Source organism: Trichosurus vulpecula, chromosome 5 (assembly GCF_011100635.1).
Source record: "Trichosurus vulpecula isolate mTriVul1 chromosome 5, mTriVul1.pri, whole genome shotgun sequence".
Taxonomy (NCBI): domain Eukaryota; kingdom Metazoa; phylum Chordata; class Mammalia; order Diprotodontia; family Phalangeridae; genus Trichosurus; species Trichosurus vulpecula.
Genome location: NC_050577.1, coordinates 281,752,300 through 281,857,016, shown reverse-complemented (window position 1 = coordinate 281,857,016; position 104,717 = coordinate 281,752,300). Strand labels below are relative to the sequence as shown.

Below are 104,717 nucleotides of genomic sequence, written 5' to 3'. Positions count from 1 at the left end.
GCCGGTCCAGCTCTATCTCTGAGCCAATAATGTTTTGCCATAAACAGAATATTGCTTCACCACCAAAACAGGCAGGACTTTATTTTTAAAAGTTCTTGCCACTGATAGGCACTCCTCCCCACCACCCCCCAACAATGATATATAGGTATAATCCTTGAAGGTTTATAAAGGATTTTTTGTAACAACCCTTTTAGAGGTTATGAAAGAAGAATCTTAGATGAAGGAGATGACTTACCTACATCATCTATTTAGTGTCTGAATTGAGACTTGAACCAATGTCTCAGTGCTTAAGTTGACTGCTTTGTCATTGTATTTCATCACAGCTTAGCAACACAGAAATGAAAACATATAGACAACTGTGTGTTGTTATAGTTGCTCTATTTTTAGAAATGTGAACTGGAAAATGTCCCCCAAAAGTAAAATGACAAAAAGATAGGCTATCTGCTTTAGAAAGAATTATTTTTATCTGGAAAAATGAAGCCTGAGAAAAGAGAGAGGCTCAAAGTCTATAAAGTGTAGAATTCCAAAGAATAAACAGGTTCATGCACTGAATTCTGATATATTAGAATGAGGACTCCAAGGACCATAGATTTAGAGCTGAAAGGGATCTTAGCCTTCAAGTTCAGTTTTATTTTATAGAGGAAGAAATTGGGCCCATAGGTTAAAGTAGGAAACTCAAAGGCAGGATTTTGAACTAACTCTCTGGTTTTAGAGTCAATATTACTTTCTTCCACACTACCTCTATAATTTATTTTCTTGAAATTCAAGAGAGAAATATTAGACAATCATAAAAACCTGCGTTCTACTTATGCAGCGAAGGATTTATGTAAGAAACTACAAGACATTGTACTAGTAGGAGGTTTATATAGAAGGAAACTCACTTTTAGGAGTTATTTAGGAAAATTAAAAAAAAACCCAACATTCTAGTTTCTCCTTATCTTTTGGTGTTGATGATGGCACTAAATGAAGGTTGGTTTCTCAAGACATCAGAGGCTAAATGGAAAGGTAAGTGGGACCATCACAGGGATGCAGTGTGATAATTCTTATGGGAGGGATATGTGATTGTGAAAGAGTGATAGAGTTCAGATCAATTCAGTGGTAGAATACTGAATAGACTTGGAGTCCAAGAAAACAAACCTACCTTCTAGTCTTGGTAGCTGGGCAAGCAAGTCACTTAACCTCTCAGCCTTAGATATCTGTAAAGGGAAATAATAATTATGTATTATACAAGGTTGTGAGGGTAACCTGAAATGATAGATGTAAGTTCCATGTAAATCTAAGCTATTAATATTATTCAGTCATGTTTGACTCTTCATGACCCCTTTTGGGGTTTTCTTAGCAAAGATACTTGAATGGTTTGCCATTCTGTCTCAAGCCCATCAAGCAAGGTTAAGTGATTTTCCCCAGTCCTCCTGATTCCAGGGCTAGTGCTTTGTACTACCTAGCTGCCTGAATGCTATTAATATAGAAAGTGCCTAATGAGAAGTTCATAGCTACTAAAAAATACTTTACAAAGTAATACTTTGGACTCAGTTATTTTTTGTTTTTATCTCTTTTCCAAACTTATTTAAATGTCTTGTTAGCATCTCTTAATATGGAAGTTTTTTAAATATGAGCCTGAGTTGGTTGGAGAATGTTGCTAGTAAGGTCAGAGATCATAAATGTGCTCAATTTAATATAAGTAAAAACTTAACATACTGTCACTACAACTATTTCTGAGCCTGACCTGCCATCTCAGGAATTCTCAGTATTTAAAGAGATGACTTAGGCAAGAGGGGCAGATATGTAGTACAGTGGTTAGAGTGCTTGCCCTGGAGTCAGGAGGATCTGAGTTCCAACTTGGTCTCAGACATTTCTGTGTGATCCTGGGCAAGTCACTTAACCTTTTTTTTACCACAGTTCCTTATATGTAAAAATGAGCTGGAAAAGGAAATGGCAAACCACTCTGGTATCTTTGCCAAGAAAACCCCAGTGGGTGTTGGAGGAGTTGGACATAAATGAAACAACAAAGGCAAAAGACTGACTAGATGCAAAACTCATGAACACCACTGGAAAAACAACTCAAAGCATAATCCTCATCAGTGTTTGGTGTCCTGTCCACATGCTGCATAGTACTAAATACGCTTCAGAAACTGGCCATTGTATGTTGTAGTTTTCCAGATATGAGAAATACGCAATGAAAGTCAATTGTTTTAAAATTCGGTTTCCATTTTCCCCTGTCTCCCAAAATAGAAATCTTTAAGCTCTGGCTATTTGCTAGGAAAAAGTGCTTTTTAATTTCTATGTATCCTTTAGAGGATAAACCCACATGCCACTTACAGAAAAGCCTTTTCCCTATTCCCGCCACTTCCCCAATCCAGTTAAAAGCAGTTAATAGCTTTCCCATTCTGAAGATCTTTAGTGATGAGGACTTAAAATTAGTTATCCTATTCTGTTTTTGCATTGTTATTTTTTCCCCCTAAGAACCAACACCTATTTGTTCCAGTTTTGCCCTTTAGGGCCATACAAATCCGATTCTCCTGACTTCTCTGTTCTAGGCAAAGCAATAGAGATATCCCAGTGAGATCTCTTAACCTGTAGAAGTTCAGTAAGATCCACAGAAATTCAAAGTGCCACACTAATTCCTCTTCTGTGAAACAACTTTTCAAATATCAAAGGTCAGCATTGTGTTTTTTAACTCTCATGCAGTGGTCTCCTGGTTGCTGTGACCTTACATCAAGGGTAATAGATTTTTAACTAATTTTAAAATTCCATTTTGTAATTTTACCTTTGTAGGCCTACATTTTTATGAACAACTGAAAATGTTGGCTTACATATTTATTTTGTAGCTTGAGTACTTCTGTTTCTATTGATAGAGGAATAACCAAATTTAGAAGTGAATTCTTTTAAGTCTTTTACTAAATGTGACTATTTGCAATTTACAGGGATAGGCTTCCATCTGCCCCTAAGTACATATAGTGTATAAAACTAGGACATTTTAATAGAACATCTAAGGCAGTTGTGCGGTTTGTCTTTGACACAAAGAAGCACACCTACCCTTATCTCCCACTTTGCTTTATAAGATCCTACTCATGAGTCTGCTCTACCTAAGAATGCTTATAAATTTAAAGACTATTACAAGGTAGTACACAACTCATATTAAGGATATTCTGCCTCTCTTGCAGCAGGCTATGCTTGGAAATAATGAAATTTTGAATGAGATAGTAAGTCTCATGGGATGACCATGCATGAGCAAATTGTGACCTTGGTTACTCTTCCCAAACCTGTCCAACCTCCAAACTTCCCTATTATATTTGAAGTCATAACCATCCTTTCAGTCATCCATGTTCCTAGTATCATATTTACCTTCTCACTTGCACTTCCTCACCCTACATCCAGATTTCCAGTTACCAAATCTAAGTTCTGTCTCACCATTTAACATTCGTCTCTCTACTCATATAGCTATAACCCTAGTTCCACCTTATCACCAGTTCTTTATACTAGTGTGCTGTTAGCTTCTCAGTTAATCTTCCTGCCTTATGTCTTTCTCCAAGTGTTTTTTCAGTAGGTTACAGTGGTTTATGATTGACTATACAATCAAATATTTCATCTTTTTGCCTTTAAAATATTTTTATATTTAAATATTTTAAGTAAGTACCCTTTTTAAATATTCCTTTTTTTTAAGTCTATGTAATTTAAGATGTATGTAATTGATAACTCAGTTGCCTATATACTTTGGAGGGATGTGTGCTCAAAAGATTTTACTGGCAGAAATACATAATCTAAAAGGTTAGAGACCAGTTTTAATGCACTTGCCCTTTAAAAAACATTTAATTTTAGTGTTCTTTTAAACTGTTGAGTTCCAGATTCCCTCCCCCACCCACTGAGAAGGTAACCAATATGATATCAATTACACATGTGAATTGCAAAATATTTCCACGTTAGCCATATTGCAAAAAAAATAAAGTAAGAAAATTATATTTCACTTTGCACTGAAAGTTCAGTAGCTCTCTGGAGATAGGGTAGCATTTTTCCATCATGAATCCTTTGGAATTATCTTCAGTCATTGCATTGATCAGAGTAGCCAAGTCTTTTACAGTTGACCAGCATTACAACATTTCTGTTACTGTACACAACGAACTTCTCACTTCACTTTGCATCAGTTGGTTACAGAACTTTCCATGTTTTTCTGAGGCCACTCCCTTTGTTGTTTCTTATCACACAATAATAGTCCATCACAATCATATGCTTCAACTTGTTCAGCTGTTGATCAATTGATGAGTGCCGTTTCCGATTCTTTGCCACCACAAAAAGAGTTGCTGTAAATATCTTTGTACATATAGGTCTTTTTCCTTTTTCTTTGATTCCTTTGGGATACAGACCTAGTAGGGAATAGCCCTTTGAACATAGTTCCAGATTGTTCTCCAAAATTAATGAACTGATCCAGTTAAAATGCATACATCCCTATATGAGAGGATGAGATATGTATGTGAGAGTCGTGTATGTATGTGTGTGTGTGTGTGTGTGTGTGTATAATTGCTAAGAACTTTACCATTATTAGGACAGTTAAAAGGAGTCTATGCAGGCAGAAAGTGAATGTGAGCCAGTTATATTGGGATGATCTTCCCCCGCCCCCCCCAAAAAAAAAACATGAAGGGGTAAGAAAGAGGGATACACTGGGAGAAGGGGAAAGGGAGAGGGAGAATGTTCATTAATGTACCTTAACTACCTCTTCTTTCCTTTGACCATTTTTCAATTGGGGAATGGTTTTTTATAAATTTGACTCAGTTCTTTATATATTTGAGAAATGAGGTCTTTATGAGAAGCTTGCTACAAAGTTTTTTGTTATTACTCCGTTGTCTGTAGTACCTTTTAGCAAAATGTCGTTTCCTTGACTATGTCTTTTAATTGGGTCTATTTTTGCTCTTGTTTTCTCTGAGGTTATGATTACTACCCCTACCTTTTTACTTGAGCTAAGGCATAATAGAGTCTATTTTATTTTAACTCTCCATGCATCTCTTGTATGCAACATATTGTTGGATTCTGGCTTCTAATCTATTCTGCTATCTGCTTTCATTTTATGGGATAACTCATCCCATTCACATTCATAATTATGATTACTAACTGTATCCCTCCATCCTATTTTCTTCTGTTTATCTTATTTTCTCTCTTTTAATCCCATGCCTCCTCAAAAGTTTGCTTCTGATCACTGCCTCCTTTCATATCCCCTAATCTCCCACCACCCATATCTCTTACCCTCGTCCTCTCTTATTTCCCTATATAGATTTCTATGCCCAACTGTGTGTATATATATTCTTCCCTCTTTGAAACAATTCTAGTGAGGTTCAAATATTGCCTTCCACTTCAGCATCATGTTTTCTTTTTATGGGGGGGCGAGGGAAGATCATCCCAACATAACTAGCCCCCATTCATACTTTGCCTATGTAGACTCCTTTTAACTGCCCTAATAATGGTAAAGTTCTTAGCATTTATCATCTTCTCATAGGGTTGTATACGTTTTAACTTTATTGAATTCCTTATAATTACTCTTTTATGTTTACCTTTTTATGCTTCTCTTGAGCCTTGTGTTTCAACATCAACTTTTCTATTCAGTTCTGGCTCATCTGGAATGCTTGGAAGTTCTCTATTTCATTAAATATCCATTTTATGCCCTGAAAGATTATACTCAATTTTGCCGGGTAAGTGATTCTTGATTGTAATCCTAGATCCTTTGCCTTCTGGAATATATTCCAAGCCCTCTACTCCTTTAACATGAAAGCTGCTAAATCTTGTGTGGTACTGACTGTAGCTTCACGTTCCTTAAATTGTTTCTTTATGGCTGTTTGCAGTGTTTTCTCCTTGACCTGCCATCTCTGGAATATGGCTGTGGTATTCCCAGGAGTTTCCACTTTGGAATCTCTTTCAGGAGGTGATCAGTGGAGTCTTTCAAATTCCTATTTTACCTTCCAGAGTTAAGATATCATGTCAGGTTTACTATATAATTTTTTGAAGTATGATGTCTATGCCCTTTTTAAATCATGGTTTTCAAGTACTGCAATAATTCCCTTTTTAAGAAATACTTTATTCACTTCCGGGGGGTGGAGCCAAGATGGTGGCTGGAAAGCAGAGACTTGCGTGAGCTCCCCACCACATCCCTCCAAAAACCTATAAAAAATGGCTCTGAACAAATCCTAGAACTGCAGAACTCACAAAATAGAAGAGGGAAGCAGGGATCCAGCCCAGGACAGTCTGGATGGTCGCTGGATGACGTCTATCATGCACCGAGTGGAGGGGAGCGGAGCTCAGCATGGGAGAAAGCAGGACCAGCCAGACCAGGAGCCAAGCAGAACAGGCCCTAGCACCCTGAATCAGTGAGCTGTGGCAGTTACCAGACTTCTCAACCCACAAACACAAAAGACAGCAGAGAAGGTTAGTGGGAAAAGCTGCGGGGGACAGTGAAAAGAGGTTGTGGTTCAGCCACCGCCCCAGGGGCAGTGGGGGAGGTGCAGCTACAGAACTACAGCTGCAGTTACTTCTGGCCCCAGGCCCACATGGCGGGAGGAATTAAGGGCGGATCAGAGCAGGAGTGAAGAGCCTGCTGAAGATTTGCATCAGGTCCTGGTTGGTGGTTCTTGAGGAAGGAGGAGTGCTGGGGTGGCAGAGGTGGCTATATAGAAATATCTCTGAAATCAATGGCGCATCCCCTCAAGCTTGTCATACCCCAATGAAAAACTCAAGGGTCAAGTAAGTTGGCTGGGAACATGGCCAGGCAGCGAAAACGGACTCACATTCAGTCTCAGACTTTGGAAGCTTTCTTTGGTGACAAAGAAGACCAAAACATATGGCCTGAAGAAGTCAACAAAGTGCAGGAGCCTACACCAAAAGCCTCAAAGAAAAGCATGAACTGGTCTCAGGCCATGGAAAAGCTCAAAAAGGAGTTGGAAAATCAAGTTAGAGAAGTAGAGGAAAAATTGGGATGAGAAATGAGAATGATGTGAGAAAACCATGAAAAACAAGTCAATGACTTGCTAAAGGAGACCCAAAAAAATACTGAAAAAAATATTGAAGAAAACAACTCTTTAAAAAATAGACTAACTCAAATGTCAGAAGAGCTCCAAAAAGCCAAATGAGGAGGAGAATGCCTTGAAAGGCAGAATTATCCAAATGGAAAAGGAGGTCCAAAAGACCACTGAAGAAAATACTACCTTAAAAATTAGGCTGGAGCAAGTGGAAGCTAGTGACTTGATGAGAAATCAAGATATTATAAAACAGAACCAAAGGAATGAAAAAATGGAAGACAATGTCAAATATCTCCTTGGAAAAACCACTGACCTAGAAAATAGATCCAGGAGAGATAATTTAAAAATTATTGGACTACCTGAAAGCCCTGATCAAAAAAAGAGCGTAGATATCATCTTTCAAGAAATTATCAAGGAGAATTCCCTTGATATTCTAGAGTCAGAGGGTAAAATAGAAATTGAAAGAATCTATAGATCACCTCCTCAAATAGATCCCAAAGAGAAAACTCCTCGGAACATTGTTGCCAAATTCCAGAGCTCCCAGGTCAAGGAGAAAATACTGCAAGCAGCCAGAAAGAAACAATTTGAATATTGTGGAAAAATAATGAGGATAATACAGGATCTGGCAGCTTCCACATTAAGGGACCGAAGGGCTTGGAATACGACATTCCAGAGGTCAATAGAGCTAGGATTAAAACCTAGAATCACCTACCCAGCAAAACTGAGTATCATGCTCCAAGGCAAAATATGGATTTTCAATAAAATAGAGGACTTCCAAGCTTTCTCAGTGAAAAGACCAGAGCTGAATAGAAAATTTGACTTTCAAACACAAGAATCAGGAGAAGCATGAAAAGGTAAACAAGAAAGAGAAATCATAAGGGACTTACTAAAGTTGAACTGTTTTGTTTACATTCCTACATAGAAAGATGATGTGTATGATTCATGAGACCTCAGTATCATAGTAGCTGAAAGGAATATGTATATATATATGCACACACATTATATATATGTATACACACACACACAAAGGGCACAGGGTGAGTTGAATATGAAGGGATGATATCTAAAAAAATAAAATCAATTTAAGGGATAAGAGAGGAATATATTGAGAGAGGGAAAAAGGGAGAGATAGAATGGGGTAAATTATCTCACATAAAAGTGGTTCTTTAGGAAGGGAAGAGGGGGCAGGTGAGGGGGAATGAGTAAATGTTACTCTCATTGGATTTGACCTGAGGAGGGTCAAAAAAAGGGGGATGATTGAAGGGAGGGCAGATGGGGATGGAGGTAATCAAAAACAAACACTTTCGAAAGGGGACAGGGTCAAGGGAGAAAATTCAATAAAGGGCGATAGGTTAGGAAGGAGGAAAACATAGTTAATCTTTCAGAACATGAGTATTGTGGAAGGGTTTTACATAATGATACGCATGTGGCCTATGCTGAATTGTTTCCCTTCTTAGGGAGGGTGGGTGGGGAGGGAAGAGGGGAGAGAATTTGGAACTCAAAGTTTTGAAAACAGATGTTCAAAAACAGCAGCAATAAAAAAAAGTTTTTGCATGCAACTAGAAAATAGGATACACAGGCAATGGGGCATAGATATTTATCTTGCCCTACAAGAGAAGAAGGGAAAGAGGAATGGGAGGGGAGTGGGGTGACAGATGGGAGGGCTGATTGGGGAATGGGGCAACCAGAATATACGCCATCTTGGAGTGGGGGGAGGGTAGAAATGGGGAAAAAATTTGTAATTCAAACTTCTGTGAAAATCAATGCTGAAAACTAATTAAATAAATTTTAAAAAAAGAAAAAAAAAGAAATATTTTATTTTTTCCCCAATTACATATAAAGTAAAATTTTAACATTTGTTATTAAAACATTTTGAGTTCCAAATTTTCTTCTTCCTTTCACCTACCCACTTCCTGAATTGGTAAGCAGTGGTTAGATCAGTTCACAAATCTACCATTAGTGTGTTGGTGTCTCAATTTTCCCATATCCCCTCCACTACTTATCCTTTTCCTTTTCTGTCGTATTAGCCAATCACATAATTGTGAAGTGGTACCTCCGAGTTGTTTTCATTTGCTTTTCTCTAATCAATAGCCATTTAGAGTATTTTTTCATGTCCGTAGATAGCTTTGATTTCTCCATCTAAAAACGCTGTTCATATTCATTTATCAACTATGGAATGACTTGTATTATATATTTCATTCAATTACTTATATTTTTGAGAAATGAGACCTTTAACAGACACTTGCTGTAAAAATTGTTTCCCAACTTTCTGCTTTCCTTCTAATCTTGGTTAGATTAGTTTTGTTTGTGTAAAGACTTTTAATATAATCAAAATTATCCCTTACTTGGTCATAAATTCTTCCCTTTTCCGTAGATCTGACAGGTAAATTATTCCTTACTCTCCTAATTTGCTTATGACATCTCCCTTTATGTTTAAATCATGGAGCCATTTTGACCTTATCTTGGTGTGCACTGTTAGATGCTGATCTATACCTAGCTTCCACCATACATTTTCCAGTTTTCCCAGAAGTTTTTGTCAGATAGTGAGTTCTTGTCACAAAAGCTGGGGTCTTTGGGTTTTTCAAACACTAGATTACTATGGTGATTTACTTCTATGTCTTGTGTAACTCACTGATCCATTCCTTAACCAGATAGTCTTGATAATTATCACTTTATTATATAATTTAAGATCTTGTACTGGTAAGCTACCTTGTTTCACATTTGTTTTCACTAATTCCTTTGGTATTCTTGACTTTTTGTGCTTCCAGATTAATTTTGTTATGATTTTTTTCCAGCTCCATAAAATAACTTTTTGGTAGTTTCATTAAGTAATAAGTAATTTAATAAGTATTTAGTATTTACTGAATAAGTAATTTAGGCATCACTTTTATTATATTGACTCAGCCTATGCATGAGCAATTAATTTTTCCAGTTGTTTAGATCTGACTTTATTAGTGTGAAAAGTGTTTTGTAATTGTGTTTGTATAGTTCTTAGGTTTGCCTGCCAAATGGCAGGTAGACTTCTAAATATTTTATATTGTCTCCAGTTATTTTAAAAGGAATTTCTCTTTCTCTTGCTGCTGAACTTTGTTGTAATATGTAAAAATGCTGATGATTTATGTGGTCTTATTTTATATCCTGCAACTTTGCTAAAGTTGTTGATTATTTCAACTAGTTTTTTAGTTGATTCTTTAGGATTCTCTAAGTATACCATCCTATTATCTGCAAAGAATGATAGTTTTTTGTTTCCTTATTGCCTGTTCTAATTCGTTTAGTTTCTTCTTGTATTACTATAGCTAACATTTCTAGTACAATATTGAATAATAGTGGTGATACTGGACATCCTTGCTTTAAGGGAAGGCTTTTAGCTTATACCCATCACAGAGAGTCCTTGCTGATAGTTTTGGATAGATACTATATGTCATTTTGGGATCTTTTTTTGTGGGGTGATCAGTGGATTCTTTCAATTTCTTTTTTGCCCTCTGGTTCTAAAATATCAGGGCAGTTTTCTTGATAATATCTTGAAATATGATGTCCAGGTTCTTTTTTCATTCATGGCTTCCAGGTAGTCCAATAATTCTTAGATTTTCTCTCTTCAGTCTATTTTCCATGTCAGTTTTTCCAGTAAGATATTTCATATTTTCTTTTATTTTTTCATTCTTTCGATTTTGTTTGATTGATTCATGATGTCTTGTGGAGTCATTAGTTTCCTCTTGTCCAGTTTTCATTTTTCAGGAATTATTTTCTTCAGTTAGCTTTTGTGCCACCTTTTCCATTTGGCCAATTCTACTTTTTAAACAGTTGTTTTCTTTAGTGGACTTTTGTGCGTCCTTTTCTGTTTTGCCAGTTCTATTCCTTCAGGATTTGTTTTCTTTGTTGAATTTTTGTACACCTTTTCCCATTTTTTGTGCTTCCTAAATCCGGCTCTTGATTCCTTTTTCATGATTCTCTTGTATAACTCTCATTCCATTTTCCAATTTTTCTCCTACATCTCTTATTTGATTTTAAAAAAGCCTTTTGGAGCTTGTCTACAAGTTCTTTGGGCCTGAAACACATTAATGTTTTTCTTTTGGGCTTCACATGTAGGCATTTTGACTTTGTTGTTCTCTTCTGAGTTTGTGTTTTGCTTCTTCCCTCTTACCACTGTGCCACTGGCCTGCTGTGCCAGGGCTGGACCTTGTTTTCTGACCTCTTGTAGGGATAGGGGCCTCCCACTAGCTTTTCTGGACACTGCCTACACTCTGTTTACCTGATTGAGACAGACCTTTTCTGCAGTCCTTTTGAGTAGTTTTTAGATGCCAAATTTTTTTCCTTGACCTTTTGTGGGTTCTGCTCCTTGAGAATTTGTTTTTAAACATTTAAAGTTGTTTGGCAGGTCAGTTAAGTAAGACAAGTTTCTGCCTTTTCTCTGCCATCTTGGCCAGCTGCAATAATTCTTAAATCATATCTCATCAATCTATTTTCTAGGTCAGTTGTTTTTCTGATTAGATATTTCACATTTTCTGTTTTTTTTATTCTTTTCACTTTGTTTTATTGTTTCTTGAAGTCTCATGGAGTCATTAGCTTTTACTTGCCCAATTCTAATTTTTAAGGAATTATTTTTTTAATGAGCTTTTATGCCTTTTTTTCATTTGGCCAATTCTGCTTTTTAAAGCTTTTTCTAAAGTAAATTTTTGTGCCTTTTATCATTAGACCAATTCTGTTTTTTAAGATGTTAATTTTCTTCAGTTTTTTTTATTAGTGAATTTTTTACTAAGCTATTCTCTTCATAATTTCACTCTCCTTTCTTTTCCCAACTTTTCCACTACCACTTGTATCTCTTTAACTCTTCCAGGCATTCTGGATAGCCTTGGGTCCAATTAGCATTTTTCTTTCAGGCTTTGCTTATAGCTGTTTTCACATTATTGTCTTTTTCTGGGTTTATGTCCTGTTTTTCTCTCCCACTGTAGTAGTTTTTTATGGTCAAGTTCTTTTGTTTTTGTTTTTGCTCATTTTCCCATCCTGTTTTCTTCACTTCAGACTATAGGAACTCTCTGTGCCCAACTTTAGGACTTTTTGTTTTGCTGTTTTCAGAGCTACTTCTGGGGTCTGCAAGTTTTTGGTGATTCTAAGGTGGTGTGCTCCTAGGAGAGTCACTGCTTTTCTGATTTTTGCTCCTGCCTTTACCCAGGAAGGGCCCCTAGCCCCTTGTGACCTATCACATGTTCTCTTCTTTATGCTGGAATTGTGACCCAGAGCTGCTCATAGGCAGTAGAATTGCTAATCAGTGCCAACTGCACCTAGTGCTAGCAAAGGGTCCCTTGTGATCTCATTCTAAGTAGTTGTGTGATCCCCTTACCATCAGTGAGCTGAGAGCTCCCAAAGCTGCTGCTCTGCTGTCTAATACACTTTCATAATGTATCTTAATAGTTACATCTTTGTGACTTAACACAAGATCATTGGGAACAGGATTCATGTCTTATCTAAACATTTCTACCTCCATTGTCTATTTTGTTAGTTACCGAATATAGGACGAATGTTAATAAGTCTTTACTCTCAAAAGGTACTCATGATCTAGTAAGAAAAAATGTGCATATTTTAACACAGCAACACTAGAATAGATTTAAGATAGTTTATTGATATGCACATAACCAAGCTAATGTTTTAGGATGACAGTAATTCAGTCAAGGATAGGATGCATGCAGCCTCCCTTGCTCCCACATGAGGCAGCATACAGGATGGAAATCCAGTCATGTTGTATGGTATGACTTGTGTTCAAAGGCCCAAAGCTATTGGGAGCTTAAAGTTATATAGATTTTCTTTTCTTTTTTTTTTTTTGTGAGGCAGTCAGGTTTAAGTGATTTGCCCAGGGTCACACAGCTAGTAAGTGTCGTGTCTATGGCCAGATTTGAACTCAGCTCCTGACTCCAGGCCCAATGTTCTATCCTCTTCACCTCTGAGCTGCCCCATTTATATAGATTTTTAGAGGCCTGATATAAAAGCTAACCCCAGAAGCAATGAAGTCAGGGAACATGGACCAATAGCAAAAGAAATTCTCTGAAGTTTGCCTAATTAGGAACCAGGGAGGCCACTTCTAATGGGAATTAGGAAGTTTAAATTATAACCACCATATCAGTAAGCTTATGGAAGAGTTCCAGCAGCTCATGCTAAGTAGAACTGGATACAGTTAAGCTTTAAGCTAACCAGCCTTGTATGACAAGTCAGGTCAGGGAGAGTGGTGCCATTAGGCAAATCTGACTTTTCAGATAGAAATTTAGGAATAACCTATGCGAATTAGAATATGATTAAGTGCATAGAAGAGGTCAAACAATGATAGGAGCTGTTGGAGGGAAGGATCATTTTTAGATGGAGGAACAGAGAGGGACAGAGGAAGGAGAGCTTAATGGAAGTGGACTGCAAAGGATAACACTCAGCACACTAGAGTGTAGTGTGAGATAAGGGTGGAAAGGCAAGTTGAAGCCAGATAGTTGATGGCCTTGAATACCAGACTAAGGTATTCAGACCAGGCTAGGGAGTTTGTATTGAATGGGAAACTAAAGTTTGTGGCATGAAGAGACCTTTGAATTATTAAGACAGTTATTTGGGAACAGTATATAAAGGTTGGATTGTGGAGGAAAGAAATAAAAAATGGGAGACATGAGTAGGAGCTTGTTACAATAATCCAGGTGAGAGGTAATGAGAGCCTGAACAAAGATAAGGTGAAGTTTTGGCTAGATCTTTGTGCCCTGAAGGAATTTGTAATCTAGCAGATTAGAGATGCCTGTAATGTAAACTAATGATAAATAAAATATCCAAAACTATCATACAGAAAGATATTCTTTAGGAAGCCAGAAAAATTACTTATTTTTTAAGAGTAACTTTTGAAAAGTATTTTTCTCTAAATATTAAGCACAAATAAAGACACATCATTGGAAGAAGGGAAGAAATACTTTTTATTCAATTTTTTTCTTAATCAAAGAAAGTAAAAATATGATTATTTGATTACTGAGGTTATTGAAATTGCTGAACATAGTAATCAGAAGGTATAGCCAGTAATTTATTAAAACTTTTGTCCCCATCCCAGTGAAACATTTTGATTTGTTTTTTTAAACATTTCATACCTTGTTTTTGTTTCTTACTGTGTATTTTTGTAGCTAGCACCTGAGAAACTCAAAGAGTGCTTCCCACATGCTTTGGCCCAGAATTGGGTTAAATACCTTGGAATTTAGGACTGGAGGAAATTCTGACCTTTTCCTAAGAGGAGGGGACACTTGTGGAGCCTAGGGATTGGACTTTTGATTTCATTGGTACAGAAAACTCCTGAATGAGAGGAAACCTTCTCAGCAATTTAGTCTTTGAGAGATGCTTTTGACATAGAGGTTAAGCAACTTGCCCAGGATCATGTAGCCAATATGTATTAGATGTGAGGCTTGAACCTAAATCTTAACTCTAAATTAGACTATTTATCACTCCATGCTACTTCTTGGGGGCCTGCAGAGGAGATCTCTAATCATATTGCATATTATTAAAGTATTTGAATACAAATGAGAAGCCGTTTTTATTACCATATTTTGCCCAAGTTATTCTTTCTTCTATTAGCTACTATTTGGATAATTGTTCTTTTCTAGTTGTTGAAAAAAAAATTGTTGCCACCAAATAAGTTTAACATCCAGAAGTTGCTATCATTTTGTCAATGGAAATCACATTAAAGAAGAGGAATTAACATCTACTTTGCTGTTACACCCTAAGGACAAAGACTTTTCCATCTGACTTGCATCTTAAATCTCTGTGTGTGTTCTCTCTCCTAATAGAATATGAGCTTCTTGAGACTAGAGATGGCCTTTTTTATTGGTATCCACAGTGCTTTAACACAGGGCTTTACATATAGTAAGTGCTTAATAAACTATTCTATTTATTCTACCCCAAAGAGCGCTAGTTTGGAGTCAGAGGACTTTGGTTTGAATCTGAAATCTGCTACTTACCAAGCTATCTACCTATCTGGTCACTAACCATCTGGACCTCAATTTCCTCATCTTTAAAATGAGAGGATTGGGTTAGATAACCTCTAAGGTTCCTTCCTGCTCAATGTATGATCATATGATTAATCAGTGTTTTTGGAGCGAGTGGTTTAGTACAGTCTAGCAAGTAATGATTACTAGGAAAGATGGAAGAGCAAATGCTATGATAATAGCATTTTGAAATTTTTGCTTTGATATTATTAACCTGATCAAATTAGCTTGTTCCCATTGCACCTAAAAATACAATAAACTTAAAACCCCTAATTAGCATACCCAAAAGATAGTTTAGTGTCCCTTATTACTGAAGACTGTAACCTCTTCCTCTGTACATAGTACACTTAACATTGGGTCAGCTAGGCCTCTCTGGTTACTCATTAATAGAGCAATATTTTAAATTTAGCAGGTGTGGAATAAGTGCCTGCTCCCTCTACCCTTTTCCCTCACTTAAGAACTATGATAAATACTTATTTTCAAATCCTGCTTTACTTAATACCTTATAATATTTCACAATTTTCAATTGGGAAATGTTTTTTAGATACTTTGAAAACCACTCCCACCATTTGCCCTAATTGAAGTAATAGTGGAACAGGGCTTAACTATAAATAGAATTTACAGAGAAAGTAGTTGCAGATAGCACAGTGGTAATAATAGGAGAGGCTAGAGAAATGAGCTAAAAAGAAGTAATAAGCTGCTAGGGGAGTAGTGATTAAAAGGAATTTGAATACTAGTGTTTAAATCCAAATTACATAAAGTCAGAGTCTTGTTTAAAACACATAAAAATGTGATCATTTGAGTATTTTTTCTTGGTAATATTTACTTCCTAGTTAAAAAACTTTTCTACCGGAACTTGAAAATATTAATCACATTGAGAGGAAAGGGGAGAAAGTTAAAAAGTTAACAATGTCTCCTACAGCACTTGTTAGTGAGTTGAGTTGCCTATTTTTATTTTTTAACTTATAAATTTAATTCCCAGAAGGGTGCCACAGTGTAACCTTGCTCTTAAAAATTCACATTTTTCAACTCTTGTTATATATTTTGTGCTTTTAAAATTCACATCAAAATGTAGCACAGAAAAAAAAAAAACATCAAAACTAGAAGGGAGAAAAAAGTTAAGTTGTTCCGCACACATAAATGTCAAATACAGTATTAGGAAATTATTTCAGGATCATTTTTTCAGTAGGGTTCGTGATTATGGCTTACGAGATTGCAATGAGGTTTTATTTCACTAGGCATCCTCTGGAAGATAAAGCACAACATATGAATCAAGAAAATACAATTAGGAGTTTAGATGAATATGTGACTACGCATATGTCCTGTAATAGGTAAAAGGACAAGCTCCTACGTGATTTGTAATACTTGATAGACACAGTTTGTTGTGTTCAAGGAGCTCAACAGAAGATGGATAAACTTTGATTGTTCTCAGTGCCTGAAGGTACTGGATGCCCTGAAGTAGGAAAGGAATTTATAGCAGAGGCTCACCACGAAGTACCAGATATTCCGAGCCATCTGTGATCTTGCAATGAAAAAGCGCCAGATGATGAGGAAGAGGACTGTGTTAAAGAGGTAGTAAATGTTTCTGAGCCTGAGGAACAGAAAGACACATGTGTGATTAAAAAAAAAAATGAAACTACTCTAACCTAACAGTTGCCCAAGTATGTATTGAACACCCACAGAGTACATAGGATTGCATTTCGAAGAATGTATCCCTGCCATCAGGAGCATAGGGACTAAGAAATTCGTAAGTAAAAGTTATAATAAAAGCAAATTAATCTCTCTAAAGCATGCTGGAAGTAGTGTAAATAAACATGATAGGATCAATGTGTCTGGTTTGTAAAATGGAATTAATGTGCTATCAAGTGGTTATATTCAGGAATTTGGTACCATTGGCTCCCCTAATAGTTGTGAACAAGATTTTTTCTTAGGCTGGTGAGGTTTTACTAAATTTAACCTTAGCTAATTTTAATAAACTAGATAAACTAGATAATAATAAACTAGAGGATCAGCACCTGATCTGAACCTTTGCCTGTACTTTTCATGTACTTATTTCATGTACCTATATGGTAATGACTAGCTCTATCTAGCCCAGTACAGTGGAGCCAAGTTAAGCCTCAGTATTTTGTTCACTCTATAACAGTGTTGTGAACTTCTGAAAGACCCAAAAAGATGTCTTGTAACTAATCCTTTATCTCGTCCTGTACTAAACAAAATGAAGTGTGTTTTTCCTAGCGTATTTATTTCCAAGGGGAAAGAGTACTAACAGGAATATCAGTAGTAGAATTAAAGTGGAGAATTCCATTATCCAGCATGGATCAGGTGGTTTCTAAATTTCCTAAGCTATCTTGCATTGCAAACATTACCAGAGACCACATATGATTCTCTCTAGTGCCCGAAGCACTTTCGCCCACTCATTCTCTTCCCTTCCTCCCCTTCTTCCCCTGGTAATTTGGATTTGGCCTACCTAGTGGCTCTCAATGAAGTTCTTTGGTATAGGTTGTGATCCTAGCCTCACTTTCAACCATTCAGTAAGCCACTTGATAGTTGGCAGGTCTTTAGTGCTGTGATCACACTGTTCCACTTAATTAACTGTGTGTTTACTCCTCTATGAACACATGCTAATTAAAGGCTAGGTTCCACCCCTCCTCACCTACCGCCTTCCAAAAAGCATCACATGACTCAGTACATTATAGGGGAATATGGTACATAATATTTGAAGAAGAGACAGAGCTTTCAAATCTGTAGTAGGCCAGCTAGGAATGGTTTTGAGTGGTTGTTATACATACATGTGCTGACTGTCCTGATGCCAACTGATGCTCAGACAATCAGTAACAGGAATGTTGAAAGAGCTTCCTCTTTTTCTCTTACTCCACCCATTGAAAATAAGCACTATGTTCCCAGGCAAGAAATCTGAGGTTGCTTTGTGAATAGTTGAGCCTCTATGAATATTATTGCATTGCCTGGCATTTAGTGAGCACTTAACACATGGTTTATGTATCAGATCCTCAGAATGCTGCTTATTGTCACCATTACTTAAAAAACAATGGAGGAAGAGAAGTTTTGAACTGTGGCTTAGTTGTCTCTAGATAGGGCAGTGCCGAGTGTTACAGTCCTGTAGACTTTTTATACTTAGCACAGAGCTAGAACAGTACTGTTGAGGAAAATGACCTCTGCAGTCCACCTGAGTTGAATTTGGAGTAAGCTGTTAATTCTGTTGGTAAAATTATGTTAGAAATTCATTTAAATGCTAGGTGCTGAAGATATAAAGGCAAAAATAAGACCACTCCCTGCCCTCAAAGAATTTATGCTCTACTGGAAATTTCTACTAGAAACAACTTTCCTTTAGATTTATTGCTCCTTTTCAAAAAGGAGAAACTGCATAACTGCCAGATACACTCTTAGAAACATGAAGTTTCCTTAATATGCTTAAAATCTTGGGAATCAGCTTTGACTTCTTATATTCCTTGCTCCCTAGATCTAAATCACTTATTGCGGTCTATAGATTTTCTCTTTGTAATCTCATACCTTCCCTCTTCAAGTTCTAATGCAACTACTTTGGTTCAGGTTCTTATTCTCATCTCAGTCCTCCTCCTCCTACTCCTACTTCTACTACTACTACTAAGTGGCTTCCTTCTCTTTATCTTGTCTCCTCTTTTCAACTATATTTTCCATTGTTCTTCAATTTTACTCCTTGTTCCAGCTGGGCTAATTTGGTCATTATCCCATAAACAAGCTTTGTATGTTATTACCTCCATGCCTTTGCTCCTTTTGCCTCCTTAGCCACCAATACATGAACATACAGACATAATTGGAATGGCCTTCCCCCCCGAATACCCAAATTCTGTCCTACATCAGCCCACAGTTATTTTCTTCCTATTTTGAAGTCTTTAATACTTATTGACTAAACCTCTCATTTGGAGTATTCCAGACACTACTCTGTATTGTATAACAAATTGTTCATGTGTCTGTTTTGTCTCTTTGCCTCAATTTTAAGTTCTTTGTGGGTAATAAGTTTCTGCTCAACAACTATCATTAATTGACTGTTGACACGTACATTCTTAAATGTTTCTTTGCTGCAGGAATCCCAGCCATATCCTCTTTCAGTAGGTATTTCTTAATTCCCAAGCAGTAGTTTTCAGTGTACTCCAACCAATTCAGGTGGCGCACATCAAAGTTGAATAACTGAAAAGAAATAACAGTGTTTTAATTGCTAACATTGAATAGCTAGGCAGCAATGTAATAATCCAACATTCAAAAACGTATGTATGTGTGTACATACATATATGCCAAACTGAACTCATCGTTCCTCTTTAACCCTCCCCATTCAGAACTTCTCTGTTACTTTTGAGGGCACTACCTAGTCACCCAGGCTCACAACCTAAGTGACATCTTTGACTTCTCGTTCTCACTATCCAATCACTTGTCAAGTTCAAGTTTGGTAATTCTACTTTTGTATCATCTCTCATATATGCCCCCTTCTCTGATACAATAACTGCCCTGATGGAGGCCCTCATCACCTCCCTGTATCTTCTCTCCACACTTCAGTCAGTCCTCCACCCAGTTGTCAAATTAGTCTTCCTAAAATACAAACTAGCCATGTCACTCACTCTCCCCCCCTGCCCCCATTCAATAAACTCCACTGTCTTCCTGTCACTTCCAGGATCAAATATAAAGCCTTATGTTTGGCACTGAAAGCTCTTCACAACTTAGTCTCTTCCTATCTTTCCACACTTATCACACATTACTCCCTTCCATGTAGTCTGTAATCAGTGACACTGGCCTCCTTGCTATTCCTTAAACAAGATTCTCCATCTTCTGACTTCATGAATTTTCACTGAATGTTCCTTATATCTGCAATTTTCTCCTTCCTTATCTCTATATCCTAGCTTCCTTAAAATCTCAGCCAAATTCTTATCTTCTATGAGAAGCTTTTTGTGATTTCCTTAATGTTAGTGCCTTCTCCTTACTTATGTTCAGTTTATCTTGTAAATATTTTGTACATAATTGTTTGCATTTTCTGTTCGCTCTTAGACTGTGAGCTTCTTGAGAATATGGACTATCTCCTTTTTTTTGTACCCCCATTGCTTAGTATAGTAGACACTTGGCAAATGCCTATTCATTGACTCTGTGTATATAGATACACATCTAGATATACATGTGTATATACATATTTACATACGTATACACACAATTTATATACATATTTGTACGTATATATACACAACCAAGTTAAATTATCAAGATGGTCTACTTTTCATACACAACTTACATATTTTGTTTCAGTTTTAGGTTACAGAAGCCAGTAGGCCTAAAACAACATTGTCAAAGAAATGAATCAACCACCACAAACATCCTTCCTTATCCACATGATGGCCTTTCAAATATATCAGCTATAATCTTCAAACCCTGCCCAAAGTCTATGTTTTGCAGACTAAAAACCTCCAGTTTCTTCATCTGTTTCAGATATGAAGTGGTTTTATGTCATCCCACTCTTCTGATTGTTTCTGTATATGTTTCAGTTCGTCATTATATCAATTTTAATATCCTTCTTAAAATATAACACCCATAGCTGAACAGAATACTTCAGGTACAGTCTAGACCACACAGAGTTCAGTAAAAGTATTCTTTTTTCCTGCCTGGATTCTATATAGTATTAATGAAACCTAAGGGCACATTAGCTTTTGGGGCTGCCATATCCTACTATTGACTCATTAAACTTACAGTCAACTAAAACTCTGATTATTTTTGCGTTAATAATTCCTTAGCCATATCTCTTCCACATAGTTATTTGTCCAGTTCATTTTTTTTTTAGTCTGAGACTTTATGTTTATTCCAATGAAATGTAAACTTTTTAGATTTGGCATATTCTCATGTTGGCATATTAAGATTTTTTTTTTGAATCCTGATTCTGTCATACAGTAAGTTAGCTGTCTATGAAATTTGGCAAACATTTTTAATATCATTTGAACCCAATCAAATATATTAACTAGAGAAGGATCAACAAAATTCTATGGCATACCAAGGGAAAGACTTTTCTTCAAGTTGACAACTAGCCTATGAGGAGTATACCCCTGGTTTGAGAAGCTTGAAGAATGTACTAGGTTCTCAGACACACCAGTACTGAATACGAACTCAAAAATTGCTTGAGTAGAATGTAACTCCCTCTAGGGTAGGGGCTGTTTTTCAGTTTTGTCTTTATATCCCTCACACTTATTGTAATGTCTTACATAAGTATTTACTTAGGAAATATTTATTGAATTAAATTACTGACTTTTAGATCATAAAAGCTCAAATTTAGTGAGAGGTTAGCTTTAAAAGCCAAATTGCATTTCAAAGTGTGATACAAGACATTTTCCTCTGCCAGTGTGAAAACACTTGCTTATGAAGTGCCTGTATTTCATCATCATTCAATGATTTAGGGGAAAACATCCATCAAAAAGTCATTTGAATTAGCTAAAAGCCAGGGAGAAACCTGTTAAAAAATACTCCATGACTATATAGGTTTACCCCATTAACATTACCAAATGAGTCCATAAAAACATGGCATTAAGCAAGGCAGCAATACAGAGAATTCAAGGGAATTAAAACAAATCACCCAGTTTGTATCTGGGCTGGCTACAGTGGGCTTTTCCATGGAACATTTATTAGGCCTGTATAAAATAAAGTATAAATTAGGATAAATTTTATTAAAAGATTGTTGAACAAGTCTGAGGCTAAAAATGAAGAATATCCTTTAAAGGCTGAAAGTATATGACTTTTCTAACAACCGTATTAACTTTGGCCAAATGTTTTAGGAAAATGAGTAACATTAATACAAGAAAACTTCACTTATTGTGAATTACTGGAGTGAAAGTCAGTCCAAGTTATCAAAAATTTTGAACTAGAGTATGTTTTTTAAAGGAGTAACTTTGTTACTTTACAGTTACTTTTAACTTTACTAAAGTAAAATTGTCAATGAGTGTGAGCCACTATGCTTACTTAAAGGAAGAAATCAAACTTCCATAATCAGATGTACTGAAAGTATTTGGGAATAGTTTATTTAGTGGCAGTAGGAGCAGCAGATACTGAATGGATATGAAGGTAGACACAATGGTCTTATAATCTAGTGGGAGGGACAGAATAATGACATTAAAAGATAAAAAATATCAAGTATATGTGGTAATATAATATAGCATAAAAATGAATGGTATAGATCAAGGTCAAAAGAGGTTCTTAAAATGTAAGTATCTTGAGGGCAAGAAGTGTTTCTTCTTTACCTTTATATCCTAGTACCTAGTTCAATCAGGCTCATCAATAGAGTTTATTAAATGTTTGTTGAATCTCTGAAGGCTAAGGGAATTGAGAAAGGCCTCATAAAGAGATTGGACTTGAATTGGAATTTGACAATATTTTGAATTTAGAAAAGCAGAGAAGAGGAGGGAGAGTGAGTATCCAGATAGGAGATCAGAATAGGCAAAGGTTTAAAAACTGGAATGTGCATGGCATATTCAGCATAATTGGTTTGAGTCGAAGGTTCATGTAGGAAGCAGTGGGAAATAAAGTTGAAGAAGAAGGTTAAGCACAAACCATGTAGAGCCTCAAATACTAGATTAAAGAATTTGAAGTTTTTCTTATAGGCCATTGAAAGTCCTTGACCATGGACGTATGCCCATTACAGATATAGAGTGGTAGAAGATAAATCTAGCAGTAGCTTCTAGGATTGGTTAGCACATTACATATCTTATCTAGCAATCCATATATCCGTGTGTGTGTGTGTGTGTGTGTGTGTATGTTGGTTAGCACATATACATATATCCACGCACACACAAACTGAAGAGATTCAGGTCTTGGTTCAAAAGCTCAGATTGCTGACGGAACTTCTTTTCGTGATTCCAGTGATGTTCTCTGTCTTCAAGTAATGTAAATAGACTGGAAGCAGAAAAATCAGTTAGGAGGATATAAGTTGTTGAGGGTTTGAACTATGGTAGTAGCAGTGGAAATGGTAAAAAGGAAACATACTCTGAGTCCTTGAGAGAGAGAAGGAAGGAAGAATGAAAGAAAAGGAGAAAATAAGTGTTTCAGTCTGCTCTCTGAGTCTATCAGCTTTTTCTCTGGAAGTGGATAGCATGCTTCATCATGAGTCCTTTGAAATTGTGGCTGGTCCTCTCATTATTTCTTACAATAGAAGGGGTGAGAGATAGTTTGTAGTGGGTCCAGTCAGTGTGGTTTTATGGCCAGCAATGTTGTTGTTCAAGTATCTTGTTCCCTGTAATTTTGTTTATACTGTTAATTTATTTGCTTTGCAAAACCTTTCTACATTGACCTGCTTATTCTGGTCAAATTATCATGAATTCTAAATTACTGACATCCAAACTAAAGAGGTTTTAAATTGAACATAATACTTACTTTCTGGTCTTCGTTACTCAGCTGAGACATTAACATTTCTGTATTGTATGTACTCCATTCCCAACTGCGATTGATGAAGTAGTCCAACATGGAAATGGTTTTCAACATGCGATTCATGAGTTTTGCCATTCTGAAGAAGAGATCAAACAGAAATAAATTAAATGGTACCTTGTATACTTATCTGTTTTCAACTTTTCTATGAAATATTTCTACTTGGCATGCTGTGAGAAACAAGTTATTTTTAAGAAAACACTAAAATTACCTTGAACTATTCTCAACGATAAGGATTTATGTGAAAACTCTTATTCTTATTTCTCCAGTTATTCCCTATTAGCTGAAGGAACTGGAATGAATCTTTAAATGCTAATTACATTCTCAGTTTTCTTATAACCCCATTTCTTTTTTGCTCTTTATTCCTTTCCACTATTCAGTTCTTTGAGTAGCAGACCCAATATACCTTTTTACTCTTACTAAATATAAACAAACACACAGACACATACACTTACATACGTATATGTATACACACACAGTACATTATTTGAATTTAGTAGGAAAAGATGAGAATTCTCTATCCAGACCAGGGAAAATCTCTTTTCTCCTTATAACATCACATAATGCTATAAAAAAAGGGATAGGGTCTATGGGCATGATTACCCATGTTGTAGGAATCACAACTTCATTTAGTATTCATGGAGCCTAAGTTAATCAGATCTCATAATAGAGCCTTAAAATGTAAGGTCTTTTTCTATTCCTTTACCAGGAGTCAGACCAATTTTTCTGCATTAGTCATATGTGAAGTACTAAGCAAATGATACTTAGGAGGGACAGGCATTTGGCATAATTTGGCAATTATGAGAATTCAAAATAATGTTTCTTCAAGGCAATTTGAATAACCATAGTAAAAGTTATTACAGATAAATCCCATTATTAGTCAATGAGCATTTATTAAGCACTTAATATGTGCCAAGCACTGTTAAGCACTAGAAATATGAAGAAAGGCAAAAACAATTTCTCCCCACAGGGAGCTCACATTTTAAAGGGAGAAATGATATAAAAAAATTGTGTGGACAAAATATATACAGCGTATATGGAAAATAATCTCAGAGGGAAAGTATTAGCAATTCACACTGTGATCTCCAGTCCCTCAGCTCTTCAGTTCTCTCTCAGCCCTTCCCTCTTCACTAGCCAGTCTCTCCTCTTTTCCCTCTCTTGACCCATGGATGAACTAATTCAGTTCTATACTACTCTCTTGAGTTCTTGGTCCTCTTATCATATCATTAATTTGCCCCACCAAAATCACATAACTGTTCTGACTAGGTCCACTACAAATTTATATTATACAACCTTAACTAGGTCCTCACTGCTACTAGGTGATTTTTCTGCAACTCCCTTATCAACTCTCTATTCCCCACTCTTCAAAGAAGTTCTGCCAAACCTTTTCATCTTTCCTCAAACCTCCCAAGGATTCCGCTCCTTTCCTCTTCCCTCCCCCAACTGAGAACCTTTCTTATTTTACAGGAAAAAATGAGGCCATTTGCTGAGAGCTCCCTCTTTTGCCCTTTTCCTCATCTCTTGTCACTCAGCTGTCTACTGCTGTTATCTCCTCTACTCCTGTTTCACACAAAGAGGTGGCTTTACTCTTTTTTTTTATTTTGAGGATCATAAGTCATCATTTATTATTTAAGTTCAAGAACAGGTTATGTATGGGGTGGGGTGGGGCCCTAGGAGAAAGGGAAGAAGGGAGGAGAAAGGGAGACGAGACCCTCTCATCTGCTCTAGATGGGATTGGTCCTGATTTGTGAGCCTTGGTCCAGGGCACACAATGAAGCACACAATAAGATGAGGTTACAGGGCGTGCATGTTTAGGAAAACATCAGGAGGGGCCAGAGTTACACATGCAACCAAAGGTGGGGGCTGGGATTCTCCTTGGATGAGCAGTACCACCTCCCTTTATGGAACTGAAGCGTAGTGATAAGTTTCATCCCACTTATTTCAGCTCTTATAAAATATTCTTGTAGTTAAAGTCTTTGAAAGAATTCTTTCACCACTTTTTTTACTTCTTGTACTTTCCTTCTAGTTTCTTTGAATTGCATTCAACTTTAAGCTGCCTTCTCAAGAGCTGCTGCTTGCTCCTCAGTTAAAGTGATCTGATAGAGAGAAGGCTGAAGTGGTGCAGTTTAAGTCCTTTAGTTTTCTACTTATGTTTACTGCAATATCTTTCATTTCTAGATACTTCAAGCTAGTCAGTTCATATTTTCCAGAAGTCTTCACTGTTGGCTGTCAGCTTGCCTGTTAGGTACATGGCCATTTTGGAGAACATGTCCTGGTACAGCCCCATGATGTCTGCCTCGACAGGCTCCATGGTCTCCCTGGCTGTCTCCACCACAGCATCATCTAGGCCATGGAAGGGAGGAAGGAAAAAAAGGATGGGGATGGGGAGGAGGTGGGGAGAGGAGGGAAATGGAGAAGGGAAGGGTGAAGTTGGAGAAGGAGATAAGGGGAGGGGAATTGCTTTATTCTTTACTAAGATCCACCTCTCCAGAAGTGGTTCCATTTTTTCCCATCTCCTCTGATGGATTGCCCCTTTCCATCACCCTCACTGTTATCACTTCAATCTCCCTTGGTTTCCTGGCTCATTTCCTATTGCCTACAAATACGTCCATGTCTCCTCCATACTCAAAAACCCTCACTTGATCCTTTCATTCCTGCTAATTATCCTTTATCTCTTCTGCCTTTGTGGTCAAACTCCTTGAAATGGTCATCAACAATAGGTAGATGACTTTCTTTCCTCTCATTGTTCTTAACCCCTTACAATCTGGCTTATAATCTTATCATTCCTCTGAAATTTTTCCTCCAGTTACTAGAGATCTTTATTGTCAAATCCAGTGACCTTTTCTCAGTCCTCATTCTTCTTGAACTCTCTGCAGTCTTTGGCACTGTTGATCATTCTTTTCCCTTTGAAACTCTCCTCTCTAGGTTTTTGGATAGCACTCTCTTTTTGGTTCTCTTTCTACCTATCAGGTCACTCCTTATTTTGCTGGATCCTCATCCAGGACATGCCCACTTACTGTAGGTGTCCCCCAGGGCTCTGTTCTGGGCCCTCTTCTCCCTTAATGTTACTTCTCTTAGTCATCTCATTAGCTCCTATGGATTGAATTACAATCTTTATTCTGATGATTCTCAAATCCTATCCTGCCTCAATCTCTGTGTTGACCTGTAATCTTGCATTTTCAACTGCTTTTCAAATATCTTGAACTGGATGTCCAGTTGTCATCCTGAACTCAACATGTCCAAAACTCAACTCATTCTCTTTCCCCCTAAATTCTCCCTTCCTTCCAACTTCCCTATTACTGTTGAAGGCAGCAGCATTCTCCCAGTCTCTCAGGCTCACAACCTAGGTGTCATCCATTATTCCTTGCTGTTTCTACACACCACCCTCCACCATATCCAGTCTGTTACCAAGGCCTATCAATTTCAGCTTTGCAATACTTCTTCCCTCCTTTGATACTGCTACCAATAAGGTACAGGCTCTTGTCACATCCTACTTGGACTATTACAATAGCTTGCTAGTGGGTCAGTCTGCCTCAAGTCTCTCTCCACTTCAATCCATCTTCCATTCAGCTGTGAAAGTGATTTTCCTAAAGCACAGATCTGACCATATCATCCCCCTACTCAGTAAACTCCAGTGTCTCCCTATTGACTCCAACGTCAAATACAAAATGCTCTGGCATTCAAAGCCTTTCATAACCTAGCTCCTTACCCTTCCCTATTTTCCAGTCTTCTTATACCTTTTTCTCCAACATGTATTTTTTAATGCCGTGACATTAGGCTCTTTGCTATTTCACAAACAAGACATCAGCTCTGGATATTTTCTTTGGCCATCTCCCATGCTTGGAATACTTTTCCTCCTCGTCCTCATCTTCTGACTTCCCTAGCTTCCTTTAAGTTCCAATTGAAATCCCATCCTCTGCAGGATACCTTGGGTAGCTAGGTGGCACAGTGCTGGGCCTGGAGTCAGCAAGATTTATCTTCCTGAGTTCAAATATAGCCTCAGAGACTTAACCCTGTTAGCCTCAGTTTCTTCATCTATAAAATAAGCTGGAAAAGGAAATGACAAACCACTCCAATATCTCTCAAACCTCAAATGGGTTCATGAAGAGTCAAACATGACTGAAACAATTGAACAGCGCAGGAAACCTTTCTCAACCCTTCTGTATTCTAATGCCTTCCTCCTTTTAACTATTGCCTATACATCCTATCATAGCTTATTTGAACATATTAGTTTTCTTGAGATTGTGAGCTGCTTGATGACAGGAACTGTCTTTTGCACATTTTTGTGTCCTCAATGCTTAGCACAGTGCCAGGTGCATAGTAGGAACTGGATAAGTGCTTACTGACTGACTGAGGATAAGGGGAACACCAGGAGAGGCTTTCTGCAGAAGGTAGACTTTGACCTGAGTTTAGAAGGAAACCAGGAGGGAGAGAAGTCAGGCAGAAGAACATTCCAGACATAAGGAATAGCCAGTGAAACGGCATAGAGATGGGATATGGAGTGTTGTGTTTGAAGAAGGGAGCTAGTGTAGTAGCTGAATTGTTGTTCATCCTTTGTTCTCAAAGAGGACCAATGACATTAGGAGCATGATATCCTGACTTACACATGAATTGGATTTGAGTGAGGCAGGGCCATGCATTGTCTTCAGCCTCACTCTCTCCTCTAGGTCATTGGACTCTAGTAGCAAGATAAAGGCCAAAATAATTGGTGATGGCCCAGGATGCAGTGGATAACTTTGTTCTTTTCTGAATTAAGGTCTTTCTCAAGGCGCAGTTTGTCTGAGGTCATGCCCATTTAATGACTAGGCGTTAGGTAAGAATTGAGACAAAAGGTGGCCCAATTTTACATCCTGCAGATGGGGAAGACACTCAGAGTTTCTGGCCAGAACAGAAAACAATTACTATTTACACTCATTCTACTCTATCAATACCTAAACAATGAGCCATAGGCATAGAAAGATTCTTCACCAAGGGTCCAGCAGAAGTGGCAACATTATTTAAGCCCTTTACTTCTGGTAGCATAAAGATGGTAATTGTAATAATAGTAAAACTTTGCTTTTGTATGATATTTTGTACTTTTCTGACCAGTTTGATATACTTCAAAGGAATACTCCTTTCATCTTCACTGAATGAGACAGTTAGGGCAGATGGCATAATCCCCATTACAGATAAAAAGACTGAAGCTGGAAGAGTTGGAATGAGCAAGTCATTCCAAAATGACCTTATGTTTCATAGCCAGTAGTCAAACCCAAGTCCACTCGCTCCAAATTCAGTACTCTTTCCATTATATCAAATTCTCTGATTTCTTTGTGTCTGAAGAGTGCCTACACTTTGAAGTTGTTCCAAAGTCATTCAGCATGAATTAGTTTCCTTAGGATTCAACCACTCAAATATTTTTTCCAGAGTAGTTTATCTTCTCACCTGGGCTTTCTGCCTGTGAGGCGAAGATAAAAGTCATACATCACTGCTGGAGCCATGTGACTAAGAGTATTCCAAAAGTAAATTGAGAACTTGTTGGTTGTGAAGTCAGCATATGGCCTCCTAAATGCTTTCTCAAGGGGAGTTTTCTCAAAACTGGCTAAAACGTGGACTCCTGGAAAACAGTAGACAGAGAAAGCAATTGATAAGTTCTATTATGGTAATACAACACCAAATTAGTCGGAATACATGCAATATCACACAAGTGAAAGCAAATAACAGTATTTATTGCACTTTTAAATGATGAGGTCCCCCCTTTCAGAAAACAAAAGAATTTTTTCCTAGTTAATGACAAGAATTAATACCCCAAAATGTGCTGATCCCAACCTCTTCCTCCCCACCCCCTTATTTTTAAAAGACAAAATTGGGTAATTCCCACTATGGACTATAGCATTCAGCTTGTTACTGCCACTAAGCACAAATTCAAGTGGCAACCGGAAAATTCAAATACACGAGAATCCTGTTTAAATATCCAGAATGTGGTCCTTGCTGATAAATTTTTAACTCTAAAACAAATTTGGGAAAAAATGTTATTAAGTTGTTCAGATTTGAGCTGTAATTTCAATTCCTTATATTTTAATGATCTAATCTATTCCTAGAGTCTCAATGATAGAATATTAGGTTACTATTCAGTTTGGCAATAATAATTTATTACAAACCTATTGTGTGTCAATCACTGTGTTAAGCTCTTGGGATACAAGAAGGGCAAAAGACAGTCACTGCCTTTGATAAGTTCACAATCTAATGAAGGAGACTACACACAAACAATATTTAGAATTAAGCTATATGCAGAATAAATAGACAATCAAGGGAGGGAAGACACTAGAATTAAGGGACAGGCTTCCTACTGAAGGTGGGATTTTAGCTGAGACTTGAAGGAATCCATGAAGTAGAGATGAGGAGGGAAAGCATTCCAGGCATGGAGGACAGCCAGAGAAAATGTTCAGAGTTGGGAAAGGTAGTCTCTTGTTTAGAGAACAGCAAGGAGGCCAATATAACAGGTTCAAAGAGTTGGGCTATTCTCCAATCAATGAGTACCCTCTCAATTTCCAATTCTTTGCTCCCACAAAGAGAGATGCTTTTAAAATGTTTGTACATATGGGTCCTTTTCCTCTTTCTTTGGTCTCTTTGGAGTATAGCCCTGGTAGAAACATTGCTGGGTCAAAGAGTATGCACAGTTCAGTAGCTTTTGGCCACAGTTCTATATTGCTTTCCAGAATGTCTGGGCCAGTTCACAGTTCCACCAACAGTGCATTTATCTATCTGTTTCCCCACATCCTCTCTAGAATTTATCATTTTCCTTTTTTGACTATCTGAGGGGTATGAGGCATAATCTCATAGTTGTTTTAATTTTCATTTATCTAATTATTAGGGATTTAGTTCATTTCATATGAATTGTTGATGTCTCAGATTTTTTTCCTCTGAAAACTACCTGTTCATATCATTTGCTCATTTATCAATTGGGGCATCACTCTTATTGTTGTTCTTTTGAATCAGTTCCTTATATATCTTAGAAAGGAGGCCTTTACTAGAGAATCTCACTGTATAGAATCCTCCCTTGTCCCCAGTTTTCTGCTTTTCCTCTAATTTTAGCTGAATTGATTTTGTTTGTGCACAGATTTTTTTAATTTTATATAACCAAAATTGCCTATTTTACTTCCTGGGAGCCTCTCTTTCTCTTTTTTGATCATGAACTCTTCTTCTAGCCATACATCTGACAGGTAATTTCTTCCATGCTCAAATTTATCACCCTTTATGTCCAAATCATGTGTCCATTTGCAGCTTATCTTGTTATGTGGTATAAGAGGTTGGTCTATACTTGGTTTCTGCCATACTGCTTTCCAGTTTTTCCAGCAGTTTTTGTTGTATAGCCAATTGTTGCTCTTCTTTGGTACACAAAACAATAGGCTACTGTGTTTCTTTGCTTCTATGGACTGAATACTTAATCTGTTCCACTAATCAACCTCACTATTTCTTAATCAATGCCACATTTCTTTGATGGGTACAACTTTGTAATATAGGTTGAAATCTAGTACTGCTAGATCCCCTTCTTCCCATTTTTTAAAATTATTCCCTTTACTATTCTTGACTTTTTCTTTCTCCAGATAAATTTTGCTATTATTTTTTTCTAGCTCTATAAAGTGATCCTAGTTTGATTAGTATGGCACTGAATATGTAAATTAATTTATGTAGTATTGTCATTTTTATTATATTGGCTTAGCTTACCCATGAACAATGACTATTTCTCCAATTATTTAGATCAGTATTTATGTAAAGAGTGTTTTTGTAATTGTGTTCATATGGTTTTTCTTGGTGGGGTCCAAGACTATCTGTAGTTATTTAAATGCAATTACTTTTTCTCTCTCTTTCTAATGAGTTTTGTTGGTAATACACAGAAATGCTAATGATTTGTATGTGTTTTTTTAATATCCTAAGATATTACTAAAGTCATTGTTTTTATTTGACTCTGTAGTTCTCTAAGTAAACCAACATATCTGCAAAGAGTGATAATTTTGTTTCTTCTTTTCTTATGCTTACTCAATTTCTGTTTTCTTGTCTTACCGCTACAGCTAGTATTTCTAGGCCATATTGAATATTAATGATGACAGTGGACATCTTTGCTTTACCCTCACCCTATTAGAAACGCTGTAGTTCATCCTTGTTATAGATAATGCTCACTTTTAGTTTTACATAGATACTGTTTATATTAAGAAAATTTCCGTTTAACCCTATGCTTTCTAGTGTTTTCCTTATTTCTACTTTTATAAAGCTGTCATAATAATAGTACTAAAGTGAAGACCTGTCTATGTCACTTACCTGCTCAAAAATATTTAGTGGTTCTCATTTGCCTATAGGGTAACATGGAAATGACTTGCCTATCAATTAAGAGAAACTTAATTGATAATAAAACAGAAAAAAATAATAAAAATAATTCATTAATTAGCTACAACCTATTTTTCTTAATATTACACTTCACAAACTGGTTTATTACTGTTTGCCAAACTTGACATTCCATCTTCCTTCTTTGTTCGTGAGCTTAGACTGTCTCTGATGCCTGGAAATACACTCTTTCCTTATTTTCACCTTCTCCTTGAAACCTGTGCTGATGCTTCTCGTTATTAGTGCTCTCTTCCTCATATTACCTTGTATTTGCTTATCTGCATACACTTGGTATTCCCCAGTAGAATGTTAACTTGTTAAATTTAATTTTAATTTTTGTTTTTCAGTCTCTACCCACCTAACTCCTAAAATAACGCCTTTCACATAGAATTATTAGGTGTTGACATGAAAGCAAAAAATTGCTTTTCTGCAACTTTTACCCATTGTTCCTAGTTCTATTCTCTGGGGCCAAGGAGAAAAGAGGGATTACCCTCTTCTAGTTGACACTCCTTTAAGTATCTGAAAGATAGCTATCATGTTTCCCCTAAGTCTTCTCTTCTTCAAGATAAACATCCCCATTGCCTTTGGTTTTTCTTCATATGGCATAATTGTGTTTGTTTTTTTTTTGGAGGGGGGAAGGCAGGGCAATTGGGGTTAAGTGACTTGCCCAAGGTCACACAGCTAGTAAGTGTGTCAAGTGTCTGAGGCTGGATTTGAACTCAGGTCCTCCTGACTCCAGGGCCAGTGCTCTACTCACTGCCATATGTCATAATCATAAACACCTCATTAGCTTAATTACTCTTCTTTGGACACTCTAGATTTTGGCACCCAGAAACTAACATGCCCTTTTAGATATACTCTCAACAGAATGTAGTATACTAGGACTTTCACTTCCCTAGTCCTGGACACTTTGCTTTTCTTAATGCAACATGACCATTGTAGATTTTTTTGGCTGCCATATATTGCTAACTCATATCAACTCTACAATCCATTAATTCCCAGATCTTTTTCAGATGAACTATTATCACATCTCCCCTATCTTGTACTTGTGAAGTTGATTTTTTTAGCTCAATTACAAAACATTTTTCTTTATTAAATTTCATCTTCAGGCAACATTGTATAGTGAGCGATAACTCACTTAAAGTCAGAAAACTGTTCAGTGCCTGTTTCTGACACATTGGCTCTGTGACCATAGGTAAGTCATTTAACCTTTCCATGCTTGAGGCAACTCTCAAAGACTGCAATCTATGGACAGATTACCAAATTAATAGAGGGTATCTCCACACTGGGCATTCACTATACCAATGAAATTAGGGTCTAGATTTCCTCCCCACCCTCAACCATCTTATTAGATTTGGACTAATTCTAACACGTTAAAGTATGTTGTATCATTTGCAAATTTCATAAGCAAGTCATCTGCCTCACTGATAAAAAATGTTAAACAACACAGAGCCAAACACAAAACCTGTGGACACTCTACCAGAAACTTTACAAGTTGACTAACCTAAATCAAGTCAAACACTTATTAAGCACCAACTGTGGGCCATGTACTGTGCTAAGGAGTGGGACTACAAAAAAAAAGGAAGGGGAACAGCTTCTGCTTTCAAGGTGCTCATAGGGAAGACAACATTCAAACATGTATATACATACATATATGCGAGATAAAATGGAGATAATCTCAGAGATTAGGGGATTGGGAAAGACTTTGTGTGAAAATTGTAATTTTAGATAAAACTTGAAAGAAGCTAGAGAACCCAAGAGGCAGGATGAACAGGAAAGAGTGAAAATGCATTGGAGTCAATACAAGGAACAGTCAGGAGGACAGTGTCACTGGATCATAGATTAAGTGAAAGGGAGAGTAAGGTGTAAGAAGACTGCAAAGATAGGAAAGGGCTAACTTAAGGAAGATCACTTTGATAGCTGAGTGAAGGGTGAACTGGAGTGGAAAGAGAAGAGGCAGGGAGACCAACCAGAATCTTGCAGTAGTTCAGGTGTGCAGTGATGAGGCCTGGTACCAGAGTGGTGGCAGTGTCAGCAAAGAGAAGCAGGGCATATATGAGAGACAGCAGGAAGGTATAATCGACAGAACTTGGCAACCACTTGTGTATGGAGGCGTGAGAAAGTGAAGAGTCAAGGATGAGGCTGGGTGACTGGTAGGATGGTAGCATTCTTGACAGTAAGTGGGAAATTATAAAGAGGGTAGGATTGGGAAGAGAAAGACAATGAGTTATTCAGCCGGTTCTAAATGCATTTGACTGTTATTGCCTAGTTCATATCTTGTCTAAATTCTCTATCTCTTATTCTGTTAATTGAGATATTTCTTTTTTTTTTTTGGAGGGGGAGGGCAGGACAATTAGGGTTAAGTTACTTGCCCAGGGCCACACAGCTACTAAGTGTGTCAAGTGTCTGAGGCCGGAATTGAACTCAGGTCCTCCTGACTCCAGGGCTGGTGCTCTACTCACTGTCCCACCTAGTTGCCCCTGAAATAATTCATATTTAAAAAATATATTCATCAGTTTCATTTCAATTTCTAGTTTTGTTGGCATATAATTGATAAAATAGTTTGTAACAATTTTCTCTGTTTTCTCTTCATTTTTTTCTCCTGAGACCCTACTCTCCTGAATGGTGATTCTGTTTTGTAGACCAGGTCTTCTTAAACTTTTTTCACTTGCAACCCTTTTTCCCCTTTCGGTAGCAGTTTGTTGGTGTTGCATGGCTGGAGTGTATGCTTTGTGTTCTTAAACCAAGGCTGCAGTGAAGTTGTGCCATGCAGCACAGGCAAGCCGTGCCAGAAACACCTCAGATTCATTATGTGTTTAATTTTGAATCAATTTTTGGTTGTTTTGTGTTCAGAAGCCTTTTACTCTTGCCAAATGAGGTCATTACCTACAGTTTAAGAAGCACTATATCTAGACCACCCTTTAAGAGGAGCCACAACCATGCTCACACAGTCATTCCTGATTCAACTTACTCAATGAATTTCTCTCCTTTCCTGTCAGACACCTTGATCACTCTCGAGTACCTTTCCACACACTTCCCTCTCCACTTTCCATCTCCTCTTTATGTGTAGTCTTCCTCCATTAGAATGCAAGCTGGAGTGTAGGAATTATCTGCATTCTCAGAAGTTTACACAGTGCCTAGGACACAGTAATTGCTTAATAAATTCTTAATCTTCTGTTGTGAATTTTCCTTTTTAATTTTTCATTTTAGCAATTTGGTTTTCCTCTCTTTTAAATCAAATGAGCTAGTGGTTTATCTATTTTATTAGTCTTAAGAAAACAACTTTTAGCTTTATTTAACTCAATAGGTTTTGTTTTTTCCTTCAGTTTTATCTAGAGCCTCAATGACAGAATATTAGGTTACTGTTCAGTTAGTATTTATTAAGTGCCTACTGTGTGCCAGCCACTATGCTAAATGTTAGGGATACAAAGAAAGGCAAAAACAATCTCTGCTCTCAAGGAGCTCACCAGTTAATGGAGGAGACATCATGCAAACAATTGTGTACCAACAACAGGATAAAATAGGATAGTCTCAGAAGGAAGGCTTTGAGATTAAGAGGGACTTGGGATTTTGGCTGAGACTTGAAAGAAGCTAAAAGGCAGAGATTAGGAGGGGGAGAGTATTCTAGGCACTGGAGACAGCCAGTGAAAAATGCTGAGTAGGGAGATGGAGTGTTATATGTGAAGAACAGCAAAATCAAAGGAACAGAGAAAGAAACTCAAGACCTAGGAATAGTTTTCCTCTGATTTATATTATTTTAAGAGAAGAAAGAAAAGGCAGAGAAAAGGAAATACACAAGGAAAGAATGAGGAAGTAGAGTGAGGCAATTACTATTTCTTTTAACTCAGGTACACCAAGAGAAAACTATACAAGCATGGAGGAGGCAGAGAGAATGAACTGGAATCTCATGAACCTAATTGTTATCTGAACTAGGAAAAAGAAGGTTGACCACATACTCAGTACGTCAGTGGATTTGATAGAATGCTTTTTCATAACTGTCATAAACATAAAGGGATCTTATATCCTGTATATCTTTCAGTCAATTGTGAAATGATAAAGATGTGTTCCATGTTATGCAAGAGAGTATCTCTTGTGAAAGCTTACTTTTTCCATATTAACACCCTTTGGAGAATGTTCTCTAATTGGGATTAGATAATTATTTGAATAAAAATTTTATGTAAATGGAAAAATAAGCATATTGATCAATAGTTATTTTGTTATTAATAAGGCCTGAATTTTAAAAAAATCATTATTACATATTTACATATACATACATATACCATTTATATGTAATTGACCTGAAAGCTTTGGAGTAAAGTCTTTGACATTTCTGTTGAATTTGAGGTTTCCTTCAAGCCTGTGACCTGTGGAGAATTACAGAGAGCTAGGCTCATCAAATAGTGGCTTCAGGTTCAGATGAAGTAACATAGCTCATTATGTGTATATGTTGTGGGTAGGAGTACTGGTTATATTACTGTCCTCATGCACTCACAAAGCCAGTCACTGAATATAGAATATAGCACGCACACACACAGTTTGAGCAATGACCAAACAGAGGACCTATGATGAAGCACATTACCTATCTCTAGATAAAGAGGTAATAGAGAAACATTTTTTGACATGGTGTTGGTGTGGATTTGTTTTGCTTGACTACTTACTTGTTACAAGGGGTGGTTTTTTTTTCCATTCAGTTGTTAAAGGGGGAAAGGTTTAGAGGGAAAAAGGAGGTTTAGCTATAGTGATATCCAAAAAAGGGGCTATTCTCTCATTTTAAAAGAATACGCAGAAAGGAATAGAAGTAACTAAGATAATTAGGACAGTTTTGAAAGTAATTTGAGAATTTGTAAACTTTTTTTTAAATTAAGTGGTATGAAACGGAGATTCATGGTTTCACATAGAATCTTTTTGTGTTCTGTTGTATGTATGGAAATGCTCATTTGGTGTGTGTGTTAGTATAGAATAAAAAAAATTAAAAACAAAATGACTAAACCTCATAGGAGTCTTTTGGATTTCAACATTACATATTTATCTTTAAGGATCCTCCAATTTTTTTTTCTATTACTAGCTATGAGTTTAATTTTATTAAACCAGAATGTTTTAAACGTTAAGAAATTGTAGAAAACCCAAAACAGACTAAGAACTCCTTGGGGATTCCCCACAAATCAGTCAGAAACGTGTGGAGTGAAGTGGGTCAAAGAATCAAACTTTTCACTTACCTTATAGATCCGTAGTCTAGGAACCAACTAAAGCATTGAGATAGTAGGATAGAGAGACTCTCATTTGGGCCCTCATGGCCACATTACTTCTCTCTAACTAATTTTCTATCACATTCCCTATGGGGGAACGTGTGTGTGTGTGTGTGTGTGTGTGTGTGTGTGTGTGTGTGTGTCCAGCCATGGTCACTCCTCTAATCCTGCAATACCAATTCTTAACTGCCATTAAATTATGCTCTTTAAATGTTACCCTTTTTGTACATTTCCTACACAACAAAAGAGGATAATGAAATGTGCATATGATACAAAATACAGCACTCAACTAATTAAGAAAAGAGGGGAAACCAATTTCATCTGCTCAGGGTCAGGAGTTCTAAGTCAGTCTAGTGTGAATAGAAGCACACATTACTCACTGCTTTGACAAAATGAAAGCATGTTGAAACTATTGCTTGTCCCAAGCAATTTGCGTACCTAGTTGCTGTTCTAGAAAACTTACCCAGTTCTGTCCATAAACAAGGATTGAGACTTCCACTTGTGCAATGATAGATTAAAATGGATTTTGGCCTGAAAAATAAGAGGAAAATTAGAGAAGTGCAGCATTGTAGAGGAGAAAATAAAATCATATCTCAGGAGAAAGTGGTTGTTAATGATAGGCAATGATTTTCAGTGCCTTAGGGTTTCCTATACAAGCCAAGACCATTCTCATTTTCTCCTCTTATATTAGAGTTTATTTTGGTAAGTGAATTAGCAAAATGAAGCTGAGGTGGGAGAGGAAGGGATGTTTGTGGGGCAGACCGATGGGCAATATTTGTTTATGTCAGTTTTATAGTGCTGTAAGATATGCTATGGAGATGAAAACTCTTTCATAGGCTACAGGTACTTGGACATATTTGCAGAGCAAACAATTAGTGTTTTTTCCTGAACGTGATTAAGGCATGTTGTATTGGAAAACATTTAAACATTTGACTTTCCATATGGTAAATGAGATTTTACTTACTACTATAAAATTACCAAAGGGAAAAAAAATGAGGCTATTTGCCATGAACTCCAATTACCCATGTTCCTCATATTCTATCACTCACATGTCTTATGCCATTTTCTTCTCTTTCAACCCTGTCTCACATGATATGAAATGGCCTTACTCCTTGTTCAAGTGTTCCCATTTCATCCTGTCTCCTCCAAAAGATTGCCCCTCTGTCATCCCTGCTCTTTCACTTACTTTCAGCCTGTCCCTCCTTCCTACTGACTACAAACATGCCCATGTCTCTCCTATCCTGATAAAACCCTTGCTTGATCCTCCCATCCTAGCTATCTGTCTCTTCTGCTCTTTGTATCTAAACTTGAAAAGGCTGTCTATAATAGGTGCTTCTACTTCTTCCCTCTCACTCTCTAACAGCTTCTGACATCATTCCACCGAATTACTTTCTCCAAAGTTACTAATAATCTCCGAGCTGCCAAACTTAATGACTTTTCTTCAAACCTCACTCTCCTTGACCTCTCTTCGGCCTTTAGCAGTTCATCAGTCTCTTCTTGATACTGGCTTTCTGGGTTTTGGGGACCACTCTCCCTGGTTCTCCTGCCTGTTTGGCCATTCCTCTGACTTCTTTGCTGGATTCTCTTCTAGATCACACTCTCTAACCATAGGTTTCCCTCAGTGTTTTATTCCTGTGCCCTCCTCTCTTCTCCTTCTATACTACTTGGTAATCTCATCAACTCCCATGGATTTAACTACCATTTCTGTGTTGATTCTCAGATTGACCTATCCTGCCCCAAACTCTTTGCTTGACCTTCAGTATCCCATCTCCCCTTGTCACTCAAACTGGAGCTCACTATGTCCGAAACAGAACCTATCATCTTTCCCCCAAACCGTAGCCTTCTCCCTCTACCTTCCTTATTAGGCAACACTATTCTCTCAGTCCCTGAGGATCACAGCCTAGGAGTCTTCATAGATTCCTCACCATCTCTCACCACCCCCATATCAAAGTTATTTCTAGTCAATTTTGCCTTTTTGATATATCTCAAATATGTCCCCTTCTCTCCGCTGACTCTGCCACCACTCTAAGGCGGGTACTCATCACCTCATGCCTGGGTTATTGCAAAAGCCTGCAGGTGGTCCTTGCCTCAAGTCTCTCCCCATTCCAATCCATCCTTTATTCTGCCACTGAAGTTATTTTCCTAAAGCACAAATCCAACAATGCCACAAACATACTCTGCCGCTTTACTCAGTAAACTCCATTGACTTCTTATTGCCCCCAGAACCAAATACAGAATACTGTTTGGCATTTGACTTTTTGACCAGCTAAGTGGATAGAGTCCTGGGCCTGGAGTCAGGAAGACTCATCTTCCTGAGTTCAAGTTGGGCTCAGACACTTACTAGCTATATGACCCTGGGTAAGTCAATTAACCCTCTTTGTCTCAGCTTCCTCATCTGTCAAATGAGCTGGAGAAGGAAATGGCAGATTAATATCTTTACCAATAAAACCCAAATGGGGTCATGAAGAATTGGACACAACTTAAAAAACAACTGAAGAACAACAATATTTGATTTCTTAAACTCAGTATATCCAAAACTGAACTCATTATCTTCTCTCTGAATCCTCTTCCATTCCTACCTTTCCAAATACTGTAGAAGGCAGCACTGTTCTCCTCAGGTTTGCAATCTAGGAGTTCTCTTAGATTCCTCAATATCTTTTACTGCCACCACCACCCTCATTCCCCATATCTAATCTATTACCAAGTCCTGTTGATTTCATCTTTTACAATATCTCTGAAATATGAATATGCCCCCTTCTCTCCTTTGACACTACCACTACTCTAGTGCAGGCCATCATCACCCTATACTTGGATTATTGCAGTAGCAAGTTTTTCCATTCTAGTTCATCCTCTATTCAGCCACTAAAGTGATTTTGTAGGTCTGATCATGTCAGTCCACTCCCCCTTCCCCCCACATTCCTTTTCCACTCCAGTAAACTCCAGTGGCTTCCTATTGCCTCCAAGAGCAAATATCAAATGCTCTATTTGGCATTCAAAGCCCTTTATAACCTAGCTTTTTCCTTCCTTTCTATTCTTCTTACACCTTATTCCCTAACATTTATTCTTTGATCCAGTGACACTGGCCACCTGGCTGCTTCAAGAACAAGACACTCCACCTCTCTGCTCCAGGCATTTTTTCTGGCTGTCCCCCATGTCCTCCTCCACTCTGACTGTTGATCTCTCCAGTTGCCTTTAAGTCCTAACTAAAATCTCACCTTCTAGAGCTTCCGCAACCCATCTTAATTCAAGTGCTTTTCCTCTGTTAATGATTTCCTAATTTATCCTATACATAGCTTGCTTTGTATATATTTGTTTGCATCTTGTCTCCCCTTTTGGATTGTGAACTCCTTAAGGGTAGGAACTGTTTTTTGCTTATTTTTGTGTCCCCAGTGGTTAGCATAGTACCTGGCACAAAGTAAGTACTTAAGGTTGATTGATTGGCTCATAGAGCCAGATAGACAAATAATAAACAAATAAATTCTAGTAACAAAGTTCCCTATACATGCCACTAAGAAGCTAATTTCTACTGCGAAGCTAATTTTTGAAATGCCCCATTCTGCCCTCACATCTTAACTTCCCTATAAGAAAGGAAGATCCTTTTGGGAATCATAGTCTTATTACAGGTGCATTGGGTTTAGAATCATATGGTTTGCTTTTTTAGCCTCTGCGTCTGTGCTCAATAGCTGTGTGGCCTTATACAAATCACTTAACCTCTCTCTGAGCCTCAGTTTTGTCATCTTTAAAATGGGGATAATATTAAATCAAGCATATAAGTTAATAAAGTAAATTATAATTAAAATATTAATTTATAATAAAAATTAATAACTAATGCAATGAGGATCACTACCTTACAGGAGAAGAAAGCACTTTGTAAAAATATAAAGCATTATATAACATGAGAAGTTTATACTAATTTTTGCAAAAAAAATTGTAAAGAATATTTTACTGAAGCTATCTAATTTCGCTAACAAAGCACTCTGATTATTTTGCACCTGACAAAAATAAAACAGTAACCAGCAGGAACCAGAAGATTTGTTGGAAAGCTTAAATATTTCATGACCATGTGAATAAAACCTTTATAAGGCACTCTGGTACATATAGTACTGTACTCAGTCCTTTAAAAAAAAGACAGGCTTAATAGACACCATTCCTAAGACTTCAGTTCTTCTATTAGAAAATCTCCTTTATTTTAAAATGCATCTAACACATTAATCTTCCTTGTCACCAGTATTACCAGAAGCACATCCATACCTGTGAACTGCAGTGTGCCACCCTACTGCCAGGGTGAGGTTAATGACTAGATCCACTGGGACCACATCTGCCACAGCTCGTGGAGTGGCCTTTATAGCCCGTAGAAACCCTTTCCCAGCCTGCACAATGGATAAGAACTTAAAGTCAGATTTTCAGTCAGTGTTGTAACCCAAATAGCTATACATTCAGTTTTCAAAGTCTCACTTGAATAGTCTTTGGTACTCCTAGGCACTGACTAACTTCCCCTTTGCCCTTAAGATCAAATCTAAATTGCTCATCCAGTATAGAATAAGTTGACAGATTGCTGGGCTTTGAGTCAGGAAAACCTGAGTTCAAATCCTGCCCTTGACACTACAGGCACAGTCAATGAAGCTATTTCCTCATCTATAAAGTGGAAACAGTAACATCCACAGTTGAGAGGCAACGTGGTGTCAGGAAGACCTGGGTTCAAGCCCTAGTTCTGACACACACTGACTGTCTGACCCCAGGGAAGTCATTTAACTTTTCATTATCTTAGGTTAGTGCTCTAATACTATAATTTGCAGAGCAGGTACAAATCTGCATTGATAGAGTGTATTTTCTCACTGGAAATTCCATATGGCAGTAAAATCAGAGGTCCAGTTTAAAAAACAACAGCGATACAAAACAACACACCCATAGAATTGACTTCACTGTTTTTGTGAGGCTGTAATAAAATGATGTATGTAAAGTGCTTCTCAAACTTCAAGGTGCTACGGAAGTGCAAAGTATTATTATCTTAGATTTAAAGATTTTCTCTAATCTAGCATCTATCCAACCTTATCTTCTACTATTGCCTAATATGAACCCTCTTCTAAAGGTGCTAAGTATTCATGTAGTTCTCCTTACCTGGAATGTTCTCCCCAACCTCTAAATTTCTCTAAATTCTATCCATCTTTCAATCTGTCTCAAGGCTCATCTTGTCCATAAAGCTAATAGCTTTTAGGCTACATTGGTCTCTGTCCTTCCCACAACTCTTACTGTCAAATTTGTGTGGGCTAGGGATGTCTCAAACTTAACATATCCAAAACTGAATTCATTATCTCTCCTCCCACCACAATTTTTCCCTCTTCCAGTCTTGGCTATTTTTGTCAAAGGCATCACAATTCTTCCACTCTCCAAAGTTTTTAACCTTAATATTATCCTTATATCCTTTTTCTCTCTTGACCCAATCAGTTGCTAAACCTTGCTGTTTATACCTTCATTATATCTCTGGTATCTGGCCCATTTTCTCTACATATAGCTGCCACCTCATCACCTCTTGCCTGTATTATTGCAGCCTCCTGTTTGGTCTCCCTGCTTCATGTCTCACCATTCTGGCCCATTCTACACAGTGCTGCCAAACTGATTTTCCTTAAGTGCAACTTTGACCATGTTATTTCTGTACTCAATTCTAGTGCCTCTCTGTTGCCCCCAGGAGAAAATATAAACTCATGTTTTTCTTTTAAAGCCCTTCATAACCTGACTCTAAACTCTCTTTTCAGCTTTATTTGTACTCCTCTCACATTCTGTGAGACCAGCCATACTGGTCTTCACTCTCTTCCTCAGACATGACCCTCTTCCTATCTCTGTGCCTTTGCACAATGTGCTTGGGAGATACCTCACCTTTGCCTTAGAATCCCTTTCTTCCTTCAAGTTACAACTCAGGTTTCTACCTAAAGTCTATCCTGGTCTCCTCAGCTGCTAGTTTCCTCCCTCCCCAAATGCCTTGTATTTAATTACCCTGCATTTATTTTCTTTATATTTGTTTTGGATATGTTTATATATATATATACATATATATATATACATATACATATATATACATATATGTATATGTCTTTGTTGTCTTCCCTATCAGAGGTCCTTACTAGCTGTGTGACCTTGTTTGCCTCAGTCCCCTCATCTGTAAAATGAGCTAGAGAAGGAAATGGCAAACCACTGCAGTGTCTTTGCGAAGAAAACTCCAAATGCAATCACAAACAGTTGGACGTATAGGAATTATATAGGTCCTGGCAGGTAAAAAATATTTCACTGATTCCTAATATACTGCCCAGAATACGTTGGTGTTTAATAAATGCTTGCTGATTAATAACATTTTTATTCCATGACCCATTTCTCCTCAAAAAGATTTAAAGTTCTTTGAAGGTAGGGACCATGTAATGTCTTGGTTTTGCATTCCCACTGTGAGTAGCACAGTGTTGATCACTTAGCATGAAAAGTAATGTGGTGTAGTAGAAGAGAGTTGGACTCTCAGTCCAGCTGAGCTTTGGAACACCTGGGTTCAATCCTGGCTCGGACACTTATTCACTTGTTAGTCATTTGTTAGTCAGTCAGTCATTTTCAGTTGCATTTGGACTTTTCTTGGCAAAGATACTGGAGTAGTTTGCCATTTCCATCTCTAGCTCATTTTACAGGTGAGGGGACTGAGGCAAACAAGGTCGAACAGCTAGTAAATGTCTGAGGCCGGATTTGAACTCATGAAGATGAGTCTTCCTGACTCCAGGCTCAGTGCTCTATCCACTGTACCACCTAGCTGCCCACTTATTGACTAGCTACATGATTATTCACAAGCAGCAACCATTATAGGCTTCAGTTTTCTTTTCTATAAAATGGAGTTATTAATAATTATACTATTTTATCAGGTTGTTGAGGAGGGTCCTTATAAAATTTAGTGTTGGACAGATGTGAGTTATTGTTATTATTGTAGTAGGTACTCGTAAATACATGTTAAACTTGAACTGAATTTAAACTGAAGTGAATTGGAGCCTAAAAGACAAATATTGCTACCTGATGACAGACCACCATACTGGCCAAGGAAACCACTGAAAGTGTTCCTAGAAATGGTGTGGATGAAAAATATTCATTTTCAGGCCCCTGGTGATTTGTCCAGAAGGGAGCCTAGGAGATCCTGGAACCACATGTTCTTCATTTCTACTTTTGCCACTAGGTAGTTGGAATTTGTTCTTCAGCTGAATTTATTTAGTGAAAAGTTGTTGAATTTAAAGAGTTTAAAACCTGACTTGAGAGAAACATCTTCTCTGACTAGAGAGATTCAATATCCAATATTGCCTCTCCCTAAAATAGATTGCTTTCAAACATAAAATAGTAAAAGTAGGCCCTGTTGCTTCTCCTTAAAATAGTTTTAAAACAAAGAATGGCAAAGTAGTCAGAAATGTAAAATAATAGGATTCACATTAGTATTTCTGGCAGTCCTGGACCCTTCTGGGTGAAAATAGTTGCTCTTTGGAAAGTTCAAAACCAGGAATGAGCACAAAAGTATTAAGATCTGAATCTGGAAACCTACCACTTCAGAGGCTCCTTATGACAATCCCGGGGGCAGAGCCAAAGTACAATAAAATCATAGCATGTTAGAACTGGAAAACCATCAAGTCCAGCTCCCTTATTGTATAGATGAGGAAATTGAGATACAGAGGTGTTAAGTAACTGCTGAGGTCATAATTGCTAGGAGTTGAATTAGAAGCCAGGTCTCTTAATTTTTAGTCCTATTTTATCAGCCATTCTATCCTGTGTTAATAATACTCTTAAAATATATAACATTTCAAGTAAAAATATGGATATACATTGTCAGAAATTTTCTTAATCAGTTAAATTCTTGTCTAAAATACATTATAATTTCTATTTCCCATTTGCAAAATGGGGGCAATATGTTCCAACCAATGTTAGTGAAATGATATGTATATATTATGTAAATAACATGTATATGCAAACACATGTATTTGTATATGTGTATTATACACATGTATTTGTATATACACATATATAATGTATTTATGTATGTATTATAGATATACATGTATTTATATATACATTACATATTGTATACTGTATACACATTATATATATATTATGTGTGTATATCTATATATTTTACTAACATTGGTTGGAACACATTTATATATACTATATGTATGTGTATACATAGACTCTGCTTTCATAGTATTGTATATCCTATATTTAGTATATAAATATTTTCTCTATATAACATATATTAAATATAGTATATACACATACATATACACATATACATATACACACACATACCCACACACACACACACACACACACACACATATATATATATATATATATATATATATATATATATATATATATATATATATATATATATATATATATATGCTACTACTATTACTCCTGCTTAAATCTTAGAGAAACAAATGATTGTTTCACCATTATACATACTGCAATAATGAGTCCACTTGGTCCATTTAAGTTATCCACCCAACCCTGAAAAAGAAAGTTTTGTATTTTACACAAAGCATGATCTGTGAGATTTTATTTTTTCTGAAAATATAAACAACTTCAAGGCATGCACTAGCTTTGTCAGTTCCCACCAAGCCAGGGAGTTTAAAAATTCTATAGAACTGAATCTCAAAGGATGTAATTTTAGTATAGGCACTTGGGGGCATTAGAGAGAAAATTTGTCTTAAGCTGTATAGAAGCATTTTATGGGGGGTTAGTACTAAAGGCTTTTTTAGTCAAAATTATCCTTCGTAATCCATTAAATTGCCCATAAAATAGAGTATAGTATTTTTAAACAACTGAAGCTAGAAAGGGAGTAGGGTAGATTTAAAGTAGGGCAGTCTGCATCATAGTTGATGGATCTAGGATGATTATTATGGAAACAATTTATTATGAATTTTATTTACAGCCAGCTAAGCTATTGATCAGGAGAAAGGGCTAAACTAGGACTTCCAATCAAAAGGAAGTAAACAAAAACAGGTAAATACTTGGTTGGCAGGAAAATTTATGATTGGGGAAAAATACTATCAAAGGGCATTCATATGTAAGTATATATACTATACTGTAAAGTGAATACCCCATCACATAAAGGTTTCTTCTTCCTGTTTCATCATGAAGCAAGAGAGGATACAAGGAAGTCAAAGGGAAACACATCAAGGAACTTTTAGCTGACCAGGAAAGCTTGTAAAGCCACTTGAGATTTTACCTCTTACTGCTTTTATCAGCCTAAGCTAAATGAAAAACAAAACAAACAAAAAAACTATAGATACTGTGAATAGGAGAATTTAGAGTCACACTTGGTCCTGAAAGATATATATATATATATATATTTATGTATATATAAATTCACCTACGTTAAATGCCATATGATGTGACTCCATTGTTCTTATGATGTGGCTACATTGTTCTTAGTCATTAGATCAATGGAAGACTTCAAGTCACTTGCTCTTTCATGTGCATCCTACACACACCCTACATATGTACATATGTATGTATACACATGCATATATATCTATATTTTTTAAAGGTGTATTTTCCCAACATCTCAAAACAAAACTCACCCCTGTAGGTCATGGAAACTTTCTTTTGAAACTCAAGGGAAGTAAATAAACCACACCCCTTTCATTTAAAATTGTTGTTTCCATATTGAGATGCCCCACACTGGGGCTTGGAGTGAAGCTAAAAGTCATAAGCTGATTATTAAAATTGCTACATTCTTGAAACTGGTCCAGTTCAAGCTAGTGACCTTCGAGTCTCTCAGGACTGCTTCAACTTAACAGTCCATTCCCATGAGCAGTGGTCCTGTGGAGTCCATACTGAGTTCAAGACAGATAATTTGGCTAGTGGGAAGAATAATGAACCAGGATGTGGATAGAAGCCTGGATTCTTGTTGTAGGTTTCCCACCAACTACCTTGGCCCACAAGTATTTTGGTCTTGGACAAATCAACTAATCTTTTTCTGTCTTAGTTTTTTGAGACATGAAACCTCATAGATTGCAGCGACCATAGAATGAAAACATAAGAGCATATCTTGAAAGGTATAGAGTACCATGCCATGTATCAGTATTCCCAATCTAATGCACAGAGTAGTGCTGTGTCTTCTTTTTTTCACTTATAACACCTCTTTATTCCCTAGAATTTGAGGTTGGTGACACAAAAGTAATCCCAGTGCTATCCTATCCTGGACAACCTGAGTCCAGGAGCTCCTTGAGACTGGCGAAGGAATAATGTGGGGAGTTGACCCCAACTAAGGCCACTGTCAGTATTGGGAGTGCCCTTCCCAGAGGATCCCCAGGCAAAAATTCCTATATCCATCCATTAGGATTTTGCTTGAACTGGATCAGTGTTCAGAGCAAGTCCATCTCGTTAAGTTCCTTGAGATATCTCTTAGACCCCGAGCAGGAAAGAAGGCTGTCAAAGTAAAATGAATCTGGAAGCATCAGGAAGCAAAACTAGGAAACCGAAGGAGTGGGTAGGCTTACTGGAAAAGGCTCCTGCCAGCTAGCTCCAACAATGGATGGTCTTATGATGGCAACATTTAAATTCCCACATTCTTGAAGCACCACCATCTCTCCCAAGGCCTTGGTATATGTATAAGTGTTGGGACGATTCTCAATCAACTTGGGTGTGATTTCTTCAATGATTGAATCATCTAACCACCTGGAGGGCAAGGAAAGTTAAAAAAAAAATCTATTGGTATCTATTAAACAGATTAAGAAGAAAATAGTAGGTACCTTCAGGAAATCAGCGGAGGAAGGATTGCTAGCATTTATATAGTGATATAAGGTTTGTGAAGCACTTTACAGATATTATCTCATTTTGTTCTCATGACAGCCCTAGAAGATAGATACTATTATGATATCCATTTTAGAAAACAGAGGTTAAGTGACTTGCCTAGGTTCATACTGTTGTTCATCCTTCATTTTCTTTTTTTTCTCATTCTTTTTTTTTAATATGTGATTTTCTTTTAAATTTAATTTGTTTAATAATTTAGTTTTCAGCATTGATTTTCACAAGAGTTTGAATTACAAATTTTCTCCCCATTTCTACCTTTCCCCCACTCCAAGATGGCGTATATTCTGGGTGCCCTGTTCCCCAGTCAGGACTCCCTTCTGTCACCCCACTCTCCTCCCATCCACTTTTCCCTTCCTTTCTTGTAGGGCAAGATAAATTTCTACGCCCCATTGCCTGTGTATCTTATTTTCTAGCTGCATGCAAAAACTTTTTTTGTTTGTTTTTGAACATCTGTTTTTAAAACTTTGAGTTCCAAATTCTCTCCCTTCCCACCCTAAGAAGTCAAGCAATTCAACATAAGCCACATGTGTATCATTATGTATAACCCTTCCACAATACTCATGTTGTGAAAGACTAACTATATTTTGCTCCTTCCTAACCTGTCCCCCTTTATTGAATTTTCTCCCTTGACCCTGTCCCCTTTTGAAAGTGTTTGTTTTTGATTACCTCCACCCCCATCTGCCCTCCCTTCTATCATCCCCCCTTTTTTTATCTTCTTCCTCCTTTTTTCCTGTGGGGTAAGATACCCAATTGAGTATGTATGGTATTCCCTCCTCAGGTCAAATCTGATGAGAGCAAGATTCACTCATTCCCCCTCCCCTGCTCCCTCTTCCTTTCCAACGAACTGCTTTTTCTTGCCACTTTTATACGAGATAATTTACCCCATTCTATCTCTCCCTTTCTCCCTCTCTCAATATATTTCTCTCTCATCCCATAATTTGATTTTATTTCTTTTAGATATCTTCCCTTCATCTTCAACTCACCCTGTGCCCTCCCTCTCTCTCTCTCTCTCTCAATATATATATATATATACACACACACACATACATATATACATACACACTCACATATACATATATATATATAAACATATATATATGCATATTCCCTTCAGCTACCCTAATACTGAGGTCTCATGAATCATACACATCATCTTTCCATGTAGGAAGGTAAACAAAACAGTTCAACTTTAGTAAGTCCCTTGCAATTTCTTTTTCTTCTTCTTTTTCTTGATTACCTTTTCATGCTTCTCTTGATTCTTGTGTTTGAAAGTCAGATTTTCCATTCAGCTCTGGTCTTTTCACTGAGAAAGCTTGAAAGTCCTCTATTTTATTGAAAGTCCATATTTTGCCTTGGAGCATGATACTCAGTTTTTCTGGGTAGGTGATTCTTGGTTTTAATCCTAGCTCCATTGACCTTTGGAATATTGTATTCCAAGCCCTTTGGTCTCTTAATGTAGAAGCTGCCAGATCTTGGGTTATTCTGATTGTGTTTCTACAATACTCAAATTGTTTCTTTCTGGCTGCTTGTAGTATTTTCTCCTTGACCTGGGAGCTCTGGAATTTGGCAACAATATTCCTAGGAGATTTCTTTTTGGGATCCTTTTGAGGAGGCAATTGGTGGATTCTCTCAATCTCTGTTTTTCCCTGTGGCTCTAGAATATCAGGGCAGTTCTCCTTGATAATTTCTTGAAAGATGATATCTAGGCTCTTTTTTTGATCATGGCTTTCAGGTAGTCCAATAATTTTTAAATTCTCTCTCCTGGATCTATTTTCCAGATCAGTGGTTTTTCCAATGAGGTACTTCACATTGTCTTCCATTTTTTCATTCCTTTGGTTCTGTTTGATAATATCTTGATTTCTCATCAAGTCACTAGCTTCCACTTGCTCCAGCCTAATTTTTAAGGTAGTATTTTCTTCAGTGGTCTTTTGGACCTCCTTTTCCATTTGGATAATTCTGCCTTTCAAGGCATTCTTCTCCTCATTGGCTTTTTGGAGCTCTTTTGCCATTTGAGTTAGTCTATTTTTTAGGGTGTTGTTGTCTTCAGTATATTTTTCAGTATTTTTTTGGGTCTCCTTTAGCAAGTCATTGACTTGTTTTTCATGGTTTTCTCGCATCCTTCTCATTTCTCTTCCCAATTTTTCCTCTACTTCTCTAACTTGCTTTTGCAAATCCTTTTTGAGCTCTTCCATGGCCTGAGACCAGTTCATGTTTTTCTTGGAGGCTTTTGTTGTAGGCTCTTTGACTTTGTTGACTTCTTCTGTCTGTATGTTTTGGTCTTCTTTGTCACCAAAGAAAGATTCCAAAGTCTGAGACTGAATCTGGGTGTGTTTTTGCTGCCTGGCCATGTTCCCAGCCAACTAACTTGACCCTTGAGTTTTTCAGCAAGATATGACTGCTTGTAGAGTTAAGAGAACTATGTTCCAAGCTTGGGGGGATGCGCCAGCTCTGCCACACCAGCCCTCCTCCTTCCCCAAGAACCCCCAACCCGGACTGGACTTAGATCTTCAGCAGGTTCTTCACTCCTGCTCTGATCCACCACTTAATTCCTCCCACCAGGTGGGCCTGGGGCTGGAAGCAACTGCAGCTGTAGTTCTGTAGCTGCCCCACCTCCACTGTCCCAGGGGTGGTGGCCGAACCGCGAACTCCTTTTTTCACTCTGTCCCCAGCATCTTTTCCCACTCACCTTCTCTGTTGTCTTTGGTGTTTGTGGGTTGAGAAGTCTGGTAACAGCTACAGCTCACTGATTCAGGGCGCTAGGGCCTGCTCTGCCTGGCTCCTGGTCTGGTTGGTCCGTGCCGCCCATGCTGGGCTCTGCTCCGCTCCCAGCTCTGTGTGAGATAGACCTCACCCAGAGACCCTCCAGGCTGTCCTGGGCTGGAGCCCTGCTTCCCTCTGCTATTTTGTGGGTTCTGCAGTTCTAGAATTGGTTCAGAGCCATTTTTATAGGTTTTTGGAGGGATGTGGTGGGGAGCTCACGCAAGTTCCTGCTTTCCAGCCACCATCTTGGCCGAGTGTCCATCCTTAATTTTCAAAGAAGACTAATGACACAGAGGGGTGATATCTTGACTTTCCTGTGAATTGGTTTTAAGTGAGGCAGAATTGTACAAAATTGTCAGCCTCGCTTTCTCTTCCAGAATCATCAAAGTCGAGTGGCAAGACAAAAAGTCTAGACAACTGCTGATGTACTGGAATGCAGTGGATGACCTTGGCATCTTTGATGTCTGACCAAGGTATAAGCACTCTGCAATGCCTGTTTCAGTTGCCTCCATGGCTGTTGGAACAAATTGTTCTCGTCTACTGGTTCAACCAGGAGAAGTCTTCACATGCTTGGGGTAGATGTGCCCCTAACTCACCAATGGGTTTGAGCGAGGCCTATTGGTTACTCTCAACTTGGTTTAGCTCATCTGCTGAGACAGTTTTACTGGGGTGTGGCTACTGTGCGTGCTACCACTTCTTGGAGCCACAAGTGAGAGTTGGGTGACAGGTAGACAGCAAAGATGAATGAGTAGCCCTGAAAAGGGCTCACCAAGCTTCTTCATAGCTCCTAAATGTCTGAGGCTAGATTTGAATTTAGGTCTTCCCGACTTCTGATACAGCACTCTATCCATTGTACTACCTGTCTGAGTTCTGAGATTCAGAGCTTTGCTATATCAGTTTTGGGTAATGGAGAGTAGAGTTATTAATGTTGTTGGCAAAGCCTTTCTTTATATTATTGCTTCTACCTAGTAAGTTCTCCCAGGTCTTGCTCTTTCTGGAAAATGGCTGAGATAAATCTTGTAAATATCTATCACTCATTCTCTAACTCTCTATAGTTTTTATTGCCCATAACATAACAATAATAATAGCTATATAGTGGACAACTTGAGAGTCAGAAAGACTTGAGTTCAGATCTAGATCTTAGATACTAATTGTGTGACCCCTGGGCAAGTCATTTGACTTCTATGTCTCTCAATTTCCTCATCTGTTAAGTGGGGGAAAGTAATAGCACTTATTGTGAGGCTCAAATGACTTAATATATGTAAAGTACTTTGCAAAGTGTTATATAAATGCTAGCTGCCTCATAACATCTATTTTGATTGAGACCATTCGGTTAAAACTATTATTACACATTGTCTTAGGATAACAGAATAACAGATTTTGAGCTGGAAGGTTTCAGAAGTCTAACTTGTCTAACCTCTTCATTTCACAGATGAAGATACTGAATCCCAGAGGGAGCAAACATAGTGCAATAGAAAAGCCCCTACATTTTTTTAAAAGACATCTGTCATTTAAAAGTTTGCAGTGTATTTTGCATATATTATCTTATTTGAGCTTCATAATAAAATAGTACTTATAGGTATTAACAGTAATCTTTAACAGATGAGAAAACTGAGGCTAAGTAATTTGCCCTTGCACACATAACTAGTAAATATCAGAAATTTGATTTGAATTTAGGTGTTTGTGATTCCAAGGTCAGCATTCTTCTGCCCACCGTATCATGCTGCCCTCCCAGAGGACCTCAGTTTGAGGTGTGTGATGTTGGAAAAGTCACCTTCTCTGGGCTACCATATTCCTAAAATACATGTTGGACCATGACTCTTCCCTGATCCAGATGCCTCAGTGGCTTTATATTGCCTTTAGGCAATATAATAAAATACTCCTCACTTTGGCATTTAAAGCCTTTTATAATCTGATTCCAACATATCTTTCCAGACTAATTTCACATTACTCTCCCTCCCCATGCAGTCTATATTCTAGTGAATTGACCTACTTGATATTTTATAAATATGAGATTCCAAATCTTACCTCCATACCTTGGTTGTCTCCTTTGCTTGGAATACCCTTGCTTCTCAGCCCCTTCTCTTGTAATTATTAGCTCCCTTTAAGACCCAGTTTATGTCACCTTCTAAATAATGTGACAAAATGATCCCTCCAGTTGTCAGGCTCTCTATAATTCAGCTCTTTGCTACATTTCCAGTCTTCTTGAAACTTATTTCCCTCTACATACTCTGCTATCCAGTGACATCGGGCTTCTTGCCACTCCTTGAACAAGACTCTCTTCTCTTGACTCTGCATTTTCACTGGTTGTCCTCCATGCTGGAACACACTCTCTCTCCTCATCTCTACCTCTTGGCTTCCTTAAATCTCAGCTAAAGTCCCATCTTCTGTGTAAGACGCCTTTTTCAGTCCTCAATTTTCATGCCTTTCCTCTGAGACTTTATCCTGACTTGAGACTCACAGACAGGAAACAGAACCATAGAATGCTAGAGTTGAAATGAGATTGCCTAAATTTCAATCATGACTCTACTATTTACTACCTTTCATGTCCCCTGACAAGTTACTAAGAATCATAGAATTGTTGAATCCAACTCCCACTAGCCACTTTACAGATTGGATTTCTAGAAGGGCTACTTGGACCATACCAAAAAAAAATGGAAGGGCTACTTGGGTTCTAAGGTGTAACTCTGTGGGTGGTTACTCTTACAACTGTACCTCATGAGCTCCTACTGCTGTGTTTCTCACAATTAGCCTCTAGATATAACTGGTTCTTAGCAAAGGCATTTACACAAATAGCATAGCAAGAGCGGCTCTTACAAAACATAATCCCCATAAACTTGTGGTAAGCCAACCCAATATAATAAAAGTGACAACTACCTAAATTAATTTGCTTACTAAGCACCATACTAACCTACTAAAAGTATTTTATAGAGCTAGAAAAAAAATCACAAAATTAATCTGGAAGAACAAAAGGTCAAGAATATCAAGGGAATTAAAAAAATGTGAAGAAAGGAGGCTTAGCAGTACTAGATCTCAAATTTTATTTTAAAGCAGTTATCATCAAAACAATCTGGTACTGGCTAAGATATAGCGGGGTGGATCAGTGGAATAGATTAGGTACACAATGTGTAGTAGGTAAAGACCATAGTAATGACAATCAGGTTTGATAAACACAAAGACCCAGGCTTTTGGGACCCTGGGCAAGTCACATATACTCTTTTTTAATTTGTAAATAGGATAATAGTAATAGCACCTACATCCTAGGGTTTTGTGAGAATAAAATGAAATAATTGTTCTAAAATGCCTAGTATAGCGCCTGGCACATATTAAGTGTCATATAAATGCTAGCCATTATTATTGTTATTATTATTACTACTACCATACCACCTATTCTCATCTGCTGTATATAGTGGAGACCATCCCACAGAGCATGTATGGAGATTGACCTATACCTTGGCTCCTTCTAGAAGGCAAAGTATGCTTTGGCCTCTTGTTAAACTCTCCCTTGGATTTGCCAGTGTGGTCCTCTCTTTCCCCAGCAGCAGTTACAGTAGCTATGAGCACATGGTAATGAGACCATGTGTTTGCCTAGGTGAGCCTGAAACTGGACTGCAAATCCATCGCTCTTTCTTCTGATTTGTATTTCTTTCTATGAGTACAGGAAACTGAAAAGCGACCTTGAAATGTGTGTGTATGTATATGTGTATGTAAGTATGTATGTATATGTGTGTATGTATATGTATGTATGTATTTTACCTTCCCCCCCCCTTCATGAATTTATGAGATCCGGACTCTTGAACTAGGTGCTGGTTATCATACAGTATTCGTGTAAAACTATACCCATCGCAGAGGAGATGTAGATCATAAGGAAAACAAACTATGGATAGCCTAAAGCTTTGAACCTTGAGTTGCTGCATAGATAGTATATAGATCAGAGGTGAACATGAAATACAGTTATCCCTTCCACATTGCGACTTTTCCCATCACAATTTTGATATATTGCAGGTTAGAGTTCTGCAGAAACCACAGATGATACGTGAAGGCCAACGACAAAAAAGTTTAGAAACTCAGAAATGCATTATATATAGTATTGTATAATGTCAATCCAAATTTTATAATAAGGTACTGTAAACATCCTATAAAAGAAAAAGAAAAAATTCAGACTTTTTCTCTAGTACAAAAGGAGGGCCAAAAAATTTAATGTGGATTTTTCAGATTGTAGGGGCATACTACACCTCTAACCTCCTGCCGTGTTGAAGGGATAACTGTATGTATTTAGTAGTTCCACGAGTTTCCTACTCTTATAGAGTTGTCTGGGGGCCTTGAGGGCTTAAGTGACATACTCAGGGGCACACCTCCAGTATTCAGTATGTATGTACCACATATATGTATGTTTGTATGTGTATGTACATATTTGTCTTGTGTATGTACTTATTCTGTTGTGTGTATATACATATATGTATATATATGTATATGTGTGTTTATATATCAATATCTATAGACAGAGAGAAAGAGAGTGCAATCTCCCACCCACTGTAGGGTACTCCTTGAACATCCAGACTACTACTGCCACCTTCGAATGGCAGGATGCTCACTGCAGCAAATTAGCCTGTTTCATTTATGGACAACTTAAATAGGTAGAAAATTATTCATTGTACTGAATTAAAATCTATCTCTTTATAGCTGGTTGAATACCATTTTAATAATCTGTTACGACAATCAAGTCTGATAACAAACATTATGAAATAAAGCAGAGATACCACCTTGCCAACAAAGGTCCCTACAGTCAAAGTTCCATTTTTTCCTTAGTAATGTATGGCTGTGAGAGTTGGATTGTAAGGAAAGCTGAATGCCACAGAATCAACACTTTCAAATTGTGGTACTGGAAAAGATATTTGAGAGTTCCTTGGACATAAAGGAGATTAAATCAGTCAATACTTAAAAAAATTAATTCAGGCTACCCACTGGAAGGTCAGATTCTGAAGCTGAAGTTTAAGTACTTTGGCCAAAAATGAGAAGATGGGATTTAATTGGAAAAGACCCTGATGTTAGGAAAGATTGAAGGTAAAAGGAAATGGCAGAGTTTGAGATGGATAGATAGTGTCATGCAGACAACAAACATGAACTTGGACAAACTTCGAGAGATAGTGGAGGATAGAGAAGGTCCTGGTGTGTTATGGTCTATGGGGTCACAAAGAGTCACAATGACTGAACAACAACAAAAAGCAAAGCATAACCTTAGAATTATAATCAATTTAATTATCTTTGTATTGAAAGACAACAAATTCCCATACTAAAATTATATTGGAGACCTCAATCAATAAACTGTATTGAGACCAAACCATTATCATAGGCTGGAATGTTTGTTGCCCACAGTTGCCTAGACATAACACTATTACATAAAACCTTAAGAACAACCTCTTTAGTAAATATTGACATGCTAAATAACCAAACTCTCCAAGCTACATGGAACCAAAAGATTTAAAAAGATAGAGAGGAAATAACAATCCTATGAGAACAGGATGAAGTACATAGCAACCCTGTTTCCTTGTCACTGGTGATGTACTAAGGCTATTTTCGGTGAGCCTATAGAGGATATTAATAGTCTAACATTTATTCAAGCATAAGTCCCCTAGTTAGTTTATCTATCATTATAATAATTTACAGAATATCAAATATAAAAGAATAATAGGATAGTAACTTCTTCCAGGATGGTTTTATTCTGGACTACATTTAAAAAGATGAGATAAATAATAATATTGCTTTAATAATAATAACTTGTTACAGGATATAAAGGATATAAAGGTTATAAAGGATAGTGAGCTTCTGCTACTTATTTCTAACCACCTGATTATGTCTTTCTAAGTATCTGCTAGGTGCTAACTTTTTGCAACCTATAGTGACATGTTGTATGGTTCCTACCACTTTATTGAATAACCTGCATTAATCTTACAATAATAAAACTCTTGCAGGAATAGGATGAGTTATTTATCACTTATCATCCTGCCTGCAGTTTTTGTCATACTGTGGATGCTGACAGTCACTCTAAAGAAGATAAACTTGCTTTTAATATTTGTATTCAGTTATGAAAATTAAATTACTTTTTATCCTTTGTAATAATTATAATAGCAGGATAGTAACTTGTTCCAGGAATGTTTCTCTCTGAAATCCATTGCATAAGATTATAATGGAATGATGATGATGACAATGATGATGATTATAGCTGACATTCATATAGTCCATACAAAGCATGTCATATACATTATCTTATAAGATTAAAATAGATAAATGCTTCTGTTGCAGAGCTTTGGTTGCAATAGGGTGAATATGGGTTAAGCAAAGATTACTGTGTTTCTAACTTTAGGCCACTTTTTTAAGCTTTTATAATGCCTTTCCAGTGCCTCATCATAGCACGGGAATGAAACTGTATTCTGAGAGGTTATGCCAGTAAACGCAAATCCTAGCAAGACTTGCTGTGTTAGAAAGTCTTGGAAATAAAAGCCCAATGGATTGTCCATCTCTGGGTCTTCTGGCATCTATGAAAATTTTCTATTCTGTTCTACATAGCTTGTCTCTACTAGGACCCATATTTAAGGTCTAGAAAAGTTAATTCATATAGATGTAAGGATAACTATAACTATTATCAATATGCTGGCTAAACTGAGCCACAGAAGGAAAAAAATTAATTGTTTTAATTGATATTTCTCCTCTATGTAGTGAGACATGAGTTCATCCCATGGAGCATGTTCATAGTTCCTGTTCCTGGTTCTGGTTGACCACATGGATACTCAGTGCTAAAGGACTTATATTTTGAGATGACAGAGTTCCTTTTAGGGCTAGAACAGTGAATGACTCAGAGAATATATAAAAAAGAGTCACCATCAGGACTGTTTTGAACTGCTTCCTTGAGAAGAGGGTAGGAGAAAGGTGACTTGTTATCTTCACATCCTTAAGACTGTGAGTACATGGCATTTTAAACACACATATGACCTAGGCTAGTCTAAGCCTGGGCTTAGGCTGCTTCTTTTATTTATTTGTTTTACTTCCTGATCTTAGACAAACAAATATGTTGAGATAGATGTGTCCAGGCTTTGAGATGAATTTGTGAGTTCAAGGGATGCAAAAAATCCTTTGAATTGGAGCTGAATTGTGGCAGAGGAAGAGTTTCCAGCAGTTACTTCAAAGCTGTATTTTACCTTCCCCCCCCTTCATGAATTTATGAGATCCGGACTCTTGAACTAGGTGCTGGTTATCATACAGTATTCGTGTAAAACTATACCTATCGCAGAGGAGATGTAGATCATAAGGAACAAACTATGGATAGCCTAAAGCTTTGAACCTTGAGTTGCTGCATAGATAGTATATAGATCAGAAGTGAACATGAAATATAGCAACTGACAAGAGGATTTACCCTAGCCTGGCCATTTAGCAAATATGTTTTTGGAGTTGTTTGTTTAATACAGATTCAAGGTGAAATGTAAAATGCTTAATTAACAGTCTTACAAACTGCTTTATGTTCTGGTGGGCTCTAAGTATCAGCCTCCTTGCAAATTGTAATCGAAGTTATATATTAAGTTGCTGAGTCCAGTTTTAAGTTTCTGCTTTGTCAAATGTGTGCTTATAAGTGTTAGTCTAGCATTTCTTTTGAGTGTAAAAATAAATTATTTGTACCATATCTGATATATATGGAACTGAAACATCTTTTAATATAGCCCTAGCCCCAGATTTTGTCTGTCAGGAGATTGGTTGCCAGGTTGTTAATTTTTGGCCACAACTCATGAAGACTATCTACTTAGTTGCAAAGGGGTTGTGATCTGTTCATATCAATGAAATATATTCTTGAAGAAGTAACATATTAAGTAACTATCCATACAAAGTCACTATACTAAACAGACATAATTGGGCTGAACTTGTCAATTAAGATGTATTGATCTATTTAAATGTTAACCAAGTTTTTATACAGGATTCAAATTCACTAAATATACTTATTCTGGTGTCACATGAATACATACCAACTGAAGATGTCTAGTGATAAAATATTATAAACCAGAGTCAGGATTAAGCATTTGACTTAGAGTCAAGAAGACTTGAGTTAAAATCCAGATATGACTATGGGCAAGTAACTTAACCTGTTTGCCTCAGTTTCCTCTTCTGTAAAATGAGAATAATAGCAATTACCTCATAGGATTGTTGTAAGGATAAAATTCAATAATATTTGTAAAGAATCTAGAAAACCTTTAAATGTAACATAAATGGTATCTACCATCATCATTATTGTTATCTCTGAGGTTTCTTTAAGTTCTAAAAATTCTACAATTCTATAAACCTTATATTCTATTACAGAAAAAAATACGGTATGATTATGTTCTGTGAAGGCTGTATGCCTACTATTGTTTGAAACAGGGCACTGGTGGATCTTCATAGGAATTGTGAATATGGCAAACATTTGAACTCTTCTCTGAAGTCCTACTGATATAATGCTTAATCCTGGTGTTTAGATGACCTTTAAATATTGAAGATTTTGCCAATGGAACACAAATTTATGAGGTCCTAACAATCTGGAAAGATTTCATTAGCCTAGGGATATGTCTTTGATATCTTTTATAAGTCTTCCTACGTGCTCATCACTAAAAGTTTAGCCATGAGGCTATGAAAATTTTTGGAACTAGATCAGTTTATGTTTCAATCGTCAAATAGGGCAATGACAAGGAATGTTCAAATTACTTAACAATTGTGCTTATTTCACATGCCAGCAAGGTTATACTTAAGATTCTACAAGCTAGGCTTCAGCAATATGTGAACTGAGAATTACCAGAAGAGCAGGCTGGTTTTCAAAGAGTCACGGGAACTAGAGAGCAAATTGCCAACATATTATGGAGAAAGCAAAGGAGTTCCAGAAAAAATCTACTTCTTCTTCATTGTCTACACTAAAGCCTTTGATTGTGTGGATCACAACAAAATGTGGCAAGTCCTCAAAGAGATGTGAATACCACATCATCTTACTTGTCTCCTGAAGAATCTGTATGCGGGTCAGGAAGCAGCAGTTAGAACTGAGCATAGAACAACTCACTGGTTTAAGAGCAGAAAAGGAGCATGACAGTGCTTATTTAACCTTATTTAACTTGCATGCAGAGTACATGATGCTAAATGCCAGGCTGGATGATGTTGCTGGTAGAAATATCAACAGTCTCAGATATGGAGATGATACTAATCTGATGGCAGAAAGTGAAAAGAAATTAGGAAAACTCTTGATGAGGGTGAAGGAGAAGAGTGTAAAAGCTGGCTTGAAGCTTAACATTAAAAACCCTAAGATCAGCCAAGATGGCAGCTGGAAAGCTCCCCGCCAAGTCCCTCCAAAAACCTATAAAAAAGGCTCTGAACCAATTCTAGAACTGCAGAACCCACAAAATAGCAGAGGGAAGCAGGGCTCCAACCCAGGACAGCCTGGATGGTTGCTGGGTGAGATCTATCATGCACAGAGCTGGGAGGGAACGGAGCGGAGTAGAGCAGAGCCCAGCGTAGGCCACGCGGACCAACCAGACCAGGAGCCGGGCAGAGCGGGCCCTAGCGCCCTGAATCAGTGAGCTGTGGCAGTTGCCAGACATCTCAACCCACAAACACCAAAGACAACAGAGAAGGTAGGTGGGAAAAGCTGCTGGGGACAGGGTGATAGAGTTCCCAGTTCAGCCACCACCCCGGGGGCAGCGGAGGTGGGGCAGCTACAGAACTACAGCTGCAGTTGCTTCTGGCCCCAGACTCAACTGGTGGGAAGAATTAAGTGGCGGATCAGAGCAGGAGTGCAGAGCCCGTTGAAGATCTGAGTCCAGTCCAGGTTGGCGGTTCTTGGGGAAGGAGGAGTGCTGGTGCGGCAGAGCTGGCTGTAATAGCTCTGAAAACAACAGCACATCCCCTCAAACTTGGAACAAAGTACTCTTTACTCTACAAGCAGTCATACCCTGCTGAAAATCTCAAGGGTCAAGTAAGTTGGCTGGGAACATGGCCAGGCAGCGAAAACACACCCAGATTCAGTCTCAGACTTTGGAAGCTATCTTTGGTGACAAAGAAGACCAAAGCATACAGCCAGAAGAAGTCAACAAAGTCAAAGAGCCTACAACAAAAGCCTCCAAGAAAAACATGAACTGGTCTCAGGCCATGGAAGAGCTCAAAAAGGATTTGCAAAAGCAAGTTAGAGAAGTAAAGGAAAAATTGGGAAGAGAAATGAGAAGGATGCGAGAAAACCATGAAAAACAAGTCAATGACTTGCTAAAGGAGACCCAAAAAAGTACTAAAAAATATACTGAAGAAAACAACACCTTAAAAAATAGAGTAACTCAAATGGCAAAAGAGCTCCAAAAAGCCAATGAGGAGAAGAATGCCTTGAAAGGCAGAATTATCCAAATGGAAAAGGAGGTCCAAAAGACCACTGAAGAAAATACTACCTTAAAAATTAGATTGGAGCAAGTGGAAGCTAGTGACGATGACAAATCAAGATATTATCAAACAGAACCAAAGGAATGAAAAAGTGGAAGACAATGTCAAATATCTCGTTAGAAAATCCACTGACCTGCAAAATAGATCCAGAAGAGATAATTTAAAAATTATTGGACTACCTGAAAGCCCTGATCAAAAAAAGAGCCTAGATATCATCTTTCAAGAAATTATCAAGGAGAACTGCCCTGATATTCTAGAGCCACAGGGCAAAATAGAAATTGAAAAAATCCACAGATTGCCTCCTCAAATAGATCCCCAAAAGAAATCTCCTAGGAATATTGTCGCCAAATTCCAGAGCTCCCAGATCAAGGAGAAAATACTGCAAGCAGCCAGAAAGAAACAATTTGAGTATTGTGGAAACATAATCAGAATAATCCAAGATCTAGCAGCTTCTACATTAAGAGATCGAAGGGCTTGGAATACGATATTCTGGAGGTCAGTGGAGCTAGGATTAAAACCAGGAATCACCTACCCAGCAAAACTGAGTATCATGCTCCAAGGCAAAATACGGATTTTCAATAAAATAGAGGACTTTCAGGCTTTCTCAGTGAAAAGACCAGAGCTGAATAGAAAATTTGACTTTCAAACACAAGAATCAAGAGCAGCATGGAAAGGTAATCAAAAAAAAGAACAAGAAAAAGAAATTGGAGGGGCTTACTAAAGTTGAACTGTTTTGTTTACATTCCTATATGGAAAGATGATGTGTATAATTCATGAGACCTCTGTATTGGGGTAGCTGACGGGAATATGCACATATATGTGTGTATGTGTATATATATGTGCATGTGTATGTATGTATATATGTATGTGTATACATACATACATACATACATATATATATATACACATACATTATATATATATATATATAGAGAGAGAGAGAGAGAGAGAGAGCACAGGGTGAGTTGAAGATGAAAGGATGATATCTAAAAGAAATAAAATCAAATTAAGTGATGAGAGAGGAATATATTAAGAGAGGGAGAAAGGGAGAGATAGAATGGGGTAAATTATCTCGCATAAAAGTGGCAAAAAAAAGCAGTTCTGTAGGAACAGAAGAGAAGGCAGGTGAGGGGGAATGAGTGAATCTTGCTCTCATCAGATTTGGCCTGAGGAGGGAATACCATACATACTCAGTTGGGTATCTTACCCCACAGGAAAGAAGGAGGAAGAAGATAAAAAATGGGGGATGATAGAAGGGAGGGCAGATGGGGGAGGAGGTAATCAAAAACAAACACTTTTGAAAAGGGACAGGGTCAAGGGAGAAAATTCAATAAAGGGGGATAGGTTAGGAAGGAGCAAAATATAGTTAGTCTTCCACAACATGAGTATTGTGGAAGGGTTTTACATAATGATATGCATGTGGCCTATGTTGCATTGCTTGACTTAGGTGGGTGGGAAGGGAAGAGGGGAGAGAATCTGGAACTCAAAGTTTTAAAAACAGATGTTCAAAAACAAAAAAAATAGTTTTTGCATGCAACTAGAAAATAAGATACACAGGCAATGGGGCGTAGAAATTTAGCTTGCCCTAAAAGAAAGGAAGGGAAAAGGGGATTGGAGGAGAGTGGGGTGACAGAAGGGAGGGCTGACTGGGGAACAGGGCAACCAAAATATATGCCATCTTGGAGTGGGGGGGAGGATAGAAATGGGGGGAAAATGTGTAATTCAAACTCTTGTGAAAATCAATGCTGAAAACTAAATATATTAAATAAATTAAATAAACTAAAAAAAAAAACCATATAAAAACCCTAAGATCTTGGTAATTGGTCCCATCACTTCCTGGCACAGAGAGGAAGAAATTGGAGTACTGCCAGATTTTATATTCTTGGGCTCAAGGATCACTGTAGATAGTGATTACAGCCATGAAATTAAAAGACACTTGCTCCTTAGAAGGAGAGCTGTGGGAAAGCAGCGTATTAAAAAGCAGAGACATCACCTTGCTTACAAAGGTCCCTACAGTCAAAGCTATGGTTTTTTTCAGTAGTAATGTATGACTGTAGGAGTTGGACTATAAAGAAAGCTGAGTACGGCAGAATTGACACTTTTCCATTGCAGTGCTGAAGAAGACTTTTGATAGTTCCTTGGATAGCAAGGAGATCAAATAAGTCAATACTTAAATAAATTAATTCAGGATATTCACTAGAAGGTCAGATACTGAAGTTGAAGCACTTTGGTCACATAATGAGAAGACAGGACTTATTGGAAAATACCCTGATGTGGGGAAAGATTGAAGGCAAAATGAAATGGGGATGGCAGAGGATGAGATGGATAGATAGTGTCATGGGAATAATGACCATGAACTAAGACAAACTGAGAGATAGTGGGAGGACAGAGGGGTCTGGTGTGTGGTTCGTGGGGTCACAGAGAGTTAGACATGACAGAAACAACAAATTCATGAAGAGGAACAGATCACATTCTCCTATCATTCCATTTCTCTCTGCTTTATTACTCCCAGTCCTACTCTTACTCCCCACTGTGACCTACAGTCTCTCCACCCCTCAGTATTTTGCCAGCCCAACATCTGTACTCTGACTACTCTCTTCTACCTTCCTAGGTTCAAGCCCCTAGTCACCTGCGTCAGTTCTTCACTATTCTCAACATTTGAATGCCTTCCTTCGTTGTTTTATTGCATTCATTCTTGTACACATGAGGTCACATCTCAACCCTCGATTCATCCTACCATCTGCTTCTTTCACTCCTATTCATGTGCTACTGAACACAGCTGGAAGAAGTAATGCAGCTATATTGATTGAATCCATTTCAAATTTATGTTATCAAATTTTAATTTAGTGCAGTAAGACACCACTAACTGATTCTCTATTTCATTCTCACAGTGGCTGTACCAAACTTTTCTATATCACTAATGCCGCCTCTTACACCCACCCTTTGAGTTAAGGCCTTCACTTCATATTTAAGAAAAAAATTATACTATTTGCCAAGAACTTCCCTCTTTTGCCCACTTCCTTTCATAACTCCTTAATTTTATCCCCCACAATTTCTTTCTTTTCAATTTCTTCCTCTGACTTTTAAACTTCTCACCAAGGCCAACTCCTTTATATCCATCTTCAATCCCATCCTTTCTCAAATTATCCAGTAGATTGCCCCCACTATTATCTCCCTTATCTCTAATTTCTATTTGTATTTCCCTCCTGGCTTTCTTCAATACTTAGCTCAAGGACCACTTTTTATATACAGCCTTTTCTGATTCCTTCCAGCTGTTACCACATTCCTTCCACATACTAACTTGTATTTGTTTTACATATATATTATATCTATTAACATAAGTATAAATTGTATCACTATAGTATATGTTCTTTTTTTGCTCATATAATTTGAGCTCCTTGAGGGCAATGACTTTTTTCTTTATGTACTTGTGTCCTGAGCAAAGTGCCTGACACTTTTTTCTGGTATAGTTAAGGAGAAAGGTAGTTCTGTGAAAATGAATTTTTCTAGATCTAGATCTAGTATTTCTAGATTTTGGTTGACAGGAAGGGAACTGAGAGTTGGCAGGCAAAGGGGCTCTGGGGAAAGGAAGAAACAAAGAAGTCAATCAAAGCTGACAAAAGGTTAGCAGAAAATAGCACTCAAAGCAGGAAACTTATGTATCACATACATCAAATATCCAGCCCTAACTTGGGAAATAAAACTGGTAAAACAAAAACAAAAAGCTTTATCCTTATATCTGTAGATAATGACTACATTTGCACTGATGGAACTGGATTATTTTGCCTGAATTCAGTTTGCATTTTTAAAACAACCTCGTGTTGAAATGGCCAATTGCTCATGCTTTTGACTTCTTTCAACATTCTCTAGGAACATTTAAGAATAAAGTAACTTTATAATAAAAACATAGATAGTGTAGAAGAGAATGAAAGAGACAGAATGTAGAAACACATTATAGTGTTTCTGAGAGCAGGCCAATGTCTTTAGAAGAAAGTGATCCCTGGAGAGGATAACAGAAATATTTGCTAAATAGTTAGAGGGAAAGTAAAGATTACTCCCCTTGGGTAGGCCAGGGGTACGATGGCTTTTACTCAATATCTTAAAATTGAAAAACCGCTTATAACAAAAAGATAAAGGAAATTCCTGCCCTTTCTTAGGAGAAATTGTTCTGGTTCTAGCTAGTAGTATTTTTCTTATCAGTTAATTTTTTTGCTTATCACTCATTAAGCAGTCTTATTTCACCTTTTTGGGGACATACTACATTCATTAGAAAATGTAGAATTGCTGACTTTTCTGATACCTTCCAAGTGCCTCATGTGACCTTTGGAAGCTTAAGCCTTTCTTTTGGGATTTTGCTAACTCTTTTCCACCTTTTACTTTATATCCACGTACCCAAAATTATTTTTCCCTCATGGAAATAGGAGACGCCATGGGCCATGGCAAGGTAGACAGAACCAGTATCAATGAAGGGAATCTCACATAAACAACTACTTCATTATCTTGGAGGGTGGTGGTAGGGGAGGATTTCTATAGAAAATTAGAACAGGTGGGGGTGGGGTGGGGAAAATCATATTGGATACAACTTACTCTACTGAGTCAATCAGTTTCTTGGGTTCCACAGAACATGGGTAGATAACTTCATCAATGTACTTCAGGTTACAGTTTGCATAGGCAGTGGAGAAATGGATGAAGACTTCAAGCTTTGACATCTGGCTGGCCATGAGCAGAAGCTGCTGGGTGGCAATGACGTTGAGTTGCAAAGCATGTCTAGAGGACATTAGGCAGAAAGAAAACCAAAGGGGTTCAGTTTGTATTTTTGTATTCCTATAATGGTGGCTACCGCAGTAATCAACTTACGTAAAAGCTTGTGTTGACTATACCAAGTAAATACTAATATCAGTCATAAAGACAGTGATAAGGGCTGAACCTTTGATCACTTTGGTATAGGGAACTTCCAGATGAAGAAACTTCTTCTAAAAATGCAGATTGGTACCTTCTCTGTAACTTGTATTAAAGACTTGCCTAGAGTACTAAGGGGTTAAGTGACTTGCAATCAAGTAATTGATAGAGGGAGGACTTGAACCCAGGTCTTCCTGGGTTACTTCAAAGGCAAATCTCTATGCCACGTTGCCTTTCACAATGAAGATCATACTTGAAAAAATATGGTATTTAATATCTGCATGATGACAAAATACTTAATGAACGTGAGCCACTTGCAGAAGCACCGTACTTAAGTCTTATTGATAACCATGAAAGGAAAGGGAAGAAAAATTTCCTACTACTTTTTAGATTTTTAAAATTTAAATAGTGATTTATTTTTTTCTCTACTTACATATCAAGAAAAATTTCTAGCCTTCAGTTTTATAAGATTTTGAGTTCCAAGCTTTTCTCCCGCTCTCCCTCCCCTCCCATCTTCTGAAAATGGTAGGCAGTTTGATACAGTTTACACATTGCCAACTATGCCATTTTGTAACAACACTGTGGCTTGTAGCTGCTGCTGAGGTGTAAAACCCAAGACCAGCAACAAGAACTGCCAGCATAGGTTCTTTGATCTGCTTTTCTAAGGAAAGCAACTTTAAGGGGTTAACAATCTCACTCTACTTGAACATGCATATATCATTCACTTAGTTCTAGGGGGAAAAAGCCAGCACCCTGAACTTCAGAGCAAATACAAACAAATTACAAACAGAAAATATCAACAGATGAAATAAAGATATCACATAAATAGTTACCAAAAAGAGAAGTACCAACATCTGGGCTTTCTTCAAAACGGGGCACTCCAGCAGCTACCCAGAGTCTCCACACCAACACTCTTCTAATGAGTGAGAGCCCCAAACAAAATAATACCCTCTGAGTTTACATACCCTTCTTAGGGCCTGAAGGCTTCATATCTAATCAGCGAAAGGGTGTGGGCCTGGGGCTTAGCACTTAGACTTAAAGGACCCACCTTAATTACCATTACACATGTAAAACATATTTCCATATTCGTTACAGTTGTGAAGAAGAAATAGATTAAAAGGAAATAAAACCATGAGAGAATAAAGTAAGTGAAAAAATATACTTGATTTTAATTCTGAGTGAGTCCATCAGTTCTTTATCTGGATATGGATAGCATTTTCCTTTATGATTCCTTTGTACTTGTCTTGGATTGTTGTGTTGCTGAGAATAGCTGAGTCATTCATAGTTGATTATCATACAATGTTGCTGCTGATACTGTGTGCTGTGTTTTCCTGGTTCTGCTCATTTTACTTTTACATCACTTTGTACAAGTCTTTCCAGATTTTTCTGAAATCTGCCTGTTCATCATTTCGTATTGCACAATAGTATTTCATTCCATTCATACATTACAGCCATTCCCCAACTGATGGGCATCCCCTCAGTTTCCAATATTTTGCTGCCATAAAAAGGACTGCTGTAAATATTTTTGCACATGTAGGTCTTTTTCCCTTCTTTATGATCTCTTTTGGATACAGACCTGGTAGTGGTATTGCTGGATCAAAGAGTATGCACAATTTGGTTTCCAAATTGCTCTCCAGAGTGGTTATATCAGTTCACACCTCCAATCTACATACAGTGCATTAGTGTTCCAATTTTCCCACATCCTCTCCAACATTTATTATTTTCCTTTTTTGTCATATTAGCCAATCTGATTGGTGTGAGGTGATATTTCCAAGTTGATTTATTTTGCATTTCTTTAATCAAAAATGATTTAGAGCACTTCTTCATATTCTTTGACCATTGGGGAATGGCTTGTATTCTCATAAATTTGACTCAATTCTCTATATATTTGAGAAATGAGGCCTTTATCACAGACACTTGCTATAAAAATTGTTTCTCATCTTTCTGCTTTCCTTCTTGATTGCATTGTTTTTTTGCAAAGCTTTTCAACTTAATATGATCAAAATGATCTATTCCATATTTTGTAATGCTTTTTTGTAATGTTTAGTCATGAATTCTTCCTTTCTCCATAAATCTGACAGGTAGGCTATTTGTTGCTCTTTTAATTTGATTGCTTCATTGTCTATGGTACTTTTTAGAAAGATATACTTTCCCTCCTTAGCTCTTTTTTTTTGGAGAGGGGAAGGCAAGGCAATTGGGGTTAAGTGACTTGCCTAAGGTCACACGGCTAGTAAGTGTTAACTGTCTGAGGCCGAATTTGAACTCAGGCCCTCCTAACTCCACAGCTGGTGCTGTATTTGCTGTGCCACCCAGCTGCTGCTATCTCTTTTAATTAGGTCTATTTTTGTTTTTACTTTGTCTAAGATTAAAATTGCCACCCCTGCTTTTTTATTTTACTTCAACTGAAACATAAGAGATTCTGCTCCAGACCCTTACCTTTACTCTGTGTGTGTCTCTCTGTTTTAACTGTGTTTCTTGTAAGCAACATATTGCAGGATTCTGGTTTTTGATCTACTCTGGTGTTCGCTTCTGTTATGTGGGAGAGTGCATCACACTTACATTCACAGTTATGAGTACTACCTGTGTATTTCCCTCCATCCTATCGTTCTTGTTTGTCCTTTCTCTCCTTTCACTCTTTTCCACCTCACTAGTGTTTTGCTATCACTTCCCCTGATCTACCCTCCCTTATGTCAGTCCCCACCATCTCCCTATCTACTTAATCTCCTCCCTTCCAACTTCCATATCAGGTAAGAGAGATTTCTATATTTGACTGATTTTATATATTATTGCCTCTTTGAGCCAATATGATGAGAATAAGGTTCAACCAATGCCCATTACTCACCTTCCCATCTTCCCCTCCACTGTAGAAGGTCTTTCTTACATCTTCAGGTGAGATAATTTGCCCCATTCTGCCTCTTCTTTCCTTCTGTACCCATTGTGCTCCTCTTTCTCATCTCTTAATAATTTTTTTGTCATTCCCTTAAGTTCACTTTATACCCATATTGTCTGTTTATGTATATTCTTTCTATCTGTACTGTTAGTAATACAACTTTTAAGAGTTGTAAGTATCATCTTCCCATGTAGGGATGTACACAGTTCTATTGAATCCCTTGTTTTCTTTTCCCTTTTTACCTGTTTATGCTTCTCTTGGGCCTTGATATTAGAAGTCAAATTTTTGGTTTAATTCTGATCTTCTCCTTATGAATGCTCAAAATCTTTCTATTTCATTGAGTGACCATTTTCCCATTGATGTATTATGCTTAATTTTGCCAGGGATGTAGTTGTATGTCCTAGCTCCTTTGCCCTCCAGAATATTGTGTTCCATGACCTCTGACCCTTTAATGTTGCAGCTGCCAGGTCCTATGTGATCCTGACTGTGAATCCCTGATTTTTTTTTCTGGCCACTTGTATTTTTTCCTTGACCTGATAATTCTGAAATTTAGCTATAATGTTCCTTGGAGTTTTTATTTTGTGATCTCTTTCCTGAGATGTTTGGTGAATTCTTTCAATGCCTATTGTGCCCTTTGGTTCCAGGATATCAGGGCAGTTTTCTTTGATAATTTCTTGAAAAGATGCTGTCCAGGTGCTCCTTTTGATTATGGCTTTCAGGTGGTCCAATGATTCTGATAGTGTCTCTCCTGGATCTATTTTTCAGGTCAGTTGTTTTTCCCATGAGGTATTTTAGATTTTCTTCCATTTGTTCATTCTTTTGAGTTTGTTTGATTGATTCATGTTGTCTCATAGAGTCATTAGCTTCCACTTGCCCAATTCTAACTTTTAAGGTGGTGTTTTCTTCAATTAGCTTTTGTACTTTCTTTTTCATTAGGCCAATTGTATTCTTTAAAGAGTTGTTTTCTTCAGTGGATTTTTGTATCTCCTTTTCCATTTGGCCAATTCTACTGTTTAAGCAGTTTTCCAAGCTGTTTTTTACTCTTTTTTCATAATTCTCTTGCATCACTCTCGTTTTTTTTTTCCCAATTTTTCTTCTATTTCTCTTATATGATTTTAAACTCCTTTTTGAGCTTTTCCATGGGATCTTTCTGGGCTTGAAACCCCTTCCCATTTTTCTTTGGGGTTTTGCCCATAGGTGTTTTGTCATTGTTGTCCTCTTCTGAGTTTGTGTCATGGTCTTCCCTGTCACCACAATAACTTCCTATGCTCGAATTCTTTTTTCTTGTTGTTTTTCGCTTTTCTTTTTTTGGCCTTTTTCCTTTCTTTTAAACTTGAGCTCTGCTCCCAGGATAGAAGGGGCACTGTCTTCTGCTCCTTGTGCTAGTGGCTGAAGGCTCTGGCTGTTTAACCTGGTGCTTCACTGATGTTGTTCTGTGGCCCATGCATGACGCTCATATCTGGTGCTGTGTTGAGGGTGTGAGGTGGAGGTTGGCTGGTGCTGCTGGAAACCATAGGGGTCCGGCAGCTTACCTGGTGCTGAGCTGGGGTCCTAGTGGTGGTGGTGTGTGGCACATACTGAGGCCTGGTGGGATGTTTCTGCATTTCCCTATGGCTACACTGAAGCACATGATGGTCAAGCTGCTGGAGGATGCCCGTTTGCCTGGGGCTATGGTGGTTCTCAGAGCTGGAGTCTGCTGGCTATGCTAAGGCATAATGTTGGTGTTGGTGTTTGCCTGCTCCACCACACTGGGGCTCAGGATCCCCTGTTGGTTTGTTGAGGTAGAGCTTGCTGTTGGCTTGCTGGGATGCTTCCCATTCTGGGCTGTACTCCCCTTTCACCCAAATGAGACAGATCTTTTTTGATAATCTTCCAAGTTTCTTGGGCTGAAAGATTGTTTCACTCTGTCTTTTTGCTGGTTCTGCTATTCCAGGATTTGTTTTGGGGCTCTACTTTATGGTTGTTAGGAGGGGAGTATGGGAGAGTTGCAGCTGTTTACTGCCTCCTCCACCATCTTGGCTCCCAGAAGTCAGAATTCCTACTACTTTTAATATAAATATAATATTGAGCAAATCAGCAAAGTCACCTGCAATTCAGACATCATGGAAATAGAATATAGGCACCAGGAAATGTAGCAGGTTTGTATAAAGGGCACTATAGATTTGAATGTGTCTAGGGGAAATTTAGAATTTAGAATTAAAGACTTTTTTTTTTTTTATTAATGCAATTTATTTATTTAACAAATTTGGTTTTCAGCATTGATTTTCACAACAGTTTGAATTACAAATTTTCTCCCCATTTCTGCCCTCCCCCCCCACTCCAAGATGGCGTATATTCTGGTTACCCTGTTCCCCAGTCAGCCCTCCCCTCTATCACCCCCCTCCCCTCTCATCCCCTTTTCCCTTCCTTTCTTGTAGGGCAAGATAAATTTCTACGCCCCATTGCCTGTGTATCTTATTTTTTAGTTGCATACAAAAAGTTTTTTTTGTTTTTGAACATCTGATTTTAAAACTTTGAGTTCCAAATTCCCTTCCCTCTTCCCTTCCCACCCACCCTCCCTAAGAAGTTGAGCAATTCAACCTAGGCCACCCATGTATTATTATGTATAACCCTTCCACAATATTCATGTTGTGAAAGGCTAACTACATTTTGCTCCTTCCCAACCCATCCCGCTTTATTGAATTTTCTTCCTTGACCCTGTCCCCTTTCCAAAGTGTTTGTTTTGATTACCTCCACCCCCATCTGCCCTCCACTCCATCATCCCCCTGCCTTTTATTTATTTATTTTTTTTATCTTCCTCCCTCTTCTTTCCTGTGGGGTAAGATACCCAACTGAGTATGTATGGTATTCCCCCTCAGGCCAAATCTGATGAGAGCAAGGTTCACTCATTCCCCCCTCACCTGCCCACTCCCCTCCTCTCCTAGAACTGCTTCCTCTTGCCACCTTTATGGGAGATAATCCACCCCATTCTATCTCTCCCTATCTCCCTCTCTCAGTAAGTTACTCTCTCATCCCTTAATTTCATTTTATTTCTTTTAGCTATCTTCCCTTCATCCTCAACTCACCCTGTGTCTGCTCTCTTTCTTTTACATATATATATATATATATACACATACGTACACATACATACATATACACATAGATACATGCCTACATACACATTCACTTATATATACATAAACATATATATATATGCATATATATATGCATATTCCCTTCAACTACCCTAATACTGAGGTCTCATGAATCATACTCATCATCTTTCCATGTAGGAATGTAAACAAAACAGTTCAGCTTTAGTAAGTCCCTTGCAATTTCCGTTTCTTGATTACCTTTTCATGCTTCTCTTGATTCTTGTGTTTGAAAGTCAAATTTTCTATTCAGTTCTGGTCTTTTCACTGAGAAAGCTTGAAAGTCCTCCATTTTATTGAAAGTCCATATTTTGCCTTGGAACATGATACTCAGTTTTGCTGGGTAGGTGATTCTAGGTTTTAATCCTAGCTCCATTGACCTCCGGAATATCGCATTCCAAGCCCTTCGATCTCTTAATGTAGAAGCTGCCAGGTCTTGGGTTATTCTGATTGGGTTTCCACAATATTCAAATTGTTTCTTTCTGACTGCTTGCAATATTTTCTCCTTGATCTGGGAGCTCTGGAATTTGGCAACAATATTCCTAGGAGATTTCTTTTTGGGATCTATTTGAGGAGGCGATCGATGGATTCTTTCAATTTCTATTTTGCCCTGTGGCTCTAGAATATCAGGGCAGTTCTCCTTGATAATTTCCTGAAAGATGGTATCTAGGCTCTTTTTTTGATCATGGCTTTCAGGTAGTCCAATAATTTTTAAATTATCTCTCCTGGATCTATTTTCCAGGTCAGTGGTTTTTCCAAGGAGATATTTCACATTGTCTTCCATTTTTTCATTCCTCTGGTTCTGTTTTATAATATCCTGATTTCTCATAAAGTCACTAGCTTCCACTTGCTCCAATCTAATTTTTAAAGTAGTATTTTCTTCAGTGGTCTTTTGGACCTCCTTTTCCATTTGGCTAATTCTGCCTTTCAAGGAATTCTTCTCCTCATTGGCTTTTTGGAGCTCTTTTGCCATTTGAGTTAGTCTATTTTGTAAGGTGTTGTTTTCTTCAGTGTATTTTTCAGTATTTTTTTGGGTCTCCTTTAGCAAGTCATTGACTTGTTTTTCATGGTTTTCTCGCATCCTTCTTATTTCTCTTCCCAATTTTTCCTCTACTTCTCTAACTTGCTTTTCCAAATCCTTTTTGAGTTCTTCTATGGTCTGGGGCCAGTTCATGTTTTTCTTGGAGGCTTTGGTTGTAGGCTCTATGACTTTGCTGTCTTCTTTAGGCTGTATGTTTTGGTCTTCTTTGTCACCAAAGAAAGAATCCAAAGTCTGAGACTGAATCTGGGCGCGTTTTCGCGTCCTGGCCATATTCCCAACCAACTAACTTGACCCTTGAGTTTTTCAGTGGGGTATGACTGCTTGTAGATTACAGAGTTCTATGTTCTACGTTTGGGGGGGAGGTGCCAGCTCTGTCAGACCCGCACTCCTCCTTCCCCAAGGACCCCCAGTCCAGACTGGGCTCAGATCTTCGGCAGGCTGTGCACCCCTGCTGTGATCCGCCACTTAATTCCCCCCACCAGGTGGGCCTGGAGCCGGAAGTAACAACAGCTGTAGCTGCCCCACCTCCGCTGCCCCCGGGGCTGGAAGCCGAACCGCGAACTCCTTCCACTCCCGCAGCTTTTCCCACTAACCTTCTCCGCAGTCTTTGGTGTTTGTGGGTCGAGGGGTCTGGTAACTGCCGCAGCTCACATATTCAGGGCGCTAGGGCCCCCTCCGCCCGGCTTCTGGCCTGGATCGTCCACGCCGCTCAGGCTGGGCTCTGCTCCACTCCGTTCCCACCTCCCAGCTCCCAGCTCCCAGCTCCGTGTGGAATAGAGCTCACCCAGAGACCATCCGGGCTGTCCTGGGCTGGAGCCCTGCTTCCCTCTGCTGTTCTGTGGGTTCTGCCGTTCTAGAATTGGTTCAGAGCCCTTTTTTATAGGTTTTTGGAGGGACTCGGGTACGGAGCTCACTCTAGTCCGTGCTTACCAGCCGCCATCTTGGCTCCGCCCCTCAGAATTAAAGACTTTTGAACTTGGAAGGGACCTTACAGGTCACCTAGTCCAATGTAGTGGTCACTTCTCCACAAAGTTCCCATCATTATGTGAAATTAGTATCTTACTTGCTATTTATACTCTAGTACACACAACTTTTGTTATCCTACAGCTAGATAAACATTCTATTTTTCCCAAATGATTTGTTATCCATTCAGTAAAGTCGTATTCCAGACTTTTTCATCTCTTTACAAGTCCTTGTGTGGTATTCCAAACCCTACCTTCTCAACCTCAGATCTTCCCTTAAAATATTGAAACCATTCACCAAGAGCTTCCCTGTTTTTCATATCTTTCCCCACTATATCTTCCTTCACATTGGCTTGTTTGAAGAATTGATCTTTTTCCTTCCGAAAACTAAATCCTCTAAATGAACTCTTGTTCCCATCCCTTCCTACTTCAAGAGCATATTGCCCTCATTTTCACTCCCCATATCTTCAATGTCTTCTTAATTACTGGCTCGCTGCCACTTATACATATGCCCCTGCCTCCCTTATCTTTAACTCTCCACCCCAAACTCATTTTATCTGATTATTCCCACAAGTCATTATCCTATACCTTACCTTTGTGGCTAAACTTCTTCATAATGCAGCCTATACAGGATACCAGCACTTTATTTTCTCTTGCTTTTTTCTTAACTATGCATTCTGGCTTCCATCTGCATCATTCAACTGAAATTACCCTCTCCAAAGTTACAAATGATCTCTATTTGCCAAATCTTACAGCTTTTTCTCAGTCTTCATCTTTGTTGACTTGTCTGCAACTTTTGACACTGTTGATCACTTTTTCCTCCTGGGTACTCTCTCCTCATTAGTTGTTTTTTTTTTTCCACATTGCTTTCTCTTAGTTGTCTGACTATTTTTTTCTAATCTCCTTTGCTAGTTCTTCATCCATGTCATGCCACCAACCATGGATGTCCCTGAAGAGTGTGTTTTTGGCTTTCTCTTCTCCCTCTATATTATCTCACTTACTGATCTCATTAGCTTCCAAGATTCAATTATCATCTCAATACAGATGATTCTATATATCCCTTCCAAACCTCTCTCTTGACTCTCAGTCTTGTATCTTGACCTGCCTTTTGGACATTAAGAATCGAAGGTTCCTTAGGTTCCCAACATATCTTAAAATCAGCATGTCCTCAAACAGAGTTCATTATCTTTCTCCTCAGACCCTTCTTTCTTCCCAACTTGCCTGTGCCTGTTGAGGGCAGGGAACTATCATCTTTCTAGTCACATAGGTTTACAACCTTAATTGTTGTCCTCTACTCCTCACTCTCACCTCACAATTTATTGTCAAATCTTATAATTTCTACCTTCACAATATATCCTTACATATCTCTTTCTCTCCCCTCATATAACCACAGTTTTACATTTGTGAAATAGATAAGGATGATTAGAGTTTCTAATCACATTTAAGCAAAGAGTTGATATCTGATTTTGAGGAAAAACAAATATTTTAATTTGTGCCCCCAATCTGCAGTTGAATGATGATGATTTTAACCACAAATAACAGCATTTGGGGGCCTAAGAGAGTCATGTCACTATAGTACAGGTTCCTTGGGCTTAACCCAGTTATGAAACAAAACAAAAAACAAAAGCCACTACCACTGGCTAAATTAATGCTTTTTGTTTGCTTGTTTTTCTTTTAATATAGAAATCTGATTCAAGGCCTGATTGCCAGATCACATCAAGTTGTGTTTGATTAGATGGATTTCTCCATCCATAGATTTATTGGCCATGGTTCTCTATCTGAATTAGAAAGAAAAAAATGGGAACATACCTTAATGGATCATCAAAGCGAACTGTTGCTGCGCAGTGGAAGATGATATTGGTATGGCTCAGGAGCTCCTCTAAATCTTCCTTGCTGATGCCCAAATCTGGCTTCATGAGATCTGAATAAATAGGCCTGATCTTCTCCAAGATATTTGGGCAAATTTCTTTGGCCTTTTCAAAAAGCTGAAACATAGATGCAGGTCAATACATACCTCATCATTACCTAATTCTTCCTTTTGACATTCATTCTTGAAAACTGGCTAGCTTTCCTGACAAACCCAATAAAAAAAAACTATCATTGTACTTTTTTTTTTAAAAAAGTGTTTCTTCCACACCTATTTTCTGTGTCACTTATGCTCTTAACAGATAAATACCATTTAAAAAATTATAGATAACTTTTACTTTGACTGAAAAAGCTCAAAATGTATGCCTTACTCATTGCATATCAGCATAGTGATAAAACATTCAACCCAATTCCCTGATTTCCCTTATAATAAGCAGCACAAATATACAGGATTCCTGTGCAGCTTCTAATTGGGGATACAATTTCTCAGGCATACAGTAGAAAGATGGTTGGATTTAGTGTCAAAGGACTTGGGACTGAATTTTGTCCCTGCTGTTTACTGCACCTTGGACAAGTTACTTAATCTTTCTGGCCTGTTTTCTCATACATAAAATGGAGAGGTTGGTCTAGATGACCGGGTAGATCCCCTCAAGCTGTAAGTTTCATATCCTATGATCAGGTATCTACTCCTTTGGACTCAGAGCAATATGATCTGAACTAACTGGGCTAACCTACTCCAGAATAAGTATTATAAATGGATGAGGTAGTTATGGTGAGTGGGAAGAACACTAGGTCCAGAATCACAGTCAGAATTAGAATCAAAAGACCTGTGTTCAAATCCTACCTCTGTCACTTATTTCCCAGGCAAATCATTTGCTTTTTCTGGGCCTCTGAAGCAACTGGGTGAAGGAATCAAGTCCCAGACCTGATAACTTGCTATGTGACCATGGGCAAGTCACTTAACTATTATCCCAGCTTCCACATATGTAAAATGAGGGGAGTGGATTTGATGTGATTAAATCTAATCTAACGGATTAGATGAACTCTCTCAGATCTCTTCTAACTTAAACATTTTATACATGATGCTAAAAAACTGGGGTCAGAAGACGTGTTTGAATTCTGCCCCTTATTTGCCATGTGACCTTCCATAAGTGACTTAAGCTCTCTGAGCCTCCGTTTATTTCTCTGGTAAAACAGACATAGCATTAATAATCATACTACACATTAAAAATGCATGAAAAATGTTTTATAAACATTAAAGGATTATTTAAATGTAAGTTTCTATTAAGAACAATACTAGCATGTTTTATTCCCATTATTATGCAAATGGAATTATTATTATTCAGATTGACTTGTTCTTTTTTCTCTTGCAAAATTCTTTGGGCAAATTGCCAATTTTTTCATTTTCCAAGGAACATATATTTTAAAAAATAAAATTTTATTGAAATCTTTTTATACTGCATATATTTCCTAATGTATCCCTTCTTATTCCCCTCTCAAAACCACCAATTAAAGTAAAGAATAAAAAAGAAAAAAAAGGCAATCCAGAGAAAACGACCAAAATATTGACAAAAGTTTGACATTTTATTTAGTTTTTTTTTTTGTAACCATAGCCCTCTACCTCAACAAAGGTGTTCTATGGGGGTTTCTTCTTTTGACTATAACTATTCCTTTTTTAAAAACCTAAATTCTTCTTCATCTTATACACACACACACACACACACAGAGTCTATTAATAAGAAGCAACATTCTTGAATTTAACAGCGAACAAATTTCTACTTGCAATTTCCTTGGAGGGGCCTAAGTTAATCCTCTATTGTCAGTGAATAGAAGACCTCTCAAACTTTTACCTATTCCTACAAAATATTATTCTTCACAATAAATGAGTAGGCCTACAAAAAGGACCCTAATTAGTAAATCTGTTCATAACTGTTTCAGGGATAGCTAGATAGATACTATCTATTTACATACGTTAATGGGGTGGGGGGGTGAAGAGGAACATGTACCCACTTGAAGTATTGTGAGCCTCCTTCTCGAAATACATGATGATGGGTAATGGAGGGGCCCTAGCTCCAGCTGAGAACATGTTCAAGTATCTTCATTGTTTTCTATTGGCTTATTGTATGGTGATGGAAATCCTTTTAATTGGCTGCTAAGTTGAAACTATATGTGAATACAAAAGACTGTGCATAAAAGTGTATATAGTTCTTTGTTTTTCCCTGGTGGTAAGTAAGGCAAAAACTACTATAAGCATGAGGCTGGGAGAAAGGTAGTACCTGCAGCCTGTTCTCTGCACTCAAGCCACCATGTGGTCATGAATCCACGGCCCCATTGTTTCTTCTGTCTCTGTTGTGTGTATTTTTTCCTGATCTTAGCTGACTAAGTAATAGAGATGAATAGATCCAAGTATGACCTTGTGGATTTCAAGAGTCTACTGTAGCTGCATCAGCCAATATATGATAAATTACATATATAGGGAGAACAGCCTTGGGGGACGATTGACAGAAGATATGTCATTTCTCGTTAAGGCAAAGCATTAAAAAGGACATATTTCATTGTTTCAAGTGTCTGTGTGATGTTTTGGGTAGAATGATGGGATTCTTTTTACTCCCTCTGGTATTGACACATCTATGTCTCCAACCAGGAGTTAATGACATGGCTCTGACAACTCTAAGCTTGACATCATCTGAAGTTCTTCCTATGGGAAAACTAAGAACCTTCCCAAATCCCTGGTGACATTTAATTTCAATTTTGGGAGTTCAATGAAATAAATAATTTCAAACGAATGGTTGGATGAATGGACAAATTAGTACAAAAGAAACAATGAGTTTCTTTATGGGGTTAGGCAGAGCACTAAGGATTCCCTGAAATAGAGGGAGAAGAGTTGTGGATAGTTAAAAGGTATGAGTGTATTTAAGTATATTGTAAATAATATTTGACTTTTACATATTGCTTTCATACTTGCAAAACAGTTTACATACATTATAACTTTTGACCCTTATAACAAAAGTCTGAGGTAGATGTTATGGGAATTAGTATCTATATTTTACAACATCAGAAGTAGGATATAGGGGGGCGGAGCCAAGATGGTGTCTGGTAAGCACGGACTAGAGTGAGCTCCGTACCGAGTCCCTCCAAAAACCTATAAAAATGGCTCTGAACCAATTCTAGAACGGCAGAACTCACAGAACAGCAGAGAGAAGCAGGGCTCCAGCCCAGGACAGCCTGGATGGTCTCTGGGTGAGGTCTATTCCACACGGAGCTGGGAGCTGGGAGCTGGGAACAGAGTGGAGCAGAGCCCAGCCTGAGCGGCGTGGACGATCCAGACCAGAAGCCGGGCGGAGGGGGCCCTAGCGCCCTGAATATGTGAGCTGCGGCAGTTACCAGACCCCTCGACCCACAAACACCAAAGACTGCGGAGAAGGTTAGTGGGAAAAGCTGCGAGAGTGGAAGGAGTTCGCGGTTCGGCTTCCAGCCCCGGGGGCAGCGGAGGTGGGGCAGCTACAGCTGTTGTTACTTCCAGCTCCAGGCCCACCTGGTGGGAGGAATTAAGTGGCGGATCAGAGCAGGAGTGCAACAGCCTGCTGAAGATCTAAGTCCAGTCTGGACTGGGGGTCCTTGGGGAAGGAGGAGTGCGGCTCTGACAGAGCTGGCACCTCCCCTCCAAACGTAGAACATAGAACTCGTTCTATGTTCTAAGCAGTCATACCCCACTGAAAAACTCAAGGGTCAAGTTAGTTGGTTGGGAATATGGCCAGGCAGCGAAAACGCGCCCAGATTCAGTCTCAGACTTTGGATTCTTTCTTTGGTGACAAAGAAGACCAAAACATACAGCCTAAAGAAGACAACAAAGTCATAGAGCCTACAACCAAAGCCTCCAAGAAAAACATGAACTGGCCCCAGACCATAGAAGAACTCAAAAAGGATTTGGAAAAGCAAGTTAGAGAAGTAGAGGAAAAATTGGGAAGAGAAATGAGAAGGATGCGAGAAAACCATGAAAAACAAGTCAATGACTTGCTAAAGGAGACCCAAAAAAATGCTGAAAAATACACTGAAGAAAACAACACCTTAAAAAATAGACTAACTCAAATGGCAAAAGAGCTCCAAAAAGCCAATGAGGAGAAGAATGCCTTGAAAGGCAGAATTATCCAAATGGAAAAGGAGGTCCAAAAGCCCACTGAAGAAAATACTACTTTAAAAATTAGATTGGAGCAAGTGGAAGCTAGTGACTTTATGAGAAATCAGGATATTATAAAACAGAACCAGAGGAATGAAAAAATGGAAGACAATGTGAAATATCTCCTTGGAAAAACCACTGACCTGGAAAATAGATCCAGGAGAGATAATTTAAAAATTATTGGACTACCTGAAAGCCATGATCAAAAAAAGAGCCTAGATGCCATCTTTCAAGAAATTATCAAGGAGAACTGCCCTGATATTCTAGAGCCACAGGGCAAAATAGAAATTGAAAGAATCCATCGATCGCCTCCTCAAATAGATCCCAAAAAGAAATCTCCTAGGAATATTGTCACCAAATTCCAGAGCTCCCAGATCAAGGAGAAAATACTGCAAGCAGCCAGAAAGAAACAATTTGAGTATTGTGGAAACCCAATCAGAATAACCGAAGATCTGGCAGCTTCTACATTAAGAGATCGAAGGGCTTGGAATGCGATATTCCGGAGGTCAATGGAGCTAGGATTAAAACCTAGAATCACCTACCCAGCAAAACTGAGTATCATGTGCCAAGGCAAAATATGGAGTTTCAATAAAATAGAGGACTTTCAAGCTTTCTCAGTGAAAAGACCAGAACTGAATAGAAAATTTGACTTTCAAACACAAGAATCAAGAGAAGCATGAAAAGGTAATCAAGAAACGGAAATTGCAAGGGACTTACTAAAGTTGAACTGTTTTGTTTACATTCCTACATGGAAAGATGATGAGTATGATTCATGAGACCTCAGTATTAGGGTAGTTGAAGGGAATATGCATATATATATATGTATATATATATATGTTTATGTATATATATAAGTGAATGTGTACGTATGTATGTATCTATGTGTATATGTATGTATGTGTATGTATGTGTATATATATATGTGTGTGTTTATATATATATATGTGTGTGTGTATATATATATATATATATATATGTAAAAGAGAGCAGACACAGGGTGAGTTGAAGATGAAGGGAAGATATCTAAAAGAAATAAAATGAAATTAAGGGATGAGAGAGTAACATACTGAGAGAGGGAGATAGGGAGAGATAGAATGGGGTGGATTATCTCGCATAAAGGTGGCAAGAGGAAGCAGTTCTATGGGAGGAGGGGAGAGGGTGGGTGAGGGGGGAATGAGTGAACCTTGCTCTCATCAGATTTGGCCTGAGGGGGAATACCATACATACTCAGTTGGGTATCTTACCCCACAGGAAAGAAGAGGGAGGAAGATAAAAAAAAAATAAAAGGCGGGGGGATGATGGAGGCGAGGGCAGATGGGGGTGGAGGTAATCAAAACAAACACTTTGGAAAGGGGACAGGGTCAAGGGAGAAAATTCAATAAAGCGGGATGGGTTGGGAAGGAGCAAAATGTAGTTAGCCTTTCACAACATGAATATTGTGGAAGGGTTATACATAATAATACATGTGTGGCCTAGGTTGAATTGCTCAACTTCTTAGGGAGGGTGGGTGGGAAGGGAAGAGGGAAGAGAATTTGGAACTCAAAGTTTTAAAATCAGATGTTCAAAAGAAAAAAAGTTTTTTTATGCAACTAAAAAATAAAATACACAGGCAATGGGGCGTAGAAATTTATCTTGCCCTACAAGAAAGGAAGGGAAAAGGGGATGAGAGGGGAGGGGGGTGATAGAGGGGAGGGCTGACTGGGGAACAGGGCAACCAGAATATAAGCCATCTTGGAGTCGGGGGGAGGGTAGAAATGGGGAGAAAATTTGTAATTCAAAATGTTGTGAAAATCAATGCTGAAAACCAAATATGTTAAATAAATAAATTGCATTTAAAAAAAAAAGAAAAAAAATATAACAACAGAAGTAGGATATAGTTCATAATAGCAGTTTTGTGGTAACCAAAAACTGAATGTGCATAAGATATGATGAATATGAGGGATTCAAAGAAACCTCGGAACATGTGCATGAATGAACTGCTGAAGAACAAACAGAACCAAGAGAACAATATATACAATGACCACAAAAATCTAAGGGAAAACGAATCTAAAAACATAAAAATTCAGATTCATTTCCTAACCAAGAAATAGAGTTCAGAGGAAGGAAAAGGATACAATAACTAAAATTCCAGCGTAGTAGGTTATACTGAACATTGTGCAAATTGCATAGGAAACACTTTAGACCAGTATCTGAATTCAAAACCACAATGACAGATGATTTCTGTCTCAAAGATGGATGGCTCCAATCTGACTTAGGATTTCTGCTGGTGAGATTGAACCCCTGATAAAAGGGGTTCAGACATAAATGACCACCATTGGTAATGTAACAAACATCCTCCCTGAGAAAGTTTATGTTACCAAAAAAAATTTATCTGGAGAGAAAAGGACAGGTTAAGAAAAAGTGTAATTTCTTAATTTTATGGCTAAAGTTACTGTGAAGAAATATATCTCCTCAGAGTACAAGCAAATTATTCCTTCAAGAACAGAGTATTCCAAAGTTAAGAACAACTTAATTGAACAACTACCTGTTTTGGCAAAGTGCCAGGCAGATTTCAGCCTGCACTATTTTACGCAGGTATGCTCATAACAAAATCCAAAATCTGTATCTGAAATGGAAGTTTCAATTTTGACATGGCAACAATTTCAAAAAGCTCTCTGAGAGAGAGTGAGTAGTTAAATTATACCACAGGGCCATTTTTTCCTTTTAATTTATTTTTGAACATGATGAACTATTCTATTTATAGCAACAGTATTGCAGCCCATAGGCAAGACAGAAAACCTGCCAAGCCAACAATACAGCTAATTCAGAAGAATGAGAAAACTGGTTTCTCATTTCAAGAACCTCTGTCTCTACTTCTCTTGCTAGATATTTTTTTTTTTTTTGCTTTTTGGCAGGGCAATTGGGGTTAAGTGACTTGCCCAAGGTCACACAGCTAGTACATGTGGCAAGTGTCTGAGGTCGGATTTGAACTCAGGTCCTCCTGACTCCAGGGCCGGTGCTCTACTCACTGCGCCACCTAGCTGCCCCTACCTGCTAGATATTTAATATGTTTGCCATGTATAAGCACATTCTGATGACAGGAAGCATTGTAAAAAACATTAATATAATTCTCTTGATATAGTTCTCAGTAGATTCCCACATCCCAAGGGCTGACTAAAATGCTGACCAATTTCTTGTCTCCTTTGAACTTAGATTTTTCCCCTATTGGCTCTTACATGTAGCCAGTCTCTTCCTCCAGTGAAAGTTTCATTGCCAACCAAATGTACTTTCTTTACATCATAATCATTTTCCACTCCCTTTCCATAGTGAATATTCTTCTATGACTAAAAAAATGATCAAGCCTACACATCTGATACAGAGATGATATTTGAAAATACATACAATATTCTGGTTTGGTAGAGGAGGTGTGTTTCATTATCTAGTCTCTAAGACCTTCATTGGCTTTCAGTTACTTGCTTAAATTCCTTTCATGGGTCTTTTCATTTACCTTGGTAAAGTAATTGTGAATATTATTCTCTTGATACTACTTATTTTGAATTTTATCAGTTCATACAACTCTTCTCACATTTCTCTGAATTTTTCATTATTACTTATTGTACAATAATATCCCATTACATTCACACAACATAGCTCCTTCCCCCATCCATTCTTCATCAATGGACACCTCCTTTGTTTCTTGCTACCACAAAGTGCTACTGTGAATATTTTGGCATATATTAACTTTTTACTTCTGTTTTTGCCTTTTTTGTAGCATATATATGCTCAGGAGACTGAATCACTGGGTCAATGGTATGAATACTTTAGTCATTTTTGGTTTTGTTTGAATGTACCAATTTTCATTTGTTTTATTGAATTTAATTTTGTTTTCCTATTATCCTTTTCTAGAATACCAGTGGAAGTCCTTCTTCTCTTATATTATTATATACTATTATATTATATTCCTCCAGTTTGGTTTCACAATTAGTCTTAATAAAGTGCTCTCAGTTCTGTCATCTGTGATAAATCATCATCGATAACAAAACAGTCACCATTTAGCCAAAGACTGATTCTGTGGCACTTTACCTTGCATGATCTCTGAAGGTTTATACTGAAATACCGACAATAGCCTCTTCCTTATGAATTAGTTCCATAAACCTATAGAAAATATTTTAAAATAATTTTCTTATTTAAAGGATTTGAAAGGGACCTTGGAGAACATCTAGATCAACCAGTGCCAGTGCTTCCCAGAACAATGCTCCTAATTTAGAACAGCCTCCATAGTCATCATCCAGGGAAGAAACTCCTGTGGAAACGGGTCAGACATCCCTACCAGCTGCCAACTAATCACCATTCATAAGGCAGGTGGGCCAGCCTTGCTAAAGCTGAAGGCAGCCTGAGGGAGAAACAGGAGGCAGCGTGTGTGAGGCAAGTTGGACCACTAATCTGATGTGACCACCATCTTCGCACACACTTCAGTGGAGACACTGCAGGTCCTGAACACAAGAGCCTTTGGAATAGCAATGCTTTCCACAGCTATCACCCCTATAGACATGTAGCCTGGCACCTGCAACTATAGACACTACACTCATGTTTGTGAAGACCCAGAGAAGAAAGCTCTCACCACCAGAGTCCTCAGAACTGTCAGACGGTTCAACATCAGAGAAACTGATACAGTTTTTTCAGTGGAAATAAAGAAGAGACATTACTATTTGCATTGTTGCTGTACCCTATGGATTTGCAGCTAAACTTCTTATGTGTGTGGTCTCATCCAGTAGAATGTGAGCTCTTTGAGTGTAAGGTCCGTTTTACTTTTCCATTTGTAATATTAACACTTAACAGAGTGCTTCACGTATAGTTAGTGCTTAATAAATTCTGTATTCATTCACTCCTTCATTCTTGGATGCTTCCTTTCCCAACTGTTATTTGAAATAGGTCTCAAAATGCTAACAACAATAATAAGACAAGAGAAAGAAATAAAACACGGAAGGACAGTTAAAGGGGAGACAAAACTGTCTGTTTGCTAACATGATACTTAGGAAATCCTTAGCCAAGAATCTAATTGAGACAATTAATAGCCTCATTAATATAGAACATTAAAAAGCCTGCAAAAATGAATAGCATTTTAATAAAGCTAAAAAAAAATCCAGGAGGAACTAAAGGAAGAGAAGTCCTATTGAAAATAATTACAAAATGCTTAAAATACTTCAGAATCAATCTATCAAAGTGCAATCAAAACCAATGTAGATCTAATTATAAAACACTCGTTAAAAATTAAGAATGACTTAAATAACTGGAAAGAGATAGTCAATGCTTATGCCTAGGTCATACCAACGTAGTAGAAATGACGATACTACCTAACTTTATTTACAGATCTTGTACTATGCCAATCAGACTACCAAGAGGATCCTTTGTAGAGGTGTGCAAAAATATAATACATTTTATTTTGAAGAACGAAAGATCTAGAGTTTTGAGGAAAATAATGAAAAACTGGGAATGAAGGGGAAGATATCATTTCCATAACTCAAGTTATAGTACAAAGTAGTAATCACCCAAACTATTTGGTAGCGGCTAAAATAGAGCAAAGTAGATAGATGGAACAGACTAAACAAGGAAGAATCAGAAACAATCCACAGTTCAGTAAATTAAAAAACATAAATTGTCTGAGAACTCCCTATTTGATAAAAATTGCTAGGAAAAAGCAAAATCTGATAGAAGTTAGGTTTAAAGAAATTCTCATACTCTGTGTTACAATAAATTCAAAATTAATATATGACCAAAATATTAAAGGTCATATTATCAAAAAATTAGGAGAGAAAGGATCAGACCCTTTTCATACCTATAACTAGGGATGAATTTGTAAACAAACAAGGGATTGAAGCAATCACAAAAAATAAAATAGGTAATTTCAATTTCAAGAAATTGGAAAGTTTTTGCATGAGTAAATTTAACACGACTGGGATAAGAAAAGATACAGGAAAAAACTTGGTATCAAATATCTATACTCAAGTTATATTGGAATACACACATAAAAGTTGTGATGAGTCAACATTATTATATGACAAACTAAAAAGCTAAATATCTTAGAGAATGAAATGCAGTTAGATGAGTGATTTATTGAGTTACCCTTTTAATGCATATATCAGGGATAGGCACTTCAGATATATTATCAGAGGAGAAGAAAAGGAGGAAGAAAATGGGTTGGATTTTATTGAGGGAATTGAAAGTACTTTCAACAAATGGATTGCTGACAGAAAAAGCTACCTTTTGAATACAAATACCTGTTCAGTGATGTCATTTGGTTTCTAGTCATGAAACATTAAAAAAATTTTTAAAATTTAAATTACAGGAAATTCAAAGAGCAATTCAGAATTACATAATAGTTGTAGGTTATTTATAGGGTGTCGCCAAAAAATCTGTGTACAAGAAGTAGCATAAGTGCTATAATTCGGGAATGTACTATCATAAGGGGATGTGTATGTATTCAAAGTGATAGATCATTGATATGTTGCACTGGCACACATAATATTTTAAAAGACCTAGACAGAAACTTCCAGTATTCCAGATACATAATTTCTGGTGGATTTATGGAAAGATGTGCATAAGAATTTCACAGGATAAGAAGGTATGAATGGGTACTGTTGGAGGGAATGCCCTGATCAATGAATACTGAAACTGGTCTTTGCATAAATAGAATTATATTATCCAGAGTGAGGTAGGGTCAACCATAGGTTATCCAGGTCAGATCACATCTCGAGTACCATATTAAGTTCTAAGATCAATATTTCAGGACAGAAATTGACATGCTATAGTAACTTTAGCAACAATTGGTCCAAGTTAGTAAAAGTCTTCAAATCAAATGAAGTAACTATAGTGATTAGACCAAAGTAAAGAAAACTCAGATGATGTCGTGGATAAAAAATTAATCATACATGTGGAAGATATAAAATTGTAAGGACACCAGATGTAGAATTAGGATCTAAAAAGACCTAGATAGAATATAATGATAGGTTAAAGTTAATGATAATACAATTTAATAGAGATAGTGTAAAATCCTACACTTGAGTTAAAAAAATCAATAATGCAAATACAGAATGGAAGTTGTAGCCAAAGAATGGTTTACATGAGAAACACTTAGATTTATAGCATATTGCAAGCTTAATAGAAGTCAACGGTATTTTATGCCATCCAAAAGTATTAACTTAATCTTCATTAATATAAATACAATATCCAGAATAATCAAGGTTAATCTTGTTGAATTCTGCCCTGATTATACCACATTTGCAGCATTGTGTTAAGTTCTGGGTGGCAGTCAAATTTTAGAAAATTTATTGACAAACTAGGACACATCTAGAAGAAGATAATCATGATAACTTAGGAAACCTCACAATCATGTCATGTAAAGACTAATTACAGCTAAAAGAGGAGGTTTAGGCTGGAGTAGACAAAGTATTTGGATGCAGCTAGGTGGCTCAGTGGATAGACTGCTGGGCCTGGAGTCAGGGATACCTGAGTTCAAATCCAGCTTCAGATACTAGTTGTGTGACTCTGGGCAAATTACTTAACGTCTGTTTGTTTTAATCCACTGGAGAAGGATTCCTATATCTTTGCCAAGAAAACCTCATGGATGATATGGTCCACAGGGTCACAAAAAGTCAGACACGCCTCAATGACTGAACAACAGACAAGATTTATGCAATGTGATTATTTGAAGGGTTATTTTGAGTAAGGATGAGACTTATTTTTCTTGGCCTCAGAGTAAAGAACAAAGACCAAGGTGAAGGAAGGTAGAATTCAATTTGATTAAAGTAAATATTTCCTAAAATAATTAGGGAGACCTGCCAGTATGGGCACAAACCTTAGAGCATGTGCAATATGTTCTTCCTGGTACCATCCCACAAGGAGGTTTGGTGCACCTACTTCTAGGCATGTGTAACGGAGGGGCCCTGCTCTCCACTTCAGAGTACATGTATGTATCCCTCTGACTTTTTCCTCTTGGTTTGTTGCTTGGTAACAAAAAAAACTTTTTAATTTACTAGTTAGCTAGAAGTGAGTGTGCATACAAACTAGTCAAGAGGAAGATCTTTCACTTTCTTCCCTGGTGGCTTTCAAGTGAGGAGAAAAAAAATGCTATGGGCCTCCAGGTAGGGGAGAAGTAGCTATAGAGGTATCATCTGCCTTATCTCCCCATCTAGATGCCAGATGGCTATGAACAAATGTATCTTTTATCTCTTGTATTTATTCTTTCCTTATCGTAGATGAATGAGTATTAGAGATAGAATGGACTGTATAGTCTTGTGAGTTTTGAAAGGTTGAAACAGCCATCTAAGGTTCCCTCAGGGAACATAACTAGTAGCTAAGTCAGGTGAGAAGCCACTCCTGAAGCTTGAACTAGTCAGGAATAAATTGATCTGGCAGCTGAGACACCACATCCTATAAGCAATGGAGTAACTCATCTATCATTTATGTCACACCCCTAAGTGACCTTGGTAGGAGGTCACTTTGTGCAGAAAAAGAAAAGTGTTAGGAAAAATCCTCTTATTTTGTGTGGGGGTGGAGGCAGAGAAGGCCAGTTAGATGTATTGTAGCAAACTCTTTGTTTGAGTCCACTCTCCCCAGGAATTGAGTGGGTGTATAGCAAGGAGAATCCCAATTAACAGGGATGCGTTTGTACTTTGGTCCTTGCTACATCTTCTCGGTAAATATCCCATTGTAAGAGTAGATGTTAATTAGTTACTTGACACTGGGGACAAATTAACTGGTTAAATGATATTAGGTAGAAATATACTGGATGAAGGCTTAGCTCCTCGGGGTTATATCCCTAGAACTTGGGAGAACAAATACAGAGCCTGTGTGCTACACTAATTAGAATTGTCTGGAAGTGGAATGGGCTCTTTTGGAATATAGTGAATCCTGTCACTGGATATCTTCAAGTGAAGGCTAGAGACCACTTGTTAAGGATGTACTATTCTAATTCAGGGTGGATTTGAACTAAGTGACCTCTGAGGTTTCTTCAGCTCTGAACCCAGATCTTTCATAGGCACATCCCTTTAAGTATTCCAAGCACTTATGGGTTTGTCAAGGGGAAGAATCCAGAGATTCTGTAACTCAGTCACCAATAAGTTAACTTATAAGGGAGAGAAAATACAGCACCCCTCACCATAAAAGCCAATGTATGTGGAAAGATTTTTCTAGGAGTTTGGCTGGAAAAAGGAGGAGAGATATGGGACAATAGCTTATGAGGATCAGAGGACACCTGGGCCAGATCAAGGTGATTGGAAGAATTTGGGCAGAGATAGTGAATAAAACAACCCACTTAAGAACTGGGAGTTAGAAATGATTAATCAACTCCAGAGAGCTAGGAAAGAAACTTCTCATGAAATTGACTTTTAGTTGAGGATTGCAGGGAGCGAAATTAGTTCCAAAGGCCTTTGGGATAAGATATAGAGATAAGAGAAACTATTTCTGAAATGAGGTGTTTGGGAAGAAAGTAGTTTTGATATGAACTCAGTTTTACTGGGAAAGCACCTCCAAGAGAAAATCTCTATAGGAAGAGCCATAGAAAAATAGTCCAGCAGGTCTAGAAGTGATGTAAAACAAATTGGACCCTGCAGTCAAATGTATATGCTAAACTAAACTAAGTTGGCCTCTATAGCCTTTGTATTTGAATTGCTGATCTGTTAATGTTTATACTCTGGGATTCTTCACGCTAGTAAAGCTGATTACTTCTTTGGAGTGGCTGGCTGAGTGTATCATTTGTCAACCAGTGTCTACAAATGCCCAAAGTTTTAGCAACAAAGAAGAACTAGAGAGCCTATTTCAAGTCAGTGAGTCAGTCAATTCAACATTTAAGTGCCAAGGCACTATTTTAAGTGCTGGGAATACAAAGAAAGGCAGAAATAGTCAAGGAGTATAAACATTCTAATACAGAAAACAATATTTAAAAATTGTATATACTATGTATACAAAGTGTATAGGAAGTAATTGGAAAGAAGAAGATACTAGAAGCAAGGAGTAGGGGAAGAAGAACAGGAAAGACCACTTGAAGAAGGGAGAACTTGAGCTCAGTCTTGAAAGTAGCCAGGGAAACAAAAAGGTGGAGGTGCAACATGTAAGCATTTCAGGCATTGGGGAAGGCCAGTAACAAGGCATTGGATAGGAGATGAAGGGTCCTATTTAAGAAAAAGCAAGTAGACCAGTGTAGCTAGGCCATAGAGTATGTAGAGAGAAGTAAATTATAAAAAGATTAGAAAGGTAGAATGTTGATGAAACAGGGATGTGACATCTAAGGAAAAGAGGTTGTGGCTGGTCTTGGCTGTAACTCCCAGGATGACTAGATGCTGTTCTAGCATAGGAAGATGACAGTCCTGTACTCTATTCAGACATAATGGTGGTAGGAGTCACAGGTACCCATGTGGAATATGGACTCCACTAGTGGTGTTTATACCAAGGACTCATGGCTGCCTCATTACCTCTTTCTTTTGTGTTTCCTTCTCCAAGTAGGTGACTGAGCAGCAACCTCAAAATGGATGTGTCCAACTAGAGACTTTACGAGTTCAGAAATGTTAGAAGGTTCTGGAAGGCCTGCCAGTGCTGCTGGCTATGTGGTCCCTGGAGTGACAGTGGCTGATGGCAGCAGAAGAAAGATATAGCTTGAGTGTTTAGTCAGACAGTGCCAACAGAGGAGCAAATGTAAATGTTTAATTAGTAGCCTTATTTTATATTCCAACACGTCTTGAGTATTAGCCTCTCAGCTGATTGTATTAGTAGTAATAAATTAAGTTACTGACTAGAATTCTCTTAGATTCTCAACTGTCAACTTTTCCAGAATGCTGGAAACATAGTCCAAAAAAAATCAGTTCCTTCAAATTGTAGTTAACTGAGTTACACTTAGAATAACATTTTACTCAATTCTCAGAAATGTCAGTTAACTAGTTTTCTCTAGAGAATAAGATTTAACTCAGTTAAGTTTTCATCAGGAATGAAAGATGGTTAAACTAATTCAGTTCCCCTCATGAAGGATTTGCCGAGTAACTTCTCCACTAAATGCTAGTTATAGTCTCTCAAAGAAGACAGCTGACTGTTCTAGACTGTCACAGACTCTTGTCCAAAGTTAACTGTCAATTTGTTCAGGAAAGACAGTTATGTTCATACTTTGTGTGAAAGATGAAAATTTTCAAAGATGAAAATTAATTTCAAGTTCCTCCCAGACTTGTTCTACAATGGCTGTTAACTCTTAGTTGCTAACAAATTCTTTCTACAATGACTATGATGCTTCTCTGTTCCCAAGATTTTCTTAATCTTTCTCTTAAAGGTACAGTACAGTAACAGAATCCAAAGTCTGTGAAGGGTATTTTTCAATGGTGTTTTACATGTAAAATGGGAGTGGGGGAGGGAAGTCAATGTTTTTGTATTGATCTATTTTCTTTTTTTAAAAATAACTTTTTATTGATGTCAACTGTTTCTTATGTTATCATGGTTATCTCTAGTAGCCTTCTGCCTCCTCCACTCAGAAAGACATCCCATGTAACAAATAGTATTTTTGTAAAGAGGAAAAAAAATCAATGCAGCTGATCGACATGTTGAAAAATTCCAAAAATACGTACAATGTGTAACTCTTGTAGAACTCCCACTTCTATGAAAGGGTGGGCTGGGGGAGGGTGTCTTTTCATGTCTCTTCATTCAAGTAATGCTTGATTTTTATAGTTTTGTGACATCAACTTTTGATTTTTTGGAATGTGGTTGTTCTTCCATTTACATTATTGTTGTTACTGTTTATATTTTTTTCTGGGCTCTGCTTAGTTCACTCTGCATCTGTTAGTGTAGATTTTTCCATACTTATTTGTATTCATCACATACATCATTTCTTACATCCCAGTAATATGTATCATCCATGAACCATGATTTGTTTACCCATTCCCTGATCAGTGGGCATCTATTTTGCTTCTAACTTGCTATCACACAAAGTGATGCTACAAATATTTTGGTATATTTGGGGACTTTCTTCTTATCCATAACTTCCTTGGAGTGTAAACCTAATAAAGGAGTCCCTGGTTTAAAAGGTATGGATATTTTAGTCACTTTATTTGCATAAATCCAAATTGTTTTCCAAAATGGTTGTACCATCTCACATCTCATCAATAATGTATTAGTGTGCCTATCATTCCACAACCCATCTAATATTGAGTATTGCCATTTTTGGTGATCTTTGCCAATTTGCAAGGTATGAGGTGAAACCTCAGGATTGTTTTTATTTGCATTTCTCTTATTATTAATGATTTCACACATTCTTTCATGTGTTTGTAAATACTTTGTAATTTTTATTTTGTGAACTAATCGTTCATGTCCTTTGACCACTTATCTATTGGGGAATGGCTATTACCTATACATATATATATATATACATATATATATATATAGATATACTCATATATCCTATATATGCATATTATACAATATGTATGTAACTATACACCCACATATATATTGTCTACATATCTTGGATACCAGACAATTATCAGAGAAATTTCATACAAAGATATTTTCACCCTATTTGACCACTTCCTTTCTAATCCTAGGTGCATTAATATTGTTTGTACATTAACATTTAAGTTTCATGTAATCAAAGTTATCCATTTTATCTTTTATAATTGCCCACTTCTCTTATTTGGTTAAGAATGCATCTCCTACCCTTAGCTGTGAGAAGTATATGATCTGCTCCTATTCTAATTTTTAAAAATAATTTGGTCGTTAATGTTAAGGTAATATATCCATTTAGAAAGTATTGTAGAATATGGCATAAGGTATTGGTCTAAGTCTAATTTCTGCTGAACTACTTTTGAGTTTTCCTAGCAGTTTTTTTAAAAAATCACATAAGGAGCTTTTCCCTAGGTAATTTATGTTTTCCTGTTTATCAAACACTGTGTCATTGAGTTTCTGTTGTTTCTGATTCTTTCTTGTTTAGTCTGTTCTATTAATCTCTTTCTCCATTTTTAAAACCAATACTACTTGATTTTGATGACTGCTTGTTTAAAATTGTAGCAACAATCTGGCTAGCAAATGTTGTGAGGGTGTAAGACCTAACAAGACTAGCAACAAGAGCTGCCAGCACAAGTTCTTGGATCTGTTTTACTAAGGAAAGTAACTGTAAGGGGTTAACACTCTCACTTTAATCAAACATCCATATATAACTCACTTAGTTCAGGAGGAAAAGCCAGCAACCTGAACTTCAGAAGAAATATAAACAAATTACAAACATACATTATAAACAGACCAAATACAAACCAACATCTGGGTTAGCAAAGCCAGGGGGCAGTTACAACGGCTTGCCCAGAGTCACACACTACTCTTCCAGTAAGTAAGAGCCCCAAGGAAAAATGCCAACCTCTGAGTTTGTATATCTGGTTCAGGGTCAAACGGCGTCACAACATGCAACTCAAACCCACGTGACCTAAAAGTGTCACAAACATGCAACTCAAACCCATGTGGCCTAAAAGCTTCTGGTGTCACAAACGTGACTGAAACCCATGTAAACTAGTCTTTCCCTTGAGGTAAGGAGGTCATTAAAGACTCCTGATTTAATCAAAGAAGCAACGACCAGACTCTTCAAAAGAGAAAACAGTAAAAAAGTCCCACCTTAATTACTGATACAAAAATATATTTTGAGGTCTGGAAGTGCTATCCATCCCTATTTCTTATCTTCAGTTCCTCTGATATTCTAGAGCTTTTGTTTTTCCAAATGAATTTTACTATTATTTTATCAAGTCATATAATAGTATTAAAAGTGTAAATTAACTTTGAAAGAATTACCCTTTTTTACTGGCCTAACCATGAGTAGTAAATTTTCCTCCAACTATGTAGGTTGTTCTTTAATTCTTAAAGAATTCTTTGTAATTGAATATATACAAGCCTTTTGTGTGCTCTGGTATGTTGATCCCTAGATATTTTATGCATTTTTAGTTGTTTGGAATGGGATTTCCCTTTTTATTTTTGAATCTAGGGTTTGGTCATTATTATTCATATAAAAATGCTGGTTTTGAAGATTTATTTCATAGCCTGCAACTTGCTGAAGCTATTGTGTATAAGTTTAACAGAAAGGTAAACAAAAGGGAAAATGTGGAACTGAATAAATGTAAGAGAAACTAGGGTTAAAAGACTGATGGCATCTTCAAATTAGAATGACCAAAAATGATGATATCTATTTCTTAGAAACACATAGAACTTTTACAAAAATTGACCATATACTAGGATACATAGATATTGCAAACAAATATAAAAAGGCAGAAATAGTTAGTACATCCTTTACAGACTGTAATGTGATTATACATATCAGCCAAAAGGGACAATTTTATCTCCTCTTTACCTATCCACATAGAAGCCTTTCTACTTTCTAACTTGCAGAATAGGGAAGAACACATTCAGAATAGAATTAAGGTTGATTTAGTTAATGCTGTTAGGATAAGAGTTATATATGTTAGGACCAAATAACTTCTTATGTATTAGTGATACTGATATTGTGTATTAATGACATAGTTGTTGGTTATAGGATAAAATCATATGACTGTCTGTTATATTGTATTACATTACATTAATCATGGAGCTTGTTATTGTAGCATCAATACCCCTCCCTCATGCCTATGAATCTCTGTCACTGTTCCATTGTGATCTTTATTTTCTCCCTCCACTTCCTTATTTCCTGGGATACTGCTGACCAAAACATCAGATGTTTGATTGCCTATCAAAACCTCTACTGAGATGGCAGGTAGAACACCTTTACCAAGAAAAACCTGCAGAGAGTAACTTAAAAACATGCTGACAAAGTGGTAATAATTGATGGACATGCCTCTCAGTCAGTCATAGAGTTTTCCCTTTTTCTGGTGTTCACCAATCATGAAACTGCACCCAAGTAGCTTGCACCCAAGGGTAGGGGTCTCTGATTGGGAGGAAGATTTTGGACCCAATTAATTAGGGACCTCTGGACTCTCTAATAAATTGATTAATCATGCTTGGACTCAGTGACTTTTGTTACAGAATGGAATTTTCTGGCTCACAGTACCAAATAGTTGGTTTAAGCTAGCTTCATTTAGGTAAGGTCTACAAGGTTCTCCTGGTCACAACCAGTCTATCAAACTTTCCTGATCACAATGTCTAGGGAGGAGTTGCAGCTGATTGACTTTCCCTAAGGTCCCTGTTTCCACTCAGCACTGTGAATCTGCCAGCAACAGCAACCATATTTAAAGACAGAGACCCAGAATTCAGGGATCTAGACTGTGCTATGTATCCCATTGAATGCTGGAGCCACTGGCCTTTCCTGTGAGACAAAAGCCCTGGGGAGCTACATGCTTGTATGTCTGTGAGTAATAAACTACCTCACTTGTGATCCTTGAGGGCTATGTTCCTCCTTGGTACCTCACGCAAAATCTCTTCACATGAACAATCTCCATAGGTGGGCAACAGACATTTTTTATACATTTTATACACTTGGTCTTCCCTGTCATTATGAATCACTTCCAGTATAATGTTCCAAGGCTTGATGCAACCAACACAATGTTATCCACAAACAGAAGTAACTGGAGGATCTCACCATTCAAATAGCTCTTTGACTTGACTTCTGTGCTGGATCTCCTCTACAACAACAGCAAAAAGTTTTGACAAGCATACATTTCTCTACTTTATGCTTCACCTTACGTTTATGATCACAGAGTCACTGAATAAGGTTATTTCTATTGTTAGATATTTCAAGGAATTTTGAATAGATGGGAATCACTTTGTTGAAAGACTGCCTTTAAGATGGTATTATGTTCTATCAAATCAATTTTTGTCATAAGAAAAGCAATAAATACAGTGAAAAAATATATTCTGTACATCTCAGTAAAATAGTCTACTATAGAATATGGATTGTGAAAAATTGCCTGGTAATATGTGTATTGACTATGCATTTGATACATGTCTAAGCATTTTTTATAGATAGGAAAGTAGACATATAAAATTTTAATTGCAGATGTTCTATTGATTACAATTTTTTAAAGTTATAAGATCTGAAATATTTTTCCCTTCTCCCCACTACGTCTTTCTCTCTTCTATATATCTTATTAATTTATCCCCTAATGTCCAAAGAATTTTGACAACTCTGACATAGTATATTCTGCTAGAGAACATAATTACTTACAACTTTTTGTTAATGTGGAAACTTTCTTCATTAGTAGATTGCCTCCTATTTATAACTTAGTAGATAAATCTTCAAGGAAGGCTCAGAGGGCTTGTGACTTGTACGTGGTCACGCAGCCAGTAAGTGTATGGTAGCATTTTTTGTGGGCTCAGGTTTTCCTGACCAAGTCAGCCACTGTCTCTCTATGCCAGGCTTCCATTCTGCATATGAATGTGGATTTGGTAATATAGAAACTATGCCAAGAAATATAGTCATTATGACATTTTACTTCCCACCCAAATTTTAATGCTTTCATCTCAGAAGTGCTTACGAGATAATATGTCATCTTCTTGCCCCACATGTGATACTTGGGGCACTTCAGTAGTGATTACAGTTCACTCATTAGTGTGCTACTTTTCTTGACTTTGATAGTAACAGGCAATTATGTGGCAAGGGAATAGGTGGCCACCAGATGGCAGTCTCCTTAAGCAACCTTCCCAGTAGTCACCTCATTTCTTCTTGTGCATGGGGTAAGTTACAAGAAGGACCCAGAATCTTTTATTCTTTGTCCAGTGGCAGCATGCCCTCTCCTTTCTCCCTCTCCACTCTCTGTTCCCTCTAAACACAGTAACTTGGAAGTCTGACTCTCAACATACCACACATACACACACACACACACACACACACACACACACACACACACACACAGACACAGAGTAACCTGTAAGTCTGACTTTTAGTCAGCAAACTAGGTGCTCACAGCAGCTGCAGACCAATGCAATCACCCACAGAGCAAATACGGGAAGTTTGAATCTTAAGGACAATGGAAGGAAAAAGGAAGGTAGCCAATCTTGTATGCAGTCGTTTCGATCTCAGGTCTCCTTCAATCTCCTGTGTACCTTTAGGCCATCAGAAGGATGCTTTGGGCCATACGGTTTCCTAATGTCTTAAAAATTCTACTTCCCTCTTTTTTAATTACAGGGACCCTCAAGTCTTCACAGAAATGAATGATGGTGCAGAAACACCTTTCTATAATACTAAATATCAAGTTTTTCCTATGTGAAATATATGTCCAAACTTCTAGGAACTTACCTTCTTGGAAAAGTTAATATGTGTACACTGAGTGATTACTTCGATTCCACAATTCACCCCCTCCCACTTATGACTTTGTTTATACATTGTATCAATTTATTTGTTTACATTTTATTTTGCCTCTGAGGGCTGGGACTCTTGTTTGTTGCTGTATTGCTAGTACCTCGTACAGTGCTTGCATGTAGTAGATGCTTAATAAATGTTTGCAGAACTGAATATGAAGTAGTCAAAAATAAATGAATTTTCAGGCTTAAAAAATTCTTAAAACTTGCCGCGGGGAAGCTCTAGCATGGTTTGTGTGAACTTAGGACTAATAGCAATTCTCTGTGAAAAGTCTAAGATAATTATTTCCACAGACCAAAGTGTGGCAGTTTCTGTAGCATAGACTGTATTTATCAATTGCTTACTTTTCTTTTAGCTTTTTTGAGCTAGTCACACAGATTTCTTCAGTCAGAATTGGCAAGTTGCTGTTTTGTCCTATCCATGGGTCCCACTCAAAATTACTGATTTCTGTTTCAGTGCAAGGATATGAGATGGCAGCATAGCCAGTCACACTTGGAATAATGGATTCTAGAGTTGGAAATGAATTTAGAGATGATCTCATCTAATCCTGTCATTTCATGTTTTATATTTGGGGAAACTAAGGTCCAGAGAGGTGAAATGATCCAAATGAGTTGGCAACCTACCTTACAGTTAATCATCTGGGATACCCTCTGTTGCAGAGACTGTCCAGATTTGGGCCTCACAAGGATATAAATAACTTTCAAGTCTGGGCTGGTACGAAGTAGTTTTTCCACCAGCACTTTGCCCATGAAGCCTGTGGCTCCAGTGATGAGTATTGACTTGCCACCATAGAAAGCTGCAATTACAGACATGGCGATCTCTCGCTTTCTTCTTGCTGGTTTCCTGATTGAAGTACCTGAAAGTACAAACAAAGGTCCAAAGATGATGCTCTGGGAGTTTCCATAATACAGGATTCCTGAAAGAGTTTCTGGTAGAGTAGAAATTCAGAAAATGTTTCTTTGACTATCACAAGCTTTAAAAACCAGGTGCCAGTTCTGAGATTTAATGTGATATTCAGGTTTTCGACCTAATATGATAAAGGTATCAGGAAACAGATCAGAGATATCGCAAGGGTCAAGATATCATTTATTTAGTATCCTCATTTTATTTTCGAATTTATGAGGCAAGTAAATTTTCTATAGATTACAAACTTACTAATATTCTTTCCCCCTTTCATATAAGAAAACCCAATCTATTAGATAATATTGCTTTAATATTATATTGAACAATGATCATAGGATCATGGAATTATCACACTAAAAGGATGTAAAGATACTTTAATGCCTTAATTTTGTATATTCAATTAAACAAATTCACAATTATTTAGTAGTGGCAAACTATGTTAAAAATACTGTGCTAGGTATTGTGGATACCAAAATGAAAAATCACAAAGTTCCCACCCTTTAGAAGTTTATAATTTAATTGGATTGTTGGGGAGGATAAAGCATACATTAAAAAAGCAAACTAGACAAAGTGTTCAAAGAAAGTTGAAGAGAGAGAAATCACTTTCAGCTGGAGAGAATCAGCGATGGTTCTACTGGAGGAGATAGCATGGGCTTTGGCTTTTAAGGTGTATTGGCAACCAAAAATGGGCTCCTTAGCACTTAGTCAACAAGTGCCCTTGACTAGTTTGGCTTTTTCCCCTGAACTGAATGCTGTTTGTATGTTGGACTGGAGTAAGCTTGTCGGCCCCTTCACCTTGCTTCCCTTGCTTAAGCTGATGGAAAGAACCTGTGCTTTCCCGGTCAACCCCTTCACCTTGCTTAAGCAGATTGAAAGAACCTGTGCTTTCCCCGGCGTACCTTACACCCCCGCAGAAGCTGGATGGTTAAAAGCAGCTCCCGTTGGCGCCAGAGGCTGCTACAGCCACAGCCACAGCCACAGCCACAGCCACAGCCACAGCCACAGCCACAGCCACAGCCACAGCCACAGCCACAGCCACAGCTGAAGCAGGAGCTGCCAGTAGCAGAGCTGACCTACGGGAGGAAGCTGAACAAAGACTTCAGGCCAGTGGGTAATCTTTTTACCATAGAGGGGGAAGCATGATTTTGCTTTATGCAATCATGCTTCTCTGTAGCCTCCTGGTTACTCTTTCAAGGTGTACTTATTGGGCCTGGAAACTTTTCATTAATATGTCAAAATGGGGATGCTGGTTCATGGGTTGGTTACTGTGGAGCCTAAATATATGTTTTGATTCTTCTGCCTTCTATTTTGAGAGTTTCTTATATCCGGCGGTTCTGAACCTTTCAGGCATGTTTATGATCCTCTTTGAGATTATAAACTCTGCCCTCCTAATACATAAGGAAAGAAGGATTTCAACAGAGATATAGAAAAAATGCATTTTCAGGCATTAGAGACAGGTTGCATGACTACTCAGAGATGGGAAGAGTAGAGGACAAGATCAGAAATAGTAGCTAGTTTTGGCTGCAACATAGAGTTTTGAAAAGGGGATAATGTGAAATAAGGGCAGAAAAGTTGGAGTTGGATTATTTGAAGATTGATGTGAAGCTAAAGAATTTGTATTTTATCCTTTGTGGAACCATGGAAAATTTTTGAGCAAGGGATAGCTGTGTTCAAATCTGTAGATTAGAAATATTGATTTGGTAACTATGCAATTAATTTGGCCCTGAGGAAACTGAGACCCAAACATTCCAGGCCCAGTTTTACAGCTTGAAACTACAGTTTAGAGTGAGAAATGTGAAAAGCACCAGAATACCTTTGTGATCCTCCAATTAAGCCTCACTAACGCTTATTTGAACAAAGAGGGCTTAGGTCCACTAAAGAGATCTAAACTTGCATGCTTTCAGTTTTCTTTTTGGATAAGACCCAATATTATGTCCCAAACAAAACAAAATCTAAAGGAGAGCACACTTCTGCTTTAAAAAGTAAACAAAGCAGTGTCCAATGGCATCTAGGTAGCCTAATGGATGATGTGCTGGACTAAGCGTTAAGGAAGACTCAGGTTCAAATTCTGACTCAGACATCAGCTATGTGACAATGGACAAGTCACTTAATGTTAAGTTAAAGTCAGCTTCAGTTTCCTCACCTCTAAAATGGCACCTAATTTAATAGTGCTTAAGGAGGAGCAACCCCATTATTGGCCACTAAAAGGAAGAACTGCTTACAGTGCATCTTTAAAAGGGAAACAAATCATCCTTTCTGCTCTGCCGAACTATAGATGATGTCTGGTACTGATGTCTATCCCTGGAGGGTGAGCAGAGAAGGCAGCCCCATTTTCCTTCCCACCAGCCAAAATAACTATTCTCATATCACTAGTGCAACTAAGTCTGGACCTTCCTTTTTTTGTATAGGAAACAAATATCCATCTTGTACCTGAGTTCCATTGTACACTGAGTACCTTTCTACTCTCTCCCTTTGAGGAGACCCTAGATAACCTAAGCTTTAAGTAATTTTCTCCAGGGATGCCAGGGTGGAACTATAACAAGCCAAAGAGTGTCAGAAAGGGAGTCTGACCCACTGATGGTCAGGCTTCCCCAGGGCTAAGCTTCATCTAGACCACATTCAGAAATTAAGAGATGAGAGGGGTCCTTGGTGGAGAGGGAGAGGGAAAGGGAGAGGGAAAGTCTTAGTTAGACCTGCTGGGTGAGCTAGTAGACATAATTGTTATGATTCTCACAGATGTAAATGTAGAATACATATGTATAATGTATAATTTCACAAGCCTAATTACTTATTCTAAAAACCCCAAACCTATTCTATTAATGAAAACTTTCAAAATGTAAATATTTACTAACCTCATTATTATTTACTGTTTCAGTCCTCAGCCCTCTTCTCTTTTCCCTTTATACCATTTCACTTAGTGGTCTCATCAGTTTCTACAGTTTCTACATCTATGCTGATGATTCTCAAATATACTTGTTCAGCCCTAACCTCACTCCTGATCTCCAGTTTCACATTTTGAACTACTATTGGATATCTTGAACCAGATGCTCTGTAGACCTATCTTAAACTCAACATGGTAAAAATTGAAATCTGAATTCCTCTATTACTGTCAAGGTTATCCCCCATCTTCCAAGTCACTCAGGCTCTCAACTTTAGTGTCATCCTTAACTTCTCACTCACTTTTACCTCCCTTATTCAATCTGTTGCTAAGTCCTATCAATTTTACTGTGTAAGTGCTCTCATATATACCCCCTTCTCTCTGACACTGCTACCACCACCACCACCACCACCACAGTACAGGCTCTCATTACCTCATGCCTGGACTATTGCAATAGTTTTCTGATTGGTCTCCCAGCCTCAAGTCTCTCCCCACTCCAATCCATCCTCCACTTAGCTGTCAAGATGATCTTCCTAAAGCACAGATCTGTCCTTGTTACCCTCTAATAAACTCTACTGTTTCTCTATCACCTCTAGGATCAAATATAAATTTTCATGTTTGTTTTTGAAATTCCTTTATAATCTGTCTCCCTTCCTATCGCTTCAATCTTCTTCCATCTTATTTACCCCTATAATCTGCAATCTATTGATACTAGTTTCTGTTGTTTCTCAAACAACACAGCTCATCTCCCAACTCCATGCCTTTTCACTGTTTTCCTCCTATTCCTGTAATTCTCTTCCTCCTCATTTCTGCTTCCTGGATTCTATGGCTTCCTCCAGGACCTAGCTAAAATCTTATTTTCTACAAGAAGCCTTTCCTGATCCCCCATTAATGCTAATTTATCCTATATATAACTTATTTGTACCTAGTTATTTGCATATTATCTCCCTCATTAGACTGTGAGCTTCCTGGGAGCAGGAATTATCTTTTGTCTTTATTACGATTGCACAGTTCATAGATGGTTGTTGACTGATTGACTAGTCCAGAAAACAAAAGGAATTCAATATGGGAGTTTCTATCTCTTATGATCAGTTAGTTCTATATGACCCTGGGTGCAAATGAATAAAGTCATAACTATCTTTTTCTAGTAAAAAAAAAAAGAAGCTGCTTAATTACTAGAGGACAGACCTTTCTCTTTCTTTTTAAAGCATCAAAAATGTTAGTTAGCATTGTGGGGGTATTATTTAAAGAAATGGCCTTTTAGTCAAGCATATATGCGTTCAAGTCCTGCTTTTGATTTATTCAGTCTAATCCTGGGCAGGTAATGTCTCAGTGCCCCAGGCATCTCTCTACCATTGTAAATTGCAAGGAAATGTGCCGATCTCCATTGGTAGGAGTTACCTCACTGAGGAGCTCCATAAACTAATGAAATAAGGGTCTAGACCAAAGAAAAATTACACTGTTGTAGGAAAGGCCCATGTCTGGCCATTCCCTGTTCGTTTAAGTCTAACACTGGAACCAAATGAGACATTCATAGGTCATTCAATAGTTAAGATAAGGCAGTTTACTTAGCAATGGCATAGAAAGGATGCTTAGGTCTTAGTTCAGACAGACAAGTCTTCCCTCCCTCTGTAAGGAAATTCATCTGATCTTTAGGGCCTACTTAGGTAACTAGTAACCCTCATCAACTCCCAGTCTTAGTCCCCTGAGCCAATCAAATTTCAAGGACAGTGTCAATATCTTTTGAGAAGAAATTAGCTTATAACCTGTACTGGGAAAGATTTTAGGAAAAGCTCTCCTAGCCCTCATGGTGGGGGTGGGTCTGTTAGATAACACTACACCAACCACAAGCACTTCTTTATATACTTGCTAAGAGTCTCAGGAATTCAGAAATATTAATTATCCTTTGAGTGCTTTCTCTAAAAAAAATCCCACAAACAGCAAGCAGGATCAAAACACTTAGAGATTTAGTTTTATATCAATGCCTTCAGTTTATTTTGTAGAAAAGAGGAAACGAGATGAAAGACTTTTTAATTTACAGGATCACTAATTGAGCATTTTTTATAATGCTTTGTTATAAAAATTGATTACTACATAGTACTTCTAAAAATAAAAATTCAAGGCTCAACTTTCTGTTTATAAAGTAAGGTTCAAATCTGTCCAGAAGTTGTTTTTTTTTTTACATTAATTCAATGAACTGATCATAGTAACATATCTTAAAAATATAAGTAACAAATTAAAATTGAGGCATGTAGGTGGCACAGTAAGTATTGGAGTTGGAGTCAGGAAGACCTGAATTAAAATCCTTCCTCAGAATCTTATTGGCCTTATGACTCATGGCAATTCACTTATCCTCAGCCACAGTTTCCTCATCTGTAAAATTCACTGTCCTCGCAGGATTGTTGTGAGGATTAAATGAGGTAACATAGGTGCAGTGCTTTGCAAATCTAAACCTTCCAGGCTAGCATCAGTATGTGTAATAGAGCACTTGCCTGGGTCTGCATAGGCTAGCCCTGGTGCATGTGTGAGGCAGTATGTCAAATAATGTAAAGCTTGTTCACATTTCCCATTCCAATGTTTCCCAAATGGTTTTCAAGGGCTTAGATCACTTTCAGTTATTCCTAATCATATTTGCCCAAGTGAGATTATTGAGTTGTTTAGCAATAGTAGGACCTTTCTTGCCAAAGGATAATGTATGATGTGGTGATTTGTAACTTGATAATAGCCACTGATTTCCTAAAAAAGTCTTCAACTCTGGAAGGTGTTTTGAATATTCCAGTTGAGGTACACATCTATCTTCTCTCAAAGCAAGCTCTCACTCCTTGCTAACAAAAAATGTGACCAATATACTTCATAGAGGCTCTGCAAAACTGGCACTTGTCTATAGACAGCTTCTGTCAGTCAATCACTAAGCATTTATTAAATACTAACTGTGTACTATGCTAAGTGCTACTTCAGATCAGCTTCTTCTGGCTGATCCAACACTTTCATGAGTCACTTTTCACATTTTTTTCCCAATGTCAATGATGACCTAAGTACATCAGGATTTCTACCATGCAGTTCATGTCTCCAACTACCTTTTCTATAAGCTACTGAAAAGTAGAAGGTCCACTTTGCATCTTGAATAGATGAAACTTGTCTTTTCTTTGGTTTCCTCTGCCATAAGAATCTGGTAGTATCTATTGCAAAAGCCTACTGCTAAAAACCACTGGCTACCTAGCAGACAGTCCAGAACATTTTGAATTCTTAATATGGTGTGCTGGTCTACTGAATTTTTCTTGTTCAAAGTCTGGAAGTTGACACATATAATTTGGTAGATGGAATTTCTCCTTTGGAAAGGATTAAAGTTTTCCAAATTGAGTCCTACTCCCTTTGGGCTAACAAATTAATAATCCACATTACATTCTTAAATCGCACTGCCTCTAGCATCTGACTAAGCTGAAATTTTTGGCTAGGGCACTGTTAGACTCTTTCAAAAAGAATCAGAATCCTCGACTCTGCTAGCATCAGAAGAAAACCTCTTTAGTTCTTTGGAATCTCAGCTTTGAGGTCTAGCAGTTCCTGAGTGGCAAGATCCCAGCTCCACAGGTCATGTTTTTTCTCTTCAAACCTTTTCCCCAGAGTTGGTTCCCCCATTTTTA

At 37.7% G+C, this 104,717-nt stretch overlaps 1 protein-coding gene across 1 annotated transcript; it reads right to left on the bottom strand.

Annotated features, from left to right (window-relative positions):
• Nucleotides 1–15,321: 15,321 nt before the first annotated feature.
• FAR2 (fatty acyl-CoA reductase 2) lies at nt 15,322–98,146 on the bottom strand. Its single transcript, XM_036759381.1, has 11 exons — nt 97,919–98,146; nt 75,784–75,959; nt 65,638–65,817; nt 47,547–47,724; nt 45,505–45,549; nt 41,281–41,399; nt 37,493–37,560; nt 28,847–29,018; nt 23,375–23,504; nt 19,044–19,171; nt 15,322–16,577 (listed from the first exon to the last, which is right to left on the bottom strand). Exons 1-11 carry the CDS (start codon nt 98,105–98,107, stop codon nt 16,415–16,417), a joined length of 1,548 nt encoding a protein of 515 aa, XP_036615276.1. The 5' UTR covers nt 98,108–98,146; the 3' UTR covers nt 15,322–16,414.
• Between the last annotated feature and the right edge of the window lie 6,571 nt (nt 98,147–104,717).

Bases quoted from the DNA above. Each gene is read 5' to 3' on its own strand.
- FAR2 (XM_036759381.1), bottom strand. From the start codon at position 98,107: ATGTCTGTAATTGCAGCTTTCTATGGTGGCAAGTCAATACTCATCACT. The intron at 45,550-47,546 runs GTAAGCCTACCC...TTTCTTTTTCAG, and splicing joins GCTGGCAGGAGCCTTTTCCA to GGTTGGGTGGATAACTTAAA. The intron at 23,505-28,846 runs GTGAGAAGATAA...TCTCTTCTTCAG, and splicing joins CTCACAGGCAGAAAGCCCAG to AATGGCAAAACTCATGAATC.